The 144179-nt window shown below is 40.8% G+C and overlaps 1 protein-coding gene across 1 annotated transcript; it reads right to left on the bottom strand.

Moving 5' to 3' along the window:
• Positions 1-4178: 4178 nt before the first annotated feature.
• Positions 4179-114937, bottom strand: LOC142371776 (shisa family member 6). The gene is made up of 9 exons (XM_075454511.1): positions 114849-114937; positions 113446-114367; positions 101656-101813; positions 93514-93609; positions 90694-90762; positions 20191-20253; positions 19463-19483; positions 14354-14506; positions 4179-7475 (listed from the first exon to the last, which is right to left on the bottom strand). The coding sequence occupies exons 2-9, from the start codon at positions 114003-114005 to the stop codon at positions 6823-6825; spliced, it is 1773 nt and encodes a 590-aa protein (XP_075310626.1). The 5' UTR covers positions 114006-114367; positions 114849-114937; the 3' UTR covers positions 4179-6822.
• Between the last annotated feature and the right edge of the window lie 29242 nt (positions 114938-144179).

Consider the following 144179-nt stretch of genomic DNA (forward strand, 5'->3'; position numbering starts at 1 on the left):
CGTGGGAAAGACTTCAGTAGAAGACTACTTTTGACCTCGCTGTGTGGTTTCTACTGGGGAAGATTTCTGTGTGACAACTCCCCAAGAAAACTGGGTAAATTCCAGAAATCTGTCATAATCATTATGTGTGTATTTTAACCACATCATTGAGGATCTCAGGACAAGGCAATGCCAAGATGACAGATAAAGCAGATAATTGAGAATGATTCCTCTGGAGACTGAAAAGCCTTAATTGTCTCTTCACAGCATCAAACCCACAGTTCACCTCACACTATGAAAGAGCTGCTCTCTCAAAACTGCTCCTCTCCAGGTTGACAACGTCACAAATATCGACTGCATTGGTGGACATAATAATCCGATATGGAGCTGTAAGAAGGGATACAATAGCAGACCAAACAAAGAATAAGCACAGAAATGACCCTTTTTATAATCTAGAGGATAAAGTAGATCACAGTTAGTAGTTACATTCAGGTCATTTTCAAAATGACCAAAACACCCCTTTGTGTGTTGGTTGGTGGCTCTTTCAACTATTTCCCCAATTAAAAACTTTGCATATTAAGTCATTTGTCTGTAAGAAGGACAGATCCAATTTTAGGGTCGCAGTGGGGCTGGAGCCTATCCCAGCCGTCATTGGGCGAGAGGCAGGCTACACCCTGGACACACCAGTCCATCACAGGGCTGACAGCAAGTTCCCTAAAGCTAAAATACCAAAGCAGTGGTACACTCAGTGAGAGGAATTTCTGAAGTATGCAACATCGCCAACAGTGGTGCGTTCAGACCCATCGGGGAGGGAAGTGCGATTTTGCGCTGTGCAAAATGAGCGGATGCCTCTCAGCGTTGGGATTCTTCCAAAGGCACCAGGAACAAGTGTTATCATAAATAATAAACTCATGTTGAAGCACAGTGACTCCTGGTATGCACGTCGCAGGGCCTGAAACTGCTCCAGAGCTCCAGAGGGCTGAGATACTGTCGTTCATGACATTGATTTCCAGCCCTGCACCACACCGTTTTCACTGGACAGCTGCTTGACATTTTTTGCGAGCTTTTCCCTGCGGCCCCTTCAACACGACAACAAATTCATGTGCAGGGCTCACGCAGAGCTTCACTTTTCACTCTCAGAAATAGGTACATGTATGTACTCAAGTGGTAAAATGTGCATATATGTACCTTTTTTCTACATGCTGGGGTACAATAGACAGTCTGTGTTAGGCTACTTCAGTATTAGGGTACAAAATTGCTAGCCTGGGCGAAAGCCAACTGTTGACTCTGTCAAACAGTCTGGGAAAACCCAAGAGGAATCCGTTTCCATGGAGGGTGGGACCTTACTCAGCAACTTAAATTCATTGGAGTTCCCTTAACCAATCAGTAATGTTTAGAAAGGATGTAGGTTATGCGCAGAGGTTCATGCTTACTCTCGCGAGGCTCTAGCTCACGAATCACGCTTCCCACATCCCCTTTCATTATCAAACTTTTCCCAAAGCCAGTTGGAAGGAGAGCTACGACATCCTTGCCACTAACAAAGTTGACGAGGCATTCCTCTTGCTCTTGTTTTATTTGTCACCACTCTCAACTGTTTGCTGATTGGCAAAACACTGAGCAAACCGAGGTAGGGGGATTTGGCCAGACTATGTGCGAAGCCAAAATCTTTGGGCGGAAGTACGTAGGATGGCGTCGCCAGGCTACAAAATTGCCACCAGAGGTACAAGATTGGTCTCTATAAGGTACATACCACAAGGGTACAAAACTATACCTTCTGAGGGTACTGCCCCAGTGACAAGCCATCGTACCCTTAAAGGTACAATTCTGTACTTTATTTTCTGAGAGTGTTGTTACATCCCACAACTATGGGGGGATCCGTAGCTGCCTGTGGGATCCCTGAGGTCAGTGATCACAGCCATCATCAACCAAGACAGATTGATTGGTTGGGTTACACTCATGTTAAATCTGCAGATAGACGACTGTCCTCCGGTCGGTATGTCCACTTGTATGTATTGTCACCCAGTGATCTGGGGGCAGATACCTTGGTCTTTCTATGCTACGTCAGTGTTGATCACAGTGGGCACCCTTCCTCAGCCCCGGTGCATCCCTTTAGAACAACAGATATGTCTGTAAAATGTCTGTTATTCTATATTCTAAGACCTAACCATGATGTTTTCCTAACCTAAACCAAACACTTTTATTATACAGCTAAGATGTGTAGTAGTAAAAAAAAGAGAAGAAGAAGTAAAGACCAGAAACATCATAAAGGCAAAGAAAAAGGCAGCAAAAACCAGCTGTTTCATGGTTGAATTCAAACATGAGTCCCTTGCTCGAGTTCTGGGCATCCGCCCTCCTTTCTGACCTCCTTATGCAGTCTGTGTTGCTTGTTAGTGAGCCAGCATGATAGAATGAATGGGTTAATGATGGGGGAAAGGAACCGAAAGGGCAGAGCATCAGAACCTGATGAGATGGGAATGAGAATCATATCAATCACACTGTGTGGTATGCTGGGTAATGTCACTGTAAAACCTTGTTTCCTGGCATTTACGTGGATTTAGCTGCGACACCAACTATGTAAGCATTGTTTCAGCCCAGTTACGGCTTTAGGAGCATGAAAGACGTTGTTTAAATTCCTCAGATCTCAATCTAATCGACTGTCGGAGGAAACTCAGGAAAACAGATCGGATTAATGGAGGCTTTATGAAACACTCGAATATGTTGGTGCCTGATAACACAGTCTCACGGTGCCTCATTGGGTAAGAGCCGTTTCAGCATCGTGAACGGGGACAGGAACAGGCTGATGGTTTTACACACTGTTATTTTGACACATCATAATTTAAATAGAACAAAGATAATCAGAGCATGCCAGCTCAGAAAATGAGGTCTTATCACATGAAACTCAGCTCACTGCACAGCTTGTTTCTGCTCGATTCTTAACATGAATTTCAAAAATCTTGCAATGTGGTAAGATCCCGACACTTTGATGGAATTTAAATCACATTTGTTGTTTTTAGAAATGATAAATAGCACAAGCGAATGGAAAAATATATACAACACCCATTATGTGCTTTAATAATCTGTAAACAAACAAAAAATGCACAAGAACAGTCATATTTTATGTTTTTGAAGCCTTTAAATTCTCCAGTCATTTATGCAGTTACACCAACATCTTTTTCATTCATACACATTTATCAGTTTTATAAAAAACTCCTTGTCGACTATGAAAGACGGCACGGTCCTAAACCAAAAGGACGACAAAGCTTTCACGGCAGCAAATGAACCTCACGACCTTTTAAAAAGAGTAAGTGGCTATAGAGTTATACAGCATGAGTAGGAAGTATTGCACATAGAGAAAAAGGCTTTTGGGATGACATCATTATTAATTAAGTGAAAAGAAGTAGCAGAAGTTTGTGAGATTAGTTGCGCAAAGTAGATGGATACAGATAGTTATCCAAAGCACTCTGCTGCTGAACAGTTAACATCCCTCCCACACTTACAGCGATCAAATGTTCTTCCCTTTTCTGAAGAACCCAACCCTCTGAATAAAGAAAGTACAAAGACAATAATTAAAAAAACAAAAAAAAAAAAAACAAAGCAATCTCTAACTGACATCATTGAATGCAGACCTGGCTTTAAAAAAGTAAAGTGGCACATCAAGTTGAAGAATACTTTTCTTGAACTCAAGGTACATTTGGCCAATGTTCCATATCCCTACGACGTCAATTAAAACCATTAAAACCATTAAAATAAGTCAACTTAAGAAAAACATGCAACAACACATGAACAGCTTTTAATAAACCGATATAACTATCATGACACACTGCTGTCCTGCCATTGAAATTACAGTTCAAATCACAAATAACATTGTATTGTATGTACAGTAGTTGACAGTAAAAATGAAGACTTTCCTGATGTTTTTACTTTTAGAATGATGTCAATCGGTTGAGTGTTTTCACACAGAGACGCCCACATTTTCTTGGCATTTTGTTAATGGACAGTGCGAGCCTGCGGACTAAAAAAAGATTAGTTTCTGAACACCCTTTCTGACCTTTAAACACGCCTGTGGCAAAGGCATTTAGACTCTCCAGCAAAGGTCCTGATGGGTCTTAAATTCTGATTAAAAAATGCAAAAATTGTCTGCCTCCATTAGATTGCACATAAAAGATGGAAGCAGCTTCCCCGACTCTACCTGTTTTTTTTTGTGTTTTTAGGCCCAGAGTTCAGCATTTGGTCGTTCCCATCCTTTTAAGATGATTTACAAGGGATGGATCTGTTTCGCTGAACTCGAAGACACGATGCACATTTATTAGGAGAACTCACCAGCGAGAGAAATTTGAGGAAGGTAGCATAATTGTCTCATTAAATTTGCAGCCTTCACAAATGTCATTTTTTTGGGGGATCTGAATGTTCTCCAGCCTCTACGGAGACCTTGTAACTAAGTAAGCACACCAAATTTGCTTTCAGCATTGTGGTCAGTGTGGGAAGCATCATCACCGAATCACACCTCATCTAAAATTTCTAAAATTTTAAACCCTATGGATGAGAACTGGTTGACATTTCTGTTTGTAAAGTCGGGCGGTTTAATTTAGGTGCCTATTGGACATTTAGGGTACTGCAGTTTTTGCATTCCCTTTATGTTTTGCCATTTGGTCTCTCTTTGGCAAAGGCTACGGCCCACTGTGGGCGAGTCCTTTCGGGACAATTTGGGATAAACACACAGTGACACAGACTCGAATTTGAACCGTGGAAAACCTTTCGAGCTCAGTTTCTGGATTGGATTTTCATTACAAACCAAGAGAAGCCCTTAAACCTCCACTCTTCAATTCATCCGACTGTACAGCCACAAACAAAGTACTGTATTGTATATTTGTAAATGTAAATAGTTACGCGCCTGCAAACCTTTAACAAAGCTAATATGGTTGATACGTATATAGTTTATTCAGTTTCCAAAAATGACGCATTCACACTTGAGAGGTTTAGTTTGATTAAAATAATCTCCGGTGCGATTGCTCTGTTGCTCTGACGTCTGAATGTCGTCATGAAACAAACTCAATCAATCAATGCAACATGGACCACAGACAGATAAACCTACAGCATCCAGGAGCTGTATTCCTCATCACAGTTCAGCACAAGCATAGCATCTGCTATTTTCTTGCAACACTTTGTGCAGGAAAGGACCTAAAAGTTTACATCTCTGCTGGTAAATACACCGCTGTATACCGTCTACTTGTCACATTCAGCTCGACATGCAGGATTGTTTGGGAAATTTGTAATTTTGCCAACAGAATACATGTCAGAAAAGTCGTCCAACTGGGCTGGGACCGTATCCATTTATAAGTCTTTTATCAGGCATCTGTTGGTTTGATTCGAGAAAAATTGCCAAGATTAACACCAATGTGAACCAGGACTAATTTCCGCTTTGGTCCAGACCAAGGAACCGTACGTCAAGTGCAAACACACCCTGAAAGACAGAAGAGTGATGTGTCTAATGATTGTTTTGCTTTCAAAGTTTGAGACTTATACAATTTAATGTGGCTTTTTGAGGTATATGGACTGTAGCATCTATCAATCTCTGATTTTTACTGCTGGTTCTGCCCTAAATCCATTATATTGCACAAGAAGCCATGTGACAAAAGCATGATTGTTCAATTAAGAGCATATGGGATTCTATCGATAAGGCTTTGATCTAATGAAAACATCTGGACAAACATTTCACAGTTTAATTGATGCTTGATTGACAAAGTGATCGTGACGTCGCCTTTAATAACGGATTGTTCCAATCGGCATCAACACAAATCTATTACTCGGCCAATATGCTCCACGACACCGAGTACCTGATATGTAGAGATGGAAGGAGCTGGCCAACCACAAATCAGGAGGCCATCCTCATGGATGACGAAGCAGGGAAGATTACAAATGGAAATCAAGCAAATTCAAACGACCATCTGCCTCAATTTTTAACAGCAAATTCATAAATGCAGGCCGAAGCTGCCAGTCAACATTGGTATTACACAATCATTCTATGCCACAAGCACAGTTTGAAAAGAAAAAAAGAATAATCCCCACATACATATTAGATCCACATAATTTGCAGACATCGGTGGAAATAATACAAATTTGGGAACTGCCTTATCTAAAATCCAAAAAATTATTAAATGGGAATCTATGATAGATTCCACTTGGGATAAAAATGCCAGAGGGCCAGCTTTTCTTGTTTAAATGCTGCTAATATAGCTTATTTACAATCATCTATTGTATGCAACAGAAATAGCCTGTTTTCACTTAGATTATAAGCTGATATGTTCTGGCCGATCATCAAAGAAGAAGAAGAAGAGAAAACTTAATTAAAAAAGAATGGGAATTCATTAATTGTGCTTTTTAACCCACGAATCCACTCCATTGTTGAAATGGGACAATTTCAAGAGGCACCACTTGAAGTGCTAACATCAGATAATGAGAATCTCTAAAGCTATAACAAGAACTGAAAGTATAAATAGTAAATATAGGTTATTTATATATTTATAAAGTTGATACAATTCCCTTCGAGTCCCATGTCCTGTTTAAAAAATATTTTTTTCACTGTCTAACATCTGACATGAAGGACCTTTGTGTCAAAACGCAAAGCCCTTATGAAGCTCTAAGAGAGTAACGTCTGTTCCAGGGTTGATCCCGGTTACCCCAAAAAATCTGGATGAGACGGAAAGCTTGTGCTAAAAAGCAAAGAGAGTTAACGTAGGGTGGATGCTTTAAAAGAAGACCGAATTTGCTCTTCCGGATCCGGCCGACACCGTGGAAGTCCGATGATGTCTCGTGGTGTGTCTCAGAAACTCTTCCTCACCACAGTCAAACAGTTACCTCGTTCTTACTGGCAGTGCGATACGTGTGGTGGTGGCCCGGAATGTACTGTAGGTGGTCCACCGTGTGTGTTCGTCGGGAAGCAAACGCCTGCCTCTTAGACGTGGGCGCGTGATGGTTGACCATCAGCGTGTTGTACGAGTCGTTAGAGGCACTGGGTTGGGAGTGCATCTTGGTCATCTTATGGCGGTCCATGACTGGGGTGGTTGGAATCAGCATGTCGGCGTGGGACATCGCCCGTGCCATGGCCTTCTCTCGGAACTTATCGCGCCTCATGGCGGGGGACAGCAGCAAAGGATCCTGGGAATGTAGGCGGTCTGCTGAGAGTAGCTGCTCATTTGATAGGTTGCGACTGCTTCCGTATGCCGCAGCTGCCATCGCACCGTATGAGGATAGACCGTAGTCTCCACGTCGTGGCGTCCTGGGAGGAGACAGGACGTGGTCCTGGGACATTGCCCTCTGGACCCGACGGGGACGCTGCCGCTGTTGGTGCTGCTGGTGCTGTTGGTGCTGCTGGTGCTGCTGGTGCTGCTGGTGTTGCTGAGGTTCTGCGTTCAGCTTCACCATGTGGGTCGGTCCCCGGCCACCAAAGTCAGGATGATGATGCTTCCTTGGGTAGTAGTCATCTATGTCCTTATCGCCTGTGGAGTCAGGAAACAAATGTTAACAACAGCATTTTCCTGCCTCGGATCATGTCCTCCATATTCTAACCCTGTCGTTACCATGTTGTTACCACAAGAGAAGTCGTCTATGGACAAGCTAGCTGAGGAAAGACTGAACACATAACTTCATTCAGCTGAAAGGAGGCGTGGGTGTTGGGTTAAAACTGAGCATGAAGTATAAAATCGAGAACCTGAGAAAGCTAGTGGGAACCAAGCTCCCTGAGCACTTAGCTGACACAAATCTTTGCATACCATGACCTTGAGATTCCTGCTGCCTCACAGTGAAAGTGACTCCCAGCTGGCCCAATTTTAACCCTAATTTAGTCAGCCTGAATGGTCTGAAAAAAACTTCCCTCAGTCATAAAGAAATCATATTGACACTGTCATGAGAATCTGTCATCCTCAATCCAGCTGCCTCGCAAAGCAACCCAAAGGTCTTCAGACAGAAAGACAATAAAGGGATAGTTCGCCTCTTTTGACATGAAGCTGTATGACATCCTATTTAAGCAATATTATTTATGACCATTTTCTTACCCCCTGCTGCATCCTGTGAGCAGAGTTCCAGCAGCAGGGGGTAAGAAAATGGTCATAAATGATGTTGCTAATATGGGATGTCATACAGCTTCATGACAAAAGAGACGAACTATCTCTTTAAATCTAGTTGCACTGACTTTAGAGCTGTAAAGTCCTAAAGAGGCACCTGTGATTCTTTCATATGAGAGCCTCAACAGGTTGGTCTGGCAGGGCAGCCAGTGATGTGTTAGTATTTTTATTAAATCAAGAGGCAAGAAGCTCTGACCAAATATAGTCTGATCCAATTGTTTGCTCACCAAAGTGTGAAAAATGGACGCCGATAATCCCTGTGGTAACAAAGGTAGTTACATGTGCTGGGGAGTCCGATAAAAACTGTTCTGATAAACTGGTGCTGTGCCTTCATTAGCGTGCCACAGTCCTGCAAAGGCCCAGTACCAATTAATCCTCTTATTCCAGGAATAAGGTGCTCGTTTCCTCATGAGCATCCAGGAGCAGACGCCTCCAACACACCAGCTGAAGGGCTCGATGACCAATGCATCATCCTATCTATACCAGCCAGATAGAGGGGTCGGGCCACGGGGGTAATTGGGATCATTTCCCAAAGTTTTAACCACAGGCGGCCCAACAGCAGAATTATTTCTACTTGTTTTTTGTTGTGCTTTTCCCTGATAAATATTTCAGCAGAGGGGTTGCTATGAAGTATTATGGATCACAGAATCAAATTTCACCAAGTCCTGGTGAAAAGATTGGGATCGTTTGTTTATTCGGATGCTTCTCTCTGGGAGATCTCACACTTGGTTAATAGAAGGTCAGCTTATTGTCGCCCATAAGGAGGTTTTCACGTCAATCGCTCTGTGCATTCCTAATTAAGGTGGGCCAGCTCTGGCCTGTGGCGATGTGCTCCAGCACTTTTCCCTGCAGAGTTGGTTGAGATGTGACATTATGGAAGAAAATGTCAACCAAACTCAACTAAAGGCTACAGTTGTACAGACAACTGACAAAGCCCGCACTCTCAGAAAATAAAGTACAGAATTGTACCTTTAGGGGTACGATGGCTTGTCACTAGGGCAGTACCCTCAGAAGGTATAGTTTTGTACCCTTGTGGTTTGTACCTTACAGAGACCAATCTTGTATCTCTGGTGGCAATTTTGTTCCCTTATACTGAAGTAGCCTAACACAGACTGTCTATTGTACCCCAGCATGTAGAAAAAAGGTACATATATGTACATTTTACCACTTGAGTACATATATGTACCTTTTGGAGCCTCAAAAGGGTACATATATGTACCTTTAGGTCCAATAATTAACCCTAGGGGGTACATTAGTATAGATTGTACCTCAGGGGACAAAAAATAACTCGTACTGTACCCTTATTTCCGAGAGTGTGTAGCTTCATTAATAGGTCAGAGTAAAATATCCAGGATTGGAGCTTTACTATAAACTCTTATGCAGAGAGAGATCTTAATCCATGGCAGGATCAAACATAAAGGCAGTGTTGAGTTTTCAATGATAAAAACCAATCAGTAGATCAATGAAAGAGCAGATCAGCCAATGTTTCGCACTCTTTCGGGGTGAATTTTCTCAAAATGTGCTGCTTCAAATGCTCTTTTTTTTTTAGTGCATTAGTGCATCCCTTTAGCCTCTGCTGCAATCTGATTTAAATCCTACTTTTTTACGAGCAGACGCATGCCACACAGTTTACTACACACTTTACAACTTTATGAGACAGAAGTGATTTAAGAGCGCTAATGCCTGATCTCATCTCTGCAGCTCTGATGAAACACAGCATTTTACTGTTAACATGACTGCGTGGGGCAGACGGGTCCCAAACATACAGACGAGCTACAGACGCACGAAATCGCTAACAACGGCTAATTAAACTCCAGCTCCCACTCTGTTAGATTGCATTCAGCACAACCACCATATTTACGTGTCAGCTATTGATCAGAGAAGACTGTAATCACGTAATGCACTAACGCTCATGAAACTGCTGGGACATCAATTACAAAGTGATCCTTGGAGTTTTAGAGCAGGAGAGGTGAAATCTAAAAACGTGTGTGGGTTGGGAATGCGGTGTAATTTAGGTTTTTCTTTCTGGGAGGATTAAAGATGGCTTGCATAAGGGTGAAGGGTGTTTTAATCCCTTTTAGGGTGATTAAGGTGAACAACAACAGAGTCTCCTGTTTTCCTTGGAGGGGTTAAGCAGGTTATTTAAAGCAGCGTCCTCAATCTCCGTCTCATTGGTGAAGGACAAAAAGGGGGGGCTCAAAAGTTTCTCTCTCGCACAAACCAATTTAAATTAGCGAATTTTTAAATTGCAAATAAACCATTCTAAATTTGATTTAGTAATCATCAATTCTCAGGACGGTTTAATTAAATTAGCAACTACTTTAATTATATAAGATTTAGGCATGTTTCCAAAGACCTCACTGATGCTTGAGCCCATCATTTTAGTTAGTTTGTTTTAGGGCTGTCAAAATTAACGCGTTAACGCATTTCCGCCCCATTTTACCCACAATTCAATCCCTACCGCCTTCAGTCGTCGTCGCATAAACAGCACGGCTGACACAAGCGACATGAAGGAGTCCAAAGAACCCGTTGGCCCTCTGGATGGACAGTTTGAGTATAAAAAGAACAAAGATGTGGTTTGCTCACGCAGCAGGAAGGACTTTTCCTTTCACCGAAGCACCTCAAGCCTTAAAGGGGAACTCCGGGGCATTTGAAGCGCATTTCCATTGCTAGAGGTTGTCAAATACTGACGGTAGGACACAGACCGGTGCTGTTTGCGCAGCCTGTCATGCTAACCAAATACGTGGTGGCTAAGGGGCAAGAGCTAAACCTTCCACGTAAAACAACAACTTGCACACTGCAGAAACGTCACACCACTTTATAAACCATCTGAAAATAAAGTCACAAGCCTTACCATCAAAACCATATGCATGGTTCTCACATTACTGGCATGGGGACGTTACAAAACAACTTTATAAACAGCATGTCACTTACCTCTTGTCGGTAGGTGCGCGCATGTGAAAGCCCAAAACAGTCAATGGACTATACTCCCATATACAAAACAATTATCTTCTCTAGAAAAACTGCGTTCAAGTATTTAAAACATTACAACATTACAACAATACATGCCCAGTAATATTGCAATATCGAACGCAGGGCTTTAAAGGCGGGGTAGGGGATCTTTTTCTGGAAATTTTTTTTACATACTGCTTGAAATACTCTTCACACCTCCATTGCAACCAATTAATTAAAAGTTTTGACACAAATATGAAAAGTTTTAGTGGCCTCTAGAACGTACAATCTAGGAAAAACACTATCCAATCATACTGAACGGACCGTTCACAATGATTGGATACTGATGCCGTCTATCAAACTGCAATCTGCTCCTCCCTCCCCCTCCTTCCCCCTGTGTGCGTACCCTGCTCCGTGAACGAATTACGCGTCCAGAAGCTTGGCAGGAAGCTAAACTAGAGCCAGCTTGGCTATCACAGCATTATTAAACATATAGTTATCATATACTAAATACTAAATACTAAATATGGCAACGATCGATGCTTGCCGTCAGAACAGAACAGGCAATACCACATTTCAAAAGGGGATACCAGTGTTGGGGAAGATGATACTTAGATAAATTGATTGTGTCGTACAGAATTTCCTTTGTAGTTAATTTATATGTATTAAATAATAGAATAATCAATACAAATTGACACAGAGTAATTCCATAAATTAAAGAAAAAAGGAAAAACGAACATTTACATTTTCCCTTGGAGCCAAGATGTGGCAGCTACCATACCTTGCCATACCCAGTTGACGCCCATGCCTAGGACTGTAGACCGATTAATATTGTTGAGGACACAGATTGATATGAAGGTAGGGAAAATAGCACCAAGCAATTGTGAGGTCTGACTTTTTCCTGGAGAACAATTTTGTGATGCAAATGTATTACTCTTTTGAACACATATTGTTTTGAGAAGCAAAACGCTTTATTTTTTAAACCCCAGCCAACTAGCCGGACTACCTTCATCAACGCCAAAACGAGGCTGGAACTCTGCTCACAGGACGCAGCAGGGGGTAAGAAAATGGTCATAAATGATGTTGCTAATATGGGATGTCATACAGCTTCATGTCAAAAGAGGCGAACTATCCCTTTAACAGTTGCCAAGTCTAAGAGAATGTAGCTTCACGTTAATCTAATTGCTTTTTTTTAAAATCGCCTACTTTTACAATTTCAGGGAAACCTGATAAAATTCCAGGTTGACTAGCTCTCATACATGTTTAGCTGCCTGAGTGTTTATTTAAAATGTTATATAAGTTACAATTTCTTCAGTCATTTGAGACTCGACTTGGACTTGGAAAAAATGACTTGTGAACATGTTTGCGTTCTACAAAGGTCGGCCTTCCTGTCTCAAATTTGAAAAGCTTATTGGTCGTTTGGTGTGACTTGTCCCTGCGATTTACTCTGTGTGGATAAGGTTTAGGCAAGATAAGAGCAAAGCCTTGAGTTGATAAGACAGAAAAAGGCAAAGCACTGACAGAAGATTGTGCCGATGCATGTTTTCACTCACATAACCAGTCTTTCCAGCAGCTTTAAAATGTGTAATGGATTCATTCCTGCAAAACACAATTATCCTGATAGGAGGCAGTTTCCCTGACAAATTACGTTGAATGCTGAACAACTTGGAGTGTTTTTAGAAGGATTAACTGTCAACACATCTGGTACAAACCTGGAGTCAAATCAGCAGCGGGGCAAGCAGCAGATTACTGCTTCCGTTAAAGGAAATCCGTCTAAAAGCAAAAGGTTTCAAATGAAATCCATCTTGCACACCTAAAGTATCCTCCTCTGACAGGAGCAGCTCGACCATTAAAGCAAACACGTTACATGTGTCTTTTATATACTGTGGGTTGCTAAGACAAACTCTCTGCAGGACGCCCGATAACCCGTCTTTATGCTACATTATTCTGTGCCATGGGATTAAAAACAAATGTGGCTTCAGTTAGCGAAGACTGAAGCTTTTCCTCTGGAGCAGCTGGCTACAAGGTTTGCCTCATTAAGACTTGAATTTTCACTGATGGAGGACGTATTCAGAGGCTTTATTTGACGATAAAAAAAGGTATTTGTCAAATACTAGCTCTCTCAGGTTCTCAGCTTTATGCTTCATACTCAGTTTTAACCAACACCCATGCCTGCTCATCTAAGGACACACGAGAAAGTGGAGCATCTGAAGTGTAAGATGATTTTTAGTTGCTGATTGAATCCCCATTAACTTTGAAATTCCAGGGAACAAAACCCCTAGAAATGTGGTAAACATTAACATTAAGCACAATTCAAATTTTTATCAATTAAATCTAAATTTAAGAGAGCAAGAAAGCAAACGTCCCTCCTACGAGGTACAAGAGAAAGAAAGACTATAACTTTTCCAACTCAGCACTGCAGGATGCAAGAACAGCCTCCATAAAAAATATGGATTCATACAGCTGTCACACCAAACACTACATCTAGATACTCACCTATGACCCAGAGAGGCTTTAAAAATGGAGGAAGCTGCAGTTTCACTGCTCTTAGTTTGAAAAAAAAACAGTTAAACTTTAATTGGACTCACTGACTTCGCGCGATGCATTCAAACACTCTCAATCAATATTTGAAAAGTCTAGCTTTCGCTCATTCTTCATGTCCTGTTTGAGAAATAACTGAGTGTCTCTGCAACCGCTTCATTCACGTCTCTCCTGAAGAAGACAATGCATCTCGAGAGACCTCCCGCTTTAATAAAAAATTAAATCAATGAAAGAAAACTGGGATCATCACACAAAACATGCAATCAATCTAAAGAACACGAAGACCTCACACATCACAGTCAATGGGAAATGTCACAGCCAGGATAATGAACTCCACTGTCGCTATGACATTAAAGCACCATTCTGTTGGCATATAGAAGCTATTCTGCTGAAAAAAGGCTCTTAATATGTCATTAAGAGACATTAGCAACATGGCATGGGCCGCAGATGGAGCCAAATTACACACCAATTATATATCAGTTGATGAGCCGGTAGATGAGTCCGTGGAAATGAGTATGGAGGCTTCAAGAGTGTTCTCATGCATTTTAAGAAGTTTATTTCCCTAAAAAGGTGAAAAAGGGAAAGGGGCATCTGCATGATGAGCCACCAAACATCTGCAGATACTCATCATGATGCATGCCTCTGTAATGGACGTTTAGATGTAGCAAGCTTTTAATGCAAGGGGCACGAAAACTGACGTCATTCCCGGTCTTTTTTTCAGGCAAAACACGGCGATGGAGGGCGAATGAAAGACCACCTACTTAATCTGTGGAGTGAGTATTTACTTAAGTCAGGCTTGAGGGCCAGCTCGTAGGAAGGTGGCAGATGGCTCAGGTTCTGGAAGGATCTGGAGAGGGACAGGTCGTAGGGCTCCGTCGCCGAGGTCAGGATGTTGTTCATTCTCTGGGGCCTCTCTACAGGGGACAAGAGAGGAAGTGGTGCACTGCAGTCAGCCCGCATTCAGTCGCAGAGATGGGTTTATGCTAAGAGTCTTTACTTAGGAGAGGACGATTGATGCAGCAGAAATGTGCAAGACTAGAGAGTCTATGACTTCGGTAGTGTTTTACATCCTTTGCTGCTAATCAACTGAAGTGCTCCCACTTGGCATATTTGCTAAAAAAAAAATAGATATCAAGTTAGGGTAATCGATCATGATTGCAGGCAGGGACGCACGTGGGGTAATTTTATTTTTATTTGCCACAAACAGCAAAATGGGCTTGTAATAGCCGTCATACTGGGAATAACTTGTGTGGTTCTGGTTCAGTTTCCCTTAAATGTCCAACAAGTGCAGCAACCAAAGCCATGTTTTTACCTACTTTTATGTGTGATGCAACACTTGTGCGGCTTGTTCCCGGCTCACCGTTGTTTACTACTAAAGAATATCTTTGTATAAACCCAGTGAGATCTTTGCAAGTGTGTGTAATTGGGTTCGGACCCACCACCCAAGCCCTTTATATCCATGGCCAGAGGCATCACCACCAAGCTGGCCTCCAGTGAATATCACTGCTCTGTCTGTCTCCCTGCTTTCTTTCTGTGATTGGATCAGCCTGAATAACAGCCAGGAGGCACCTGTGCATAGCTCCAAAGTGATGTCACCAAGGAAATAAAGACCAGGGCTGTGTTCGACACCGCATACTTCTCCTACTAACTTTTTAGAGTTAGTATGCCCGGATGCATTCTAGATTCGCCGAAATGTTGGGTATGCATCATGAGGTTTCTCATGATGAGGTTACTCACGACGTCACCTTACGTTGCATCTTGGGTAGTTTGAGTATCAAACTATCAGGTAATCATACCGATCGTCATTTCCTGTCAAAACGGCAGTTTCAAGCTAGCTATAACTTCCTGTTTTCAAAACAAAAGCACCAATTGTATCGTAATGGCTTTCCCTATGATAAAAGGCAACGGGTATTTTATTTTGTGAAAATAACCGGAAGTGCGTTGCTCACTGCGGCTAGCTTTAGTAGCGCCGAATTCGTGGGAACAAAATTGTAAATAGCCGGTATTTTGTCAGATTTTCAACACATTGGGGATCTAAACGACTACTTTCTCGCCTGAAAATGTTCACAGAGTTTGGAGCTTAAGCGAAATCAGCTTCAGGCCGGCTGATTTCGGCTCGGGCAGGAGCGAAATGCATTGTGGGTAAACGCTCTGCATACAGTCTGATCGATGAGTATGCAGTATGGAAGTATGCAGTTTTACTACATACTGTATGCAGTATGTAGTATGTGGTTTCAAACACAGCCAAGGTAATACGCGGCGCAATCCTGACAAAATAGTTAGAAACTGTGAAATGTTTCCTCCCTGTAAGACTAAACTCCATGATTTGGGACACTTCTTGTAGCTAAAATCAACACTTCTGAACCAAACACAAGGATCCTAGTGAGGATAGGCTTTGTATTATTGGATTGATTAAGATAAATATAGAGCTAGATACTGTAGGTATGTGAGCACACCACATATTTTGGCATGTAAAACAATGAGAGCAAGTTTTGTTCATAATCTTCGATCGCTCAGCTGTAATACATGTGCTTAATTACCACAACAGCATCGTTTAATTTTCTGTGACATGCTCGTATATTTTCTGCAGGTTATTAATGAAAAAATACTGTACAAACACAATTAATATACTTCTCAACCCCCAACGGAGGTTGGAGCTGGTGGCTGTAATGAGATAAATGAATGTATTGATCGGCACCAAACAGAGATTACAAAGTGTCCAGCTGTAATCCATTATCTTTAAGTGGTTTTCCTTTGGAGAGTCATGAGTCTCTATGAGTCCTCCCATCTTATTGACCTGTTCCCATTCTATCTCACACCTGTGCCCTTCCTCATCCTTTTCCCATTTCCCTCCCAGTAATTTTACAGTAATGACCTAAAGTGTGAAGTCACAGATGCTAGCAGCATAGCTTCCCTTCATAAGGATGAAGTGAGGAGCTTTGAGTGGTGTTGCTGCTTATGTGTGTTGAACGGACTCAGCTGAGGTGGTTTTGGCTTTATTAGGATGCCCCCTGGGTACCTTCTGGGTATCAAGATAGAGCCAGAATTTGGTGGGAAGGGTTACAAATCCTCTGGCAAACTGGAAAGCAGTGGTGGGGAAAAGAGTGTCTAGAATTACCCTGTTGTCACCGTACTCCAACCTCAGATATGCAGAAGTTAACGGATGGATTGATAGATTTCTGCAAATTCTTGGCTTTAAAGAGATGACAAGAGATCTGCCTCCGACATTTTCATCCGTGTGAGTGTTAAAGACCATAATGTTCACTTTTTTGAAGACCACCCCAACAATCCAGGACTAACTATTGGCTTGTTTTGGTTTGTTGTAAATACCAACAGCCCAGCGCCACCAAACGTTTGGATGCACTTACCCATTTTTTTTTAGAATGAGAAGGTGTGTTCAAACATTTGACTTGAACTAAATACAGAAATGGGAAAGTATGTACGAATGGGGCAGCAAGATACATTGGGCCTCATGCAAAAACCGTTCGTACGCACAGATTTGTTCTTAAGTCGTGCGTACGAGTGATTTAAGAGAATTTGCGCATTCACCAATTTTTTCGTATTTTACGTTTTCTTTCAGGTACGAACAGAACAGAGTGATCCAGACCTGTCGTTGGAGTTTCATAAAATAGTCCGCTGTTACTCCAATCAAGTTTGTACATCAAATTCCCATACACCGCTGTCCAACAAGTACAAATTTAGAGGGACTTTCATGCCTTGGCTGGACTGCCAATCATAATCGGAGCAATAGACTGCACACATATAGGCATCAAAGCACCCGTGCCGCTGTCGTGGAGTGCACTGACCTGAAGGCCAGGTGGGTGCGTCTCGATAAAGCGGGGGGACAAACTGCTCTATAGCCCAGAGAAGGCATGCCAGATTTGCACAATACTGCCATGAATGAGGGTCTCCTACTACCTGAACCAGCCCAGGCAGACCAGAAGGTGTGGTGCCAGAAGACCCCCCTCATGGACCACCCCATCAAAGAGGCATCACACTGGAAAAAATCTAAATCTTACCAAGTATATTTTTCTCATTGAGTATCTCATTACACTTAATATAAGACACAATTGCCTAACAAGTACCATTTCAGACAGATATAGGGACTTATTTTAATACGATACATCTTGAATATCTTGAAATGAAAAAGTCTTGCAAACATCTTGCGTTAAGATATATTTCACACGAAACAAGCTTTTTTTTCATTTGAAAAAGCTAATTTCAAGATCACTTTTAACTCAAAAGTCCTAAATATCACATTTTATTTGAAGAAATCTTGACAAGCTGATTTTCACTAGTTCCATTGGCAGATTTTTTTTGCTTATTTCAAGAAAAAACATCTTGTATGTGTTGTTTTTTTACTTATTTTTGGAGGGGCATTTTTTTTTAAAGCCATTTTCATATCAAACCATTTGTTTTTTATTTCGGTGACATTACGAACTACAGGTGACACTGAATTAACAGCACTCGTAATAACTTCTCATTTCTTGGCTTTAGCAGGTCCCGTAATTCCACTGCTGACTCTGCTAAAAATGACAGATTTTCCTTTTTGGATCTCTGAAAGCAGAACTTCAGTCTCAGAGCCGCTAAAGTTGTTCTTTTTGCGCCTTGATGCCGTTTTCATGACTCAACACTTCCTGGCACAGGAGCGAGGAAGCACAGTCTTATATGGTATAATTTAGGGCGTGGAGTATGCAAATCTACTATCCTCGTGCACTTAAATACGTGAATGCGATGAATACGATGAATGCACGTGTGGCATTCATCATTTACGCAGGTCGTTTACAAACTTTTTCCGAAGTTACGAGCGTTTGTTGAATCTGACGTGGCGAATACGAAAAAAGTAAGAGAAATTTAGAATAAAAATAAGAAAATGTTGTTGCATGAGGCCCAATGAGAGTGATGAGAATGTCTACATCTAGACATTTTTAAATCCAAGTTAAAAACATTTCTTTTCTCATGTTTCCATGCATGAAATCTGCACGATATCTTTGAATTTATCTGGACTGTGGCTTGTTTTTAGGTTCATTTAAATTATTTTATTTGTTTCTCTTTATGTTCTTTTATGTATTTTTAATGCTTCTTCCACTCCCTGCTGCAATGCTTTTATTTTATGTGAAGCACTTTGAATTGTTTTGTACATGAAATGTGCTCTACAAATAAATTTGATTTGATTTGATCTATGTTGAAATGTTTGAGTGTTTTGGTTCAGAAATGATGACATAAAGCACCAACTTTTTATTCTACAAATCGGTTAACCAGTTGCAGCACCAAGAAAGCAGGCTAATCTGTCTCCACTGCAGCTACGAGTCATCTGTCAGCTACTCTGAAACAGCTCAAGCTCACTGCTGACTGCCTTGGACGCTTCAGTTCAGGATATCAGGGTATGACACCATTAAGGCTCCCCGCACTGTGAGGAGCTCCTGTGGCTTCGGTATTTGGGACGCCCCAGTCATGGGTCAGAGAGCGCCGCGGGTGGGAAGGGCTGGGATATGAACAGGGACTCTGGTGCTGCATTTAAAAATAGGCCTGAGCGACTGCTGCAGCAAGGAGGACAGAGAAAGACAAGGAACATATGGTGTAAAAAGGGAGACGCTTGGCGAGGCAGAGACTGCGTGCACGTGTGGTTTTGTGGTGAAAAAGAGCCGGTTTGGTGGAAAGAAGGAAGACAAATAATGTGTGAGAAAAGATTCTTGAGATTGGACTTAAAGGTCATGAATTGTAATGCAGCAGCGTGAAGTTTTGTGACTGCAAAGAATACAAAAGCGCTCAAAAAAAAAAAGAATAAAAATGACCTGCAGAGTGCAGGGAAATACATTCTGGTCTCTGCTGTACATGATGTATGTTGAAGGCGTACGTGTATCACTTACCGTGTCTCATTTGTCTGTGGGCTAACAAATCCAAGTGAGAAAGAAAGCATCAACACCAGCAAATGTGAAGAGAACGCTTCAACCGCAGCTTCCAAACTAGAGGTTGTGGGAATATGGCAAGACTGTTGCTAAGGGTTAACACAAGGTCCAAAAGAGCAACTCTTGAATTAGGCTGTGATATTCGTCTGAAGATAAATAGACTTCAAAGAGTTTTATTTAGTTCTGAAAGAACTTTTGAAACCCGTTTTCCATGTGAAGAGCCGCCCTTTTTAAGAGGCAGACATTCACAGCTTTGTGTCATGATTCAATGGCAATTTCTCATCTTTAATCAAAAACAGTTGCATTAAAAACAATTGGCAGGTTTTAAATATCACAGAGTGTTTTTCTTCCGGTTGTATTTAATTTCTATGGAGATGCAGTTTCACACTAAAAGATCCACTTTTGCAGAAAATTACATTTTTTTGTGAAATAGACGGGGAGCCAAGACGGTAATTGGGTTTTTAATAACTTGAGCAAACTGCATTTAATCTCCCTTTGAGAGACATGCTTTTGTCTTTTTAACCAGAAATGTCTTTGGCTTTTGTTTCACTGGGTGACAGATAATACCCGAATGTATTTTGGAACGTTAGTTCAGGTTGATCACGACCATGAAATCTAGCAACAACGGAGAACATTAGGTTTTTCTCCTGGAATTTATCATCCATCGTCACCAGTGCAGGATTACTTACCCAGTTTTGGTGTGAGCGCAGTCAGGTCCAGGTGGCTGTGCTGGTAGTCATGGTGATGGTTTCCTATCACGACAAAAACAAAGACACGTGAAAGAGTTAAAGGATGGTAACTGACATGTAAGGATCGGTGTTGCCCTTTTGCTTTGTGCTGCACGTCATTATTTAAATCAAGACAGACAATCCTTACGGTGTACACAAGTGCTTTACAGCAGGTAATAAATAAAGAGAAGAAGAAGTAAAAACAATAAAAGAACAGTGAAAGCAATAAAATACAATCGAATAAGATAAAAGTGTCATCATACTACTGGGTATTAAACCTTTAAAAGCAATCCTAAATAAGTAGGTTTTTAGCCTAGATCTGAAGAGGCCCAGGTCAGAAATGAGACGCAGCTGGACGGGGGGCTTATTCCAGAGCCTGGGGGCAGCTTTGGGAAAAGGCTCGCTCACCCCAGGGTTTGTATTCTGACCTGGGCACTTCCAGCAGAAACTGATCTGTTGACCTCAGAGCTCTACCAGGACTGTTAAAAGCTCAGATAAACACGACGGGGCGAGGCCGTTAAGAGCTTTAAAAACCAACATTAAAAGTTTAAAATCAGTTCTATAAAGGACAGGAAGCCAATGGAGGGAGTTCAGAACAGGAGTGATGTGCACACGTCTGTTGGTGTTGGTTAGAAGACGGGCAGCAGCGTTCTGCACCAGCTGAAGGCGGCTGAGAGAAGACTGGGAGACGCCCACATAAAGCGCATTAAAATAGTCTGACCTTGAACTTATTAGGGCATGGATGACTTTCTCAAGGTCGTGACGACTTAAAAACGTTTTAACTTTGGCCAGGAGACGCAGCTGGAAAAAACTAGTCCTGATGACGTTGTTCATTTGTTTGTCCGACCTCAGATCAAAGGTCAAAGGTCACCCCCAGATTTCTGACGGTTGAATGTTAAGTGTCAACTTTTGGTTGACGATGCCTTTCGGCTGGAGCTGGGATGCCCGGCGCAGATCAGAAGTGTTTGGGACATGGATAGTGAGTTGATTTATCACACTAAAGGAGCCCTGACCAAACAATTGAACAATCAGCGTGAAAACGAGCTCACAATTCACTTAAGGTTGTGAACACTGAATAAATATCAGCAAGTTATTTTCTGCTTTCAATGTTTGGGGGAAATGTCCTTATGAAATGTCTGGTTGCGTCTGAGGCGGCGGCCATCTTTAAAATACAGTCGGGTTCATATGGTTTGGGAACAAGTGATTTTATTGGTTTCTGACAGTCCTTACAGACCTGAAAACCTTGACATTTAACAACTAAAAGATATCCACTGTGTACAACACACTATAAATTAGATTTACATTTAAAGGGATAGTTCGCCTCTTTTAACATGAAGCTGTATGACATCCCATATTAGCAATATCATTTATGATATACGAAGGGAGAGAAAATAGGGCCAAGCGATTGTGAGGTCTGACTTTTTCCTGGAGAACGATTTTGTGATGCAAATGTATTACTCTGTTGAACGCATATTGTTTTGAGAAGCAAAACTCTTTATTTTTTTAAACCCCAGCCAACTAGCCGGACTACCTTCATCAACACCAAAATGAGGCTGGAACTCTGCTCACAGGACGCAGCAGGGGGTAAGAAGATGTTCATAAATGATGTTGCTGATATGGGATGTCATACAGCTTCATGTCAAAAGAGGCGAACTAGCCCTTTAAGATCCGCCACAACAAGCATGCAGCCAACCTCAGAGAGCCCCTTTCAAGGCTGCAAAAGCCCTCTTCTTTAATACTTATTGTATATAATCTATAGGTACTACACCAATCAGCCACAACATTAAAACCAGAAAAGCTGCACCTTTGAGGACCCCCACAACCCAGAGGGACCCCTCCCAGATGTTCTTTGTCCGTGTGCTGACTGGACAGAGCTCTTTGGCCACCACAGGGAAGTAGAGAAGAGCTGACCTTTAAAATAATGTCTCTTTATGAGCTCACAGAAAAGGCTCAGTTATTATACTGACCTCCAATATCCTCCATTTCAGAGCATCAGCTTTTCCTTCCACTGAAGTCGGGGTTTGCTGAAACTCCAGATATGAAAGCTTTGATTTGTTTAGTGTCTCGAGTGAGCTGTAAACTTCCGTAGCTCCGTTATGAGACCCTTTCTTTCATTAGACAGAATGCACACGCTTGAACTTTAGCAAAATGATTGATTATAGCCTCTTTAAATGGAGCAGGGAAGCAGCTAAAATTCAAGGTGATCCATCTTGGCTGTGAGGGTTTTAATGTTGCAGTAATGTAGTTAGGTGTTGTTCGGCTGCCTGAAGAACAAAGCAGCATCTTCTGAGACCTCCATCTGTGAGCTGTAGTGGGAATTCACATGATTCCAGAGTGAAAATATTGCCTTTATTCAATTATGTTTTGCCTTTTTTTTTGAACACCGTACAAAGACTGTGACACTCGTACCTGATTTCCATTTAAACGTTTTCCCTTTTCATCCAATAAAAACATTAAATGCAGTAAGACGACTGCACTAATTGCCAAAAACAACTTGTATGAGCTCTTTGCAAAGCTTTGAACGGACAAATGGTTTAGTTTAGGTTTGGTGTTTGTTCATCCATGACGCTGATGTCCCAGTGGGCACAGGTGACATTTCAGAGGAATGTTGAGATTTAGCTAATATCCAGACTTTAATATGATGTTAAATATGTCAAAATTTGAGGTGCTGTACGGCATAATTGCGAAAACAACTTTGGTCCGTTCTCCCCTGCAGCTGTACGCTGACGTCCAATCGCACAAGTTTGATCAAGGGACCAATTATAGCAGCAAAAGAAAACTCAGCTCGTTTACTCCACTCTGTAATTGCATAAACTGCCTTTTCCCTTGAGCACATAAACCAACAGGAATTCCACACTGTGAAACCAATCACAAGCATTCAACCAAAGTTCATAAGTTTATCACCGAGTGACGCTGCTTTTCCTTGAGGTTATGCATGTTTATCGGCTCCATGCATGTGGGATCCAGGTGTCCCTTTTATTTGACTTATCTGAATGCTATTGCTTCCATTGGGCAGCAAAGTCTGACACTCAAATGAGGACAAACAGGATTGAAATATAGATTTGTATTTTTTGTTGTTATAAGAAGAGAATCTGCAGGCAGGAATAATTTAACCACGGGACAGTGAGCAGTCACACCAAATAGTTATTTCTGGAGGCTGGAGACTTCATAGCTTCGGCTCCGTTTGGTCTGTGGAGAGCAACTTCATCTGAGCTCAAGTGGAATCACAGAGCTGCAGCAAAATGCCCTCAAGTGCGTAGAAAAAACCCCAAAAAGGACCCTTTCATATTATTGTTGTGAGCATGAAAAACAAGTATGCAATCTGAAGCTGGTTTTGAACCATTTCTGGATTCGTTACGATCAGGGTAAACCTCCTTTACACTGCGTCACATGCTGGTGGAAAAAACGAAGGGGCAAGTAGGGTAATAAAATGAGCTTATTCCAAAATGATAGAATCATGACTTTCATGTGCTTCTACTACGGAAGCCCGGAGCGGACCTGGTACGTATAAACCTTTTTCTGATTGTTTTCTCGAGATAACGAGTTAATTTACCGATGGTTTTCGAGGCCGCCCCTGTTTATATGTGTTTATATGTGTTTATATGTATTTTTGGCAAAGGTGTACCCATCTTTACCCCCCTTTCATTGAAAACTGAATAAAGTAGCCTATGAATCAAACATGGAATGTGGAGCAATTCTGCTCGTGAAAATGCACAAAGCAAATCCGGCTGGTGTGACAAACATCTGAAGAATGGAATCAGGTTTAACTCACACCAATCATGCATCGTTTTCTCAAGATAACGAGTTATTTATCTCCTTATCTCGAGAAAACGATAACGGCACCTCTCGTGCATCATTCGGTAACCATGGAGACGGCCTGGTCCCCTCAGCCGGTCACTGATGAAGTCGACTGTATCAGCAGGATCACTGAGGTGTAAACGCCTGCCTCCGTATTCTACACTGATAAAAAGCAATGCATGAATATCATGTTGCGTTTATATCAACAGATCGCTCCTGATGTTTAATTCAATTAAGTTTTATTTATATAGCACCAAAAACAACAAATGCCTTCTTCTCAAGGCACTTAAATAGTATAGTCCAATTCAAGCCAATTGGAGTTCAATTCATTGTAATCACAATCTGTTTGGTTCATTTAGTCGGTTTCAAAGTTACCAGGAAAACAAAATTTATGGTCGATTTATAGTACCGTGCAAAAGTCTTGAGCCATCCCTCATTTCTTTGTAATTTGATCCATGAAGCTCGACTTGAAAAAGTCTGAACTCAAGGGTTAAACCAGTGTTGTGTCTACACATAATAAGCAACAAAAATAATTTAAATTGTATTCTTACGCACTTTGTTACTTGCGGCCTGTCACAAAGACACAGCATTTATTCCAGTTTCTTTAGTTCAGTCCATGAAAAATAGCCACATAAAATTGTATTCTTGCACCAACAAGAGCTGTTAGGAATACATATAATACATAAACATCTGCATTTCCCTGAGGTTACACCAACAGTTAGAGACGAGCACATCATGTTCAACTGAGATCATAAACACCAGAACTAGATTTTTGACTAAAACCAGTATGATGCACGTCAGTCAAACTGGTTCAGGAGGCACCACAGTCAGATGAGTCAGTGACACACATATGAACTTGATGACTTTTAACTGCTCATAAGCTGAAAGTCCCCACCAACGAGTTTAAAGCCGAACCCATTTTTGTGGGTAAAATATCAGCCATATAGAAACGAAGGTGTTTTTTTTTACTGTAATGGTCGAACAAATCAGTTATTCTTCTCCTCGGTTTCATCATCCACACGAAGAAGTTGCTAACCTGAATCCATCTGAGAAACAGCACATATCTGCAGTAGGTGTTGAGGCATAATGTGGCAGCCCTCGCTGACAGTGCAGTGTGCCACATGGATAGACAGAAGCAATGCTGGCAGCTCTGTCACAAATGAATCGAACGCTTCCAGGTTCCAGCCGGTGGACAGAGGGGATCCCACTGTGACCCAGATCCATTTTAAACGCCTCGCTCTGGGGAAGCTGACGGACAGACGCTGGCTCTGGAGAAGGCTCGTGCTATGTCATTATGTTGGAAGAGTGCGAGGGACCATGTGGGCATGGTGGGACACATCACCTTATTTTGCCCTTGTGCATACATTATGTGTGTGTGATGGTGAGGCAGAAACACTTCTGAGCTCATTTAAACCTTCGATCTTCCTTAGATAGAGTCACAGTGCAGCAGAACATTTCACATTGTCACGTCAAAAAACGAGCAGATAAACCTATAAAAAATATATATTTATGTATATTTTATAACTATATAACTGTATATTTTGTGACACTTGCATTTTAAACCACTAACAAATCCAAAGAAAATGAGAGTGTTAGAGAACAGCTTCGAGTCTGCAGTGATGCTCTGAGCATCTGTTTCCCTGCACAGCTTTGCATGCAGTAAGAGCAGAAAAAAAGTATGTTAAAGTAAAAAACTGCATTTTAGTCATGATATCAACTACAGATGCACTGAATATGGAATTGTGGGTGCTACTAATGCCTATATTAAAGGTAATAATTTGGCGGATAGCAGATACCAACCGTTTTTTCCCTTTAATATCAGTGAAACAATAAAAAAAATCTGCATTATATATAAAACATTAGCTCAACTGTTAGTACTTCGGTCCCTCATCACACCCTATTTGAAAGAGAATTCCTTCATACAAACGTATTAACCAAAGAAAAATCCTTTGTGTGAAAAATAACAGTTTAAAAAGCCCTTTTAGCCTGTTAAACTATCACATAAATGCTAAATGAAAATATTTGCTGAATCTACAGCTACGGGCTAATCCTGCCAGTTTCAGGGCAAATTCAACATAACATTAGATTAACATTGGTTTAACGGTTCAATCGCAGCCAAGCGGTTGGAGCGGTCCTTAACTGGTTCAGGTCCTACTTAGAAGTTATTTTGTTACAATTGGCAGCTACGAATCTGACGGAGTGGCCATGACTTGTGGAGTCCCCCAGGGGTCTATTCTTGGACCTCTTCTGTTTAACTTGTATATGCTCCCTTTGGGTCAGATATTGCAGAACTTTAACATCAATTATCAAAGTTATGCAGACGATACACAACTTTATGTGTCAGCATTGGTAAATATCTTGAGACTCGGGCCCTTACAATCACTCAGCAAGTTCGTAACCTTGGAGTGTTGATAGACTCAGATCACATCAAAGCTGTCACCAAGGCAGCTTTTTACCATCTCAGAAACATCAACAGCATTAAAGGTTTCCTCTCCCAAAAAGACCAGGAGAAACTCATCCATGCATTCATCTCCAGTAGACTCCATCACTGTAATTCTCTTTTAACTGGACTTCCCAAAAAGAGCATTAAACATCTGCAGCTCATCCAGAACGCTGCTGCTGGAGTTTTAACCCGGACTAAGAGATCTGAACACATCACAGCAGCTTTAAAATCTTTTACTCTGGCTTCCAGTCAGTCACAGAATAGATTTTAAAAGCCTGCTGATGGTTTACAATCTGTGATCTGTTCAGAGAATATAAAGCCAGCAGAGCTCTGAGATCCAAGGACTCAGGTCAGCTGGTCCAGTCCAGAGTCCAGACTAAACATGGAGAAGCAGCATTTAGCTGTTATGCTGCAAACAAGTGGAACAAACTGCCAGTGGAGATTAAACTTTCACCAAATGGAGACATTTTTAAATCCAGGTTAAAAACATTTCTGTTCTCATGTGTCTGTGCATGAAATCTGCACGATACCTTTGAATTTATCTGGACTGTTGTTGTTATTTTATTTGTTTCTCTTTATATTATTTTATGTATTTTTAATGCTTCTTCCACTCTCTGCTGCAATGCTTTTCTTTTATGTGAAGCATAAAATGTGCTACAAATAAACTTGATTTGATTTGTGATCTTTTTGGCATCTTGAGGATGGCACCTTTAAATTTGCGTTCCATCTTTGCTTCAGTCAAACATCTCTGAATTCTGGGTATTTGAAAAAAAGAGGCCTTCTCAGTGTCCTCAGCTTAATTACGGCATATTAAAAAGTTTAATTTCGTCTCCAAGTAAACAGCTATAATTTTCTTTGCTGATGATGAATAAGTTAATTTTCCACCTCACAAACTGCATCTTTGAAGAGACAAGTTGCTCCCTCGTGCTTATTTTAACGTCGGAAAAGCAGCAGTCTAACAGCACATTCCCACACATTTAAAAACAGAAAGCAGTAATCCGTACAATCACCAAGTCTCCGAGCCTTACCGAAGCGCTGTCATGAACTTCACCGACGCCATCTCGGGGAGAACAGCTTCTTGGAGTCTGTGAATTACTAACAAGGATAAGCACAGATTTATCTGATGTCTTCTTCGATATGTCAGAAGTAACATCACACAAAGCTGCCGTTATCCTTGCTGCGGCATGATGGACTCAGTGAATCAGCGGGCCAAAAACTAGAAGGGTGAGGAGTCGGTAGCTGAAGGAGGAACCAAGTGAGGGTTCCAAGAGGAAAACCTTTGACCACAACAACAAAAGACGGAATATAAACCATATCTATACTCTTTCTACATAAAAACACTAGCTACTTGAACACTTTTACACCATATTTGCACTGGGAAAAGCTCATTTGGGCCCATTTTTCCTGGTTTAAGTCATATGTTGTTACAAAGGCTATGAAATCGTGCTGCTGCATTTTGCACCATTTGAGGGCGTGACAGGATGACCTGGCTAATTCCTGTTAAAAGAGAGTTACAATAATCCAACCTGGAGGTTATAAAAGCATGGATTACTGATTCCAAGTCACGTTTGGAAAGGAAAGGTTTGATTTTAGAGATGAAAAAGGGATGATTTATCTATTTATTTATTTTTTATGGTTTGTTTGCTTGTTCACCACGTTCTGTGTAATATAAGGCGTTCATGCTTCTTTACAAAGCTTTTCGTTTATAATTTAAATAAGCAATAAAGATATGTTTAAGAAAATAATAATAATAAATAAATAAATTATTTTAAAAAAGAAAGAAAGAAAATGAATAAATAAATAATAAATTAATTAAAGGATGATTTAACTACACCATTAACGTGGTTATCAAATCTAAGGGCAGCATTACCTTTTACAAGTTGGTGACAACAGACCTTAAATGTGGGGTCAGAGAAGACAGATCCCAACAAGGGGCACTGGTAGAAATATTTGGACCAAATAAAACAAAAAAATAAAAAAAAGACTTTTTTATCCCTAAGACAGTCAAGAAGGGGTCAAGAAGATTATTTGTACTTTTCGGAGTTTCGTCACTTAAATAGATGCAAAGATAATTTTTTCCTGCATTGCTCTTAATGGTCTTAATACAGGCCGAACATCCAGTGATTATTTGATGCTATTTTGGCTTAATGGGAGCAAATCACAGTCGCCACGTCACAACAGCTAATGGAGTATGAGCTGGTGGCAGCAGACTGACCGTGGCCTTGGAATAATATGATGTTTTTCTGCGCACACAGTGTGTCGGCCTTGAAATAAAACAACATTTCAGACTTATCGTAAAAATGCAGCTTGGGAAATGAAGAAGAATTAAACATGATTTTAATGCATCTTTGGCTCCTTCTCAATAAAGAACGTTCAAAGCTCGTATCAATCCGTTTGATACATTGGGACTATTCACAGAACGCAGCTCCGGCTGGAAACAGCTGATGAAAATATGTGGGTTCTCACCTCAATTTAATAAGGCTTCGTGGCACAAACAGAACACAATGTGCGTCTGGAGCAATTAAGTAAAGGCACATCAAGCATTTCAGGAGCATCTTCTCATGTTTGGTGTGAAGAAAAGGCAGCCGAGTATTCCAAAATGAATTATCCAGTAAGTTATTTACTGTAATTACGCTCCGTGTTTTTCCGTAATTACATTGGTTACTTGGCATAAAGCAACTGTTGATAAGCAGGCCGATGAAGCGATTAAATGAAGGAGAAAAGGCAGGCATTGTCAAGATACCACAAACTGAAAAATTACGACTGATATCTTTTAATGACTTTATAATTACGAGTCAAGCTCAGCTGCTCGTTGGCATTTAACAGAGGGCGTACGGAATCTTATTACTTAATATCGACATCGTTCGCTCTAGGTTGGGGATGAACTTCACTTTAAATGCAGCTATTTCGAGTATATAGAAGTTAAGACGGTCGGTCATCATGTAAAATTCATAGTGAACTAAAAATTCACCCTGAACAAATGACTGAGGAACATTCATTTAGCTTTCAATCTGCACTTCAACACCCGTAAAATGGAGAAAAGAGAAAGACATAGTTCCCATTCCAGTGGTCCAGCTATCCAGTAAGTTCTTTCAGTACCTGCAGATATTTGTGAGTTCAGACCACTCTCCTCCCTTTTCAAAACAGCACAAAGACAGGAGAACTGAGACGACCCATCTTGGCATTACATGCACTTCCCATTAGGGGCCCCTGAGGCCGAGGATCTTTGTTTCTTCGGTATTGATTAGGGATTTTGTGTCGCCGCTCAGAGTTGCGTCATGCGCGCCTGACGTGCTTTTTCCAGTCAAAAGAGGGCTCGGTCTGCCGTTTCCCCCTCTCAGGATGACCTTGTGACTACCTTACAGAAATAAGAATCACCCCTAAAGAGCAGCAATAAATGGCTGCAGAGACACCAGGAAACACTGTGAAATAAGCACGGTGGAATGTTTCATTGTTTTTCTTTAGAAATGGCTACAAACTGAGTCATGTGACTTACATGATTTTTTCAGGAAAAATCACAACGATTCCGCTTGAATCTGTGAGTTGCAGGCTATTCTCATTCAGATGATCTAATACAGCTGTAAAGCCCCAACTGCATCTCTTACCAATGCAGAAGGTAGCTTTTTTTTTTACCAGTTCTCAAGTTAGACAGTGTTTCTACATCATTAAATCTAAGTTCCTATACCTAAACAAGTTGTTTAATTGGTTAAACCTATCAAGGAAACTCTGCTGGCTGAGCCTCATGATGACTAAACCTAGCTCCATCAGATCTTAAAGATCTTCCGAGAGCAGAGCCTTCAGTTACCAGGCCCGTCTCTTGTGGAACCGGTTGCCATTTTGGGTTTAGGAAACAGACACCTCTCCACCTTTAGAAGTAGGCTTAAAACCTTTCCTTTCCATATAGTTTATAAACAAGTGGAACAAACTGCCAGTGGAGATTAAACTTTCACCAAATGGAGACATTTTTAAATCCAGGTTAAAAACATTTCTTTTCTCATGTGTCTATGCATGAAATCTGCATGCTATCTTTGAATTTATCTGGACTGTTGCTTGTTTTTTAATTCATTTAAATTATTTTATTTGTTTCTCTTTATATTCTTTGTATTTTTAATGCTTCTTCCACTCCCTGCTGCAATGCTTTTATTTTATGTAAAGCACTTTGAATTGTTTTGTACATGAAATGTGCTATACAAATAAATTGGATTGAATTTGATAGTTAGACATAGCCTGAAAGATTGAGATTGTATCTAATTAAATTAGACCAAACCAAAGTTATATTGATGTCTAAGCCTAATAACCAAGGAGTTGTTATGCATTACATTACATTACATTACGGTCATTTTGCAGACGCTTTTATCCAAAGCGACTTACAATAAGTGTGTTCCACATCGGTAGGCAAAAGAACTTCAGGTCACAAGAAATCAGAAGTGCGTTTCCTTCCAAAACCAAACAGCTAAGAGCATAACTAGTGCAAGAGTAAGTGCGGTAAATGCCCAAGCCTGAACCTAACCATTAATGCCTAATCCTAACCCAGTACTTTTTGCAGACCAGTGCAAAATAAGCTGTTTGAGGAGGGCTGTAAAATATATACAGGAGGTGCAAGATGACTGGCTTGTTTTACAATTTGAATAGTGGAGGCTGTGATGAATATGACTTCCTTATTCCAGAGGAGACCAACCTAACCTTCTGAAGGGATAAAAAGCAGAAGAGGCAACAGTCTCTTACCATATCCTGATGATTAGAGAATCTTTTATCAGGAAGCTTTGGGATAAGTGGATGTTATTTTACAGCTGTTTCCGTCTCTTGGCTCAGTGCTGCACGTCTTTGTCTCCTTCACACTGCTGCCACTTTCACAGAATGCAAGCAACCCGCGCGCCTTTCTTCTCATGAGTAATGCGTGATGATCACAACAGATAATTACACATATTTACATATAAATGTGATTGATACTTGTCCTACAGAGTTAAGCTTCCTTAAGCTGCCGGCGGAGCCGTTTGTCTCTGATCTCGTCGTGATTTTTCCATAATATTTGGATCCTCGTTCTGAAGCTAGCTAATTAAATGATCATTCGCGACACGTAAACAATTGTTGATTATTCTAATTAACGACGGCTGAACACTGTGAGGCATTACGTGTTGAGAGACACTACCACTGCATCTAATCGTCTTTATTAAAAGACTTATAATTAATTCAGCTCCATTGAAAGTGAGAGTTCAATCTGTTTTTTTTTCTTCCCCCCATTGGCAGACTCAGTTGTGACTGCAGCACAAAGAGGCCAAAAGCCTAACTGATTAGGTGTTGTCATGCACAATATTGACCGCCCTCATAAGAATCGACTGATAATGCCAGCGCTTGTCACATTTTGAGCGCTGTGGGACTTTCGGAAATGTCAAGACCAACCCAAATGATTTCTAAACACAGGGACCTTTTTTAAATACACGGAACAAACCCTATTTTCATAACTAGCAGCAACATTTTGATTGTGTATTTGTAATTCAAAGATCTAATCAGATATTCTGTTCCTTTTCCCCGCTGTGCTTTTTAATTTCTGGAGGCCCTGCCTGAAACCGCAGGGCGGAAGCATTGAGAACATTTGCTCGCCCTGCGTGGTCTTGTGTCAAACATGCCCTGTAGTCAGGTCGCACCTCAACAGGTACGCAGCGCAGTCAGACTGCTTATTAAAACTTTGGCTCGAGCCCACAGAGCTCCAGGATTCAACACTGCCTACAGCTTGTCAGTGAGCTGCAGGTGCAAACTGTTTGCCAAACATGTCTGGTTGGGTGGCGTGACCTCCAGTCAGAGTGAGCATTCATTTCTTTTGACATACTCTAATAATCCTGAGACACATGGGAAGTTTCACTCGAATATTGTGCTGCACCGTGACCTTTGAAGAAATGCCAAATGTCTGTGAGACGATTTCTTGCACTGTATATATGCTGGTTATGGTTCAAAATCTGTGCACAATACAGTTTTTTATACCACGAGTAGCATGTTTAAAGAGTTTTTTAAAAAGGTGCGTACAACTGGTAAAACAAAATCCTTTTCCAGGGCCAAAGTTGATGTGTTTTTACCCTCAACTCTGGGGGCTACAACGTGCACATCAGCGGAGTTACAGCCTATAACTACATGCTTACTCTGTGGGTGAAAGCAAACTATGACTGAGCCATGGAAGTCAGCCCACAGCAAAGTGAGTGAATGCACATCCAGCTCTCTTGTGGACGGATAAATACTATAATTATAATGAGAAAAAAGACGGATACATGAAAAACAATCCATCTTGTATCTTTTATCCCTTTTGTCCATGTTGTTGCCATCTGTTTTGATGCTATGTTCAATAAACATGTGTTTCTGTTGATTTTAAAGGGAGCTGTGCCCACTCTTGCAGCCCCGAGTGCAGCGCATTGATTGCAAATGAAGGTGCGTACCAGCTGTTGTGTTTTCATACATGCTGAGAGCCAGAGATGATAAATACCAGTGACTACTGTACTATAAACTCAAAAACCAGATATTATTACATGTGAGTAATTTTGTTTGATGCAAAATTGTGAACAAAAGACATGAAGAATTGTACTGTTTACAATCTTACTATAGATTATAACACTGAAATGCTGAAATCATAACAAAAATCTTGGAATGTCATTCAGTTGGGTCCAATAAATTGCACCTTAAATGTTAAGATTGAGATACTTTCAGCTCTTTGTTCAAGCCTTTTTCAGTGTACCAGCTCATATAAGATATTACTGGTGTGAGAGGGCTTGCTGAACACCGTCAGCCATCCTTCTTCTCAGTTGGTTCAGATTTGATAGAGTTGTGGTTCTGTTATACATTTATAGATCCTGCACCAGTGTCACATCTTCCAACACAATGCGTCTGCTAAATAAAATGAAAAGAGGTTTGTATCTTCTATAGTTGCAGCTGGTAACTCTGAGACTGGCCAACCAAAAACAAGCCCATGGCTCGTTTGTTCTTGTGGGCAACGATGGTCTATAATTATGCTCATAGACTTCATTTGATTTGACAATATTGAAATACATTAGTTCTAGTTGTAGCGCGCACATTTAGTTAGCTTTTGTATATCTCATTTTGTCAAATACTTAATTTGTTGTGCTTTCTTTTGCTGGTGCTGTGGGGGAAGTACTGGGCTGAAGCAATGGACTCTGGCTGGCACACTCCAATCCCAGATTGACTGACTGAATGGCTGATTGGGTGATACCATCTGGAGTTCCATGGGGTAAGACTATGGAGTCTTCATTTTAATTTTTGCATCAGTTCTCTTTGCTTTTGTGATTTGCTTTTTTTGTTAACTTTGTTAAGTTATGAGTCATTTAAGTTAATTCTTAAGCTAACTGTGTTTAGTTACTTTTGTTAAGTTAAATTTGTGTAGATGTTTCCCTTCCCTCTTCCTCAGTGTGTCAATATGGTCTGATCAGCCAGTTTGTTGAGTGTCAGGTCAGTTTTGTTTGTTTTGAGCAGTTAGTTTGAGGTTGTGTTATGTTAAAACCTTGATTTTTGGCCTTGAGTTTAGTTTCTTTATTTGACCCTGCAATGATTGTTTGAATTGTGTTATTTTTTGGGGAATAAACCCATTTTTCTTGAAAATGAAATGCTTGACCGGCTCGGTCCCTCACATAGACTATAGGATTATTCTGTGAGCAACTGTATGTAAATTGTAAAGATAGTGTTGAATAAAGTAATGGTGGCGTGGTAAAGCTTTAACCATTATCATCTTCATACCCTAAGTTTTGATTTCAACCCCCAACCAAGAAATGTTAAAATGTGCCGAAACCCAAGCAAGAAGTGAAAAAAAAATGTTTAAGTTTTCATATCTGGGTGTGCGAACTTGTCCAGTGAGCTCGACTTCTGGTTTGATTTCATCAACTTTTTATTCATATGTAAAACTAAACAAATGAATGAATTTGTCATTTGTTGCAGCACTCATTGAAGACAGCGCATCAGCTGTCCCAGTTTCCTTCAGCGAGACCTTCAGCCACGCCGTTACCCTACATGCAACCTACTGTGAAGTGGCATTTCACACAGCAGTCCAATTATCCTTCTTCTAAAGGTAAACAGTGTATTAGCAAACGCACACCTACAGTGATAAGGAACTGCACCACAGTGCTTTTATTAAGCAGGTTAATTGACTCATTTCTCAGGGAGGTCTCTTGATGCTCTCTGTGTGTCCTCAGCGGTCGGCTGCCTGCCCCATGTTCAAAGCCACCCCATAGGGGTCCTGACTGCAGCAGTGACCGCTAATTATGCAACAGCAGGGATGTACACTGTGAAGAGGTGAATTACTTAATATATCAGTGAGGAAAATTAAATCCTCGTCTGCTTTGTTGTAATATGATACGTACCCGAGGCAGGAGGGTGTTGAACATGACGGGGAATGAAAGCTGATTCTGAACGTCACAGTTAAGCAACATGGAAAACAATGTAAAGACTTCTCTATCAACATCTGAAAGGCTGAGATAAGGTAAGCCATAAAGAAAACGATAAGAAGGTGGCGAGGGGGCAGATATGTAAGGGGGGGACTGACAGAGAACAAATGTGTATGAGACGCTGGCGCGATTGTCAGACGTTCTGTCAGAGCTTTATGGTTTGTACAAAAGAAGGGGGTCAGCGCAGAGATAAGGGTATAATGGGTGATCTGTCAGAAACACACACATGAAGAAATCTCACAATACCAAATGAAAAATAAAGGAGAGACTGCAGGATAGATCCAACACCCCCCCCCCCGATCCTGAAAGACATTTTCCACCTCAAAGAGGTGAAGATGATGAGCAGATAAAGAGTGAGACACATCTTGTGTGATTTGGACTTACAGATGGCAATAACTGGAGGATATGGACACTAAAACAACTGAAACCCTGGAAAATTTGTGATGTGATGTGTAGGATTTATGGGTATCAATTAGCAGTTAATCGCTATACAGCCACGTGAGTACAGAATGACATATATTTGTTGCCTTACAATGAACAATTTATACCTATAAGTGGAGAGGGTTGTCAAAGTTTCTACTCTTTTCCAGAACAATGCGATTGGACATTTGGGGTGGTGGGATGGAACCGTAGACTTATTTGTAAGCCGCAAGCACAAAGTATTGATGTGAAAAAGACAATTTCATTTGTAGAATTTTTTTCTTGTTTTTACAATTACATCCCTTATTTATTAAGGACATCACGTCGTTTCCCACTGGTTCCAATTTATTTCCATTTCCACTTGACAATTTTTGTCGTTAATCAATTGATATGTCGGTTATTGTTTTTAAAATGTCTCAAACCTCGGGAAAAGGAGACTCATATTCTTCCCAAAGCTCAGGGATCGGTCCCCAGATATCGTGGCTTTGTGGTTCTGTTCAACCAAAAGCCCTGAAACCTTAACATTCACAGTGAAATGATCGAAAAAAAAAGCAAATTTGTGGTTCTATTCAACCAAAAGCCCTGAAACCTTAACATTCACAGTGAAATGATCGAAAAAAAGCAGCAAATTCGTAGTTCTATTCAACCAAAAGCCCTGAAACCTTAACATTCACAGTGAAATGATCGAAAAAAGCAGCAAATTCCACATGTTCTAGAACATTTGATGTTTTTGCACATTTAGGGGCTCAGACAGCCAATCAGACATCAAACCTCTCTGAGCACCAGAGAATGAAAAGCATCTACGACTCCCTCTGTCGTGACATTTGTTAAAACCAAGCCCTGCTACAAACAGCCGCTCTCTTTTCTCAATTCAAACCTGTGCCAGTGGTAAGTTTAAAAGCTTTAAAAAGCAGTACAAGATGTTTGCTTTTGTGAGAAGCAGCCGTGCTGATTGCATCACGCTACCCAGCAGGGTGTACACTAGAAGTCCTTTGGGTGTTCGTTTACAGTCATAGACGAAGACGAGGAAGCAAACTGATCTGCATCACGCCTTGGAGTTGAGTAAATCAAGTTCCTGCCGCCTCTCGTCCTCTTTCTGAAGACTCCTGCTGTCAGTGAGCCTCCAGTCGCATTTTCATCTTTCCCTCCCTCTCTCCCATCAAAACAGACGTATCTTCCTTTTTTTAATTAGAGCCAGGAAGAAGCCGCTTGACTTTTGATGTGCATATTTATCTCACCGAAGCTAAAATACATTATTCAGTCCGAAAGTTGCATCAGCAGAGGCGAGAATTCTCGGTGTGTTTTCTGTAAACACAGGGCCCCGCGGTTAATACACTGTGACGATCACACAGATAGCAACATATATATATATATGTATATATATATATATATATATTTATATATATATATTAAAAAAAAGAGAAACAGGAAATTGTACTTCGAGGACCTGATAGATGAAAAACTAAATAAAAACTGAACTAGAACCACAAGTGAGAGATGAAAAAGCTTGAGGATATGTGTTTTTTTATAAAGGAAAAACACACCTGAGCGACCACGGCAACCGACACATCCTTCGTGCTCTCCTCAGCAGACAGAGTGATGGACTAACAAGCCCTCAGAGTGCCTCCATTTTCCACCTCTCACAGTTTCTGTTCATTTTGAGTGCCAGACACATCTGTCTGTGGGTTCGCAGACGTTATGACTGGTTGGAGATGAAATCCTAGTGGGCATTGTATGACTGGAATTCATGTGATTCGGGTGTCTGTCTGTGTTGCTCCTGACAAGGAAGCATTAATGTCATAGCAAAGGAGAAGCTGGAGACAGGGAGTGGGTATGGACTTATTGACTATAAATCAGAGTGTCTGCAGGGTACTGATTATCTGATACTAATGAACTCCTGCGATGCATTTTCAGCCACTCTGTAAGATGACGGTTGGTGCAGAGAGTGAGCAGTGAAGCGCGATATCTTAGCAAAGAAATGTTCCAAGTAAGTAGCATTTCTTTTTGTGCTTTAGCTGGGTTTTTTCTCTCGTTCTTTTGTTGGAGAGGCGTGTGGCGTAATAAAGAGAAATCTTATTAAACCAGCACACTCAGTGCAGTCACATGGCACTGAAAGGATCGGATTATTGGCTAAATTACAATAAGACTGAGTTATAAGGGTAATTCTCCTTGGATATATGGCGGTGAATGAATGGGATCAGAGGCACAAAGCGTGTCATACCCCGGTATGATAGGTGGCGCTGTACCCATTCCAGCTGTTGCTAATAGAGCCACTTCCTGTTGACCTCTTCACCACCAACAACAACAACAAACTCAGGCGTTGGAGAAAGATGGAGAACGCAGAGCCAGATGAAGCTACGTCCCTCTACATTTGGTCTGTGATGAGCTGCTTGTTGCACAAACTCGATGCCCAACGGAGCATTCTCCATCGCGTTGTTTGTTTCTTTCTGACGGCGACAACAACAGGAATATCGTCTCCTTTGACTTCCGGGTCACGACCCCGGGAAAACATCTGGAGCATGCGCAGAACGCGAAGTCTGATTCACCACGAGCTTCAGCGTCTACAAGCAGGTTTAGTGTGACTTTCAACCGAGTTATCTCGGGGTCTTAATCCGATCCGATCCAGTTCTTAGTCAGATTAAGGTGTCTACATGAATTTAATAACTCAGTCTTATTGTAATTTAGCCAATAATCTGATCCTTTCAGTGCCATGTGACCCCACTGAGTGATATCTTAGACCAGTGGTTCTTTAACTTTCTTCTGGAACAAAATAGTGTCAACATGAGCACAAACAGAAAAACAGTGAATCTAGAACTAGAAGAAAACAGATCAAAATCAGTGTATTCCCATTAAACATGACGTGATTATGCCAGTTTATGCCAGGGAGGTTGCATCTCCTTTTTAAAACTACCTCAGCAGTTGTTAATCCACTAAAACCTCATCTAGCCACATTTTTAAGTTTTAGCCATGAAGAAAAAAAATTAGGGCTGGGCGAGTTAACTCGTTAATTATTTAACGCCGATAAATATTTTATCGCGCATTAATGCATGCTTTATTTATTTATTTAAAAAAATTAAAGAAAACAAATTTGGGCGGGCTTTTGTGCCTTTAATGGATAGGAAAGTTCAGAGAGACAGGAAGCAAGGGGCAGAGAGAGGGGGAACAACACACAGCACAGGAGCTGCAGCGAGGACTATAGCCTCTGTACATGGGGCGTCTGCTCAGCCCACTACGCCACAGACCACCCCTATTTTATTATTTATTTTATTATTGTAAAAGTCTGTTGCTCACAGGCTTTTATTTTGTAAAAGTCTGTTGCTGTCTGCTGCGGAACAGGAAAAGAAAGTAATCGGCGGATCCACCAAACCTTGAGAAATGTACGGAACTTTTACTCGGCCATTTTCATTTTAAAATTCTTCCAGACGGCGGAGTCGACAGAACCAAAGTCATCTGTAAACACAGCCAAGTTGAATTGTCTTCTCAGCGTAGTAGTTCCAGTCTAAAATATCACTTAAAGGCAAAACACACAACTGATAGCAGCAAGTCATTCAAGGAAACAGACAGTGGAGCGAGGCTTCTACATAAAAACTACAGAAAGATGCTGATGTTAAAAGTGTGTTTGCACAACAAATGTTATGGCACTTTCATTCATATGGCAGCACATTTAAAATAAAACTAAATGCTAAAAGCTATACACTACTTTTGAATTCATTTTTGGATTTTGCGTACAAATGCGATTAATGGCGATTAATCAGGGAAATCATGTGATTAATTAGATTAAAGATTTTAATCGTTGCCCAGCCCTAAAAAAACATGAAAGATAACTTCTCATGGCCTTAAACTGTATGACTCCACTGCATTTTCCTCATTCAGTAAGAGGGGATCCATAAACATACTAATCTGGCCCAGCCTATATATCTCAATCACTAAATTGAACAAGGTCACTTGCAAGTGGGAGCAGGGGAATGACTTCCTATAACTGTCAATAATAAGAAGTGCATTACGTTCCAGTCCGCTCGGGCTACAGCTCAGAGGTGGCTGCTTGCAACTGCCAGGGCTGTATGTCGATGGCCACTAACAGATGTTAGCAATCCCTAGCTTGGCAGCTGCATCTATCAGGCGGAGTCCTGGCTTCTAAGATGGCGTTGCTAAAAGCCACAGCTCTGGTCTCACTGTTGAAAGTGTCAGAAAGCAACTACATTTCCATTCTACCACTTCCCCTCGCATGCACTCTCTGCTGCTGATTGTGCTCACGATGAAACAAACGATGGACCATGTTAACAAGGTTAAAACCTTTATTTCCGTTGGAGGTAAACAGTTGTCACAACTGCTAAGGGCTACGGCTACAATGGGAAAGTTAACTTTCATCAACACATAATAAAGCCGACAACAGATTATAATCTGCACGCCAACTGTTTTCTCTGATGGCTCAGGGGGGTTTTAACAAAGCTGAGTACATACATACCCCCATGCAGACAGCATCATAACAGCATAAAATTCAAGCCTGCAGCAAAAAATAAATAAATATAATAACACTGCATCTGACAAATCGCCCTTTATGTGTAAAGTCCTTTGATAAACAACAGCTCCAATCCATTGCTCCTTTGTTGCATTAGCAAGCCAGTAAACTGTAAATACAAATGTGTTTTCCCCTCCCGACTAGTTTCTCATGCATGATGCATCTTTCACTGATTTGTTGTCTGGGACACAATCCCACAGAAGTAGCGCATGTTTGTGTCAGTGTTTTGCTTTAATTGGTAAAAATGTGCAAATGGCAAAGAAAGAAAACCTTTTTTTTTTCTTGATTCTTCGATCATGGGTCAGAATTCGATTCTCACTTCAGATGTTTGTCTTACAAGTAGACAGATATCACAGATAACCTATGAAACTGGTGATGGGATACTCGATTCCTTTTACTGACTCGAGTTTGTATGAGTCACTCACTAAAGTGAATCGGGTTTTCGAGTCACTTGAATCAATCACCCAGAGTGTCCGCAACGGAATGTACAAACCACGTCCCAAATCATTGCGAAAAAGGCTAAAAATCAAGAAGTCTCCAAGGCGAAACATTTATTTTTCTTTCTTTCTCTCTAAATAAATTCAAATAACCCAAATAGCCAATAAATTAACATTCAGTGCTAAACAGTGCAAAAATATAATAAAATGTATGAAACTGTGCACAAATAGAACATTTAAATAACCGAAACAATAGTGCAAAAATAATAATATTCTAACATTCAATAATGCACCATTAGAATAAAATAAGTATGTACAGAATGACTGAACTCCGGCTTCCTTCAAAATGAAGCCAGGAGGGAGAGTGAGCTGTGAGCTGCCTGTGAACTGTGAGTCAGGTAGGAATCATGAGTCCCGAATCATAAGTCCTGAATCATGAGTCCTGAATCATGAGTCCTGAATCATGAGTCCTGAAACATGAGTCCCGAAACATGAGTCCCGAATCATAAGTCCTGAATCATGAGTCCTGAATCATGAGTCCTGAATCATGAGTCCTGAATCATGAGTCCCGAATCATGAGTCCTGAATCATGAGTCCTGAATCATAAGTCCCGAATCATGAGTCCCGAATCATGAGTCCTGAATCATGAGTCCTGAATCATGAGTCCCGAATCATGAGTCCCGAATCATGAGTCCTGAATCATGAGTCCTGAATCATGAGTCCTGAATCATGAGTCCCGAATCATGAGTCCCGAATCATGAGTCCTGAATCATGAGTCCTGAATCATGAGTCCCGAATCATGAGTCCCGAATCATGAGTCCTGAATCATGAGTCCTGAATCATGAGTCCTGAATCATGAGTCCCGAATCATGAGTCCTGAATCATGAGTCCTGAATCATGAGTCCCGAATCATGAGTCCCGAATCATGAGTCCTGAATCATGAGTCCTGAATCATGAGTCCTGAATCATAAGTCCCAAATCATGAGTCCTGAAACATGAGTCCTTAATCATGAGTCCTGAATCATGAGTCCTGAATCATAAGTCCTGAATCATGAGTCCTGAATCATAAGTCCCAAATCATGAGTCCTGAATCATGAGTCCTGAATCATGAGTCCTGAATCATAAGTCCTGAATCATGAGTCCTGAATCATGAGTCCTGAATCATGAGTCCCAAATCATGAGTCCTGAATCATGAGTCTTGAATCATGAGTCCTGAATCATAAGTCCTGAATCATGAGTCCTGAATCATGAGTCCTGAATCATGAGTCCTGAATCATGAGTCCTGAAACATGAGTCCTGAATCATAAGTCATAATCATGAGTCCTGAATCATAAGTCCTGAATCATAAGTCCTGAATCATGAGTCCCGAATCATGAGTCCCGAATACTGAATCCTGAATCATGAGTCCCGAATCGTGAGTCCTGAATCATGAGTCCTGAATCATGAGTCCCGAATAATGAATCCTGAATCATGAGTCCTGAATCATGAGTCCTGAATCGTGAGTCCTGAATCATGAGTCCTGAATCATGAGTCCTGAACTGTGCGGAGCAGAGAGCTGGCGAGTTTCTCGGGTATGGGAGGAGCTCTCCGAGCTGTGAGCTGTATTAACTCCACTTCAGCCACGGCGCTAATACAGCAATTAGCTTTATACATTTACGCATTGGCACCCATAATAACAGTTGTGTGGCATGTTTCCTCTTTACAGTTAGCTGACAGTAGCAGCGGTGAGTCAGTGAACGAGTTAATGGAGACAATGGCTGTGTTCGAAACCGCCTACTTCTCCTACTAATCCCACTACTCCTACTAACTTAAACTTTGTTTAAGTTCCCGGATGCATACTAGATTCTCCGAAATGTTGGGTATGCATCATGAGGTTACTACTCATACTCAAACTACCCAAGATGCAACGTAACGTGACGTCGCTGATCGTCATTTCCTGTCAAAACGGCAGTTTCAAGCTAGCTACAACGAGGGTAGGTTCACTTCCTGTTTTCAAAACAAAAGCACCAATTGTATCGTAATGGCTTTCCCTATAATAAAAAGCAACAGGTATTTTATTTTGTAAAAAATAACCGGAAGTGCGTTGCTCACTGTGGCTAGCTTTAGTAGCGCCGAATTCGTGGGAACAAAATTGTAAATAGCCGGTATTTTGTCAGGTTTTCAACACGTTGGGGATCTAAACGACTACTTTCTCACCTGAAAATGTTTCAAATGTTGCTAAAGTTTACAGAGTTTAGAGCTTAAGCGAAATCAGCTTCAGGCCGGCTGATTTCGGCTCGGGCAGGAGCGAAATGCATTCTGGGTAAACGCTATGCATACTGTCTGATCGATGAGTATGCAGTATGCAAGTATGCAGTTTTACTACATACTGTATGTAGTATGTAGTAGGCGGTTTCGAACACAGCCAATGACTCGTAACTCCCGAGTCAGTAAAAAGAATCTCGAGTTTTGAACGATTGACTCAGGAATCGCACATGACTATATGAAACGATCAAGCCCATATAGATGTATTCTATTCCAACAGCTGAGGGTAGAGGTCCGAATTTAATTATAATCAGAAAAGTTGATTAGGAGTTTGTGAAATAATGAGCCTCGATTATGAACTTGCCGGCACCTCCTTTACTCCTGACAGGTTTCAAAACCTATTATCACCCCAGCAGATTTCAACAATGCAGCAAATTTCACATTCATATTTAATTTCCAGTGTGCAGAGTCTGATGAATGAGAGCCGGTTGGAGATCAACGCCTGACAGAAGATGGTCGGACGAGGTGACGGAGGTTCCATCGGGGAGAGGCACAAATGAAACGTAACAACGCAGAGAGGGAAAGACGGCTTCAAACGATATCCTGCTAATTAAATTTCTCCAAATGCCATTAAAAATATTCCAGTTCTGTTTGAGCAACGTGTTAATGTAATGGAAGCACATCTGAAGCACATCAAATGATAAAAAATGCTGCAGAGTGGAAAAAAAGATGGAGCCACCGCTGGGTCACATCATTATATCAGCGTTTCACTGACTCCATCCACTTCTACACCGCGCACAGTTAAATAACTTAGACTTTTTTCTTCATCCTTTATTCATATAGGGTTCATGATAACATCAAACCCCTTATGTTTGATGTAGGAGGGGACAGATGTATAATGCATAAAGCTGTCCCTACTACATCCCTACTACACATTTCACAGTGTAAAAAGTGATGTATTTATTAGTTATTAAAGCAGAATGTTGGGTACCCCGCTGATCTGAGAATCCAGGGCTTGTTTCATGATATCCTCTTAAGAACGGTCCTTTCTACGTTATCTTTGATTCAGTTAGAGCGAGAAATAAAACAAGATTTCTCCTAAACATTTGACATGTGAAATTATCCAAATACAGAGTGGAGAAAACCTCCCACTTCAATCAAGACTAAAGATAAGTAGAAAGGTTGGGGTGCCTCCATGCGAAAAAGGATTCACAGCAATATATGTGGGATAGCATGTAAATATGCCACATAAATTATGAGCAAAACATAATGAAAGTGCTTCCATTTGGTTGCTAAAGCTGCTAACAGACGCCACAATCAGACTGAGATCCAGTAAAACTGGTTCAGTAAACAGAGGTGTGAGTAGGAAAACTGCTCATTAGATGTTTGTTTTCATCCTCCTATGGCTAACGAGTAACCAGGTAGCTTAGAGTGCAGATCCGTAACCGGGTCGAATGATTTAAACAGATAGGAAAACGGATCCTAAAAAAATCTAATGAGTTCTCCCTTTGCACGTTCACAAAAAAAAAAGGAGAGTCACGGATGAACATCTCCAGTCTTTGCTTGGTGGAGGAATTATAACTCTGAACGGATGGTTTTATCAATTTGATTCAAATCTAAAAGAGCAAATATTCCTTCTGAGGTATTTGCCTTCTATCTAAAATGTGCCGACACTGCCAATCTGTGGCATCACAACACACATTTAGAACTGAAATCTTTATTTAGAACATGCTTTACTCATGTAACACGTTCAAAATAAAGATTTCATTTAGACTCATTTCAATTTTAGAGCCGTTCCAGAACTACATGGAGTAAATTATTGATTTTCGTCTCTTATGAAAAGCTAAAACTATTTTTTCCCAGTAAAAAGCACTCCGAGAGTAAAAAACTCTCTTTGTTATTTCCTTCCTCTCAAGACAACTGTCTGTCTTTACTCTGCCGTACTTTAACCTCGGGAACTACGCACTTCATCATCCTCCTTCATGAGCAGGGATGGGAATTGTTAAGAATTTAACAATTCCGGTTCCATTATTGATATCCCTTTTCGATTCTCGGTTATAAATAGTACAAACATGGTACAAATACCTTTGGTTGCAGTTTAATTTCAAGTATGCACCAACATTTTATCTATTTTCGCCTCATTTTACGTTTCCCTGCCTCGATGAAAGGGGTAGCTACAGGTATACGGGAGCCTTCAACTCGTCAACTAAATGTTAATATCAGATGGAAATGTTTCATACAGCATGTCTCTTAACATTATTACAATCAAAAGGACCTGGAAGTTTTACGTTATCTGGGACTTTTGAGACGCAAGACGCTGTGCCACAAGCTCCCCTACAAGAGTCGCCGCCATCGCTTAGCAGCGTGTCAAAGACTTTACATTCGTGTAGAGTAACTGCATGCTGTGTGGTCAAACATTTCAGCCTGTTGGAGGCATTTCCCCCCTTTGATCACATCAAAGGGGGCCCTAGTTTTGTCCTTTTTGGTGAAATATAACCAAACTTTGGGGCGCTTCTGTCTGGACGCCATGTTGGAAATATTGAGACAAACATGACGTCATCGCGCAAATGCGTCAGACGTTAGCAGAACCTATAAACGGGATCGTTAGGCAGGCGGATTAACGATTCCACGGAGTCGAACTTCTCGTATTCATGAGTTCATACAAGGACTTTGCTTCACCTCCAATAACATGGGCTATTTAATGCATTTGATGCATCAACAGTCAACAAGCTCATTTACAGCTGGCTCGGATGTATACACAACAGGAGGGAAACGGAGACTCTCATTGGCTGTTGTTGTCTGTGAACGCAACATGAAAACTCTAAAGTGAGGCGTCAGTCAAAACCCAAGAAGGTCGACTTTATATTAAAATCACAGAGTTAAAATTGTTTCCATGCAGACCAAACGAAAATGAAATAATATGTGACAGCTGACAGATGGTTTGAAATGATGGGAATATACTGAAGATGTCAGGTCCCTTGATGATGGAAAAAAAAAAAAAAAGACTAAAATGAGTTTTTTCAATGTAATTTCTGTTTTTATTGTTTGTGTTGATTGAACCCAGCCACACCAAAAGACCTTTGTTGTACTTATCCAATATTTACAGTAGACCTATTTGTCACTTGTGACTTATTTGACTCTTATATGACTGCAACATGTAAGGCTTTATTCACTGTAACAACGGTGCAACTGGTTTTGGCTCCTTTCTGTGTTCTAACACTCAAGAATGCTTTAAGAGGAAAACAGTTGAACTTGAGAAGGGGATAAGGGCAAATGAACCCGTGTGGGAAGTCTTAAAATACCCCTTTAACTAGGGCAGCGCACAAGGCTCGGGGTGCAGCACGCTGCATAGAGAACCTGTCCACGCAGATGGGGACACGAGTTATGTAGACCAACACGAGGCACTGCAGGATCCCGCTAACTGGAGCTTCTGATAATGAAAAGCCCTGTTGAGGTGCCTGAGAGTGATCGGGATTGGAATGTCATCATCTCACCTGCTGCAAAGCGACCTAGATGCCTGAGCAGGTACAGCACGGAGCCAGAGACAAACTCCAGAGCCTCAACTTCTACAACTAAAGTGTTTTAAAACAACCGAAAGGAGAAAGGGTGGTTAAAGATTCATGGGCTGTGTTTTCACCGCCATCCATTTCACTGATGAGGTCTACAGTGAGGGATTAAGGGGGCCTTGCATATTGTTAAAAGTAAATTGGTGCCTTTCAAATCTTGCGGCAGTCTGTCCTGCACATATAATGAATTCCAGTAATGAACTCGCCCCTATACAGGGGGAGCACACTATAAGCTGTAAAGTGTGGTACTATGCAGACCACATTTGTCACCATTACAGTCAATATTTGGTGACTGTCACAAGATGAATGCGGCCCTGGGGAGCAATGAAAGAAGCTTGGTCTAATCTAATGTGAGTCATGATAGTCTCTGTGGCTCCTGTTGGCCCAGGTAATGGTCTGTGTTACACAATGCCAAACACCAGCTATTCTGTCACCTCCCCTTGGTACACATCTGAAAGTATTACACCGTAAAAACATTAATCCAGAAGAAGAAGAAAAGTACAACAATTTCAGCAGTTATACAACAAAAAATGTGTGGAGTTATAGTTAAAACTAATTGTGGCAGAGCTGACCCAAATACCTCCTTTCCCATTTGTACTGGTCGTCTCTGATGACCAAGCTTAACATGGAATCAATTCAACTAATTGGACACTTTAAATGGAATTGTTCTTGTCCTGTAAATGAATCTTTTGCCAAACCGACTCGTTCGGCCGGCGGAAAACAAATGATTGTGCTATTAGCACCGTCTTCAATTAACTTCTTAAACGCTTGATCATCTCATTTCTTAAAAACACTCTTTGGACAGTAAACATGGCTGAGATTTCTACCTTCGGACTGCAGCCCACCAAAGAGTCTCACTCTCACAGATTCAAACATCCAGATTTTTTATGACCCGTTAAAGGAGAAGTTTGAACCTTATTTCTGGCATAAAATACGTTCAACTCCTCACCGATAACAGTTTGGTGAAAGTCGGCGTCCTTCGGTAGATATTTAGATCACTGGAGATCGGCGTATATCCATATAACGGGAGAGAACAGGGCAGAGACAATACAGCCTCTAAATAAGGCATTATCTGTCTTTATTTCACCAATACTTTCAGACCAATGAATGAATGAACGCGTACTATTGCACTGTTAGCTCAGAGCTGCCGTGTTGTTGTTATTGGGGGCTATCGGGGGGCTTTCTACACCCGGGTCACTTGGGATGACGTCATCGAAACGCTTATTTACTCCGTGCTTTGTGACGGTCGCCTAACTTCACACGGAGTTTGCTTGAGTTCACGGATGAGGAGCTCCTGGAAAGGAAGATGCAGAAGCAGAGAGAGGAATAGCTTAAACCGTGCGTCGATGAATTTATCCCAAGTGACCCGGGTGTAGAAAGCCCCTATAAGCCGCCCGATAAGCCCCCAATAACAACAACAAGGCAGCTCTGAGCTAACATTCATTCATTGGTCTTAAAGTATTGGTGAAATAAAGACAGATAATGCCTTATTTAGAGGCTGTATTGTCTCTGCCCTGTTCTCTCCCGTTATATGGATATACGCCGATCTCCAGTGATCTAAATATCTTCCGAAGGACGCCGACTTTCACCAAACTGTTATCGATGAGTAGATGAAGGTATTTTATGCCAGAAATAAGGTCCAGGTTTAAAAACAACAAACTTCCCCTTTAACCTGCCTGGTGGGCCTCACAGTGAATGAGCTTAAGTTAGTGTTAGCATTTAGCAACGCAGAAGATGCATGCTAACACAGTTAAGCGGAAGGCTCTGTGTTTACTTGCGTCACTTCAGCTCAGTGCGAGTTGAATTTTTCTGGCCTTGTTTCTTGTATGTGTGCATCTATGCTTTTAAACTACAGGCTCAGCTCTGTGCTGTGTGTGACCTCCGTCACCCCTCTCCACCATACAACCCCAACAAGCTGCAACTGGAGAGCAGCGCAGGCTATTTTCTCCATAAAACATACAACTCTTTAAGGAGGGGGGTGAAAATACACACTGCTCTGCTGTGAGGCGTGGAAAAAGAAACACAAAGCAGAACTGACAAAAGCAGATACACATAGCAAGAAGAGGATACAACCTGTCATGTTAGATGTACTGTAGCTGGTTAGTTTGTTGTCCGTTTCAGCCCAAACAAAATGGGCTAAAACAGAGCTCCTTGTGTTCTGGAATCTCTTTATTCAACCCCTGTTTGGAAAAAAATCACAACCTTTGTCAAAGGCACTTCGGGCAAAAAAGATCAAGTTGTTTAGTGCGGGTATTTTGATGAAGTGGGGTGAGGCGATCCAACAAAATATACAATTTAGTCCCCTGAAACTGACAACTGTGTCTATACATACGTGTAACCATTTCTTATAGAGTATCACAAAACTATACAACAATTTTTAGTGTAATCAAAGCATGTGATTCCTCTCCCTCTCTGACAAACACCCTCTACAACTTGCTCACAAATCTAGGCGATTTTAAGCTTTTCTCGTCAAATCAATCCAGCTGTGAGCATCTTTATATCCGGGGACGCACTGCTAGCAGCAACCGCTAATATCTATTTCTACTTAGCCGTTTTTAATCAGTGTACGTTTGACAAAATGCTAACAAACAGTGTTTAAGCTTGGTCTTTCATAAAGATAAGGGCTACATCATTCAATTAACTGCAGGATTTCTCTGTAATGCCATCAGACTTGAGCCACAGTCGTAGCTGCAGACAGTTAAGCAGGCGTCCAATCAGATTTGGGACCGATTCATTTGGATCACCGCACAATACAAGTCTGGAAATCAAGAACTGGATTCAAGCTTGTTTTGGATTAACTGTCACAACCAAGAGGTGGTTTTCAGAACATATTTCACAAGCTAAAGCCTTTCAGCCGGGCAGAATCTTCTCAGAGGACCTAAGCTTGCTCAGTTGTTCAGGCTGCCCCCCCACTCCCTGAGACCAGATAAATCCAGTCACAAACAACCTAAAACCATCTGACCATAAAGCATTTATTTTATCCAGTGGTATCAAGGGAGCTGTGCTCACCTCCCCCACTTTTGTTTTCAACAACGAATCGAGCTGCCACCGCTGACGGGGAGCTTGTCAGAGAAGACGCCTCGGTGCCGCTGAGCGTCTCCAGCCGGGGTCGGACATCAGCGTGCACACAGAGTGCGAGGCTTACGTCCACATCACACCCCGCGTGTGCATCATATCTAACCTCCAGTTCTGCACACTCCGTTTACAATGGAGGGATGTTGCCATGGTTACGAAATCAGGACCAGCATGCCGACATTTTTCATGAAATTGTGAAGAAAACATTTTTCTTTTTTTACATTTTGTGGTGTGAAGTCATTATTCTTAATGCATGAATGCATCTTCAACGTAATTGTGCGAAGATGCAAACAGATTTTATGGTTATTTCAAGCAACCAAATGATTAAGTGTTTTGTTTTCTGGGCACAAACTTATAGATATATAAACCATTACAAATGGTTTACAGACAAAAATGGAATGATAGCCAGGAATATGTCACAGGGCCTGCTTAATGTTTCTTTTCTTTTCCTGGATTTTCCTTCTGCCAGCAGGAGGAGGGGATGCCATGCTGCCCTGACACACCAGTTTTCTGTTGTTTCCTAACTATCTTCCATCTATAAATACTTGGTTTGCTTCCCCATTTCTTTGCCAGATAGTTAACATTAACAGTGGTTAAACTATTGTCTTACGCTTTACATTTTGGTTACATTTTGGGTATAAGTGTTTATTTGGATTACCTGTGTCCTGTGCCTGAGCTCACCTATGAGTTTGTTGCCTACCTACTTCAGTCCACTCCACAGGTGATGTTTGTGAGTGCAAGTCCTCAATAAAGATAACTTTTGGATAGGGCTGGGCGCAGGTTTTATTATTGTAAAAGTCTGTTGCTGTCTGCTGTAGAACAGGAAAAGAAAGTAATCGGCGGATCCACGAAACATGGAGAAGGGTACGGAACTTTTACTCGGCCATTTCATTTTAAAGTTGGACATCACCGTTACAGGTGCTCCTCGGTCTCTGTGTGAAGCTCACGGAGCTAACCGGCGCTACTTCCTGTTTCACTTATTTCAACATAAAAGCACGTATTTCAAAATATTTTTTTTTAAAACTCCTGCATTTACCAAGTTGAATTGTCTTCTCAGCGTAGTAGTTCCAGTCTAAAATATCACTTAAAGGCAAAACACACAACTGATAGCAGCAAGTCATTCAAGGAAACAGACAGTGGAGCGAGGCTTCTACATAAAAACTACAGAAAGATGCTGATGTTAAAAGTGTGTTTGCACAACAAATGTTATGGCACTTTCATTCATATGGCAGCACATTTAAAATAAAACTAAATGCTAAAAGCTATACACTACTTTGGGATTCATTTTTGGATTTTGCGTACAAATGCGATTAATCAGGGAAATTATGTGATTATTTAGATTAACACTTTTGGAATACTATCAACTATTTACCTGTTTCTGTGTCTCCGCTCTGGGGTCCACGCTTTCATCAAATTGTGACAGAATAAACAGGAAATCACGGCATCAATGCAACATACTGTATCAATATGTTAGAATAGTATGGGCTTGATGAACATTGTGATGTGAATGAGATTAAAACAAGCTCCTTTGTTATTTGCTGGTGCTTAAAATGCCACAAAGCTGCAAATGCTTTAAAAAAAAGTTTTGGTTCCTCAAACAGATGCTTAAACACCTCGGATTTATGCACCATTAGCTCCCTGATGCAGGAGTGATAGAACATAACACAATGCCTGGAGGGAGACTGTGAATGAGAGCTGAGGTCCACCAGGAGTCCAACATCAATCATATATTGAAAAAAAAAAACTAGGCTTGTTTCTACAAGCTCATAATTTATCTCAGGATTTGTTTCGACTTATGCCAAACATTTTTTAAATACATTTCCTGAAACCCCTCCGGTGCATTGGGGGAGGAATTGATCAAGAGCAATGTGGTGCAGATGGAGTGGAAGGCAGCGAACGATTGAAAAGAAGGCGGGTAATAAGTAAGTAGGCGAATTAAGCAGAGGCACCCCACCCTGCCCATTCTCCACAATGGGGTCAGGTGGTAAATATGCCACCCCTCTGATCACTCTCTTATCCGCCTGTCTGTAAACTCTGGCTGTGTTCGAAACCGCATACTTCTCCTACTACTCCTACTAACTTTTTGAGTTAGTGTGCGAGTTTGAGTAAGCGAGAAGTTCCCGGATGCATACTAGATTAGCCGAAATGTTGGGTATGCATCATGAGGTTACTACTCATACTCAAACTACCCAAGATGCAACGTAACGTGACATCACCGATCGTCACTTCCTGTCAAAACGGCAGTTTCAAGCTAGCTACAACGAGGGTAGGTTCACTTCCTGTTTTTAAAACAAAAGCACCAATTGTATGGTAATGGCTTTCCCAATGATAAAAGGCAACGGGTATTTTATTTTGTGAAAATAACCGGAAGTGCGTTGCTCACTGCGGCTAGCTTTAGTACCGCCGAATTCGTTGGAATAAAATTGTAAATAGCCGGTATTTTGTCAGATTTTCAACACGTTGGGGATCTAAACGACTACTTTCTCGCCTGAAAATGTTTCAAATGTTGCTGAAGTTTACAGAGTTTAGAGCTTAAGCTAAATCAGCTTCAGGCCGGCTGATTTCGGCTCGGGCAGGAGCGAAATGCATTGTGGGTAAACGCTCTGCATACTGTCTGATCGATGAGTATGCAGTATGCAGTATGGAAGTATGCAGTATGCAGTATGCAGTATGCGGTTTCGAACACAACCTTTGTCATGTTTTAATTTCCACAGGAGCTCCTGATATACAACCAGAGCAACAATAATCATCACAATTAATTCAAATCATGACACGGGAACATGTTCTCCATCAGCAAACAAAACAAATGAAAGAAAAGGCTTGATCTTCCAATTAAAGACAAAACACCAAGAGAGTCTCTGATGCAAAATGAAGTGTTTGATTAAGCCTGAAAAAAACAAACAATAAAACATTACTTAACCTTCTCAAAACCCTCCTCAAATATCCTATAATCACTCTCTGCCATTTTGTTTAGTTAAGCTGCTTGTGCACAAGTTCTTTGCAGATGTCTTCCTCTGTGAGTGCAGCACGTTCCCTTGAAATCTAACGAATTCATCTCAAATGTGATGTTTTTATTAATAATCCCCGCTGACTGCTCAGCTAATTGCATTTCTTCGTGAAAAAAAAACGCCTGATATTGGGCTCAAGTGAGTCCCTGAGTAAAGTCAGAAATGCTAAATAATTACCTGATTTTCATTAAGGGCAGTGGAGACATGTTCGAGGTGCTCTTTTAGAGGCCGGAGATTGTGTGTGAGTCTTTAAAGATGTTGATAAATGGCGGAGACATTTAGTAGAGATGTAAGGCCACGGAGCTCAGTGCAAGTGACGTGTGTCGCATTCAATTTAGTTGGATATTCTCGAGCACTTTACCAGGATAAACCATTAAAGTTCCAATAAATGAATGGAGCTCCTGTACGTGTGCTCAGTGAGTCTGTGTTGCCTCAAAGTGGAAGATCCCGGTGAAATTGATAAACATTGTGTATTTCTTATCATTCAAAACATCTGTAGACAACTAAAACACTCAAATACAGCAAGAAATGTCAGAAAACTATGATTCTCAGTAAGTTACGTCCTATTCAATGGAGCTTTGACATGATTTTGGCTTTTTTAAGAGCACATTCTCACAACTTTTTGTGAAACTATCAGCACTTGTGTTCCTTTTCTTTATATCAAGGCTGGGCAATGATTAAAATTTTTAATCTAATTAATCACATGATTACCCTGATTAATTGCCATTAATCGCATTTGTACGCAAAATCCAAAAATGAATCCAAAAGTAGTGTATAGCTTTTCGCATTTAGTTTTATTTTAAATGTGCTGCCATATGAATGAAAGTGCCATAACATTTGTTGTGCAAACACACTTTTAACATCAGCATCTTTCTGTAGTTTTTATGTAGAAGCCTCGCTCCACTGTCTGTTTCCTTGAATGACTTGCTGCTATCAGTTGTGTGTTTTGCCTTTAAGTGATATTTTAGACTGGAACTACTACGCTGAGAAGACAATTCAACTTGGCAGAGTTTACAGATGACTTTGGTTCTGTCGACTCCGCCGTCTGGAAGAACTTTAAAATGAAAATGGCCGAGTAAAAGTTCCGTACCCTTCTCCATGTTTGGTGGATCCGCAGATTACTTTCTTTTCCGGTCCCGCAGCAGACAGCAGCAGACTTTTAGAGTTAACTCGCCCAGCCCTACTTTATATATATATGTGTGAATGGACACAGTACCTAAAATAAAATCCATTCATTTTATCAATGTCAAGCTGATTTGATTAAAACTGCTGTGATATAATCGTTTTATTATTAAACCAGTGTTAAATCCTATTTGTCATTTCAGGACAATGACCTAAAGGATGGATATAATTATAACAGAAATAATCAAATGTATGTGAAATGAAGGGCCGTAACTTGCACTGGATTTGATAAAGGGACTATTTCTGGTGCAACTAAAGAATTATTAGATAATGAAGGAATGGAGGTGCTGCAGGATTCTGTTCCAGCCTCCATCATCTGACACCAAGAGTATGGAGGTGGTATAAATAACTTGGTCTTTGTCATTTCTTTAGCTCTCCACTTACTGCCGAACCTCAGTGGCGTCAGGCGCTTCCTTATAAAGGTCCTTGTCTGAATAAACGAACAAAAGTGTTGGAGTTTTCAGTCTTAATTAGTCATCTTTACTGTAGAGGTATTACATTTCAGTGACAATCATCCAAACCACACTCAAGATATCCTTCTTCTTTCAATTCGCATACTTTTTTTTTTCCACTTCCATTATTTGTTTCTAAGAATTGTATTACTTTAATTGTGTTTCTGTGGCCTCCACCCTTGAGGGCACTTTCCTGAAATGATAAATTGCAGATCTCGTGTTGCAAAAGGTGAATAATGAGTTTATCACAGGGTGAACCGTGACTCTGTAGTCGTGAAATCACACCAACAAACCCCCCGTTTTTCAGCTTATGTCCATTTTCAAACTGTCAACATCATCTTTAGCTATTTAATGTTGCTTCCATCCTTCATTATTCATATTCATATCATGCACTTGAACGGGCTGCACGGCGCTGTGGTGGTTAGCACCGTCGCCTCACAGCAAGAAGGTTCCAAGAGGACCAAGGCTGTGTTCGAAACTACATACTTCCATACTGCATACTCATCGATCAGACAGTATACAGAGCGTTTACCCACAATGCATTTCGCTCCTGCCCGAGCCGAAATCAGCCAGCCTGAAGCTGATTTCTCTTAAGCTCTAAACTCTGTAAACTTTAGCAACATTTGAAACATTTTCAGGTGAGAAAGTAGTCGTTTAGATCCCCAACGTGTTGAAAACCTGACAAAATACCGGCTGTTTACAATTTTGTTCCCACGAATTCGGCGCTACTAAAGCTAGCCGCAGTGAGCAACGCACTTCCGGTTATTTTCACAAAATAAAATACCCGTTGCCTTTTATCATAGGGAAAGCCATTACGATACAATTGGTGCTTTTGTTTTGAAAACAGGAAGTGAACCTACCCTCGTTGTAGCTAGCTTGAAACTGCCGTTTTGACAGGAAATGACGATTGGCGACGTCACGTTACGTTGCATCTTGGGTAGTTTCAGTATGAGTAGTAACCTCATGATGCATACCCAACATTTTGGAGAATCTAGTATGCATCCGGGAACTTCTCGCTTATGGCCCTGTCACACTGTTGCGTATGGCACCAGCGTATGCCAGCGTATGAAAATTATCACTCATACGCTGGTATACGCTGACATACGCTAGGGGAACGTTAGGCATAGGTTGTATACGTTTCAAGCACGCTGGCGTACGTTGGCATTCGCTGAGGCAGAAATACATTTTTGAACATGCTCAAAACTTTTGTGCGTATGGTTAATACGCTAAGCATACGCTTGGCATATGCTGAATACTCTAGAGGTACGATATAGGTACGTTACTGATAGGTCGAGAACGCTGGACATAAATTGCCATACATTGGCATGAAGGTGTACCGTACAGCTAGCGTATTTATAGCCTCCGCCCGTCTGGCGCCTCCATCTCCGCCCGTCACTGACATATCTGAGGCAACCGACGATTCACGGGAGCGGTCAGGAGGAGGAGTTGGGGATCTTGATCGCTCAGAAGCATGTAACTCATCAGCCGCAGGTGCATCAGGCATCTCAGCAGGTTTGGGTGAGAATGATTCTTGTGTTTTTTTGCCTTTTCCTCGACCTCGGCCCAGGGCCCGGGCAAATGACGATTGCTTCTTGGGAGGCATGATCGAGATGAATGTCTCGAGAGATGTTGATAGCGCGTCGTCTACTGCAATAATGGAGCAATGTGGAAAGGCTGCTGATATAGTCGCGTTGAAACGTACGCTGGGCATGCGCAGTTCATATGCTACTCATACGCTAGTCATACGCAGAGTACGCTGGTTATACGTTGTTCATACGCTGACATACGCTGTCAATACGCTGACCATAAGCTACTCATACGCTACTCATAGGTTCAATACGGTAAGTATACGCACAATTCTTTATTTTCAAGGACTTTTTGTGTGTATGAAAATTATATTATTAATTTTCATACGCAACTCATACGCTTCTCTCATACGCAACAGTGTGACAGGGCCATTACTCAAACTCGCAAACTAACTCAAAAAGTTAGTAGGAGTAGTAGGAGAAGTATGCGGTTTGGAACACAGTCCAAGAAAGTTCAATTCCCTGTGTGGACTTTGCATGTTCTCCCCGACTTCCTCCCACCATCCAGAAGCATGCATGTTAGGATCCCCGGGGAAGGAAAACCTCTGAGAAACAAACCAAGGTAGGGGATGCCCTTCAAGTCGCTTACGAGAGGGAAAACTCGGGAAAGAAAACCAACGCCGACAACGCAACTACGTGATGGAGACGAAGGAGAACACAACCAACAGAGTTGGTTAACAACTTTCTAACTTTCTAAAACCCTCTCACTCCTTGTCTTAAAGGAGGTCAGGCACATGTTCCACCCCGTCTTAAAGTTCTGATGCTGGTCCATAAAGCTCTGAATGGTCCAAAGGACCAGAACACATCAGTGACCTCCTGACCCAGTATGAACCTTCCAGACCCCTCAGGTCATCTGGATCCGGTCTTCTATCAGTTCCCAGAGTCAGAACCAGACATGGAGGAGCTGCATTCAGCTTCTATGCTCCACATGTCTGGAACAAACTCCCAGAAAGCCTCAGATCAGCTGAAACACTCAGTGTGTTTAAGTCCAGGCTGAAGACACACCTATTTTCAGCTGCGTTTGAATAAAGCTCCAAATCTGAAGCTTGAGTTTCAAAACTTAATCACATTTTAACTACTGATTTTATCTGATTGTTCTTATTTCTTTCTTTTTTGTTTGAAATTTAAATCATGCTTTTTATTTCTACTGTTTTAATGTATCTGTAAAGCACTTTGAATCACCTTGTAGTTGAATTGTGCTGCACAGATAAACTTGCCTTAAAGGGTAAAAGGGTATCACCTGACAAGATAACAAAGAATTGATTTACTTCACCCAATTAAAAAAGAAAATGTATATTTTGGGAGTATAGTGGGTCAAGTTAAGGGGTCAATCTGAAGTAAAATCAGCACACTAAACACTTTACATGAATCTTCTGAAAAGAAAAGAAAACCCACTGCAACAATCACACGACATTTCCAATAATCTACTGCAGCCGCCGGTTAAACACAACCTTCATCGCTTTCTGCAAAGACCCTTTGTAACAAAGCCTGGAGAAAATGATCACACACAGGCTGTGGAAATAAAACTAGATACATGGCCGTGCTTCTTCGACACGTCGTTTACTGAAGGAATCATCTGCCGAACAGAGAAAAACCTCCAAGCACGATGACAGATACGATCAGCTTTATATGCAACAGACTCCTGTGGGTTTCCTCCCAGGAACCCTTTCAGCACAATGAAAGTAACAAGCGTTATAAACTTACAAATTACTCATTTCTGCAGTGCATGTTTTGGGCTTTCTGTGGTTTCCAGTGTTGGGTTTTGTCCTTACTGATCAGAGAAGCGTGTAAAAGTCAGGCATCTCGTTATGCTCCTTTAGAAAACACTCATTAAGCGCCGTGTCTTCTCCACACGACTGAAGAGAATTTAAAAGCCGAGGTTAATGCGGAGCCACAGAGTTCATCTGCATTCAGCCGCACAAAGAGCAGGTAGAATTTGGATTACCTGGCACGGCACAAACAAAGCCTTTTTCTAAAGCCAGAAGGATCCCCGGAGGTGACAGAGAGGAAACGCCATCTGTGCGCGGCAGTTGAGGCTGACAGGACGACTGCATTGTTCAGAAAGACCAGGATTACTTTGAAGTTGTGTAACCACAGCAACAACAGACACACATCTCATTGAATATGGGACGCGGGTCAGTGTTTAGTTTCTTTTTTTTTTTTCTTCTTCGGGATTTCGCAGCTGTTTTACTGAAAGATAAATGATTATCTGAAGTCTGTGAGTCCTTAAGTGATGAGGAATTATGTTTCTGTGACTATCAGACTGAAGATGAGGTTACAACAGAACAACTTGCTCGTGTTTTTCTGGGCTTAAAACGGCTTCAGACTTTAGTTTTCTGCTGAGACTTTTCAGTCAGAATTAGTTGAGGCTGTTAAAACACGTTCATGACGTTTCTGTGTTTATCTGTTCAAATCTCAAAAGAATAAAGATAAAGTTGCATTCTGGAGGTAAACAGCTGGTTTGTTAGCGAGATAACAAGACAAATCTACCAAACCGAATTCCCTGAAACGGACACAATTTATTTCAACCCGAACTCATGAGAGAACATGTGACATCTACATAGATCCACAGCACAAAATGGTCCACGTTCACAATAAAGGTTAAAACAAAATGGCACAATGACCATGTTTTCTAACTCTGTTCCTTACAGACATGAAGGCTGTCTCATACCAGATTATGAGATAGTTATGTTTAGGAATTCTTGTCCTTGGATCTCAGGAAGACCCTGTTTAGCTCTGTAGTCTTTAAGTGGCATTACCTCTTATACTACTATGAGGAACCTTGGAGTTATTTCTGCCAAGAATCTGCGTCTTTAAAGGGATAGTTCGCCTCTTTTGACATGAAGCTGTATGACATCCCATATTAGCAACATCATTTATGAACATTTTCTTACCCCCTGCTGCGTCCTGTGAGCCGAGACTGTGTAGACCGAGCAGCAAACACCGTAACAGGCGCGGCTGTCGGCAGCAGGCAGTGATACGAAGGGAGAGAAAATAGTGCCAAGCGATTGTGAGGTCTGACTTTTTCTGTTGAACGATTTTGTGATGCAAATGTATTACTCTTTTGAACGCATATTGTTTTGAGAAGCAAAACGCTTTATTTTTTAAACCCCAGCCAACTAGCCGGACTACCTTCATCAACACCAAAACGAGGCTGGAACTCGGCTCACATACAGCTTCATGTCAAAAGTGGAAAACTGTCCTTTTAACTCCCAAATAAAACAGGTTTCTTTGGACCGCCGTCTTTCACCAACGTAGCATCCTGATAGATTCTGAAAAACTCGACACTTTCTGTCGTTGCATGCCTACTTTTTGCCAAGTTGCCGAATTGTAACCAATCAGCTATTTTAATGATGTCAAACTGTGACAGAAGGTGATTCGATGTTGCACAAGTATTAGATGCTTAAATGGAGATGCGAGGGGGTGATGGTGCAATACCAGAAGAATGAAGCTTGGGTCCCATGTTTTCTAATAACTTTAGTCACAATTGGTCAGAGTTAGGGATAAAACACATGGTCAGGAATAAATATCGCTTCCCTCGGCATTAGGCAACTAAACAATGAGCCAATGACGTGTTTTCCTGTGAGACTTCCTCCTCACTGCACGATGACGTGGATGTGTGGCTTCCCACGGCCTCCATCACAACATTCACTTTAAGCGTCTCTCTGCACGATGAGGCTCACTGTTGCACGCTGCTGATTCGGCCACAGACACTTACAGTATAAAGAGGCAGAAGAAGCGTTTCACTTCTGCTGATGAGTCCACTTTGCTTCGCGTTTACACGTCATAAACATCAGAATCGATATACGTGGGTCTACACAAAACAACTGCTTTGGGATGCGTTGCCACCTTCCAATTTCTAACCATTGACTGTGACGCTTCTGCCCTTTTTGACATGCGAACAAACGTATTGACGACACGTTTTCCGATGAGACTGGGGTCTGAATTCGGCTGCAGATCGGGATCGACATAGACAAACACGCTGAAAATGTGTCCTTGCTCTGGCCAAAGCTCTATGTTGCAGTTTTAACCGAAGTGATCCCACTCCGAGACGGCTTCAAAGAGGATCTGATGTTTGTTTTTCTTCAAATGCAGCAGAGATTTTTACTGAAAACACCACAGAACTAAATGAGGAGTCTGTTTTCTTCACCCCTGTTTGACATTCATTCGGTGTGAATGAGCCAGTTATCTACAAAATGCCTTCAAATGCAGGACGGTCTCAGCATATTCAAGAAGCAATAATTACTGCATAAACAGTGGGCTCATTATTCAAAACACGAGAAACGGTTAACATTCATTTCCTGTCTTTTTGTGCTGAAATCTGGACAGACATCTCTGCCAAAACAAAACAAACAAAAAAAACGCCGAGCTCTCTGAGTAGTGCCATGTTCAAGGCTCTGCTGGGGCCAGACGGCCATCCAATTATCAGCAAACACGGGGAGATTGTCCTTTAACGGATCGCGCTCACCGAAACCTCGACAGCAGAGGAAGATCTTGAGCTGAAGGACGCAGAGCAGATTGAAAAAGAACAATCTGTCTGGAAAAAAAGGTCACTTTCTGGAGCATTACGGTCTAAAAGGTTGTGGTCGGCGCGTGCAGGATGATGGGATGTCTTTGAAAAAGTGGCTTTTATTTGTGGTGGAGATGCCACATATGGTTGCATGTGTGCTCATGCTTGGTGTGACTCAGACCGGTTTCCATTTCACACAGTGTCTGGTTTCTCCGTTGCAGCCTGACAGTCTCCTCTCACCATGTTTCTTTTTTTTTGTTGCTTTTTTTCAGCTCCGTCTGAAGGATAAATTACAAATGATAAGTGTGTTTTTGCATTCAATCCCCCCAACACAAAGCACACGCCTCCAGTAATGAAGTAATTATTATGCATATCACACATATCAAGAGGAATGGGCTTAAAAGCTTACACATTTAATTGATTAAGGCAAGCAGAGAGACACGCCGCTTTGTAACAAAGATGGCCCTTTCCTTTTGAAGGTTGTGGTATTTGTATCCAACGTGTTCTAATTGAACAGAACGATATGTTGACTCCTGTAGATGAATGAGGTTCTTCATTATAAAGCAGAGTTTAGACAACTCCGTGCAGATTCAGCGATGTTTCATGATACAACGAGGAAAATAAACACTCAAAGATTCTAAACCTTTAATCTATTTTGGTCTCTTTTAGGTTTTTTTTAGGGCTGGGCAACGATTAAAATCTTTAATCTAATTAATCACATGATTTCCCTGATTAATCACGATTAATCACTTTTGTACGCAAAATCCAAAAATTTATTCAAAAGTAGCGTATAGCTTTTAGCATTTAGCTTTATTATAAATGTGCTGCCATATGAATGAAAGTGCCATAACATTTGTCGTGCAAACACACTTTTAACATCAGCATCTTTCTGTAGTTTTTATGTAGAAGCCTCGCTCCACTGTCTGTTTCCTTGAATGACTTACTGCTATCAGTTGTGTGTTTTGCCTTTAAGTGATATTTTAGACTGGAACTACTACGCTGAGAAGACAATTCAACTTGGCAGTGTTTACAGATGACTTTGGTTCTGTTCTGGAAGAACTTTAAAATGAAAATGGCCGAGTAAAAGTTCCGTACCCTTCTCCATGTTTGGTGGATCCGCCGATTACTTTCTTTCCCGGTTCCGCAGCAGACAGCAGCAGACTTTTACAAAATAAAAGCCTGTGAACAACAGACTTTTACAAAATAAAAGCCTGTGAGCAACAGACTTTTACAATAATAAAATAAATAATAAAACAAGTCTGACGGCCCTGTGCTGCTTGTCGTTCCCCCTCTCTCTGCCCCCTGCTTCCTGTCTCTGAACTCTCCTATCCATTAAAGGCACAAAATCCCCCCCAAAATTGTTTTTTTTTTTAAATAAAAACAATAAAAAAATTTTAAAAAAAACTGCCTTAATGCGTGACAAAATATTTATCGACGTTAAATAATTGACGAGTTAACGCGATAATAACGAGTTAACTCACCCAGCCCTACTTTTTTTAAATAATCCAGACGTTCAAATATCAGCATCTTTATAACGATGATTATTTTTTGTCTCAATCAGATTGCTGCTCATGAGCTGCGGCGTGTTTGAGAAACTCAACAGATGTTTCCTGGCTGTAAACTCTGGCAGAATTTGAATAATTCTTTCATCACATGTAGTTTAAGGTCAAGCTGTGTCTTTCTGCTCCTCCTTGTTCGCCGCAGTGACAGCACGCTCCCAACTGTATTCTTCACTTTGTTTGCCAATGAATTAAACATGCCTCCTGGCTTCAGTCTCGTCTCCCGAGTTGCTTCTTTCCTTTAACTTGTGACTATTCCTGAATGAACCGCTTTTTCCTCACAACGCAAAGACAGGTGCCGTCAGTTTAAGTAGAGTTTAGTTATAAAGTTGCTTCAGAACAGTTTTTTTGTGTATTTTCATGTTTTTGTTCCCACGTCCAAAATGAAGCAATGTCACAATCCCTGGAAGAAGATTGTGAGATGGAAACATTTGATTGGATTGTTTATTATTAGGCCGGCGTCACATGATACGACCCGTGAGCGATGGGCACTTTCAAACTCTAACCCTCTACTTTTAATATCTAAACTTAACCTCAGAAAGAATTAATGAACAACTGCTTCACATGTTAATGTGAAAGGGATGGGCTGCATTCCCTTCTCTGTATTTACTTGTGAAGTACTGTTCAATGGGGAGGATTTCAGTTATAAGTAGTATTATTAGGGTAAGTAGACCTTTCTGTCGAAGCTGCCAATACATTACACCTTGTTTGCAACATTTCTGTTTGCTATTCATATATTGATTGATTTTTTATTTTTATTTATTTATTTTGACTTATTTATTTATTAATTGTTGTATTTTATTTTATTTATTTATTATTATATTTTATTTAGTCATTTTATTATTATTATTATTATTATTAGTTAGTAGTAGTATTTTTATTACAATTGGTATTATTATTGTTGTTGTTAATATACAATCATTGTTAATATTAATAATGTTTTGAGCTACTTGACTAATTTGAATTTCCCCCATTGGGGGATTAATAAAGTATTTTTCTATTCTATTTCTATTTTACTTAAGTTAGATTCACTGACTTGCAGTTTACTCACCTTAGTTGTAATGATTGTGTCCAGAAGTGTAAGATCCTTAAAAGTCTCTTCACTAACAGCTTTGTCCACTCAAAAGATTTTCCATATTAAAAATGTTTCCTATATTTACATCCAGAATTAGCTTTTTGAAGTTTGAATATGAAACCAAATGCAATAAACTATATATATAAAAAAAACACAAATTAATCATAAAATTAAAGAAGAAAACTGTAAATTCCAAATATGGACATTGACCTTTATGATAACAAATTGCACATTTAAACACAGATTATTAATGTAATTTTACGTAAAAAATATGTAAATGAATAAAACTGAAAAATACAATTAAAATTATATAGTACTTTTTCATTAAAAAAAATTATGAATACGTTTAATGAATCATTATATGCATTAACTGTAAAATAATGTTTGAACTGTGATTCCACAGATGTTTTCTATCATTTCACAGCTGTATGTCCGTTATTTTAAAAATAACGGACATACAGATTATCATCTGTAAAATTAGGATTTTTATTTACAATGTATTGTTCACAACACCTGAAATAACTTCCATACTTCCTAACAGCAGGATATCTATGCATTTTCAGGATGTAGTATGTATGCATAACTTCTGAGTCTTTGCTGCATTAGCTCCACCTGCAACCACGCAGGTGAATGACTCCACGCGGTCACACATGGCTGCAGAGCTTCATCATTTAACGAGAACGTGGGTGGACACTACACCCATCCAACATCACCAAGCTGAGTCTTCATGTAGGCAAAGAAAATATGGAAAAATGTAGCCGTGGCACAATTTAAATGACTAAATTAGAGCTACAATCTTGGAGCCATTTGTTGCAAAACTGACAATTATATGTCCTGCCGTGAGTTTGGAGTTGATATTTTATTTAAATGGGGATCCTGCTTTCCAAACTAAAAGCAGAACATTATTATCTTTCTTACATAACAATGACTGTGAAATCTCACCGAGCTTCAGTTTTTTATGATTCTCAGGATGGAGAGCGTTAAATAATTCATGCAAAACGTTGCTCTAAGGTACGGAAGCCCAGAGCGGACGTGGTACGTATAAACTTTTTCTCGAGATAACGAGATAACGAGTTAATTTACAGTACTTCATTCAGTTTTCAATGAAACACATATAAACAGGGGCGGACTGGGGAGAAAAAGTGGCTTCAAAAACCATCAGTAAATTAACTCGTTATCTATTATCGTTTTCTTGAGATTAATTATAATTAATTATCTAATTAATTATGTCGTTATCACGAGAAAACGGAGGATAATTATCTCGTTATCAGAAGAAAACGGAGGATAATTATCTCGATATCACAAGAAAACGGAGGATAATTATCTCGATATCACAGGAAAACGTAGGCAAATTATCTCGTTATCAGGAGAAAACGGAGGATAATTATCTCGTTATCAGAAGAAAACGGAGGATAATTATCTCGATATCACAGGAAAACGGAGGATAATTATCTCGATATCACAGGAAAACGTAGGCAAATTATCTCGTTATCAGGAGAAAACGGAGGAAAATTATGTCGTTATCAGAACAAAACGGAGGATAATTATGTCGTTATCACGGGAAATGGAATAAAATGTATGTATCTATGGCCCTTTAGGGCTTCCGTAGTAAGGTTTGGTTTTAAAGATGATAAAACTTTAACTGCACGTTAAACAAATCTCAGTCAATCACCCTGGAAATTGTGTCTGGGATGTCAGAAATTGCTTCTTCAAAGATAAATCAGTGAGATCAGATCGGTGTGATTGAGCCGACCTGGAACACGATGTGTTCCTCCACCTGAGTCTGGGAAGTCGTGCTGCACTCTGTGGTGCAATGTGACCTGGATGGAAGTTGGAGGATACTTATCGAATGTGGGCCAGCGCAGATTGCATGGTATCCATGGGGCCGGGTAGCTCAGTGTCACTGCAGGGAGACAAAGTGCTGGCAGAGATGGCCTCCTCCATCACAGCCTGGGAGCCTGCGGGCTGTGCGCCGCTGCCTCTGGCCACAGGCCAAAGGAAAGTTAGAGAAATTTAATTGATCTGTTTACTCCAGAGTTATTATGTTTCAACAGATGCAGGCTCATAGATTACAGCAGTGTGGAGCACACAGGCAGATGCTCCTACACCTGCGCATTTGTACGTTTTCAATGATTAATATTACGGCTTTGGCAGCGATCACGCCGGGAGACAAATGTTGTCTGACTTCGATGTTTGATGTTTAAAGCTTTCAGAAAAAAAAAACAACACAAATGTGTGTTGTTCTACTTCTTGATTTAAGTCGTAACCACTTCAGATTAGATGAATTTCCTGCACCTGCGACAGTTCTCGTTGGTGCGCGCACTGGCCTCAGGCAGCTTAAAAGGGCTGAAAACGCAGGAGAAGGAGTAATAAAAATAAAACATGAACAAATAAATACCAGAAACGGTGGTAATCAGAACATGGGAGAGCAGGAAACAAGGCTGCAACATTATCTCCACTGCATCTAGATAAACTTTGTTCCTTTTGGAAACATCCGTTCATCTAAGCTGAAGGTAAATCTCATGGCTTTAGATGAAAGAAATCATGGATTCCTTTCTAAACAGGAACCACAAACAGTCTGCTCTCTGGGACATACTTGGAGAGGGGGCGTTGTCATGCCAACAAGTGCAAAAGTATAGAAAATAGGATTCTAAGCTCTTTCCTTCCATCCTCTTACTGGGCTCCTTCCTTCCTTTCCTTCCTTCCTTCCTTCCTTCCTTCCTTCCTTCCTTCCTATCCTTCTTAGTTCTTTCCTTCCATCCTCTTACTGGGCTCCTTCTTTCCTTTCCTTCCCTTCCCTTTTCTTAGCTCTTTCCTTCCATCCTCTTACTAGGCCCCTTCCTTCCTTTCCTTTGTTTGGTTCTACCCTTCTTTTGTTTTTATTTCCCTTCTTTTTTTCCTTCTGCAATTCTTCTCATCCCTCCCTTTTCTGCTAATCTTTCCTCCTGCCTACTCCTGTTTCCTTCCTTCTTTCTTATTCCATCTCTCTTTGTGAAAAAAACCACAAAGCAGTCACCATTCATTTAGTTAAGTATGTAGTGCTGATGATGAACAGGAAACTGTATCATAAAACCATCTGGATTTAACACATGCAACCAAATGCTAATGTTTGTATTTAATGAAATGTGAATAAAAGTATCTGCTTTCTAAACGGCCACAGCTGTGTTCAGTAGCTTTATGTTTAACCTGACTGTAAAAGCTGTTAAAAAAGGTTCCAGTTACACAACAAAGGCTGAAACATTTCCCCATTCTAAATAACAGGACGCAGCTTGTTTTTCACAAACGTGCACGTGATGTTTCACTGTGGAGTGATGCAGCTGTTTGATACTGTTGTACAGCCACAGGAAGTGTCCTTTAACTTTTGTAATTCATTCTAAATTATGGATGGTGAGGCTTAGAAATGTTTACCTGGTCAGTGGTTACACATTAGTCATGTTATGTGAATGCTGTGAATCTCTAACCAAGGATTGTATGAGTTACTAATTTATAGAGGATGTCGTCCACCAAGCTCAACACTATATTTAGCAGTTTCAGTGAAAGTGATTTCCTAATCTTCCCCTAAATTTCATGGATTCTTCCTCTCCCCATGCTCCAACTCTACAAAAAGAGCTTTTTCTATGTGTTTTGGCCAAGTTTTGGTCAACGAAAACAAATCTTTTGCAAATATTTGCCCAAGGTAAAGAAACATAAAGCAGACAGGATGCTAAGGAAGCTGATGCTAACCTTGTTAACAAGCCTTTTTTGCACAGTTTAACACTATATTGAGCTGCAGACATTGCCTGTTTCGGACGAGACCTGATTGTAGTTCTTGTTTCTTTTCTCTGAGGGACCGGCTTCAGCTGCACACTGATGGGAAGGACTGCTGCAAAAGGATCACCTTTCATGCTATCAGAAAGATTTGAAATAGAAGTATTGAGGAGGTGAGGGGATAACACACATGGAAGCAAACGCTGTTGGATGATTAAAGGAGATTAAAGATGAGCCATTTGTACCAGTTATCTTGCCCTATGCAGCTATGCATGCATGGAGATTTCTTCTGCTGTGTGGACAGAATATATGAGAACAAAGGTCAGAAAGCGCTGTTATTAAAAAATACTAGGGCTGGGCGAGTTAACTCATTATTATTTAAGAGCGATAAATATTTTATCGCGCATTAACGCAGGTTTTATTTATTTATTTATTCAGTGAAATTTTTTAAAAAATATATATTTTTTGTGTCTTTAATGGATAGGAAAGTTCAGAGAGACAGGAAGCAGGGGGCAGAGAGAGGGGGAACAACACGCAGCACAGGGCCGTCCGATGCGGGACTCGATCCGGGTTTTTATTTTGGCTTTTATTTTGTAAAAGTCTGTTGCTGTCTGCTGAGGAACCGGAAAAGAAAGTAATCGGCGGATCCACCAAACATGGAGAAGGGTACGGAACTTTTACTCGGCCATTTTCATTTTAAAGTTCTTCCAGACGGCGGAGTCGACAGAACCAAAGTCATCTGTAAACACTGCCAAGTTGAATTGTCTTCTCAGCGTAGTAGTTCCAGTCTAAAATATCACTTAAAGGCAAAACACACAACTGATAGCAGCAAGTCATTCAAGGAAACAGACAGTGGAGCGAGGCTTCTACATAAAAACTACAGAAAGATGCTGATGTTAAAAGTGTGTTTGCACAACAAATGTTATGGCACTTTCATTCATATGGCAGCACATTTAAAATAAAACTAAATGCTAAATGCTATACACTACTTTTGAATTCATTTTTGGATTCTGCGTACAAATGTGATTAATCAGGGAAATCATGTGATTAATTAGATTAAACATTTTAATCGTTGCCCAGCCATAAAAAATACCTGTGTGCACGTGTATGTGTGGTTATCCATAATGAGCACAAAAGTTGTGTTGGTTTTCTCCGAATACTTGGGAGTAAATGAGAGAAATGCAGGAAGTGTTGAAATGGTCTCGAGTCTCCCCAAAGGAGAACGATGCCTTCACACTTCAGCACGCTTGGCCAATCACAGAAGTCAGAAGACAGGGTCTGCTACTTGGAATTACAACTTTCAGAGATGGGGCTTTAGACCGGATGAGTGCTTTGTGTTGAAGTGCACTGCGCTTTCAGGACGACAGCAAACCACTGAAGAATAAAGTCGGCATCAAAGTATCTGCAACTTGGATTGATTACAATTTGGGCCTCGTTCTTTCTTTGTAGTTCAAGGAGGCTGGAAGAGTGAACACTCAAACTGTTGGTTTTAAGCAAAGAAAAACAAAAACTGACCCTTCAGACAGGAGGGAGATGAGTTGGAGAGCAAACTCGACTGCTTTAAAACAAACTTTTTGGGGATAATATTAGTTTTGTTTAACCTTGCACTGGAAAAGCTTGTTTCATGTGAAATATGACTCAAAACTATTTGTTTTCAAGACTTTTTCATTTAACAAGATATTCCAGATGTATTGTCTTCAAACAAGTCCCTATATCTGGCTGAAATAGTACTTGTTAGGCAGTTGTGTTTTATATTAGGTGTAATGAGATATTTTGACTAGAAATGAGACAAATATATTTGGTAAGACTTTGATTTTTTCCAGTGTGTGCTTGTTTATAACCTGAATGACAACTTCCATAGTGACTTTTATGGCAACGCCACCGTGTTCCCTGAACTTCAACAATTCCATTACAGAGAGAAACGAAAAATGATAAAATTAGAGGATTAAATTGTGATAAACTGTTATGTATCTAAGCCAGCTCTGGTTCTCGAGGAACTGGGAACTCAATCTTCAGCCTGAAAATCTGTCCTGGACAACAGGATCATTATCTCCGGCCCGCCATGGCGGATCTGTGAACAAATCCAATTGCTCTCCAAAATAATGCCTCTAACACGAGCCGGCAGCGTGACAGCACGTCTCACACAATCAACTGCAAAGTCACTCAAGTCAAGAGAAGCTCAGCCGCGTCCGGAGACATCTTCTCCAGCAAACTGACCACATATCCAGTCGGCGCCTCCGGGCTCGGCTGTTCCTTTTTGTCGTGGGCAAATGTAAGCACGGATGCACGCTTGCCTCCTCGGGCCGGATGCTGGTCTCTACCCTTCGGATCACAAGTTCAATTAATTTCACAGTTGGCAGCACCCGCAGTCATTTCACTGGGGCCTGTTGTCTGAGAGTGCAGAGAAATGGGAAGAATGCGATGCAACCAGCCCCTCCCTCCTCTTCACGGAGGCTCCAATCGCCCGGAGCCACATTTGATCTGATAGGGACATGGCTCTGCGGCATATTAAAGCTCATATCATGGCGATAAGGGGAGATGAGACAGATGCATGCATCATTACAGCTCTGTAAAGACATCCCTCTTCCATTTCATTCAGCAGAAACGCTTGGATTGAGCAGACACTGCAGATCATTAAAGAGCTAATTCACAGTCTGCGGATATGCTGCGGAGTTTGGATGTAATCTTGGATAAATAACACAGTGAGTGCTTCAGAGACGAGCTAGGTCAACATTTTGATATGAATGTTTTCAAGCACATAAACTAGACTAGCAGCACTGCAACTGCCCCAAAACAGCTCAACATTCAGCCCCACTTGACACATATACAAATACATGTCGAGGACATATATATATAAATATTAGGGCTGGGCGAGTTAACTCATTATTATCGCGTTAACTTGTTAATTATTTAACGCCGATAAATATTTTATCTCGCATTAACGCAGGTTTTATTATTGTAAAAGTCTGTTGCTATCTGCTGCGGAACCGGAAAAGAAAGTAATTGGCGGATCCACCAAACATCGGCTGTATTCGAAACCGCATACTTCTCCTACTTCTCCTACTACTCCTACTAACTTTTTGAGTTAGTATGCGAGTTTGAGTAAGCGAGAAGTTCCTGGATGCATACTAGATTCGCCGAAATGTTGGGTATGCATCATGAGGTCACTACTCATACTAAAACGGCAGTTTCAAGCTAGCTATAACGAGGGTAGGTTCACTTCCTGTTTTCAAAACAAAAGCACCAATTGTATCGTAATGGCTTTCCCTATGATAAAAGGCAACGGGTATTTTATTATGTGAAAATAACTGGAAGTGCGTTGCTCACTGCGGCTAGCTTTAGTAGCGCCGAATTCGTGGGAACAAAATTGTAAATAGCCGGTATTTTGTCAGGTTTTCAACACGTTGGGGATCTAAAGTTTACAGAGTTTAGAGCTTAAGCGAAATCAGCTTCAGGCCGGCTGATTTCGGCTCGGGCAGGAGCTAAATGCCATCCATCCATGAGTATGGAAGTATGCAGTTTGCAAGTATGTAGTATGTAGTATGTAGTATGTAGTTTCGAACACAGCCATGGAGAAGGGTACGGAACTTTTACTCGGCCATTTTCATTTTAAAGTTCTTCCAGACGGCGGAGTCGACAGAACCAAAGTCATCTGTAAACTCTGCCAATATGCCGCCCATTGATTGGATGCGAGACTCCGGTTCTTTTCTCAGATGTTTATTAACGCCACATCAACACCGTAGAACTAAATGTTCAAGTAAACAAAGTAAAAGACAACATTAGTTTTTGTAATCATTAAATATATATATATATATATATATATATATATATATATATATATATATATATATATATATATATATATATATATTTATACATTTATATATATATATATGCATCCATGTTTATTACAATATCTAAAATTAGGCATCTAATAAACAGTGTCAGGCTCTGATCAGACAATCATCTGCAGGTGTTTTGGTGGTGCTGACCCATATGAGGTGCTGTACGCCATCATGAAAAGACACAATGCATCATTACAGCTTTTCTGAAAATTCTCAAAAATATACACTAAAACAGAGCAGAATACATCACTTGTATAGCTGAAAACTAAGAGAACTAATCAACTATTTTGACAGTATGTTACAATAAGTCAAAAAACACTAAATATTGGCTTGTTCAAGCTTCTAAAATAGATGGTAATTCAAATATATTTGGGTTTTCTGATAGTTAGATGGTCAAATCTTTAAGCAGTATAGAAAAAACCAGCCCTTTTCAAACATGCTACGTATCACTAATGGGTTTGTGAATCTGTTAAATCAATGGCATTCAACTATTGTTCACTTTTCCATAAACCTTCATCAGATTTCACTTAGTAACGCCCACAACAGTGATAGAAAAAGCTACAGTGCAGGCATGATATTTGCTATTTATGCCAGATTTTACTGATATCTGATTTCTTATCACTAAAGTCCTCATCCAGTCACAGCTTTCTCAGAACAAAGTATCATATAACGCATATCAGTGTCTCATGTGGGCAGTGTTTGTGACCAACGTAGCAGCAGTGAGTAAAACTCCCTTTTCCCACATCTTTAAGCTTATCTAACAGTCAGTGTTATAATTATGAGGGTTTAATGGCAGCATATTCACACAGTAGCTGTTATCAACCGGAGAAAAACACGACCTTTTAACTTCCCCCCGAGGACACCGTGACAAAAGAAGACTTAAACCACTTCACAAACCTCTGGAAGTCCTCATCGAGTTAAAGGTTTCTCAAAACATCGTGTTCTTTTCCCATAAAAATTCATTCAACACGCCACCCAGTTCCTGGTGCAGGCCGTGCTCATCTTCACCACTGTGACGCCTCCTGACTGGTCTCCCAGCCTGTGCTGTGAATGCCGTGATGTCAAAATGACGTTTCAGGCCTGGCGCTTGCCTTGAAAAGACGGCGTAGCTCGTTGTCGTGCACCAGTCGATTTTTGTAACTTGGCTGCGCCGAGAACGACAGACCGGATGGACCGATGTGAGACCAGGCTCAGTGAGAAGGTGCGTTTGTAGAGGCAGCTGTACGAAACTGCAGTGAAACAGCACAGGGAGCACGTAAAAACTCCCAAAACTGGTGGACAGAGATTGGCAGAACTTTGGGGAAAGAGGGAGAGTTCTGTAAGAATGTGTGGAAGAAGCTACGGGACAGATACGTGAAGGCAAAGAAGAGGGCAGAGACTCAAAGTGGTGATGCCGGGGGCTTCAAACCTTCACCTCTAATGACTGAATCATCTTGGCTCACGAACTTCGTGAAACACAGAAACACACGAAGCCTTTCATCTCCCAGATACTGCAGCAACATCATCGGTGACAGTGTTCCTGCTATTGACAGCGGCATTGTTTTCTTCTCCACTTTCGTGGTTGTAGAGTAGCGGTAACCTTCATGTAGCAGCGACACCTCAGTGACGGAGAAGATTGCAACTACTGGCGCATCGACTTGCGCCACCGTATATAGCCGCCACGAAATCGTGACGTCATCAACACCGCTCGCGCTAGCAGACGCGGCAACCATGCTAGAAGCTTAAAAGAGCACACGTCACCCCTCTGTTCATTGAGCTCCACTGGCCACCCTTAGCCAAATTAGCATCAAACTCAACTCACTGACGTTAGCCTACAGAGTCCTTAATGGAACGGCTCCCATCTACTTGAATGCTCTCACAAAGGCTTACGTCACAACTCTTTCACTCCGGTCGTCACAGGATTGTCGTCTAGCAGTGCCTACACCACGCTGAAGACCATCCACTCTGTTCATGTGTCGTTCCACGATGGTGGAATGACCTACCGAGCGCTACCAGAACAGGGGCGTCCCAGAATATCTTCAAAAAACTGTTGAAGACCCAGCTCTTCAGAGAGCATCTCCTATCCTGTACTTCCCTCTATGTCTGCACTCCATCTCTACACTGTCACCCTGACAGAGTCTGACTTGTGGTTTCCTTCTACGTAGCTTATTGTTAGCTTTGATATTAGCTGTAATGTTGTATATTTTTTCAATTGAAAGTCGCTTTGGATAAAAGCGTCTGCTAAATGCATAAACATAAACGTGCGCTATCGTTTAAATATATTTTGTTGAGAGAATAAGCAGATTCATCATTAATAAAAGGAAAAGTCAAACTAATTGTCACGAATTCAAATAAATCAAACACTTTTGACCACTTTTTGCTTTTTGGGAGACGAGTTAGTGAAGAAAGCTGGATTACGATCGTCTTTAATTCTTCTGAAAGGTATGAGGATTTGCACTTTTAATCACCGTCTGCTGTGCGTCACACTCTTGCTTCCAGTGTGCAGACAGGAAAGGAGACCGGATGTAAAACAGACACATTTTTGTGTCTGGTTATCTTCCAGAAAAGTCACAGAAAAACTCTTGCGTCTATATAAAGTGCACGGGTCACATATCCTCAAACTGCTGCCCTTCTACTTGAGACCGACTTTGTTTCAAAGGTGACCCGGTTTCACTTCTGCGTAGCATATCCTGTCTGCCGGCTACAGAAAAAAAACCTCAGAACGTCTGCTGTCCAGCCATCCATTGTTTTCTACACCGCTCATCCCATTTGGTGTTATTAAGGGCCCACTGTGGACAGAGCAGGGGTGAAAAAACACTTTCCAAATTACCCGAACTGGCATCTCTGCTTAAGTATGTCAAGGAAAAGCAGCCGCTGTGAGCCGTGATCAGCTGTTACATACTTAAAACTAAACATAGCACCTACAGTAATGCTGATGGAAACCACATTATACACCAAGATGAATGAGAGCGATGTCCGTGAATCTTTTAATGAACCATCGTGCATTTTATGCTGGCACCCGGCCAGCGTTGCTTCTAATGAGCAGTAAGAAATGCGGTCACGTGGGTTGTTGAAACATCCTTGATAGATGTGTCACATTACAGGCAAAAAGGGTACTTGTAGAATATCAGAGGCTGAGTTCACTGGTCCCCTGTGGTCCCCTTTGGTTTTCCATCTTTAATGTTCCTTCTGTCACATGCAGGGCAGTGTGTGCCGGCTGCTTTTCCAGGGCAACACACAGGGGAGGATGCTAATCACAGAGTCACTCTCAGCTCTCACACCTCTTGTCTTACTCAGATTTGCTCTGCAATAACCTGCAACCACTGATCTCACTGTCACAGAGTACACTCTCAGAAAATAAAGTACAGAATTGTACCTTTAGGGGTACGATGGCTTGTCACTGGGGCAGTACCCTCAGAAGGTATAGTTTTGTACCCTTGTGGTTTGTACCTTACAGAGACCAATCTTGTACCTCTGGTGGCAATTTTGTAGCCTATACTGAAGTAGCCTAACACAAGACTGTCTATTGTACCCCAGCATGTAGAAAAAAAGGTACATATATGTACATTTTACCACTTGAGTACATACATGTACCTTTTGGACCATCAAAAAGGTACATATATGTACCTTTTACCACTTGAGTACATACATTTACCTTTTGGACCATCAAAAAGGTACATATGGGTACCTTTTACCACTTGAGTACATATATGTACCTTTTACCACTTGAGTACATACATTTACCTTTTGGACCATCAAAAAGGTAAATGTATGTACCTTTAGGTCCAATAATTAACCCTCGGGGGTACATTAGTATAGATTGTACCTCAGGGGACCAAAAAGGACTCGTACTGTACCCCTGTTTCTGAGAGTGTACTGCAGTTTGGATGCTGGATTTTTCCCTCACATCTGTGCTTTTTTTTTTTTAAAAAGAGTCCAATTTATGAATGACGCCTGGTGTGTGTAGGATGCAAGTGATGACAGGCCTTCCTGAAGGGTCACAGGAAATCTGTGGGCGGCTCAGCTTCTCCCATTCACAGAAGACACTCAGAGGCACTGACTAATGAGGCATTTAGAGGAGACTCCACTGCTGCCGTCCACCTACAGATGAGCTGCAGTTGTAATTTCGGAGGGCATTTTACTTTACAATTACCGTCCATTTAGGCCTGCTCGCCGCCGCTCGCAGTTTGGCACTCGAGGAGCGCCGTCGCTGCGTGGAGAGAAGCAGGTTGGAGTGGGAGGTATGATGTGGAACAGCAGAAAATAAATGAATAAAATTAAACCCCCATCCACACCCAACTGTGAGCTGATTTGTTTGAATACGTCTCACTGATGAGCTCATTGTTTTTCACAAAGTCCTTTGTGAGTGAATTCTGACTGTGGATCCACTTCAGATCAGATTGTTGTGCCTGCGCAAAGATGCTGGAAGTCACTGAGAGTTACAATTGGAAAGAGAACGAAAGGATTATGGCTGCCTCTGACAATCCTGTATTCTATGGAGAGGTGTATTCAGTCTGGGGAAGTGACAGCCCCTCTCAACCCACAAAGGTTATTCAATATTCTTCTTAAAAATCCAATTTGCCAAACCTGAAAACACCTCTTTCCTCCCCCAAATACTATGGATGATCTGAGAGGATACCTTTGAGATGTGTCGGTGGTGAACAGGTACAGAAAACTAGCCGAATGTGAGCAAACTAAAGCAGATAACTCCAGATAACTGGGAGTTTACCAGCACAACAGACTGAACTGGGAATGCAACAGTGAGGCATGACAGCCTGCATATCCTCCACAAGTCTGTTGTGTAGACGACAATCTGCTTTGCAGCCATCTTTTGGAGGAACGGCATCGGCGCCACTTAATTAAATTAATTAAGTCTGTATTTACCACTTTTGGGTCAAACAAAAGCACTTTTTTCTAATTGCTGAAGCAGGATGGTGCCGATCTGGCACGACCAATTACAGCAGATTGTGAGTTTGGGGAGCGCGGCGGCCTCCCCGAGCTTCTGCTTTACAGGGAACATTCAAAGGTGCAGAAGCCAGTGGCAGTAAAGGCAGTAGGGGCAGTAAGGGCAGTAAGCTTTAATGTCGGTCCTCACTTATACTAATTAAGAAATACCAACATTTCTACAAATGGGTGGAGCTGGAAATTTTGGAGCTCAGTGTTAAAGTATATCTCTCAGATATACCTTCAGGCCCTAAGGTATGCATTTTAGGCATTTATCCAGATGACTATGTTTATTGCAGGCCAAACGCTGCATTGCATTATGCTGGAAGAATGTCGGTTGGCCCTCTTTTACCCACTGGTTTAATAACTTAACCTATATTGTTAGAAAGAGGGCTTCTGAATTTTATGATATTTGGAGGATATTTCTGGAACTGTTGAGGGAGGGAGAATGAGATAATGAACATTACTTAATTTATTGTGGGGAGTGTCAAGCTGTAACCTACATTTTGAATACGTTTTTCAAATTTATTATTTTAATCTTTATTTATATATGTGTTTATTTACTCATTTATTTGTATTATTTTCATTATTTTATATTCATTGCACAGTAATTTGCTGACTAATTACTGAGGTTTATTGTATCTTTTTTAATCATTTAATTATTATTTTCTTTACTGCCATATGTTTTGGACATTTAAATTGTTGGATGTTGTTATATCAACATGAAAAACCAATGAATAAATGTTTTAAAAAAAAAAGGGGTGGAGCTGGGGAGTGATGTCTGAAACTTTATCACACACAAGATGGTGAAGAAAGAAAAGAATTATGGTAAATGGGGCCACATTACATTATAGAAACGGGCATTATTATTGTTTTATATCACCATGAGTATATGACTTACAGTATAAACAAACACTTCAATGCTTGGTGCTAATCTCAGGTGTATTAGCAAAGGCTGCTCTACTTCTGCACCTGTGTGTGCTGCTTAGAACATGAACATGTTGAACTTATCCCTCATTATTAAGCCTTCCATTCAAGTCAAAGTGTCTTTGCAGCGTTGATACCGAGCCCCTCTGGCTCCTTACATCCATCAACCTTTGTGTGGACGGCATGCAGAAGTGAGTGTTATCGGTTCTCCGGATGTCTCTGGAGTTTGTGTACAGATGCAGATTTGAGCTGCTCAGACACCAAACCACAGAGACTGATACCTGCTTAAAAACACTTTGAATAGAGTTGAAGGGCAGTGATAGTATGTCTCATGTCGGGTGTAAAGCAGCAAGTAAAACATGGATCCTTACATGTGGTGTGCAGACAGGTTAATTGATTAAAAGAGCAGCATGTCTGTTGCATCAGACACATGTGAGATGGCTGTAAAACATGGCTGAGAGGCTTTCAGCACCTCCAATAGACTCAATCTGATGAATCTTAGCTTTGAAGTTAGCTAGTACAATATAATGTAAATTATCCATATACCCTATATTTCTTATTGGTTCAAATTTATTTTTACCTTTATTGTTAAATGTACAAATCTGTTTTTATTTAGTTTACTGATGTTCATTATTATTATTATTATTATTATTATTATTATTATTATTATTATTATTATTATTATTATTATTATTTACCCTACTCTTCATACTGTAGATTTGTATATAGCTAATGTTTATTCTCTATTTTTATTCTATTTCTATTCTAATTCTATTCTATTTATTATATTTGCTTGTTTTTCCTTTAATTGTTTACATATCTTTTATACTGTACGCTGCTGCAACACAATAATTTCCCAAATTGGCATGAATAAAGTACTTATCAATCTATCTATCTATCTATCTATCTATCTATCTATCTATATCGAATACCTGAAAAAAGCTTAAATATACATTTTTTTAGGTAAGGAGACAGGATGGGAAATCAGTTTTTTGCTCAGTTGGGACTCTCAGACAAAAGTCTATTAGACTTCTGAAGCAGAGACGCATTTGTTTTCCATAATGAGCAAACTGCCCTTCGCAACACACCCGTTGACGCTCAGCCTCTCCTCTCCACACCCAAACTCTTTCCTTTGTCCTTGGTTGTCAGCGCTTCTCTCTTCAGTTATTCTATCGTTCTGGTTTGCATGAAATGCCTCCTCGTTGTAAAGACAGAGTGCACGCCGCCTCAGGGTGCCAATTCTTTCAATACCGATGCAAACTGCCCTCTTTCCGTCTGATTCTGGCCCCTGTGCTGACAGAAGCCTTTCCCACGTCCGGCTCCGCCTCGTCCTCGCCCTCCCACTAATAATATCTATTGACAGGTGTGGCACAGATAATGCTAATCTGCATCCATGCAGGGCTTTACATGTCACATATCGCTTTCTTGAGGCTGCGGCATTCAATCCGCCACTTTGTTCTGCCACTAATAGCATTTCATGGTGGCGCAGCCGGCGGCCTTCAGAGGGGAAGTGGAAGCGGAGCCCGACTCTCTGAACTGTGGCAGAGCAGGTTAACTAATGCTCATTAACTCACGATATGGTTCACGAACACAGAGAATAGGAATATATATCATGAAAATCTACCTTTGTTAATTGAACAAGGAAGTTGAATATGCTGTTAATGTTGATGATATATCTATGGCCGCATACTACATACTTGCATACTGCATACTCATCGATCAGACAGTATGCAGAGCCTTTACCCACAATGCATTTCGCTCCTGCCCGAGCCGAAATCAGCCGGCCTGAAGCTGATTTCTCTTAAGCTCTAAACTCTGTAAACTTTAGCAACATTTGAAACATTTTCAGGTGAGAAAGTAGTCGTTTAGATCCCCAACGTGTTGAAAACCTGACAAAATACCGGCTGTTTACAATTTTGTTCCCACGAATTCAGCGCTACTAAAGCTAGCCGCAGTGAGTAACGCACTTCCGGTTATTTTCACAAAATAAAATACCCGTTGCCTTTTATCATAGGGAAAGCCATTACCATACAATTGGTGCTTTTGTTTTGAAAACAGGAAGTGAACCTACCCTCGTTGTAGCTAGCTTGAAACTGCCGTTTTGACAGGAAATGACGATCAGCGACGTCACGTTACGTTGCATCTTGGGTAGTTTGAGTATGAGTAGTAACCTCATGATGCATACCCAACATTTCAGAGAATCTAGTATGCATCCGGGAACTTCTCGCATACTCAAACTTGCACACTAACTCAAAAAGTTAGTAGGAGAAGTATGCGGTTTCGAACACAGCCTAAATCTATATCTCAGATTTATGAATTTCTTCGTCTTTTCTTGACTCGTCTTATGAGAGCATCTCTTTTAAATAAAAGCCTACCATTTCCTTCCCGTTGTCCCCAGTGGGTTCCCATCTCTCCACAACACCCGACCTCCCCTGTGTTTGCAGGTAATCCGTCTCTCACTGTCAGATCACCTGCAGTGCTCCTGTATCCTTCTCCTCGCTACAAAGTGACCAATGACTCGGCCGTCTTTACTTACTGTCATCAAACTCTGCTGTGAGCAACAAAACAATCCACTCAGCTGTGCGTGCACGAGTTAAATTCGTGTTTTCTGAACCACTTTTCATGATTAAAGCGAGGCACACCACTGTGATGGCGCCCATTATCATTTCTGGGTTAGAGAGAAGAATATCAAACAGCCTGGCTTGTTTGCGATTGGTTTAAAGAATAATAAGAAGAAGAATATAGGCGCCATTAAGCTCAGGATGCAGCACCGGTGTCCCCATAAAAGAGGGATGGAGGGACACTTTTTGATGGCGCAAACATCTAAAGACACATCACCTCATTGAAAAGTTGTTTGATAGCCTGCTTCTCCACAAGTTGGGCTACAGACTGAATCCCACATCACCCCCGATGTGCCTGAGCTCTGCACAAACCTCCATGTTAATGGCTAAATGTTGCTTATACAAGTCATGTAAGTCGTCGTGACCTTGAGAAAGCCATCCATGCCCTAATAAGTTCAAGGTCACACTATTGCAATTTAGGATTTTAATACCCAGAAGTATGATGACACTTTTATCTTATTTTATCTTAATTGATTTTGTTGTATTTTCTTGCTTTCACTGTTTCTTTTATTGTTTTTATTTGTTTTTACTTCTTCTTCTCTTTATTTATTACCTGCTGTAAAGCACTTTGGTACACCGTAAGGATCGTCTGTAAAGGGCTGTATAAATAAAGTACATTTACATTTACAATGAAACGCCCAGAAAAAACTCATACGTGCAGCTAATTTGTGTGGAGGTCGCACTTAGGATGCTACTGCAGGGGGATTTTGAAGAAGCAGCAGATCCAGAGTAGAACAACAGCCAGACAGACGGTGGGTTTATACCAGCCTGAAACCATCCTTGATCTCAAGGATGTTTGTTAAACTGTCGCAAAAGGTATTAATTTACATACTGGAGCACTATTTAAAAGTACACAATCTTCGCAGTGTTTTGCTAGCAGAACTGATGGAAGGCTTTTCTGAATCAAGTCGAGAGCTAAGTGTTGTTAAATGATATAAAACCGAGCTGCAGCTCTTTGAAAGGGAATTTTATCACTTGCACATCTGAGGACTGCAGTTGGATCTGCATAATTGTTTATATTCATATTTATCCTTCTGTTCAGCCCTTTGAAACTGCTTCAGTATGTACATAAATGAGCTTTGCTCTCCTCTTTTTTTACGTTTTGTCTTTCACTTCGTGCCACACACATTTATTCGGCTCAGGCTTTCAATGGACTGAATTACAATAAGAAGCAATCTAATGCCACAAAATTGCAGCATCAAAAACCCGAAACCTTCTGCAGCCAGCGGATCCTGCAGATTTACATGTTTATTGAGCAAACTTTGCTTACATCATGTTGTAATTTATTATTTTTTTTAACCATAATTCACTCCTCAGTTCAGGCCAAGTTCAGGCAGATATCTAGACGCTTTGATACGGGACATTTTCAGTTTTAAAAGTGTTTAAAGTGGCCTGATAGCACAGGTTGAGCTTCCTTCCAGCTAGCTCTTTAGCTCATTGAACAGACCACGACATAATGCAAGAGGAGAGGTTGGACCAGACAAGGTGTTTGTCAGGATGCAATGAATGGATTTCAATATTTCGTCTTGGCGATGTGATTCGAAGGGTCTCACTGTGTGAATTCCATGTAACCAGTCCAATCGGGTTCATTAGCTGACTATTTAACAGACAGAGGAGATGAGGAGATGAATCAGTTTATATTGTGTATTTGGCACCGTGAGGAGACTTCTCCCCGCTGGTCTGAATCAAGCTCATTGAGTAAGCAGCCCAAATTGCCACTTTAGATGTAAAATCACCTGATAAAGACCATTCAAAGTCTTAATGGTGCCTGAAAACTGCTGCAACGGTTCACATGGATTCTAAACAGATCAAAAACGTTACGTGCAAGGTGGTTTACTCCTCTGACCTGTTTGAGTCCAAAACCTCTGTGAAACGCCTGGTTTGTACCATCCAAATGAAACTAAACAGCAGTACAAAATGCTCGAGGATTAGAATATCAGTAAAATAACGCACGAGAGAGAGAGCAATCTGGTCTAATTTCCAGATGTTCCACCTTTCTGACCCACGATGCACGACTCAGCAAACTGTGCTGCGCCATCAGGTCAGAGACCCAATCAAAACATGGATACATGACCCCCAGCTGGGGATTTGGCTTGTTTTTAGTATCCAATGTGCTGGATTTATGCTTTAAACCTGACCGGAACCTTTTTTCTAAACCTAACCAGGGAATACCGATGCCTAAACCTAACCAAACAGCATGTGTCTTTTCTCATGTGTCTATGCATGAATTCTGCACGATATCTTTTGCTTGTTTTTAAATGAATTTAAATCATTTTATTTGTTTCTCTTTATATTCTTTTATGTATTTTTAATGCTTCTTCAACTCCCTGCTGCAATGCTTTTATTTTATGTGAAGCACTTTGAATTGTTTTGTACATGAAATGTGCTATACAAATAAATTTGATTTGATTTGATGTGAGCGTTTCACTTGATCCGCACTGGAAAAAATGCCCCTCCAAAAATAAGTAAAAAAAAAAAAAATCAACAAATAAAAGACGTTTTTGCTTGAAATAAGCAAAATAAATCTGCCAATGGATCTAGTGAAAATCGGCTTGTCAAGATTTCTTGAAATAAGATGTGATAATTAGGACTTTTGAGATAAAGTGATCTTGAAATTAGCTTAAAAACCTCTTCAAATGTAAAAAAAAAAGCTTGTTTCACATGATGTGTGACTCAAAACAATTTTTTTTCAAGACTTTTGCTTTTCATTTAACAAGATATTCCAGATGTATTGTCTTCCAACAAGTCCCTATATCTGGCTGAAATAGTACTTGTTAGGCAGTTGTGTCATATATTAAGTATAATGAGATATTTTCACTATAAATGAGACATATATACTTGGTAATACTTTGATTTTTTCCAGTGTGAGAAAGGACTTCAGAATAAAATTGGCTATGCTAGCTGTTAGCACCTATAATGGTCCGTGTGATTTGGTGGAACAGGAGAATATGACACTCATGAAACGAACGAGAGCTGGTAAAATAAAACGAACGTTCCATATTCACATTTCGACATGTGAACTGCTTCGCACAACACTTCTGGACGTCAGTATCTGCCCCAACAATGGGGGGGAAATAGTTTTTATGCATTCTTAAGATAACAATTTGCTAAACGAATGAATAAAAATGCTGACTCGCCCTGAATGTGGGGGCTTACACTAATTTTAGCTCCAATGAAATCCTGCCTTGAACTGACCAATCAGAGCAGACTGTGCTTTTTCTGGTCTACCCTCCCGAATTTCTGTTTTTTAGGTGGGATTATCTCAATATGCAGAGGCAGATAGCACTCTGCAAAGCCCTTTCGGGGGGATTTGAATATCACTCTGCACATCAGATCATTTTATTCACACGATAACCACTCCAGGGACCATGTATGGAGGACAGTGTTGTAGAAAAGAATATGAATATCTCCCATCTTTTTTTTCCTCTCATCCGTCAGGCCTGAACACCTTGAATATTTATCATGCTTATTTGTAGCTTTTGGTGAGCTCACCAAAATCCAGCACAACTCTGCTGTGACTTGAGTCTGAGCAAAGGTTCCATGAGCCAAATAACTTACATAAAAGAGGAGAACAAGTGATTTATGTCACCAGTTAAATTTCTTTTACTGGACTCCAATTCTGCATGCAGACACAGTTTATCACCTCGTTCTACGTAATGTGACCCAATAATTTCAAATGATTAATCTTGGTTGAATGTTGGAGATACCACTACGTCAGGAACATGCGATTCCCCCAGAGAAAAAATGTTTTAACATCTTCTTTTGAAGCTGGAGTTTCCATGCCGACATAATTTCATGGTGGCTCAACAGCATTGTGCATCATCCAAGTTCACCAACTGTTATACAACCTTGTTTGGACTAGTTAGACCCGAGTCAATAACAAGTCTTAAATTGTGTATAACGGGGGCATTGTTAATTAATTAACAAAAATTAATTAAAAAATAATTCAAAAGATGTGTTATAGCTTTTAGCATTTAGCATCTTTCTGTAGTTTTTATGTAGAAGCCTCGCTCCACTGTCTGTTTCCTTGAATGACTTGCTGCTATCAGTTGTGTGTTTTGCCTTTAAGTGATATTTTAGACTGGAACTACTACGCTGAGAAGACAATTCAACTTGGCAGTGTTTACAGATGACTTTGGTTCTGTCGACTCCGCCGTCTGGAAGAACTTTAAAATGAAAATGGCCGAGTAAAAGTTCCGTACCCTTCTCCATGTTTGGTGGATCCGCCGATTACTTTCTTTTCCGGTTCCTCAGCAGACAGCAACAGACTTTTACAAAATAAAAGCCTGTGAGCAACAAACTTTTACAATAATAAAATAAATAATAAAACAGGGGTGGTCTGTGGCATAGTGGGCACAAAAGCCCCTCCCCAATTTTTTTTTTTTAATTTTTAAAAATTGTTTAAAAAATAAAAAAATAAATTGCATTCATGAGCGATAAAATATTTATCAACGTTAAATGATTTAACGCGATAGTTAACGCGATAATAACTAGTTAACTCGCCCAGCCCTACTAAAGACATACTACTACACGCTCAGTAACTTTGGGACTTATCTAAAATATTCTTACAGACTCTTGAACATTTCAGAACTGGTCTCTTTTTAGAATCGACTACATCCATCCATCTATATATCCACTTGTCTTATCCATTGAGGAACAGCCCATTTGTGCATAATATATAAAAGCATCATGAAGGTTATATCAAATCTGGTTTCAACCTAAATTGAAGTTTATTAGCGTCAATCACAAACTGCAAAAAAAGCTACAAAAAGATCCAGAAGGTGACATTCTGTATCAAATAGATTCCTGGGAGCTGATACAAATGACTTTTCCCCCTCCTGACAAAGTCACAAACTTCAGAGTGGATTTCAAGGAGCAGCACGGCGAAGTCACTTGATCCAGAAAGCGTCGACTCACCATCATCTAATTAAATCAATTAGAAGCATCTCGGTCAGGTTGGTGAACATGCATGTGCAGCGAGCTGATCATGTCACGTTACATGATTTTAAATCGATCGACGATTCCCAAAGTTTAAAGTTACCGTCTGCTCAGGTTCGCATCTTAAAGAGAAGCCGTAAAGATGGAGAACCACAAAGACTCGGTAATGGATGCAAATAGGGCAGGCGATACCTTCCCGGCACACTTTGACACCCCGCCATTCGCACTCGCACGCCGCCACACACGTAACCACACTGCGGCCGGGAGGGATTACAGCACAGGGAGGTGAGAAAGCTGCAGCAGTGCATCGCAATAAGACAAGGTCACCTTAAGTGGATTGGGATGGGGGGGGTGTTGGTGGGGTTGGGGGTGAGAAGCAATTCCCTCGGGACGAAAACAGGGAGCATCTCATGAAAAAGTAATTAAGCAGGATGCACATCAGTGGATGCCACAGAACGGGAAAACAAGGAGAGAGATGAATAAGCCCCAAGGAGGAGGAGAATGTTTGTACACACCATGTCTTTAACCTCACATTTTGGGGGATAGTTTTAGGATTTGTTTTTCACCGTCAAATAAAGAAGCCGCTATGTTTTTCAACCATAATGTGCAGCAGACACTTTGAATATTCTTGCTAAATTGTGTCTTTAATTGGACACTTGTTTGATTTGGATGAACTTGGGCCATAAAAATGTGATATTTTCCACAGTTTAAACGTTAAATCGTTTGCAACTTTGCCAAAATATAAGAGTTTGCTGATCATATCGTTTCTCACCCAGGTTTAAGAGTCACATCCCAACTACTACGAGCTCTGAGGCAGCAGCTGACATCCAAAGTCATTGCATTGCTATGACATCCATCCATTTTCTTAACCGCTTAATTAGTGATGGGACTTTCGGCTCTTTTTCGAGATGCGGCTCTAATGGCTCTTCTTACTGTGGAGAGCCGACTCTTTCGGCTCCCCATATATCCCCGTCTAGCACTGGCAGAAGCAGAGCAAAACGCGCAAGGAGAGGGAGAGTGAGGGGGAGGGAGAGGGGAGAGACAGCGAGGCACCGGTCCGAAGGACAAAAAAAAACGACGTGGGAAAAAAACTGTCGGCTCTGTGGCACTTGCAGAGCACAAGCGCAACGACAGGGAGGCGGAGAGACAGCGAGATACTGAAAGAAAAAAAAACGGCTCCCAAATAGGATCCCAAAACGGCTCCCATTGTGGAGCCGGTTCCTGTCGTTCACTTCAAAGAGCCGGCTCTTAGAGCCGGATCGTTCACGACCGACACATCACTACGCTTAATCCACATGGGGTCGTGGTGGCAATATGGAGAGCAGAGAGGCCCAGACATCGCTGTTCCCCGCTACTTCCTCCAGCTCCGTCCAGCCGTTCCCAGGCCAACCGAGAGACGTAATCTCTCCAGCGAGTCCTGGGCCTATGCCACTTGCACAGTTTAAACATTACATTACGGTCATTCTGCAGACGCTTTTATCCAAAGCGACTCACAATAAGTGTGTTCCACATCGGTTGGCAAAAGAACTTCAGGTCACAAGAAATCATAAGTGCATTTCCTTCCAAAACCAAACAGCTCAGAGCATAACTAGTGCCAGAGTAAGTGCGGTAAGTTAGGTACCGAGACAGATGGGAAGACAATTTAGTATGGAAGCCCTAAATGGCCATAGGTACATACATTTTATTCCATCCGTTTTCCCGTGATAACGAGATAATTAATTTGAGATCTTGAGAAAACAATGATCGTTTTCTCGAGATAATGACTTAATTTACCGATGGTTTTCGAGGCTACTTTTTCTCCCCAGTCCGCCCCTGTTTTTATGTGTTTATATGTATTTCTGGCAAAGGTTTTTACCCATTTTGACCCCCCTTTCATTGAAAAGACATCTCTCGAGAAAACGATCATTGTTTTCTCGAGATAACGACATAATTATCTCGTTATCTCGAGATAACCATCAGAAAAAAAGTTTATATGTACCACGTCCGCTCAGGACTTCCGTAATTTACAAAACAAAACATGAAAACTTATGCTGCTATTACCTGACTGTCTTTGCACTAGCATGCAACTTGCACACTTTGCCATTACCAAACAGAACTGTTTTGCACCATTCCATTGCCTTCTTAATCCTCCATCCTACAATGCACTTCACTTACTTTAAATGCCTATTTTATGTTTAGATACTTCTATTTAATGTTTAGCTATGTGTACTTTTTTTAGCATATGTTTTTGTCTTCACCGTGGGATGGTGGGAAACGTAATTTTCGATCGCTTTGTATGTCTGGTACATGTGAAGAATTGACAATAAAGCTGAATTTAGTCGTGCCCGGTTCACCTCCAAAGGAAGGTGACCAGGAGGTGTCCTGATCCGATGCCCAAACCACCTCAACTGGCTCCTCTCGGAGCAGCGGCTCTACTTTGAGTCTCTAAAACGTTGCTGAAACGATTCATCATGAAGAGGACCGGCAGTCTAGACCAATGAGCGTACCCTTCAATTCTCCCTGATATACAGCTTTCTTTACAGCCTTGGCAGTGACCTCAGACAGTCACTGAGCTCAGTGTTGGGTTATATCATAGATACATGAATATTAATGACATTACTTGGAACTTGGTTTATCAGCTTGTTAGGACCGAAGTGTGCTGTTCTTTTCACTTTACTCCCCCACGAACACGAGTGTTACAAACTCACAGCTTCTGAGGTCCCAGTCATTTGTGCTCAGATTTAAAAAGGGATGATTGTGACTTTGCTGTCGTCTAAAGAGATCCGTTTAAAACAGAACAAGGCGGAATTACCAGAACAGAAAAACACACTTAATTGATTTTATTCATGAATAACACTTTCCTTTGTAAAAACTTTTAAATGTGAGGATTTTAATTTCACTGATTTATCGAAGGAGGACGAAAGGAAAGAGATTAAGGACAGAAGCAGTGGGAATAAGGGATGATGATAGGAAAGATGAAAAAACTGAGGATGAAAGAATGTTGGGGGAAAAGGAACAGAGGACAAATGTAGAAGGAAGAAAAGAAGGAAGGACAGAAACAAAGACGACAAGGGACAACAATGAGGTGGAAAAGGATGGAATTAAGGGACTGAAGGAAGTAAAGGAGGAAAGACAGATGGGAAGGCAGGAAAGAAGGAAGGAACTGTCAAAAAAGAGATGGAATAAGAAAGAAGGAAGGAAACAGGGAGTCCAGTAGGCAGGAGGAAAGATTAGCAGAAAAGGGAGGGATGAGAAGAATTGCAGGAGGAAAACAAAGAAGGGAAATAAAAACAAAAGAAGGGTAGAACCAAACAAAGGAAAGGAAGGAAGGAGCCCAGTAAGAGGATGGAAGGAAAGAGCTAAGAAGGATATGAAGGAAGGAAGGAAGGAGCCCAGTAAGAGGATGGAAGGAAAGAGCTAAGAAAAGGGAAGGAAAGGAAGGAAGGAGCCCAGTAAGAGGATGGAAGGAAAGAGCTAAGAAAAGGGAAGGAAAGGAAGGAAGGAGCCCCGTAAGAGGATGGAAGGAAAGAGCTAAGAAAAGGGAAGGAAAGGAAGGAAGGAGCCCAGTAAGAGGATGGAAGGAAAGAGCTAAGAAAAGGGAAGGAAAGGAAGGAAGGAGCCCCGTAAGAGGATGGAAGGAAAGAGCTAAGAAAAGGGAAGGAAAGGAAAGAAGGAGCCCAGTAAGAGGATGGAAGGAAAGAGCTAAGAAAAGGGAAGGAAAGGAAGCAAGGAGCCCAGTAAGAGGATGGAAGGAAAGAGCTAAGAAAAGGGAAGGAAAGGAAGGAAGGAGCCCAGTAAGAGGATGGAAGGAAAGAGCTAAGAAAAGGGAAGGAAAGGAAGGAAGGAGCCCAGTAAGAGGATGGAAGGAAAGAGCTAAGAAAAGGGAAGGAAAGGAAGGAAGGAGCCCAGTAAAGTGGAGGAAGGAAAGAGCTAAGAAAAGGGAAGGAAAGGAAGGAAGGAGCCCAGTAAGAGGATGGAAGGAAAGAGCTAAGAAAAGGGAAGGGAAGGAAGGAAGGAGCCCAGTAAAGTGGAGGAAGGAAAGAGCTAAGAAAAGGGAAGGAAAGGAAGGAAGGAGCCCAGTAAGAGGATGGAAGGAAAGAGCTAAGAAAAGGGAAGGAAAGGAAGGAAGGAGCCCAGTAAGAGGATGGAAGGAAAGAGCTAAGAAAAGGGAAGGAAAGGAAGGAAGGAGCCCAGTAAGAGGATGGAAGGAAAGAGCTAAGAAAAGGGAAGGAAAGGAAGGAAGGAGCCCAGTAAGAGGATGGAAGGAAAGGAAGGAAGGAACCCAGTAAAGTTGAGGAAGGATGAAGGAAGGAAGGATTCCCCCCCCCCGTCTCCATATAAAAACTAGAATTCAACGTGTGAAATGTTTGGTTGAAACAGTGACCTGTGCAGTCACTTTTTGTTTCCGTGCAGATTCTGGAGCAGATGTGCTGCAGGGATCAGCAACACTACACACATCTGTCAGTCTGCCTCCTGCTGCTGTCAGCTGCCCGTTAAACTCCGACACCAACAGCACAGGAGGCTGACAGGACCTCCGCTTTGAAGAGACAGCACAGCAATCAGGGCACTCAGACGTGTCACCTGAGCGGCACGGCTCCAGGGCGACGGGTACAGTCGCTGGGGGGTCTCAGACGACATAAAATAAATACGTTAGTCTTTGGTCGAAGGAATTCATTCACTTCCTCCACTTTATGGAAGCAGACGTGCTGCTTTTTTAACCTGCTGTTCACGATCTGCACCCAGACGTCTGGACGGGAGCCTCTAAATTCATAAATGTGCGTCCGTAGCGGCTTCCATTGAAAGTCATGGCAGCCACCCGTCAAATTCAAGTAGATGTGATGATGCTGTGGATGCTTTACAGACTTTACAGAAGGAACCCTGTTATATGCAACTTTGTTCTTGGGTGATAGTTGAGTGTATTTCTTCCAGAGGTGGGTAGTAACGAGTTACATTTACTTGAGTAATTTTTTGAAAAATTATACTTCTAGGAGTAGTTTTAAATCACTATACTTTTTACTTTTACTTGAGTAGATGTGTGCAGCAGAAACTGTCCTCTTACTCCGCTACATTAGGCTACAATGAGCTGGTTACTTTTCTTCTTACCTCTTTGGTATTCTACGCCTCATTATTTTTATCCCCCCGCGTACGCCTCATTTTAATGTTTTATTCTGACAGAGAGAGAGACTTCCGCCAAAGGCTCTACCACCTGACTGTGTTCCACCAATCAGACGCAGCCGTGCAGTCTGGTCACGTGACCGTACTCAATCTCAGCGGCGGGACGGGTTAGCTTTAGCATTAGCAGTTGTAGCAAACAAACAAAGAAACAGGTGAAAAATGTCAGAACCAACGGTGGGAAATGAAGACGCAGACGAGGCCTCATACTGAAAGCATGTGTACCTTACAAAGAGTGAGAAACAGCAGCTGCATTATGTGTCTTCTGTGTCAACCAAAACAAGATTGGTTTCATAAATTCGTTTTTTTCCCCCATGGATAGGTGAATGTTTGTTTTTTAGGTTACATATGTTTTAAACATTTCCTAAGTCTCTCTTATTTTTTATTGAAGTACTTGAATTTACCTGGATTATTTTAATTTAAGCCATTTTGTAATTAATGAATTCATTTTAATTTATTTTATCAATTGGATGAACTCTAATTTGCCTAAAGATGATTATTTAGTATTTTTGTCTGTCTGATTGAATGCTTGTGTTAACAAATAAATCAGACGTTACTCAACAGTTACTCAGTACTTGAGTAGATTTTTCACCAAGCACTTTTTTACTCGTACTCAAGTAATTATTTGGATGACTACTTTTTACTTTTACTTGAGTACAAATTTTTGGCTACTCTACCCACCTCTGATTTCTTCTTCTGGGGTATTAATTCTTTCTGCCCCCCTCACATCCTCCTGTTTTTGGAGTTTTCCTGAAGAGGTGGTGGATTTGATGGTTTCCATAATCAACTTAATATCTCTTCTTAAAGTGTTCCCATATGTTACATCTGTTTTATTTGTGGTGGATTGAGCATTCGGTCACGCAAGCTGTGTACATAACATCCATGGATCCACCCAAAGCTGATGAGCTTCATTAAAATTTAAAACTGGTCCAAGGGAAGGCGGAGAAACACTGTGGCTTTCTCTTTAATTACAAGTTAATGGTGTGTTTTTGTAGTCAAGGGTCTCATTATAACAGATAACCATGCTGATCATTTAAGTCGATCTATATAATAGTTCTAAATAATGAAAAGGATGATTCTTAAAAGACATGAAGCTGTTATTCGAGCTTGTGAGCCACATATTGGAGTCATAAATCTCCTTAGTTTTAGGTTGCGTCGAAAAAACATTAACATTTCATAAGAAAACTGAAAGGCGATTTGAAAAAGAATCCAACAGAACAGTTCAAATTTATATACTTTGATCATAAAACCCCCAAAAGGAACGAATAAATAAGGAAAAAATGCCCCTCCAAAAATAAGTAAGAAAAACAACAAATACAAGACGTTTCTGCTTGAAATAAGCAAAAAAATCTGCCAATGGAACTAGTGAAAATCGGCTTGTCAAGATTTCTTGAAATAAGATGTGATATTTAGAACTTTTGAGATAAAAGTGATCTTGAAATTAGCTTAAAAACCTCTTCTAATGTACAAGAAAAGCTTGTTTCATATGATATGTGACTCAAAACAAGATGTTTTCAAGACTTTTTCATTTAACAAGATATTCCAGATGTATTGTCTTCAAACAGGTCCCTATATCTGGCTGAAATAGTACTTGTTAGGCAGTTGTGTCTGATATTAAGTGTAATGAGATATTTTGACTAGAAATGAGACAAATATACTTGGTAAGACTTTGATTTTTTCCAGTTCAGAGAGATTATATCTCTCAATACGAGCAGGCCGAGTCTTTCACTTACCTTAAAAAGCATTTTTCTGCTCGTGTTAATGTCCTCACCTGATCACAGAAGCCATCAGAACAAAGCAGACTGATGCATTTAACCAAGCCCGCAGCAGTGGAAATATTTTGGCCCACAGAACTTACACCCAGAGACGGTGCTGTGATTATCAGCCAAGGGCACTCGACTGATCCGTTTGTGTGTCCGTGTGTGCAGTGAGAATGACTTCCCTTATCAGGTGCAAGCAGAAAGCAGGTCGTGTGGCCGGAACATTTGGAAAAAACGTACCGTAGGACATGGGGATGTCCAGATCTCCCTGCCAGGACATCTGGCCCGACTCGTCTATGGATTGCTGCGCTGTTAAAACACAACAACAGACCTGTTGTTTTGGGCCTATTCTGCAACACAGCGTCGGATTCACTCAGATTCAGGAAGGCAATAGACTGCTGCCTTCACACTGGCTGCCTACAGAGTATGGAAGTGTTACTTTGTGCTGAGAAGTGTGTATTTAATCACAGATAAGAAATGTGTGTGTGAGAGGACTTTGCAAGATGTCACTTCAAGCCATTACGAGCTGTAAAGTCCAAACTTCCACTAAGCTGAAACAAAAGTCACATTCTGTGACTTCTTTTCTTCCTTTAAAGGGATAGTTCGCCTCTTTTGACATGAAGCTGTATGACATCCCATATTAGCAATATCATTTATGAACATTTTCTTACCCCCTGCTGCGTCCTGTGAGCAGAGTTCCAGCCTCGTTTTGGTGTTGATGAAAGTAGTCTGCTAGTTGGCTGGGGTTTAAAGCTGCAGTCTGCAGGATTTGTTGTTGTCATACGTAAAGTCCTAATGTTTGGCATTTTAAGAGTTTACATGATCTATCAGAACGCTTGAAGTTGAAAACGGTGACCTCCGTAGTCGCAAAATGCAAGAAATGCTTATTTTTTAACCGAAAAATAAAAAGTTATTCAACTTCCTGTCCCGCCCCATCAAAACACATGAGAACTCGTGCACGTCTACGTGCACGCCAGATGCGCTTACACGACTCCTCATTCATCAACTCACCTGTCATTTGCGATCATGGAAGACACAGTAAGTAGACTAGCCCGTAATGAAGTTCAATAGTCCAGATAAATAAGCGTGGGGACGAGCCTACCTTGTATCGCGCGTGCACAATCGGTGATTGACAGGCAGCAGAGCCCAGCTCGTAACCTGATTGGTTACCTTTTACCGGTCCGGTCTGCAATTTTGTAAACAAACCTGCTGGCTTTGGAGGGACCTAGCGGGACATATAGGGGACCTAGAGAACTCTTTTTGTTTTTGTATTGGGGTATTTAATGTACTACTTTCAGAATCCCCGGACAGTTCCAGGCATTATGCTTGAAAAAGAGTTGCAGACTGCAGCTTTAAAAAATAAAGCGTTTTGCCTCTCAAAACAACATGCGTTCAAAAGAGTAATACATTTGCATCACAAAATGGTTCTCCAGGAAAAAGTCAGACCTCACAATCTCTTGGCCCTATTTTCTCTCCCTTCGTATCTCTGCGTGCTGCCGCCTCCCGACAACCGCGCCTGTTACGGTGTTTGCTGCTTGGTCTGCACTTCGGTCTACACCAGGGATGTCCAAAGTCGGTCCTCGAGGGCCGCTGTCCTGCAGGTTTTAGATGTTGCCCTGCTTCAACACACCTGATTCATATCAAGACAACATTAACAGGTCTGTGCAGAATTTAACAATCTGTTGAAGAGATCCATTTAATCTGAATCAGGTGTGTTGAAGCAGGGCAACATCTCAAACCTGCAGGATAGCGGCCCTCGAGGACCGACTTTGGACATCCCTGGTCTACACGGTCTACACAGCAGGCAGTGATACGAAGTGAGAGAAAATAGGGCCAAGCGATTGTGAGGTCTGACTTTTTCTGGATGAACGATTTTGTGATGCAAATGTATTACTCTGTTGAACGCATATTGTTTTGAGAAGCAAAACGCTTTATTTTTTAAGCCCCAGCCAACTAGCCGGACTACCTTCATCAACACCAAAACGAGGCTGGAACTCTGCTCACAGGACGCAGCAGGGGGTAAGAAGATGTTCAGAAATGATGTTGCTGATATGGGATGTCATACAGCTTCATGTCAAAAGAGGCGAACTATCCCTTTAACAGCACTGTCATGTACGCAACATTTTTGGCAGAAACAGGATGACAGCATGACACCAAAGCTGTCCGAATGAAATCATCTTTACACTGGAAAAAATGCCCCTCCAAAAATAAGTGAGAAAAACAACAAATACAAGACGTTTTTGCTTGAAATAAGCAAAAAAATCTGCCAATGGAACTAGTGAATTTCAAGATTTCTTGAAATAAGATGTGATATTTAGGACTTTTGAGATAAAAGTGATCTTGAAATTAGCTTAAAAACCTCTTCTAATGTCAAAAAAAGTTTGTTTCATATGATATGTGACTCAAAACAATTTGTTTTCAAGACTTTCACTGGAAAAAATCTAAATCTTACCAAGTATATTTGTCTCATTGAGTATCTCATTACACTTGATATAAGACACAACTGCCTAACAATTACCATTTCAGCCAGATATAGGGACTTGTTTGAAGACGATACATCTTGAATATCTTGTTAAATGAAAAAGTCTTGAAAACAAATTGTTTTGAGTCATATTTCACATGAAACAAGATTTTTTTTTTCATGTGAAGAGGTTTTTAAGCTAATTTCAAGATCACTTTTAACTCAAAAGTCCTAAATATCACATCTTATTTCAAGAAATCTTGACAAGCCGATTTTCACTAGTTCCATTGGCAGATTTATTTTTGCTTATTTCAAGCAAAAACATCTTGTATTTGTTGTTTTTCTTACTTATTTTTGGAGGGGCATTTTTTCCAGTGTTTTCATTTAACAAGATATTCAAGGTGTATTGTCTTCCAACAAGTCCCTATATCTGGCTGAAATAGTACTTGTTAGGCAGTTGTGTCTTATATTAAGTGTAATGAGATATTTTGACTAGAAATGACACAAATATACTTGGTAAGACTTTGATTTTTTTCCAGTGTATTCTGATCTTACTGTGAAGTGAAAAAAAAAAAAAACTCAGAATGAGGACAGACTACCTTTCAAGTGGCCTCGTCCGAGTGTAACGAACCCAGAGGAGATGTAGTTGTGCATGTCTTGGCCTCCGCCGCGCAGGTTCTCCTTCCCATAATGACCTGGGGAAAGAAAAAATGGGGGGAAATTAATTTGAGCATTTTAAAAAAGCTTTGAGTTATCTTTTTCTGAGGTTAAGTTTCAGGCTGGAAAAAATGCCCCTCCTAAAATAAGTAAAAAAACAACAAATACAAGACGTTTTTGCTTGAAATAAGCAAAACAATTTGCCAATGGAACCAGTGAAAATTCAAGATGTATTTTCTCGATACATGTCCCTATATCTGGCTGGAATAGTACTTGTAAGGCAATTGTGTCTTATATTAAGTGTAATGAGATATTTGACTAGAAATTAGACAAATATACCTGGTAATTTGGATTTTTTTTCCAGTGATAATAATCACGTACGTTACAGAGTTATAAAAAGGTACAGTCGAGCTGATATTAAAGGTTGATTTACGCCATTTAATTGGACCGCTGCCCCAGTACACAAGGGAGGGGAGTCCATTTGACCAAATTGAGTCCGATAGGTGGTGACATGTCCACTTTCAGCTCGTTAGGGTCGGACTTTTTGATCTATTCAGCTTACTTTCCACAGTCAACCAGACTTCTGGGAGCTCCAGTCACAGATTTTAAATCTCAGACAATCTATCTTTCGCTGACCAAACAGATACAGAGTGGCATCCTCGTTTCTTTGTCTTTATTAAACAGCCGAGGCATCAGAGAGCAGAAGGATTGTACCTGGGTTGTTCTGCAAACAACAAAGCTGTTTAAACAGACTGACAAATAGGTTTCTGTGCTGAATTCACTGAGAACAAAGCACACGATGAGGACAGCTATTAGGAAATAAAATAACTAATTATAGGCTTTTATTCTCTTTAGAATCGTGATATTTTTTAGGGCAAATCAAGTGAACAATTACAGTGATCTTTCTGGCTTAGTGCTTCTATGAGATACTGCTCCATTGTCCCTGGATTCAGAAACTCGTCTTACTTTCCATCCACCATTTTACAACAGTAATGAGGTTCCGTTGGCGTTATTCATGTTTTTGCTGCCACCATTACTTATCCTGTAGGCTTAAAAGAGGAAGAGGGAAGCAGGGATGAATGCATTTGGTTGCCCTCTGTAGGATTACCACTGGAGTCCGAGCCCTGTTGAGCCTTGTATTCCTTTAACATTCAGCAGTGATGACTTCATGAGCTTTTTCACAAATAAAACTGTTTCTATCAGAGAGAAGATTCATTGAATCCTTCCCACTGATATCACTGATGAGTAGGGCTGAGCAATTTTATCGATACTGCGATATATATCGATATTTTGTTTCCCGATAAAGTATCGATTTTTTTTTTTTTTTTAAAGCAAACTTTATTCAAAAGTCAGACGTTACAATTAGTGAAAACGTAGAACATTAATATAATACAATATAATACCAGGGGGTCACATTATACAAAACAGTGATAAATTAGTTGATAAAAATGTTGTATAAAGTGCACAGCTCTCACGTTTGTGACATGTTTGTTTGTTTCTGTTTGTCTGGCTGTGTTGTTCTTCTGGTTCAAAGGTCGGACCACCAGTCTAATCAGCGACAATTCATGTCAAATCACACTGTCCCTTTCTGTCCCACCAGAAAAAGTGTATCGAATCGTATCGAAACGTATCGAAACGTATTGAATCGTATCGAATCACATCGAATCGTATCATATCGAATTGTATCGAATCGTATTGAATCAAATCGTATAGAATTGCATCGTATCGAATCGCATCGAATCGCATCGAATCGTATCATATCGAATTGTATCGAATCGTATTGAATCGCATTGAATCGTGTCGTATCGAATCGTATCGAATCGTATCGTTGGCTGAATATCGTGTATCATATCGTATCGTGAGATCAATGTATCGCTACAGCCCTACTGATGAGTACAACAGCTTTAGAAGTATCTTTAGAACCTGATATGTCTTTAGACTGTTTTGGTCCAGTCAAACTCTGAGTTTTCACTTAATACATGCTTCCAATGGGTAATATTATTGGACAACATGAATGTCCATTGCTCTGCTGATCATACTCAGCATAATTATCAGTTGGGTGTGACTAAAAGCATGTCTTAAAGACATAAAGAGCTGGATGAATTTTCTCCAGAGACCAGGATTTGTCCTTTGACTCGCATAATAAACAGGTTTCCAGGACTGCCTTCCTTCACCTTCGTAATATCGTTAATATCAGGAACATCCTGTCTCACAGTGAAGCAGAAAAACTGCTCCAGCTGATTCAAAATGCTGCAGCCAGAGTTCTGATGAGAACTAGCAGCAGAGATCATATTTCTCCAGTTTTAGCTTCTCTTTATAGGCTCCCTGTTAACTTGTGGTTCTTAGAGCTCCTAAAGGCAGAATGAGAGGCAGAGTTATCAATCAATCTATTGGAGATGATTGATTCCACAGAAGATTTTAAAGGCGTGTGTAGCTGGGTCTTTAAACAAAGAAGAATATCTTTCTGAATCCCCACTCCTGCCATTTCAGAAACAAGTAGCTGTAGATGACGAGAATACTAAACAGAGCTAAAATGGCACAACAGACCAAACCGACTCTCAGGTGGGATCACCAGCTCGTCAATATGTATTGGTTGAGGATGCGGTCAGCAGATTTCAGGGCTTTCATATTCTTTATTTATCATCTTTTTCCGTCTGCAGGGACAGAAATATCTTATGCAACTGGATAGTGATATAGCAGCGCTTTTGGCTCATGAGTGGGAAGAAAAAATTCAGGTTTGATTTTGGGCAGAAAGGCAATAAACATCAGGTATTCGGCCATATTTTCAGAATTTCTCTGCGTTTAAGATCCGCCGTGCACCTCATCCTTCTAGTTCTGCAGAGCTGCTGTAATTGAGAATGCGGCATGAACACAAAGGCAAGACGAGGTACCTGCAGTTGTGTTGTCAATCACAAGTGAGTTGGCCCCTTCAAAATCACCTCTCGTCCTTCCATTCTGCCATGTTAATCCCTCTCTATATTAACTAGCAAACAGTTAGATGCCTTCCTCTCTGAGGCACCACTTCAAAGTCAATAATATCATTCAGACCTTTGAGCCTGAGGAGGCTGGGATCGAACAGCATTTCAAATTATCATAATGAGAAGAAACACCTGGGACCATTAGGGCAGGCTTTCATCACACCAAAGTTTTCCACTTAAGCCTCAGCAATGCAAATCACTTCCTTTTTTTTTTAATCCAACAAAGAGTACAACTTAAAGCTGATTACTGACGCTGACATCACTTTTGATTGAGAACCAAAGACGTGACGTAGAATATTTCCCTTAAATCTGGTGATTTTCACAGTGAGGTGCAGATTATAGCTATAGTTTGTCTCCCAGGTTGAAATGCCCATGATTCACAACCTCTGCATCCTCCAAGGACGAGAACATGGAACTGAAATCTTCTAGGAGATGCTGACGGTGATATGAATTGTTCCCATGAGGCAAGATGAACCTATAGCCCCTTATTAGCTCTGAAAAGTGTTCCAGAAATAATAATAAAATCCTCCATTGGCTCAGTTTTACTGTACCTTTGTTTGTTCCAATAATCAGAAGTCCTGTTTACTGAAGCTAACCTGCTGATAGAGGAGTAATGCCCCTTTATAACCTTTAGGGCACAGATAAAACTACAGATAGCAGCCGATAGCTTAGCTTAGCTTTGGTTAGCATAGCGGCACAACTAACCTGGCTAACTACTGGCTACAATTAACCACAGTAAAACAATTAAATGTTAGGTAAAAGCTAGCCAGCACTGACTATATTCAGAGGACTATACTACAGAGTCAGATTAATGGCTCAATAAGGTATACTGGACTTAATTTTAGTGCGTCATGAAGGCGGTCACCATAGTAACGGATGCTGAACTCAAATCATCTGTAAGATCCATTCAAATGTTGTTGTGTTAAATGTGCTGTGGTGGTCAGCACTGTCGCCTCACAGCAAGAGGGCTCCTGGTTTGAGTTCAGCCATCGTACCAAAGCATGCATGTCAGGTTCATTTGTGATCCGTGCGTGGTTGTTCGTCTTATTTTTTCTCTGTGTGGCCCTGCGATGGACTGGTGACCTGTCCAGGGTGTACGCCTCTTAAATTAATCATGGTACAATGACATCTTTTCAGCATTTAATCCATCAAAATTTCACTAAAGTATTTTTTTAAAGTCTGCTGAGCCTGTATTTAACACAGAATACATAAGTCAGCCTATGTATCAATCACATTTAAGGTGATTTCCATGTTATTATGGGACAGCGTCAGAGCTGAAAGCTTTGTTTTGATTGGTCAGCGGCTCGGCCAAAAATAGAGTGTGAGGCAGTTGCTAATTTTTTGAGAGCGTGCACTAACCAGGGCCGACATTATGCTAATGTGTTTCACAATTATATCATGAAATCAAGGGGAAAAAAGGCCTGGAAAACAATCAAGGTGTTTGACAGTTCAGTGTCTTCTGCTGGATCCACAAAAATCTGTACTAAGGAAAATATCTCTAAGCTTAATATGTTCTCTTTAATGCTACAGCTCAAAAATGTTTTAAAAACCATAGCAACCTTATAACTTTAGGGGAACAGTTTGGTTCTTTTAGCTAACACAAAGAAAATGGATCTCGACCTCGACTCTATCCAGAACTTTTGGAGAGCTCACTGCGAGTCGGGCCTCATTACAAGCCTGGTCTCACTACCTGTTGGCATCTGGCATCAACTTTTCCTAAACATAACCAAATGGTTTTGTAAAGCTAATTTAATATATCTGTTGCCTAAACATGACCAGAGAATGAAGACCAGAGGTTTCACAAATGTAGCCTCAAACACAGCCTTGCATTTCACACCCTCTAAACTACATATGGACAGAATCACTTCAGTACTTATTCGGGCATTATGTGAAAGTAATGGCAAACAGTTTCTAAAAGCTCATATTCTCTAAGTGTGAGAGACTCTTATCATACAAAAACTTTTTCTCCAAAATTGTCCTCATCTGAGCTAAAATGACTCCAGTTGCTATCAGTGGAATGATTTTGTTCTGTGTCTGCAAAGTGTGGAGGATATTTCTCTCAGAACGGAGCAGGAATGGAAGTTATCGCCATAATGCTCACTCTGGGGAAGATAAAGGAGGAGAGCCATCCCCAGCCGGAGATGTACTCCATCAACGCCAGCCAGAATAAAAAAGGAGTGACTGAAGCTACAGAATTTAATGCCAGTGTTTGGAGCTGCGTGGCACCTGATTCTGTATATATTTCCCAATTTGGAAGTAGTTAAAAGAAATGGAAAAAACTGATCTTCTGGATCTAAATCCAGTTAATTGAAGGCTCATTTTTAGTCACAATATGAGAAGACGAGTGATAAAAATGAGAAAAGGTTGTGAGCTACTTACTAATACATCCCATTTATCCTGCTTTATGCCTCCTTATTTCATAAAAATATTCAAGTCCGTCCACGTGACCCTGTGACAGTTTCAGACCCAATAACCACTGCTGTGCAAGTAGCCTCACATGTATTACAAACTGAAAATTTAACAAAGTAAACCCTTCTTTTTGTTGTTTATAAACCAAAATGCACATCTGAATACAGGTGCAAGCAGTCGCGCATCCACACAGTGGACTGTGTTGCAAAGCACAAAAATCCTCACTCAGTTACTTTGGCAGAAGGAATTTCTGCCAATTTTGCACAGAAAAACAAAGAAAAGTATTTAAATCCAATCCATTGCTATGAATTCCGATATTGACGTTGAGTTTTAGCATCTATACCCTCCATCCTCTTTTGAAGCCCACATGCATCACAAGCAGGTGATGTTTGGCATTAATAGGACAAGTATTAACACAAGTTGGTCCCCTTTTTCTAAGTGTTTGTTATACAGTTTAAGATCTTCTGGAGTGTCACCACTTTCCACCATATTGTCTCTCAGGGATCCTACCTTCAGGGATTTACCATCGTCAAGATGAATTTTTAACCCGGGAGCGGTTCTAGGGGCGGGGCCACAGGGACTTTGGCCCCAGCTGAAATCTGATTGGCCCCCTGAAGTGTCCCTGTCCTGTCACTATGTCCTTTGTCTGAGAGCGATGATCAGATTATAGGTGGATCTAATTCCATGCCAATTTAAATGCATAATAATTCCATGCCAAATAGGAATGTGAAGCGTTAATAAAGCTTACAGAAGAAGAAGATTTGAACGATCTTGGACGATGTTGGACAGAGGCTGTGTTCAAAACCGCATACTACATACTTCCATACTGCATACTCATCGATCAGACAGTATGCAGAGCGTTTACCCACAATGCATTTCGCTCCTGCCCGAGCCAAAATCAGCCGGCCTGAAGCTGATTTCCCTTAAGCTCTAAACTCTGTAAACTTTAGCAACATTTTAAACATTTTCAGGTGAGAAAGTAGTCGTTTAGATCCCCAACGTGTTGAAAACCTGACAAAATACCGGCTGTTTACAATTTTGTTCCCACGAATTTGGCGCTACTAAAGCTAGCCGCAGTGAGCAACGCACTTCCGGTTAGTTTCACAAAATAAAATACCCGTTGCCTTTTATCAAAGGGAAAGCCATTACGATACAATTGGTGCTTTTGTTTTGAAAACAGGAAGTGAACCTACCCTCGTTGCAGCTAGCTTGAAACTGCCGTTTTGACAGGAAATGACGATGGGCAACGTCACGTTACGTTGCATCTTGGGTAGTTTGAGTATGAGTAGTAACCTCATGATGCATACCCAACATTTCAGAGAATCTAGTATGCATCCGGGAACTTCTCGCTTACTCAAACTGGCATACTAACTCAAAAAGTTAGTATGAGTAGTAGGAGAAGTATGCGGTTTCGAACACATTATACTTGGACCTTCTATGAATATTGGGGCCCCTGACTCAGAAAACCCCCAGATTTGCCACTGTTTTAACTTGTGGGAAGAAAAAAAACCTCATTCTGGAGTCACCCCCCTCTCATTGATACCCAGATGCCTTTTGCCTTTATGATGGAGCTATAATAATGCAGGTGTTGCAGATTAATTCAGCTCATAATCAGCTCTAGAGGTGCATTCATAGGTATCAAACCAATTTACAGTTAACTGTATTTATTGCCAAAGTAAGACACAAAGTCTTATGAATGTTTGGGGCCTGGAACAGTTACTCATTTTTGCTGCCTGGCTGTCCACTCGAGTCGTTTTTATGATGCTCATTGCAGTACAGTCAGGCACCAGTGCTGAATTCAAACATCACCAACATCAAAAGTTCATCACTTCTAAGTTGACCAGTGCCCCGTTTCTGCTAATGTTCGCATGCAAATCCCTCTATAACTTTGAGTGATTCCAGGACCTTTTCAAGGTTCATGATGCCTTTAATTGCTTCTCATTTTCAGCAGAATTATTTCTTTATCATTGAGAGGTTGTACTTGTACATTTTTACCTCACCTGTGATTAAAACAATGTAAAAGAGAAGCAGCATATTGGAGAAATTCTGATAAATAATCAAAGAATAGACTATTCAAGGTCACCTGGTCTAGTGTGTCAATTTAATGCGCCTCAGTGCAAACTTAAAAAAGGCACAAGTAGTTTGTACGAATGACTGGGCACATCCATTATATCCAGTAAAATACAGCAAAGCAATTCATTACAGCCTGCATCCGCCGTCTGACACGTGCACTCTGTGTTGGACTGATAGAGAGAGTGGCGACACAAGAGTAAAACATAACACTGTTGAATCTGGGACACCATACTGGGGCACTTAGCAAGCGAGCTGATCCCTGGAGCAGGGATATGGAGACCTACCGGATAAAAGTAGGAGGAACAGAGTTGCACGCCTGAATTATCTTTGGATAAAAGCTTCAAGATAATGATTTGCATCTCAAATGGGAACCAGCGCTGAGTAGGCTTACGGGCAGGGCCTTGCATTTAAATTGCCATAAATTTTCTTATATATGTGTCCGCTTAATGAAGCGTGATTGAGGGAAAAGCATCTATTTCAGTGGATGTCAATCAAAGGAAACTGAATGTGTGGGTTTCAACTCAAGACTTGCACCGTCATAAAAACCTAAAGCTGGATTATTATGCTGTGAAAGCTGCAAATAGAGCCTTCAAATATATTTTGAGTGAGACACTGATCACCCACCATGGTTTGACGCCTTGGTGTGAACAGGTGTGTAATGATTCTTCAAGGTTCTGACCGGCGTCTCGTCTTTGGCGGAGCCGTCGAGCGATGCAATGTTTTCATGGTCGTAATGCGAGATCGGAACTGGACCTTGTTGCTTCAGAATGTCCGCGAGAGCTCTGAAAGGAGAAAAAACACCAACGTAAATAAGAATTATGCTTCCATTTTAAATGATAAAAAGAATTCTCATCTTCCCAATTCTCCTCCTCATCCATTGGCTCCAAAGGGAGAGAGGAAATGGAGTTAGATTTCCAATAAAGTTACACAGATACTCATGCACAAAGTGAAATAAGTGATATCTCACCAGCACAATGTCTACCATTTTTTGGAGGATGGGTAAATTAAATAAAAGGGCAATTTAAGTGTGTCAATGTCAACCTAAAGCAACCGCGGAGTCCACGTTTCCATAACTCTGTGACTTTGGGAGATATACAGAGTATTAATAGCATTTCCCTTCCAGGGCGAGCATAATTCTGCTGTTTCCTCTTCACAGACAGAGGCGACCTGATTTTACATTGTCCCAATTGCCTCCTGTGCAGCAGGAGTAGAACCGGCTTTCAACATACATCTCAATAAGAAATGACAACGAATTATTAAGGAAGAGGAGCCACAAAAGGTGCTTTAGATTGATGCAAAGTCAGTGTTTATGTCCTCACTCTGGGCCTTATATGCAGTGCACTTTTCTCAATAATGTACTTTAAAAAGAGAAAGGATGGTAGAATGAAATTGAGTTTACATCCTGAGGTCAAATATTTCCTGAATGCAATAAAAAAGAAATTACAAGGTCACGACTGGAAGGAAACCTTAGAAAAGGCAGAAAGGAGCTAAAATAACATGAATACACTAAGCTTTTACATATATAGGTCTGCATTGAGCAATCACAGCTGCTTTATTGAGACTGCAAAAGCAGCTCTTAGAATTTCATTATTGAACAAAACTTGATTTCCACGGTTAGCGATTACTAAAAGGTGGGGAAAAGTCACAAATGTGGATTTCATTGGTTTTTATAGTGGGAACTGTTACTCTCCTTCCTCTCCTCATCTGCATTAATCCCAATTGGCATGACGGTTTTAAAAATAACTGTGTTGCTGCTGCAAGAAACTTAAAGACAGAATAATCTGCTTTACATGAAGGACGTGCCACTGTGCCCTTTGCTGAAGGAGATAAGGAAGCACTAAAGCGTTTAACTCCACCGGCTCTTATCTTGGTCGCCACTTATGTTCATACTTTCATTTCCTTCAACTCAGACATCTATCTAAAAGAAAGAGACTATTAAAAGACAGTCCAACAGGTTGCCAGCACAGGAAGTCCAACCAGTCACAACCCCCAGGTCAGCAGGGAGGGCAATAAGTGGTCTTTTGGGTAAAAGATAATTTATTATCACTTTGACAGCCATCAGATGAGGAAAAGGAATAGATACAAGGTGAGTGATGACTAATGGCAAATGGTGTGTGTGGTAGGAACAGAGCAATGGGGCTGTCAACCTATCACAACACAGGTGGGGAGGAAACACAGGAAATGAAATGAGCAGAAAGCAAGAAAAGCATCAAAATCTAAAAAGGAAGTAAACAAAAAAAAAAAAAAAAAGAAGATGAGAGATAGACCACTTCACAGGAAAAAATTAAACTGTTTCACAGTAGTTTCTTTAAAAGACCAGAATATTCATCAAACACCCCTTTCAAAGCACTCAGACGTCAGGGAACTGATCTTATTACCAAATTGCTGATATATTTGAAAGTTAACGCCTCAAAGGGCATCAATAAGTCACAAATTATGCTTGTTTTTGTTTGTTTATCAACTTTTTTAGCCTGAAAAAGGCGCCTTTGACCTGATGCAGCAATGACTTTATGTGATGCGTGATGGTGCATGATGGTGCATGATGGTGCATGATGGTGCATGATGGTGCGTGATGGTGCATGATGGTGCATGATGGTGCATGATGGTGCATGATGGTGCATGATGGTGCATGATGGTGCGTGATGGTGCATGATGGTGCGTGATGGTGCGTGATGGTGCGTGATGGTGCATGATGGTGCATGATGGTGCATGATGGTGCGTGATGGTGCATGATGGTGCATGGTGGTGCGTGATGGTGCGTGATGGTGCGTGATGGTGCATGATGGTGCGTGATGGTGCATGATGGTGCATGATGGTGCATGATGGTGCGTGATGGTGCATGATGGTGCATGATGGTGCGTGATGGTGCATGATGGTGCATGGTGGTGCGTGATGGTGCGTGATGGTGCATGATGGTGCATGGTGGTGCATGATGGTGCGTGATGGTGCATGATGGTGCGTGATGGTGCGTGATGGTGCATGATGGTGCATGATGGTGCATGATGGTGCATGATGGTGCGTGATGGTGCATGATGGTGCATGGTGGTGCATGATGGTGCGTGATGGTGCATGATGGTGCGTGATGGTGCATGATGGTGCGTGATGGTGCATGGTGGTGCGTGATGGTGCATGATGGTGCGTGATGGTGCATGGTGGTGCGTGATGGTGCATGATGGTGCGTGATGGTGCGTGATGGTGCGTGATGGTGCATGATGGTGCATGATGGTGCATGATGGTGCGTGATGGTGCATGATGGTGCATGGTGGTGCATGATGGTGCGTGATGGTGCATGATGGTGCGTGATGGTGCATGATGGTGCGTGATGGTGCATGGTGGTGCGTGATGGTGCATGATGGTGCGTGATGGTGCATGGTGGTGCGTGATGGTGCATGATGGTGCATGATGGTGCATGATGGTGCATGGTGGTGCATGATGGTGCGTGATGGTGCATGATGGTGCGTGATGGTGCGTGATGGTGCGTGATGGTGCGTGATGGTGCATGATGGTGCGTGATGGTGCGTGATGGTGCGTGATGGTGCATGATGGTGCATGATGGTGCATGGTGGTGTCTGAAGCAGCGTTTGTGGTCATTTCCGTTGTATTTCAGACATGAGATGAACGACCCACATGGTCAGTTAGATTGGAGGACCTAAAGAAGGAAAGGTTGGTTTCAGTCTGCTCAGACTGGGAATCACTTCAAACAAACAAACTCTGCCCTGATTGGCTGAAGGCTTCACTAACGTGCATGTTACGGCTTTATTCTGCAATCTTCAACAGTTATCTCTCCAAAGGGGGGATGTCATTTTTTTTGCTATTCCATTCTGGCAGCTCGTTCCCCACACATATCCAGTAAAAACAGCACCCCCCCCCCAACAAATTTTGAGGTGGATCTTTTATTTTTGTAAATTAGGGCTGAGGGAGTTAACTCGTTATTATCGCGTTAAGTTGTTAATTATTCAACGTCGATAAATATTTTAATATTTTTTAACGATATATTATTAACGCAGATTTTAGTATTTATTTTCTTATTGTAAAAGTCTGTTGCTCACAGGCTTTTATTTTGTAAAAGTCTGTTGCTGTCTGCTGTAGAACCGGAAAAGAAAGTTTTCGTCAGATCCACCAAACATGGAGAAGGGTACGGAACTTTTACTCGGCTACAAAGCAAGGAGTAATAAAATAAAAATAAACTAGCAGGTAACATCACCGTTACAGGTGCTCCTCGGTCTCTGTGTGAAGCTAACGGAGCTAACCGGCGCTACTTCCTGTTTTACTTGTTTCAACATAAAAGCACGTATTTCAAAATAAATTAAAAAAAAAACTCCTGCATTTACAGCCAAGTTGAATTGTCTTCCCAGCGTAGTAGTTCCAGTCTAAAATATCACTTAAAGGCAAAACACACAACTGATAGCAGCAAGTCATTCAAGGAAACAGACAGTGGAGCGAGGCTTCTACATAAAAACTACAGAAAGATGCTGATGTTAAAAGTGTGTTTGCACAACAAATGTTATGGCACTTTCATTCATATGGCAGCACATTCAAAATAAAACTAAATGCTAAAAGCTATACACTACTTTTGGATTCATTTTTGGATTTTGCGTACAAAATGGCGATTAATCGTGATTAATCAGGGAAATCATGTGGTTAATTAGATTAAACATTTTAATCGTTGCCCAGCCCTACTGTAAATGCATAAGTTGATGTTGTAAATCAAATCAAATCAACATGAGAACTTTGACTGTTGTGTTTGCTTCTTGTTGGATCTCTTGCAGCACATACTTTTTTAGCGAGGACTCAATCGTTTAGTGAAGATTTGTTCATGAATTTCAGACGAATTATGAGGGTGAACCGGCAAAGAGACCTTACAGCACGACACCTATGGTGATGTTATTTAACCAGGCATCAAATTAGTGTGAATCCATCACTGAAAACAGCCCTCTTTAACAGTTAAGGAGCCCAGTGGTTTCAGATTTATGGCTAATCTTTACACATTTATATCTTTAACATGAAAATCTTTTGCACAACACGGAGCAAGTGTTGGATCCTCTGCAGGGGAGTGGCTCATCTTAACTTCCTCCCCTAAACACATGGAAGGAGAGGCTTGTCATACCAGACCCATATTTATTGATTTCTCTTCAGCATTTAATATAATTCAACCGCATGTTTTAATCCATTGTTTTAATTTGAGTTGATCTTGCCGGCTCGATTGTGGACTTTTCTAACTTGCAGGAAACGGAGAATGAAAGTAAACAAGGTTTTATCTGATCAAGCTATGTCCTCCATTGGTTCATAACAAGGATGTGGCCTGTTACTTTTTATTTATTCTATATATAAATGCAATTTAAAGTATGCAGACGACACAGTAATTGTTAGTCTTTTGCGTGGAGTCTCGTCTCCAGCTGAACATATCAAAAACCAAAAGCATTTTTGTGGATTTCAGGAAATATTCCAGCACATTAAGGGTCCAACTATGGAATGTGTGCAAAGCATCTTGGGACTATTATCGATCCAAGGTTGAACTTTGACACGCACTGAGCTGAAAGTGTCACCAACCTTTCTGTTGTTCGCAAAAACTGTCCGTCTTTCACACTGAAAAGACCATCACGACACCATTTTATAGATCTTTTATTGAGTCCGTTTCATCATTCTCCTTTGGTGTCGTGGTAAAGTCACCTATCTTTGGAGGACAGGAACAGACTGACGGTAAATCACAGCTTAACCTAGAGTCTCCAGACAGGTGCAGAGGATGGCCAGCTCCATCTTAACCCATAAAAACCCAGACCAGGACCACATGGATCCCATTGATTCCAACAACAAAATACTGATACTTAAAAAGAAAGAATTATTTCTGTTGAATCGATGCAGAGCTAAAACTAAAAATCCCCTCTTGTCATGCACCGTTTCTGTGCTGCAATCAGGGAACAAAGGCGTACATCTGACCACCAACCAGGCATAAATTGCATCTCAGTTTGCTCTGCAGAAGGTGATCAATACAACCTGTTCAAATCAGAGGCTTCAGCTCTCACTCAAATTTCTTGGGTTTCGGTGAAGGTCACATTCCAAACAGAAAAGGTCTGCCAGCCGGCTCAGTATTCTGCTCACATTCCTGCCTCGGTCTCAGAGGTGTGAGGGGGGGGGGGTTTAAATAGCTTCAGAAAAAGCACCGGAAATGAACAGAGACGCTCCCACTTTTCAGGAGCAGACCCTTGCCAAATATAAAGATAATCCTGTGTTCCACCACTTCTTCGTGGTCATGGCTGTCAGCGTGAGTCTGCTGCCAGCTTCTGAGGCCCGTTCCAGCCAGCGTCATCACAACAGCTCTGTTTGCCAAATGGTTAGCGACTAACAAACAAATCATAAAAAGAGGAGAAAGCTGTGCCTTTTTGTTTAATTGTCCCCTCTCTAAAGCCTCACACTGGAAAAAATGCCCTTCCAAAAATGAGTAAGAAAAACAACAAATACAAGACGTTTTTGCTTGAAATAAGCAAAAAAATCTGCCAATAGAACTAGTGAAAATCGGCTTGTCAAGATTTCTTGAAATAAGATGTGATATTTATGACGTTTGAGATAAAAGTGATCTTGAAATTAGCTTAAAAAACTCTTCAAATGTAAAAAAAAGCTTGTTTCATATGATATGTGACTCAAAACAATTTGTTTTCAAGACTTTTTAATTTAACAAGATATTCCAGATGTATTGTATTAAAACAAGTCCCTATATCTGGCTGAAATAGTACTTGTTAGACAGTTATTTCGTATATTAAGTGTAATGAGACACTCAATGAGACAAATATACTTGGTAAGATTTAGATTTTTTCCAGTGCAGTGGCAGTGCAGGTTTAATAGGATGGCATGAGTGAGTCATCTGGTGTGCCTACTACAGTAATCCTCTGTTAACATCCGTAGAACGCAGGCGAATATGTGAACAATTATGCCCACGACGCATAAAAAGCAAGAATATACTTGGCCTCACATGGTTTTAGTGACTACACCTAACGAACAGGTGACCAACAACTGATAATGACTGAGGTATAAACCTAAAATCCAGAGTTTTGGTCCAGACAGCAGACAAAGTAAAGTCTGCTGGATGCTGGACTTTGGTTTTGGCTCCAAAAAAAAAGATATTCTTCACCATTCAAAGTCCCAAACACGGTCCTAAAGATTTTTTTGCTTATTTCAAGCAAAAACGTCTTGTATTTGTTGTTTTTTTTAACTTATTTTTGGAGGGGCATTTTTTCCAGTGTTTTCATTTAACAAGATATTCCAGATGTATTGTCTTCAAACAGGTCCCTATATCTGGCTGAAATGGTACTCGTTAGGCAGTTGTGTCTTATATTAAGTGTAATGAGATATTTTGACTAGAAATGAGACAAATATACTTGGTAAGACTTTGATTTTTTTCCAGTGCATGACCACTCCTTGCACTGAAGTGGTGGCATTAAGCAGATTCCCTGCGTCTGAGAAGCATGAAAGCACAACCATCACCATCTCCTCATTTGTCAGAGTGTAGAGACCAAAAAAAAAAGGCTCTTTCATGATATTAATTCTTTACAAAGTATATACTGGATCACAAAGTCTCACGAGTCCATATGGATATTAAAAGCTGACTGCTCCACCTTTCAAACAGACGTAAACAGACATCACTTTCCAGCTTGCACTGGATCTAAAACCGGTCCGCAGGATGAGTTCCTTTGTGTTGTCGTCAGTCCTTAAAATTTGGACATTTTCCTGGCTGCGTTTCTCTAAGAGAGAGAAAGCTGAGTAATCCCTTTGACATTTTCAGAGCAGCAGGACGCCAGGTCTCATGACCACAGCATAACAATGCTCAATTATTTTCATATCATGAAGTCAACTTCTGTGCCCTGGCTGAGAAGCAAGACATCCTCCTCTTATTTGACCAGAATGGGATAATAGAAGGTGACTGAAATGACTCATGCGTAAGAGCACCGACAATATGACTAACATTTTGTCATCAGCAGGGGGAAAACATGCAATTTCAGTCAGACAAAGGCTGATTAAACATCTATTTATCACTGTAGGCTACATTTTAATAGCTGCTTCAAGTAAGTAAGTAAGTAAGTAAAAACTTTAGTCAAATAATAGTGAAGTGTGTGATTTAAGATGGAAACAAACACAGCAGACTTTGGGTTTCCTGCTCATCTGCTGTCTACATTAAAAAAAAGAACCTTGTAAAAAATACAATAAAGTTCAGCCGGCACCTCACAAAACAGTCAGAAACATAAAATGCAGAATAAACTCGCACCTGCGGTTTTTATTAAGCACCCTGCTTCGAGACAGTAGGACAAGCTGTGAAAACAAACACTGTCAACACTTAATGCTAATTTGGAGCCATGTGTCACGCCACCAAGTTCACCAGGTCGGGTAAGAAACTGGGAATTAATGAGGGCCTTGCTAATTGGAGAAAAATGTGAGGTTGGACGGGTTTCTGTGGAATGATTTGCAGGGTCTCCATCTGATGTGAAACCTTTAATTTCTCACACTCAGTGGGGTCACATGGCACTGAAAGAATCGGATTATTGGCTAAATTACAATAAGAATTAAATTTCTAGGAGGCACCACTGAGCCATTTTGCTCCGCCCACACACAATACCCTTTGCATACGTACGAGGTCGACAGGGTGGACGTGTGTACCAAGTTTCATGACTTTGCGATGATGATAAGGCTTTCAAACCACAAACGCCATTACAAGATTTTCACCGCCTGGCCACGCCCACACCGTTCAGAGTTTGGAAAGGTGTGTCCATGATTTTTTCCCTCCATGTCTTAAGAGTAACCTGGTCAAGTTGGGAGCTATTACCATTAAATCTGTAGGAGGAGTTCGATCAAATGTGAGGTGTGGAATCGGTCAAAATTGGCACGAAAACGCACTTTCCATCCAAAATGGACGTGGGACCATGGCAGCATGAGACTTTTTTGTGCGTCTTGGCATGATGAATGAGTGTACCAAATTTTGTCGTCCCTTGCGAAACCCAATGCGGGGATGCTACAGAGTCAATGAGCGACTCCCAAAAATATAAAGTTTAGATTCTTTTATGTCGTCGACTGGCAGGTGGTGCTCGCAAAATTTCATGAGTTTTCGGGCACCTTTTGCAAAGAAAGAAAGAAAGAAAGAAAGAAAGAAAGAAAGAAAGAAAGAAAGAAAGAAAGAAAGAAAGAAAGAAAGAATAATATAGAAGAACTCATACAGATACAATAGGGTCCTTGTAGTTTCACTGCTCGGTCCCTAATGAGCTGAGCAAGGATAATTCTCCTTGGATATCTGGCGGTGAATGAATGGGATCAGAGGCACAAAGCGTGTCATACCCCGGTATGATAGGTGGCGCTGTACCCATTCCAGCTGTTTCTAATAGAGCCACTTCCTGTTGACCTCTTCACCACCAACAACAACAACAAACTCAGGCATTGGAGAAAGATGGAGAACGCAGAGCCAGATGAAGCTACGTCCCTCTACATTTGGTCTGTGATGAGCTGCTTGTTGCACAAACTCGATGCCCAACGGAGCATTCTCCATCGCGTTGTTTGTTTGTTTCTGACGGCGACAACAACAGGAATATCGTCTCCTTTGACTTCCGGGTCACGACCCCGGGAAAACATCTGGAGCATGCGCACAACGCAAAGTCTGATTCACCACGAGCTTCAGCGTCTACAAGCAGGTTTAGAGTGACTTTCAACCCAGTTATCTCGGGGTCTGAATCCGATCCGATTTCTTGTCAGAATAAGGTGTCTACATGCACTTAATAACTCAGTCTGATTGTAATTTAGCCAATAATCCGATCCTTTCAGGGCCATGTGACCCCACTGAGTGAATTCTGCGATTCAAGTCTTTTGAGAATACGTTTTGTTTTTTTAAGTTTAGAGTGAGGGATGTAGTAACATCCAGCGTCACAAATCTCAAATTGCAACCAAACGAATAAAGCAGAAAAAAAAGCAGCTTGAGGCTCAGTTGATTGGTTGGTCCCGTCATGGTTTCTAAGTTTTGATGTTATATTTTGTTAAGATCCTCTTCTGTGTTCAGTTCATTAATCCTATCAACTATATCTATGTTGCATTTGGATCACCTGTTATTCACCTGCAGCTTGTTTAGCTTTACTTCTTTTATTCACACCTTGTATCTCATGGGATTTCTGTTTAGTTTTACCTGCTTTCAGTTTCTCATTGCTCTCAAACTGCTGCTAACTACCCTTTTCTATATAAGTATTTATGTTTTTCTTTGTTCTTTGGCAGATAATTGTCTCACCATCTGCTTTATTCCTGCCCTGTTTTGTCAGTTTGGTTATTGTTTGCTTTCCTGCTATCCCTGGATTAGCTTCCCTGTAAGCATCCAGAGTTTCTTCTAGGCTAAGTTCAATAAGGTTTTTTTTTTTCTTTACAACATTGAAATTGTTAGGATGCAACCAACCGAACAGGAGAGTTGTTGTCCTGAAGGTAAAAATGATGAGCAAGAAGATGCTGTAAATCAAAGAAATGGATATTTTCTGTGTGGGGGTCATCACAGAAAGCCACTCCATTTGTAAAAAGCCGCCCCAGAGCGATATATATATATATATATATATGTATATAATCGCAGTTCTTGTAAAATTGCATGCTATCTATGGTAGTGCAACGTTAAAATCCTCACACCCCACACTGGACACATTCTCCAGCCATATTTTTTAAAGCTATTCTATGTCTGCTCCCATCGTATCTTCAGACGAACAACCTTCATGAAAGAACAGAAATGCATGTGCTTTCACCTGAGGCCTATTTCCTCCATCCATCACAAAAAATGGCACTGAACTGGGAAAAGTAGACTCTGCTCCGTCTGCTTGGAGTCAGATCCATAATAACCAACAGATTCTTTGGGATCTTGTTTCTCTAAATCAATTCAAAGAACGTTTAAATTACCTGGGGGCAAGAACATCTCACTGCGAATGTTATGGGTGACTATCGATGCCCCTATTCTGGCCTATGATGATGAATTATTTATCTGTTGTTGCTTTGTGTTTACTTAATTTATATATTTACTACGTGTCCAATATGTGTTTAGTGTTGTGCGACCGCTGATGATTGAGCTGCTGCTCTCCGTGGCAGCTTCATTTCCCTGGTTGGATTGAAGTAAAGTGAATTTCTAGAATCCAAAATGATGCAGTTCAAATGGTGAAAAACAAAAAAAAATGACAACTGAAGAAAAACGTGAATACTTTTTCTATTTTAAACTATTTCTGGGAGCAAATAGGTTTTTTTCCCCACATGAAAGGTTTCTTCAGCATCCACTGCTTCTCTTTGCTCTCTTCTCAATGGTTTGAGGTGGGCGGGGCACATTTGGTGAATGGTGATGCAATGGATTTCTGTGCACCAATCGTTACCTGACAACATTTTGATTGTAAGTCCTCTGATCTCTACAAGGCAGCTTACAAGTTAGAGCGAGTCAATTAAATGCAACCGACCCGCGTGGTCATAAAAAAAAAAAAAGCAGTTAGTCTTTATTTTGTAAGAATTTAAAAGTGAAATACGTCCCTTAAATTAAAAATATTAACTTTCCAACAATTTGTTATGTTCACATACACATGCCATCATATCCCAATCCTGTTCTTCTAAGGCTCCAAATTCATATTTCAGTTGAATCAAGAACATCAAATGCAGTCATCTAAAACATTGAAAGCTGGGATTGTTGGTGGTACTTATAAGGGAAATGTTTGCCTTCTGTCTGTGTATGACATCACTACACTGCATTTTGTTGAGCTGCTGACTGAAATGGCCACAGGATGGGCTTTTTTTATGCCGCTTTAGTGTCCGTAGAGCAGTTCAGTGACCACTGCTGGTGCCTTGGAGAGTTAAAGATATTGTCACTAAAGAAAAATACACTCCCATCAGGATCTCAGTGGCATTTGCTTTATTCCCCCGAGGTTCAACAGACATAAAATACCTCCGTCACGACTCCTCTAAGGATTGACAAAAAGAAAGATATATGTGTGCCATGAAAAGGTGGTTGTCTTGATATTTCCTTTAAAGGGGAGCTTTGGGAGGAAGTGTAATGGCATGTAAAAGGTCATGAGCTGGAGTGAACTCAGGCTAGATTTATGTAAAGCGTGGATAGAATTCACCATCAAAGCAGCGAAATGTAGGAAGATCTTTCTCTCTAAAGCTGGTGCATTGAAAAAGCCTCGTTGTGGGTTCAAGAATGTGCCGATCTGAAATTATTTCCCTTAGTTGATCATAGAACAACAGAACATCCCACCAATTTTATTTTGTATAGATAAGCCACTATTCTAACGAACATAACTGAAATAGCGTTGGAGGAATTAAAGGAGTAAAACACCTCAAACCCAGAGTTAAGAGTTTTCCAAAAACATTTTTTTCACAAAGTTCCCATTTATCTTTATTCAGAATAAGTTGTGATAACGTGAAAGGCGTTTTTACCTGTGCACATTCATCTCCTGGGGGGGCTTCGTGGCTTTGTCATAGGCAACTTTGACAGAAATCCCAATGGTGATGATGAGCGCGATGACCCCGCAGGTGATGTACACCGTGGTGTTGGTCTGGTCCAGCTCGGGGTCGTACGTATCGCCGGTGGGCGCCGGTGAGGGGGGCTGGGTTTTGATCCAGTCCGGCGTGTTGTAGTTGGTGCAGCTCTTCTGCTCGAGCCGCTTCCCCCGGTCCGCGCAGCAGAAGCGCAGGAAGCAGCTGCCGCAGCAGAAGCGGTGGTCCGTGTTGTTGCAGGCGAACTCTTTGTCGTACTGCCCGCTCACGTCGTAGTAGCCCATGCAGGTGTCGTGCTGGACGACCGTGGGAGCCTGAACCTGGGTGATCTTCCCCGGGATGTCCGCGGGGACAGAAGTGGTGCTGTCGCTGACCTCCTTCACCCTTGAGTTTCTCCTCGGCGAGATTTTGGTTTTTTTGTTGTTGTTGGCGGCGGTGCAGAGGACATTCAGCGGGTCTAAGTAAATCAAAAGAAGCAGAAGGTGCTTTATCCCCATCATTTGAGGAAGCGCTGGTGTTTGCTTGCTGGCCTCCACTCTCGTCAGGGTTATTCTTCTCTGAATGTCACTCTTCCACTTCTTATCGAGTGGAGCTTCTTGCGGGTTTCTTCATCGCTGTTACTCCCGTTTGTGTCAAGCTTTCTTTGACAGACTTGAACTGGATTGTTTTGCGCTCACCAGAAACAGACTGCATCTTCAGACTTTTGCAGCTCGCAGCCAGTTGCCTTGCAAAAGTTCAACCTAAGTTAATTTCGGGCGCAGAAACGCGATGGGGAGAAAAAAAAAACGATGTCTTCCAGGAAATCTGTCTTATCTGTATCATGAGTTGTAGATACCGAGTGAGATTGAGGCTCAGGGGTTAGCTGTGGAGAAAAAAGATACATTTGGTCGGTAAAATAGGCTAAATGTTTAACAAAGTAGCAAGAAAAAACTAAAATGTTAGAATGCAGACATTATGGAAACGAGAACTTGCAAAAACTGAGTACTTTCAGAACCATGGACAGCGCCAAAGCTTTCGCCAGGCTTGTTGGAGCGTGACAGAAAACTGAAAAAATATCCATTTTATCTTCATTAATATATCAGAAAACATCACATTTGGTGAGCCAACATGGAATCTGACTCTAATATTCCTCATTAATTGCGCAAGTTTTAGAAAAATGATGCCGTGGAGCGTCAGATCGTTTCATTTTCCCTTCTTTTTACGCACAAAGTTCCCTCCCGACCTTTTTTTTTTTTGGTCGGTAAAAGCAGCGCATTAACTTATTCACCTTTCTATTGACAGACAGTTACTGAACAATCTGATTACAAACAGGGGGGAAAAGGAATAAGAAGATGAGGACTTACCGGGTTAAGAGTGGCCGAAAACAGCAGCGATGTCTCAGCCACTGCCACTGAATCAAAGAGCCTCTGTAAGACAAGAGGCGAGACCTCTCTCTCTCCTCTCCGGCCCGCCTCCCTCCACCTCTCTTACACTCCCATCCACCCTTCAACCACGTCACCATTCAGGTACCCCCGTTAATTATCGTCCGGCTTTTTCTCTCCCAGGTTCTTTGGTCACATACCTCACATTCTTCACCCGGTGACTCGCGGAGGTGGAGAAAACGGGAAGATAACGATGTGTTATAAGTTGTTTGTTAAAAGAAGAGGCGTTTTCGTTGGTGTCTATTCACGTATCAATGCACGCGGAGTGTGCGTGTGAGTCTGTGAGTAAGTTTTTGCTTGAGGTAAAAAGGGATTTGGGTGCAGCAGAAACGTTCAGAATCAAACCGAGTGGTTTAAGGCTGCAGAGACCTTCAAATGTTTCTCAGATCAAGCTCTCTGGGGTTTGCATTCTGCAATTCTGATGTCAGGTTCTGACTAATTAAAGGTTTTGGACTTTTTGTAAAGTAACTGACATAAAAGCTGTTACAGTGAAACCTTTTCTTTGTCAGATTTCATTTTACTCTCACAGTTAGATTCAAAGTCAGACTTAATGGAGTTAGATTTAATTATATCAGACATTTTCATTAAAGTACGTTTTTCTCTCACAATCCACTTACAGTCTACTTACGAATATCAACTCAAATATATCGACCAAATCCAACTTCATATTAATAAGATAAAATATTGGTACGACCAGTGGCGCAAAAAGTTGGTATGAAGCACTATATGCGAGCGCTGCACTATAGGGGGAGCCAAAGCGATGGGGGGGCGGGGGGGAGAGTAATTTCGAGTAGGCATTGTCTTTATTTAACAGCTTTTGTGCATGTGTAAATAAAATTATCAATAACAGAGGCACTAACTTATATCTACAACCCAATTATAATATTTGAAAAACGACATTTCCGCTAATTCCGCTAACGGGTTAAATAAAATTTTGGGTAATGCAGCTACCGGGTTCATTTTTGGGGGCTCTAAATTAAACAAAATAATTTAAATTCACCCTTTTTACGCAAAATGAGTTTTCCAAGTGCAGGCGCAGAAAATTGTAAGCGCGTAGCGCTAATTGTTGAGGATGTGCACAAGGGATGCTCCAAACAAAGAGGCAGCCGGCATAAACACGTGCACCATTATCAAAAGCAGGTATATTTCTGGCCTAAGAATGGATTAATAGAATCCTTGGACAACAAGCAACACTTTGCAGCCTTTTTTCTAGGTTTACATGAAGCTTGTGACACAGTGAATCGTACAATGTTAAAAGTTATTTAGACCTTAGTGTAGGACTGTCTCAGGGCTCAATGCTGGGACCACTGCACTTATGAAATATATATATTATACACTCCCCGGCCACTTTATTGGGTACACCTGTTCAGTTGCTCGTTAACACAACGAGCCTTTTTCAAGCTGTATGACGGTCATTGAAGTATTCCTGCATAAAGAATGGAGGATGGATTTTGTGTATAAATAAATCATCAGGAACGATGTACTTTATTTACATATAAATATAAAATTATAAATATAAGTGATGAGTCGCTCTTAATATGCAAAATGCCTCTCATAATTCATTATTAGTGGACTAATTGATGAACATCCTGCCGCTGAATATGTGTTAAAAAACATAAATCAGAAAGAAACCTGCAGAAGAAAGTCTTCTAACGGCTGTGTCTCTTTGAACCTGCATATCCTGTGTCTGGTTATCGTGTTGCTTGTCAGAAAAAACATGAAGATGCAGTATGCAGAAGACTTGTAACAGGTGCCAAGCTCTTGATGTGCCAACTACAATACTTTAGTTGTCACATGAACCAAACACTAACTTTCTATTTTGTTTCCATCCTTTAAAAAACCTTTTGTGTGTCAGCACTGGAGGAAATGCTCTGATAATAGTTTTATCGGCTCCTTTTTAGCTCCAATCTTTCGAGTTAAAGTTTTCCCAAGATGAGGGGAATAATCTGGTGATTGGCCCAATCACTGACAGTGATTGTTGATTGGTTCAAATCCACACTGCAACTGACTATTATTAAAAGAAAATGTGAAAACAAAAGTGAAGCACTTTTCATGAAAACAATATCTCTTAATGTTAGCCTCTAAAAACCAAAACTACAAAGCAGAGAGGATCAGAGGAGTGGAAAACTAGGAAAACCCAGGGTTTATTGAGCCTATTTGTGATGTAAAAATGAGGAAGTGGGTTTGATTTGTCTGTCAACCACAGGCTTGATGTTGCATCACTTCAGCTCACCCAGGTGTGGTGTGAATGTCCGCTGAGAAAAACACACCTGTGGGTTTTATTTCCTTTGGGGAGCCTGTAGACGATTGGTCCGAATATTCCTAATCATACGGACACAGTTGCCTTTGTGGACGAGAGGTTAAAATGCATTTCTGGCCTTGAATGACATGTGAAGTGGTCAATCCAAAAGCATTAAACGCATTAAATGATACACAAAAAACACAAAGAATTGCTCTTGATAAGACACGACTTGACTTAGCTGGTAAAGTTTCACATAAAATCGTGAAAAAAAGCCTTCAATAAGTCTTTTTTTCCCTTTTTTTCAAAAAGTTGTTTTTTGTTACACTCAGCAGAATGTTCAAATGATTGTCTGTTAGTGGGAGGTTTCTTTACTGCCTACACAATATTTCGTGTCCATTTAAGTTACATAAGTTGCACCCCAATTATCTTGAAAGTGGAGATTTCTAACTTGTTGTAAACCAACAGTGTGTGAAGGTGTATTTAAAATCAACTGTGAGGTGTCTTGTGTGTAAACTTAGGCCAGAAATAAACTGGCTTTTGATTATGGACACTCGTGGTTATCAAGGTTGCCTCATATATTTTTTATATATTAGTTTTAAGAGTAATTTGTGCACCTCCACAGAAAATAATGCAACACATTCGCAGGCTACAGTATGCAGTGGCATGAGTGAGTCATCTGGTGTGCCTACTACAGTAATCCTCTGTTAACATCCGTAGAACGCAGGCGAATATGTGAACAATTATGCCCACGACGCAGCAAGTTGCTTAAAAAGCAAGAATATACCTGGCCTCACATGGTTTTAGTGACTACACCTAACGAACAGGTGACCAACAACTGATAATGACTGAGGTATAAACCTAACATCCAGAGTTTTGGTCCAGACAGCAGACAAAGTAAAGTCTGCTGGATGCTGGGCTTTGGTTTTGGCTCCAAAAAAAAAAGATAGTCTTCACCATTCAAAGTCCCAAAACACGGTAGATGGATTCCACTTTTTCAGAGTTTAAACTTTCCATCAGAAAGAATTAAACTTGTCGTGGTATTCCAACATTGTTTAACGTTTAGCACTGCCAAGAATACATGTCACACCCCCTTTTGGCACCTTTTTAAGCCTATATATGTAATTACAGAGTACTTCATACATTTTAGATAATGCAACCATCCCCAAAAGGCAAGTCAGCGACAATATTGGATGTCGTCAGGGGTGGAAGTAACGAATTACAAATACTCACCTCACTGTAATTAAGTAGATTTTTGGGTACTTGTACTTTTATGAGTATAAGTGTGTAATTGTACTCATACTTGAGTACAATTACACACCATGTAATCTACTTCGCTGCTTTTAAAATCAAAAGTTGCTACTGAGTTCGCCCACAATTTGAATTAATATTCAAACTGTCAGATTTATTTTTTCCAATGCAAATCCTTGTTGGCCGATTAAGCAGCTTTACATCTATACTTGTATAATATTGCTTTCTTCTTTTTTCACGTGTTAAGGTTATTAATTTGACTGAGATAAGTCTGCAAAGCTGCCATTGGTTAGCCTGATAATAAGACGGCGCAAGCTAACGGGTGGAGTCACTGAACCGAATGTGTTCCTGTGTGTGCTATCTGTTTACACTCTGGCCTCATAATAGTCACGTCATTGCAGTAATTTCACTGTATTTGAGCTGTTTTTGGTTAAAAAAACCTGGCGCACAGTGCTGAGCTGCATCTCAAATTCATATTCAGGTTCCCAGCTCTCTGTTGACATATAGCACGAGACCAGGGGTCGGCAGGGGTGGATATATCATTCAGGTGAATCCAATCAAATGTCTGCTATTGACGATGCAATAAAACATCCATTGGTTAAAAAGTAATTAATACTCGGAGTAGTTTTTGAGAAGAGTACTTTGTACGAATTTGTTTACAAATTTTCAGTCCTCTTTCCACCTCTGCTTCCTAACATCTGGAACCAGTCTGCCCACTTCTCACATCAACAAGGCATTTTCACTGTATTAATTGATTATTTAGAATATTTATACAGCGTATAGAGTGTACGCACATTAATCTTGCCTAAAAAGCTAATGTTGCGTTAAAACATTACATTTCAGTAATTTTGCTTTAATTTTGAGAATCCCTAGGGGTTCCTAGGGGTCCTAGGAGTCCTAGGGGGGTCTCAAAATTAAAGCAAAATAACCCGGTATTAGCGTCTGGCACTAGCGGACATTTAATTTCCGGTCCGTTGACGCGTTTGCGGAAAGTGGAAATTTTCCGTTCCGCCACTAATTTCACTGCGACTGAAATCGAGACTCGTCAGACCAGGCAACGTTTTTCCAATCTTCTATTGTCCAGTTCTGGTGAGCCTGTGTGTACTGTAGTCTAGTACTAGAGTACTCAAGTATTTTCTTTTAACACTGTTAACACTTACAAGTACTTTTACTTGTAATTGAGTACAAATTTAAAAAATGTAACAGCACTTGCACTTGAGTACACATTTTCAGCACTCTTTCCACCATGTCGCAGAAGGTGAAGAGAATAATAAAAAGTGTTCTTTTCCATTTTGTTGGGGATTTGATTGCAATCACAAATGTGTGTTAATCTGGGGAAATCTGGCGCGCCAGATGGCGAAAATGACCACATTAAAACATCCAGACAGGTAATTTGACAGTGAAAGGTTGAAATTGACTTTCAAATGCTTTGTTGTCATTGCCCAAAGTCGGCGTCCTCACTCACTCAGTTATTATCCGGCATGTCAAAGCTCATCCATCTGGTGCGATGACTGAAACCACTGCCAAGGTGTATTTGTTTTAGGCTGCTTTGGTGTTTGAAGGTGAATGGTGTTGGAACGAGGTCTGCTTCTCTGACATCATGGCACACAGGTTTAAAGACCCTACTGGTGCAACATGGACACATTTACTGAGATCCTCAGAAACATTGGATATGCAGAGTTCTAAGTCACATAAAGACTTTGTGGTTCCTAAGGATCAAATTATCTTTATTACTACACATTGGTAGTAATAGAGACTTATTAGGCTCTATTATAAGTAGAACACTTCACTGGTTTTCACACTTGCTGTATGTAGTCATGTGATCTAAAGATGTTCATTAAAGGGCAATGTATCACAAAAATATCACTTTCTTCTTTGATTGAAAGCTTAAACTTGGGTGTCTGGAGTCATTATCAGCTAAAAAAAAAAAATCACCAACCTGACATTCAGTGTATTCAGTGAGCAGTTCAGATTTTCAGGGTAAAGTCATATCACTCCGGTTATCCTTCTGCATCTCCACCGGACTTCAGATGAGCTTCAGATGATGCTGTACCTTGGAAATAGAATGTTAAAACTATGGCTGGGCAACGATTAAAATGTTTAATCTAATTAATCACATGATTTCCCTGATTAATCACGATTAATCACATTTGTACGCAAAATCCAAAAATGAATCCAAAAGTAGTGTATAGCTTTTAGCATTTAGTTTTATTTTAAATGTGCCGCCATATGAATGAAAGTGCCATAACATTTGTTGTGCAAACACACTTTTAACATCAGCATCTTTCTGTAGTTTTTATGTAGAAGCCTCGCTCCACTGTCTGTTTCCTTGAATGACTTGCTGCTATCAGTTGTGTGTTTTGCCTGAACTTTAAAATGAAAATGGCCGAGTAAAAGTTCCGTACCCTTCTCCATGTTTGGTGGATCGGCCGATTACTTTCTTTTCCTGTTCCACAGCAGACAGCATCAGACTTTTACAAAATAAAAGCCTGTGAGCAACAGACTTTTACAATAATAAAATAAATAGTCCTCGCTGCAGCTGGCCCCGGTTCGAGTCCCGCATCGGACGGCCCTGTGCTGCATGTCGTTCCCCCTCTCTCTGCCCCCTGCTTTCTCTCTCTCTGAACTTTCCTATCCATTAAAGGCACAAAATCCTCCCCAAAATAGTTGTGTTTTTTTTTATCAAAAAACAAATAAAAAAAAATAAATAGATAAATAAAACCTGCGTTAATGGGCGATAAAATATTTATCGGCGTTAAATAATTGACGATTTAATGCAATAATAACGAGTTAACTTGCCCAGCCCTAGTTAAAACTGTTCTGCTCTTGCTTCTTGATACATATGAACATCAAATATCGTCATAAGTTATATAGTCCCGACAAGGACATCTTTTTGTTTTTACAAGTTAGATGTTAGAAATTCTGAATTCAGCATTATTGTAGCAATTTAACAGCAAAAACAAAACTGTCCATCATTGTTCATATGTGCAACAGTAATGTAAACAAAGGCTGGAGCAACAGTGAAGTCCAGAGTTCATGTAGTTGACGTGTGACAGAGGAATTATTCTCTATAGTGTGATTAATTGGACGGCAGCTGTTACCGTCTGCATATGTGTTTTAATAATTTGGGCCAGTTTGACATGACTCATGATCAGACTGTGCCTAAAAGAGGGATCATTAGCCCACCAGCTGTCCACGGTCCAAACGCAGACGAACTCAATGTAAATATCTGAGAACGACTTATCCAGAGGAAGGCTCTTAAGAAGAGAGGGGGGCCATTCTGCTCAAATGTAAATCAATCAAAGATATAAAGGCGCTGCTGTATTGTCTTGCTGTCATTTTGACCAAATCATGACTCAGACTTTCTATTGTGACCCTGTGACAGCATGAAAAGCCTCAGAAATCATCAGTCCTTAATACCTTCAGTATCTGATTGGCTGTTTTTCTCCTTTCAATCCTTGTTGGAGCTCCATAATGTTTACTTTAAAACAAAAAAATAAAAGAACAAGGACTACATCATAGTTCTGGTTACCATGAACATTTGTGTGGCAGTAAAGGTCTAATGGAGTGAAAGAGGCCTTGTTTAGTTTAGATTACCAAAGCTAAGGCTCTCTTCCTTAAAAACCCGGTGCTACAGTAGCAGCGACCTATTCCTGGGTCCCACCAAGGAAAATGTTGTGATGTCATGCTGGAAATCCACAGCCAGCGTAGCATCTGTCTGCTTAATCCAAGAGAGAATACCATAAAATATGGATGAATATGCATGAAGCTGAAGCAGCGGTGGAAGAACATGAGCACGGCGCTCATATTCCAGCTGTTTGTGCTTAAATATAACACGTAAAGCTGCATTCACAGTCACTGCTTTCAGCCACGTTTATAAACCGCGTTTTGAAGTGTTTTCGCTGATGTTTATAGATGATGGTTGAAACAGGGGGTATAAATCCAGTTTGCAGCACTGTTCATAGCATCCACAAACACATACAACAGCTTTTCATTCACTAATTCATTCATTCTTTTTTTTTTTTTTACCTCTTGATTTTATTGTAATTTAAATTCTTGTCATGAACAATCTTAAGTTTTCTTAAATTTTCTTCTTATTATGGCTGTTTTGTCCTGGGTTACGCAAAAAAAAGTTTAAGTTGAGGTTATAAAGTAGACAGATACAGACCGGTGAAGATAAACTCTTTCCCTGCACTGTGGTCCTCTGCAGTAACTTAATTAAAGTAAAGTAATATATAAACAGTACAGGGATGTTCAGACATGTTTTTGAAGAGACTTTTAAACCAACTTAGAACTGGCTCCAGCATCATCAACCCTGAACTCGCACTTTGGTTGAAAAGGGGTATTTCATGTCAGATGCGACTTTCAATATTTGATTTTCTACATTTTATAATGGTCTAACCTTACCATACTGAATCAGTATTTAACTGATATATGAAGACACAAAGATGATGTCTAGCTTGATGTCTCTTTAATGAAGGGCAGCCTTAAAGGGGAAACCCCCGATAACAACAACACGGCAGCTCTGAGCTAACAGTGCAATAGTACGCGTTCATTCATTCATTGGTCTTAAAGTATTGGTGAAATAAAGACAGATAATGCCTTATTTAGAGGCTGTATTGTCTCTGCTCTGTTCTCTCCCGTTATATGGATATAGGCTGATCTGAGTGATCAAATTGTCTTCAGAAGGACGCCGACTTTCACCAAACTGTTATCGGTGAGTAGATGAAGGTATTTAGGTTTAAAAAAAAGAAACGAACTTCCCCTTTAATGCAGCCACCTGCTTCTAAAGTAAACACAATTTACAACAAACAGGTTTAAACACCTATATAAACTTATATTTGCTGAACATACGCTGACATGTACAGTAAAAATAAATAGCTAATCATCACTTAGCATCACGTCTTATTTCTGACCTGGGCCTCTTCAAATCTAGGCTAAAAACCTACTTATTTAGGATTGCTTTTGATACCCAGTAGTATGATGACACTTTTATCTTATTTTATCTTGTTTGATTTTGTTGTATTTTATTGCTTTCACTGTTGTTTTATTGTTTTTATTTTTTTTTACTTTACTTTATTTATTACTGGCTGTAAAGCACTCTGGTACACCGTAAGGATAGTCTATAAAGGGCTGTATAAGTAAAATACATTTACATTTACATCACTGATGGGTGAGGAGCTTTTTTTATTTTATTTATCCTATTTTGATTAAATTAAATTGTCTAAAAGATATTCGAATGGGCCGTTGAATTCAAAAGCATGAATTATGCTCTTGGCAGTAGGATTTAAAACCCATAAGAATCATAGTCATTAATTTGACTTCATTTGTCCAAAGCATTTTTATCTCACACCACTAGTTTCAAATTACGGACAGAGGAAGTGGACGTTAATTGCACACTCATACTTCATTTGAGCAATCCACCCCTGTAGGCCTTTGAAAAGTGTGTCCAACTCTGCAGCGCCCCTGACAGCGCTGCACGGATAATATGACAAGAAGACAAGAAAAAGGGCAAAGGGTTTTTGATGAATGTCTTTCCACAGTGGATGCTCTGGAGTACAGCATTTGCAAATTGGCCCTCTATTCCTCTGTCAGTCAAAATGGCACATGAGATGGCATGTTGAGCACAAAAAGAAGAGGGATTGTCCATTAGTGTTAAACAGCTTAGAGTGCGTAGAGCTGGTCTCAGCAAAAAGCACTGACAGGTGACACCCGGGTCGACACTGGCTGAAGAATAATGAGGCCGTATTTCTACAGAAGAACGGCATTATAAATGAAGAGATCTCAGCCTTTGAGTTGGTTTTCCATTGTCAGAAATCACAAAACAAGTGCGCTGAGAAAGTAATAAAGTCATTTACACCACAGGAGGAAGGCCCCCGAAAGCACTCGTCTTGTGATTGTCATGTTGATTAGCACCAAGGATATTTGCCCCACATTATCTCACGAGTATCTCGCTGATCTATATTTTACCTTTTCAATCAGGGATTTTATGTGGATCTTGATTTGGCTTTTGGCTCAGAGCACCAACCAAAATGTCTGCCCCAGTTCTCGGTGCAGTGGGGGAATTGCACTCCTTTGACACCGGCTCTGTTCAACGGTCTGTTCTGCTGCCTTTGTTATTGGGCCAGGCAGCCTCGCCGTGACTCAAAAGCTCAACGCTGCATGCAGATTCGATTACAGCACGGTTTTGTTGTGACTGAGAGCGAGCTCATATCTTTTTATAGTGCTGCTGTCCGATGCCATATTGTTCTGAAGCAGCCACTATTGTGTGTTATTGGTATAGAGGTCATCCCAAAATTAACCGCATAAAAAAAAATCTAATTTGTTTTTATAATAATAATAACTGTTAAACATTTTCTTACATTCACAGAGATCAGCATCACAGGGACATGAACATTGTTCCAGGGGGGATTATAAATGACTGCAAGATCTTTATAACAGTTCATCATTTTAATTCAGTGTGTATCATTCAAAGCAGGGAAGGTCATACTGACTTTGTTCGCTCTGCCTCTACCTCTGAATCACTTTTACTCCCCTCAGAATGAAACTCTGTATCTTTCTTTATTCTGCTTTCAGGCCCCAGCCTCCATCCTCAAAAACCAAGGTAACCATGGCGTGAACTTAGATGGTATAAATGGTGGTATAAATAAGTCTTGATGGTATAAATGGTGCTATAAATAAGTCTTGATGGTATAAAAGGTGCTATGAATAAGTCTTGATGGTATAAATAAGCCTTGATAGTATAAATGGTGCTATGAATAAGTCTTGATGGTATAAATAAGCCTTGATGGTATAAATGGTGTTATAAATAAGCCTTGATGGTATAAATGGTGCTATGAATAAGTCTTGATGGTATAAATAAGTCTTAATGGTATAAATGGTGCTATGAATAAGTCTTGATGGTATAAATGGTCCTATAAATGGTGCTATGAATAAGTCTTGATGGTATAAATAAGTCTTAATGGTATAAATGGTGCTATGAATAAGTCTTGATGGTATAAATGGTGCTATGAATAAGTCTTGATGGTATAAATAAGCCTTGATGGTATAAATGGTGCTATGAATAAGTCTTGATGGTATAAATAAGTCTTGATGGTATAAATGGTGCTATGAATAAGTCTTGATGGTATAAATGATGGTATAAATGATGCTATGAATAAGTCTTGATGGTATAAATGATGGTATAAATGGTGCTATGAATAAGTCTTGATGGTATAAATGGTGCTATAAATAAGTCTTGATGGTATAAAAGGTGCTATGAATAAGTCTTGATGGTATAAATAAGCCTTGATAGTATAAATGGTGCTATGAATAAGTCTTGATGGTATAAATAAGCCTTGATGGTATAAATGGTGTTATAAATAAGCCTTGATGGTATAAATGGTGCTATGAATAAGTCTTGATGGTATAAATAAGTCTTAATGGTATAAATGGTGCTATGAATAAGTCTTGATGGTATAAATGGTCCTATTAATGGTGCTATGAATAAGTCTTGATGGTATAAATAAGTCTTAATGGTATAAATGGTGCTATGAATAAGTCTTGATGGTATAAATAAGCCTTGATGGTATAAAAGGTGCTATGAATAAGTCTTGATGGTATAAATAAGTCTTGATGGTATAAAAGGTGCTATAAATAAGTTTTGATGGTATAAATGGTGCTATGAATAAGTATTGATGGTATAAATGGTGCTATGAATAAGCCTTGATGGTATAAATGGTGCTTTGAATAAGTCTTGATGGTATAAATAAGCCTTGATGGTATAAAAGGTGCTATAAATAAGTCTTGATGGTATAAATGGTGCTATGAATAAGTCTTGATGGTATAAATAAGCCTTGATGGTATAAATGGTGCTATGAATAAGTCTTGATGGTATAAATAAGTCTTGATGGTATAAAAGGTGCTATGAATAAGTCTTGATGGTATAAATAAGTCTTGATGGTATAAAAGGTGCTATAAATGGTGCTATGAATAAGTCTTGATGGTATAAATAAGCCTTGATGGTATAAAAGGTGCTATGAATAAGTCTTGATGGTATAAATAAGTCTTGATGGTATAAAAGGTGCTATAAATAAGTTTTGATGGTATAAATGGTGCTATGAATAAGTATTGATGGTATAAATGGTGCTATGAATAAGCCTTGATGGTATAAATGGTGCTTTGAATAAGTCTTGATGGTATAAATGATGGTATAAATGGTGCTATGAATAAGTCTTGATGGTATAAATAAGTCTTGATGGTATAAAAGGTGCTATAAATGGTGCTATGAATAAGTCTTGATGGTATAAATAAGCCTTGATGGTATAAAAGGTGCTATGAATAAGTCTTGATGGTATAAATAAGTCTTGATGGTATAAAAGGTGCTATAAATAAGTTTTGATGGTATAAATGGTGCTATGAATAAGTATTGATGGTATAAATGGTGCTATGAATAAGCCTTGATGGTATAAATGGTGCTTTGAATAAGTCTTGATGGTATAAATAAGCCTTGATGGTATAAAAGGTGCTATAAATAAGTCTTGATGGTATAAATGGTGCTATGAATAAGTCTTGATGGTATAAATAAGTCTTGATGGTATAAAAGGTGCTATAAATAAGTTTTGATGGTATAAATGGTGCTATGAATAAGTCTTGATGGTATAAATGGTGCTATGAATAAGTCTTGATGGTATAAATAAGTCTTGATAGTATAAAAGGTGCTATAAATAAGTCTTGATGGTATAAATAAGCCTTGATGGTATAAATGATGGGATAAATGGTGCTTTGAATAAGTCTTGATGGTGTAAATAAGCCTTGATGGTATAAATGATGCTTTGAATAAGTCTTGATGGTATAAATAAGCCTTGATGGTATAAATAAGTCTTGATAGTATAAATGGTGCTATAAATAAGTCTTGATAGTATAAAAGGTGCTATAAATAAGTCTTGATGGTATAAATAAGCCTTGATGGTATAAATTATAATATAATTATAATATTATATAATATTTATTTGTCTTTTATGTCTTTTTTTCTTTTGTCCCAACAAAATTCTGATGGTGCCGCTCAAAAAGATAATTGTCTGTAAATGCTAAAACATCTATGCGCGGTCTGATAACCATCTCCCGACGAATATTTAATTCTCCGCGCAGTAATGCTGCACCTTCATCCACGGGATTGTTGTCAAAAGGACATGTTGATGGAAAAAGTCTCCTCCTACTGTGCCTAATGGACTTCTAGAAGTAGAAGAACTCGCTCTGCTGACTGAATGAATGAGGAAATCAAATATGACTGAAAGAGGGCGGAGACAGAGAGAAAATCGAGGTTTCTTGAGTTTTCTTGAGGTTCATAGTCTGTTACCACGGTTACTGACCGAGAGCTTAAGTTACCTCTCTTTGTGGAACAGGCTAGAGTTACCCCTCTTTCTCTGGTTTGAGTTACCTCCCTTTGTCAAACGGAAAACTCAGGGTTTCCCTCATTTCAGGGTTAATAAACTCAGAGTTTTCCCTAAACCTACCCAGGCTCCGCCCTCGCAGTGACGCAACACCTTCGGCTCTGCTACACTTACACAGGCAAACTGCTCATTCAGGTGGATTCGAGTTCCCGAAAAAAGGGGAACTCCACCCACTTTGTCGGGAAGCAATCAACTTTGAGCAGCCCCAACGGCCCAGGGTAGAGGCGTGTTCAAGGTAGTGACATGGTTGAACTGCCACTCAACCCATGGATTGTACACGGAAGCGCTTCATTCAATATCAACATGGAGCAGCGTCAAGCTTTTGACACTGCTGTAGATGCTGTAATGAAAGTGTTCGACGGGAGATTCTCGTTAAAAATCGAGCAAAGAACAGCCCTTGAATCATTTCTTGACAGGAAAGACGTTTCGCCTTGATACTGGCTTTGGTAAGAGTTTAATCTACCAGTTAGCCCCGCTGGTAGCTAAATCATACGTCAGAGGAAAGAGTGGTGTGATTGGCTTAAGCTTAGGCACAGCCTTTTCTGGCCACAACCAGAAGCAACCCGAGGGAGGCGGGTTGACCAGGCCATTTCGAATCGTATTCGTTATGGTCTTGGTCAGACCAGAATCTCGAAGAGATTTGAAAGTCTATGTTAATCAGGCTACCCTAAACCTGCTTTGTGAAACGGACCTCTGAGCCACCAGGAACCTGGCATCCTGGGAATGAGAATGGGTTGGCTTCACACCATTAAACCAGATGTGCAACAGCTGTCGATATTTAGGGAGTTGTTACTTTTTCAAAGTGTACATCTCATTTCAACATGCTGAGATTCAACCTTTTATTTTGACTTATAATACCTTGTGGTTTTAATGATTTAAAAACATCTATCTGCCATGTGATTGGCACAGAAAGAAACGGTACGAAACAAAGACTTTTAGAAAGTTAAATCAGAATCTATAATGATGATATGATTGATAAAAAAACATTTCTTCAGATTGAGTCAATATTACATATGCAAAGTTCATGGGACTGCTTGTCATAATTACTTTCTGTTTATTTAACATCGAACTCTCTGTGGTTTCATGAAAAAATACTTTTATTCAACTGATGACGTTTTTCATTAAATATGCAGAAATGCTGGCAGCTACACAGATTTAATGTAATTTATAATGTAAGGTGTAAAAATTCAGCCCGCCGGTGACAAATTTCAAGGCTCTACTGATGCAAGACAAGACATAGCAGTATATCCATATTCTAAGTGTTGAGTGTGTCTTTGCACTCTGAGTTTGTTCAAGCCACCTGTCACCGAGACGTATTCCCGAGTGCAGGAGAGCTTGATGATCTGATGAATTATTTACCAAATTTTATGGAAATGAGGAAAATATCTGATTTTGTTGCCCTTTTTTTCATGGAAAGTGCTTCTTCTGCACAGCGGGGGAATGCAAAGATGGGGGGGAAATACTCATCTCCACCTTATCTGTACTAATAAACTAGTTCTCTTCAACTTCTCTAATTCAGTCCAACGCTTTCTGAAGGAATGATCCAGTCTGTGAGTTTAAGTTCAGAGACAAATCAGATCCTAAGAGAATTCTCTTGTGTTGTTCAAGTCAGTTTGACCAATAAATACAAAGATGAAAGGATAGAGAGGCAGAACAAAGTAAAGGGGGGAAATATGTGTGTAACACTGCAGAGTTTAACAACTCAGCAAGCCCCAGGCATGGAGGAGATGAAGCCCTGAGTTCCTGAGTCCTGGATGCCTTGGTTTGCATGTCTGTGCAACATGGAGGTCTGGGGGCCGTGCCTCAGGACTGGCAGGCCAGGGAGTGTGTTCCACCTACTGGGGGATCACATTTCTCAGCGTCCCTGGGAAAGGAGAAAGGTGCAGGAGATTGACAGGCGGATTGGGGCAGTTTCCTCAGTGATGTGGACGTTGTGCTGGTCTGTGGTGGTGAAAAGGTGAGCAAAGCTGTGGATTTACATGTATTCTAAACCCTCGCCTTTGGTGTTGAGCTGTTGGATGTAGTGATGGGTCACAAGCATCGGCTCTGAGAGCCGGCTCCCAGTTTTTTTCCATTCGCTGCTTAAGGCCTCAGTATGCTTCTCCGTCAATCCGTCTCTGTAGTCCGTCATTTCGAAGTTCTACATCGGGATGTCGGATACGCAAGGCAGTTCACCTCCCGATCAGTAGGCATCGCTACGTTAGACGACCCAATCTCGCGACGTCTATCGTGAAAGTCGTTGATTGATTGTTCACCTTCCGGCTCCGTTCCACTCCTCACAGTGAACGATGGCGACCGAGAGAGAAAGACTGTTGTTGGAGTTGGAGCTTGTTGATATTGAAATGCAAATAATTTTGACCAAATGTTGACCGGCACACAGTAAACTCTTTCAAAAATGGCGGTGTTGCTGGTCTGAGAGGAAGGAGCTAAACCGGAAAAGTGATTCCGGAAATGGTGTTGTTAGCCGACCAATCACAAGCCTTGCAGTCTCTGCGATAGATAGGAATTTTGGCTGACGCACGCAAGTGACAGAGAGCGTCTCCGGGAGGGCTCTCCGTAGGCGACCATAAACAGTCTTAGGCTGTGTTCGAAACTGCATACTACATACTTGCATACTGATCCATCAGACAGTATGCAGAGCGTTTACCCACAATGCATTTCGCTCCTACGCACTTCCGGTTATTTTCACAAAATAAAATACCCGTTGCCTTTTATCATAAGGAAAGCCATTACGATACAATTGGTGCTTTTGTTTTTAAAACAGGAAGTGAACCTACCCTCGTTGTAGCTAGCTTGAAACTGCCGTTTTGACAGGAAATGACGATCGGCGACGTGACGTTACATCGCATCTTGGGTAGTTTGAGTATGAGTAGTAACCTCATGATGCATACCCAACATTTCAGAGAATCTAGGATGCATCCGGGAAAAAAGTCAGTATGAGTAGTAGGAGAAGTATGCGGTTTCGAACACAGCCCGAGTCTCCCTTTCAGTGCCCAGTCCCAGCTCTGGTTATGACAGAGCTTTGTTATGATTGGCCAGCATGGTGACCAGCATGCGGCATTCACGTGAGAATTAAGGAGTTTGGTTCTGGTTTTGTTTCTGTTCTGTGGATTTGTTTGAAGTTTTTTTGTTCATTTGTCCAATAAAAAAGTTTAATTGAGGACATTATTAATGTTAGCTTGAGTTTGGTTCTGTTCTGTGGATTTGTTTGAAGTTTATTGTTAATCTGTGCAATAAAAAAAGTTTAATTAAAATAAACAAACGTAAGAGTGTTTTTTTCACAGAATAAATTAACAGAATTAGGCAATTATAAGGTCTCTCATAAAAACACTGAAAGCAAAAGGGTTTTCAACACATAAACCATGATTTTTTTTTGCAAAGTTAAGTTAGAATATAGGCTAAAAAAGATCCTAAATAAAGAGCCGTTCGGGAGTCGAAAGAGCAGAACTTCCCATCACTAGAGGCATGTGACCAAAGACAAAAAGACTCTGATTATGTTTCATCAAATCAAAATCAAAATCAAATCAAATCAAATCAAATGTATTTTTATAGCACATTTCATGTACAAAACAATTCCAAGTGCTTTACATAAAATAAAAGCATTGCAGCAGGGAGTGGAAGAAGCATTAAAAATACATAAAAGATTTCATGACAGTTTCATCAGACTGTTTTGGCTTTCGTCACCATGCCAGCTATAAGCTTTATTCATGCAGTCAGCTGTGCTGTGGTCTGTCTGGAGATCTGGAATTCAACCACCAATCACTTTATAAACCACTGAGAGGCCACTTAACCGGACCCTCAGGCTGAAAAGCACAAACAGAGTGATGAGTGGTATTCAGTGCACTGGATCCTTGCCCATCAAGCCAGTTGGACTGATGCTCGACGGCTTCAGATTTTACAGTAAATGGACAGCTGATTGTTCCATTTTGACCTTTTCTAAAACTGCAGTGTCGTTTCTAAAAAGAGGGCACAAGAAAATGCGAAGTTTCAGTGCATTTTAACACATGTGCTTTTTTTGGAACTGGTCCACAGGAATGAAAATGTATAGAAATGTTCGGATGATTAGAGCCTTACAATGACTGAAGGCACACGGATTTGAAGGATTTCATTACATTGCTGAAGTGCGAGATTGCTTTGAAGACAAGAGTCAACATTCTGTGTCTTGTCTCTGAAATGAGATTATAAAAAAATGTGTTATAAAGTGAAAAAACTAATAATAAAAGGAGGAAAGAAGCTGTACAGTGGGATAAATCTCACTGCAGATGTTGAAGCATACGTTAGAGCAGATGAGAAGGAAAGTTTCAGAAGCCCATCTTTGTCTTCTGGTAAAACTTACAGCTGCACAGCTACAGAGACCTGTTGGCATGTTGATTCCAGCAATTAATTTCAATTTGACACATCACACTACCCTAAGATGCACAGAAGAAAATTAAAAGCTACACAGAAACCTCTCATTTGGACCTCTGCGACTGGATGAGTTGCACCTTAAAGAACACTTAATGAATTCCCTGAGAATGCAAAGAGGGATCTTGGGAAATTAAAACTGTCGGCCGCTTCAGTTTTTCTTTTTGTGCTTTTTGAGATGTTCCAAAGGCACGGATGGACTTTGGTGCCGAACCAAACTGTGCATAATGGATGTTTTTCAGCAGAGTAGACTGTGAGCGCTTGAATGCATTGCTCCATTGCAGATGTTGTGTGACAAACAACATCTGGCTGGCAGTTTTAAGAGCAAAGAGGAACATTGTGGCCAGGGCCAGATTAACACTTCGCTGGGCAACAATATTCAAGGGCCCCATGATCACGACCCCAGGATCACCATAATCTGACAAAATACACAACTATGTCCTCTTATCAAGGCCACTCCCTCGCCTATGATGTTATGAAAACAAAACACATCAGCATCAGTATAATCTGGCAAAATCGACCCACTACATAGAGAGGGAAGGAAGTGTCCTCCATTTTCACAAAAAAAATAAGCAACCACTTTCAAAGCATCCGATATTTATTCAACAACACATATTCCCAACACAGATGTGTTGAACTGATGGAGCCATCACAGAGGAAGTCCACAGACAAGACAAGAACAATCAAGTTATAGTGCAATATAAACATTTTGAAATCTGCCTGTTTTCTCTCAACAACAATAAACTATTCACAGTAATTATTTATATTAACTATTTACTATTATTTTTGCCCATATGGTTAATCCGGCCTTGATTGTGGCACGTTACTAGAAAGTTTCTGAAGAAATTTTGATGGGTGCCAATCTACTGCCCGTCCTATAAAAAAAAAGTTCAGTTTAGTTGAAGTTGAGAGTCTCCTGTCACGTATAAACTTTGAATGAGGTCTCTGTGATGTCGTATGGCTGAGTTATGACAATTCCAAAACAGGGCAGTTTTTGGCATTTGAGGAAAAAGTGTCTTCTTTTTCTCTGCTTATGACCATGAGTTTTAATCCTGATGCATATGCCTGGAACAAACCCTATAAAGTGGAGAGTCTCCTGTCCCATATAAACTATGAATGAGATCTCTGTGATTTCATATGGCTGACTTATGAGGCCTCCAAAACAGGGCAGTTTTTGGCAATTTTGGGTCGTTAAGTGCTTTTCAATCGATTTTCCCATTGAATTTTGGGCCTCTGCGTGGCAGGTCTGCTGAAGACAGCCATATCATTTTTATCAAGGTCCTGTTTAAAATAAAGCTTTTATGGCATTTTCACAATGCATTTTGGGGCTCATTAAGTGCTTTTCAATCGATTTTCCCATTGAATTTTGCACCTCTGCGAGTCCCAAAATGGAGAAGACAGGTGTGCTGTAGACAGCTATGTCATTTTTATTAGTGTTGCACCGATATCGATACCAGTATCGGGCGGGGCCCTGATCGGCACTAAAATGGCGGTATCGGTATCGGCGAGTAACAACAAATAGGGCGCCGATACCATTTCCGATACTTGTATGACACTTGAACGTCTCATGACACTCGCTACACTGTGTTGTGATCACTGTGCAGCTATCGCTATTGGCCTGCTCCAAACCAATGAGAGCGGGCCAATAGCCGCTCTTAACCAATGCCGGGGCAGCTTTTTCTATGTGTGAGGAGCAAGACGTCTGGCGACACGCACTCTGTCAGCTGGGGAGGGTGCCGTTCGCAGTCATCTAGACGAAGACAGCTAGCCAGGGGGAGTTTGCAGCGCGAGTGTGAGGAGGGGAGGCTGGGTGCCTCCTGTAGTCAAAACAGGGTCCACGATAGAGAGTGCTGGACCGCCATCACTCCCTGTGCGGTCGTGACAGCGCACTACCAGCCGACAGCCAGTTACCGTCTTCGCCGTCCAGCAAAGCCCCGGGGAGTTGGACGGCAGCACAAGCTCAGACCCCGGGGGAGGGTCTCGCCAAGTGGGCGAGTTAAGTATTCCTCTCCTTTTAACTTTGTGTTTTAGTGTTTATGTATAGGTCGGCCTATTGTTATGTGGTATTGATTGGTGGGGTTGCGTGGGGAGCAGTGACGGGTCTGTGGTTAAACGGGCGCCATACGCTGCAGGTTGGCCGCGTGTTTTGTGGTGTGTTGACTCTGTGTGCTGTGTTTGAAGCGTGCCTTAAAGCTAGTGAAGCTAGCCTGACTTGTAGTGGGGTTTTCATTCCTCGTGCTGTGTTAAGGGTTAGTCTGTCGTGTGTGTCGCAACCAAGGAAGCCTGCGTTCCCAATCCTTCTCTCTCTCCATTAGATCGGAGCCCCACCACCCCGTGTGTTTTATGAACTCGTAAACTAATAAAGATTTAACATTTTACATCCAAGTAGTATGCAGCTCTTCATATATATATATATATATATACCGATACCACTCTGTTTGAAAAAAAAAAAAAAATTGTATATGTATATATATATATATATTATTTATATTTATTAATATTTTTTTTTTTTCAAACAGAGTGGTATCGGTATGGTATCGGTATCGGCCGATACTGCACAGCCAGGTATCGGTTTCGGGGCCAAAAAATGGTATCGGTGCAACACTAATTTTTATCAAGGTCCTGTTTAAAATACAGCTTTTATGGCATTTTCAAAATGCATTTTGGGGCTCGTTAAGTGCTTTTCAATCTATTTTCCCATTGAACTTTGTGCCTCGGCTCTGGTATTTCTCATTGAAAATGAAGCGTGATGAAAGAAGCCGCAGAAAAAACGACTTTACAACTTTACAGAGCTGATGATTATTTTTTTTCGTACAACAACAATAGTGTCTGGAGGGGTGGGGTAAATTAGAGGCTGTAAACCGGAGAGCACGACGCATTTGTCTTGTTTAGCAAAGACTCTTGTTGTGCTAAACTAATTTCACCTCCACTCCAACCCTCCTCCAGATTGCTCGTTTTTAGGAGAAGGCCCCGGATCGCTGTAATGAGCGGAAACCATCCTGGGGGCGCCTCGGCGTATCTTTTTACTCTCCGAGTTTTCGGTGTGTGTCGTTTATGATGAGCGATTAGCTTCTCCCGTGTTAGCAGCTGCTGAAAGCAAATGTACAGCAAGGACACACGATGAGTCCTGCTGGCGGTTGCTAGAGGTCACATTATATGGCCAATCATTGCTTCATTTGTTCTCGTTAAGTGTGTCATAATTGTAACCGTCCGTGGCCGGCGTTCACAAGAGCTAATCATGAGTGACAAGTCTGGCAATTTTGTTGGGCTTGCATGCAGTCGGCACTGGATGCGGCACCATTATTTCTGTTCAGCAGGCTTTACAGTATCTGGGGAGGATTATTGCTGTTTGCTTGTCCTATTGTGTTGCTGCTGTCGTCTTCCGTGTTAATGTTTGTGCCCTGACTTTCGAATGTATAAGACGCACCAGTAAACACAGCCTGCAGCCTGAGAGGAGAGTACTGCCTGTGACAAACTCCATTCTGCCAGTGGCATCCAATCAATAAACAACCTCAGGAGCATCCCTTCACTTCACACAAGCTGTGTGTGTGTGTGTGTGTGTGTGTGTGTGTGTGTGTGTGTGTGTGTGTCGAGTTGGGAAGCCAAACACAGAAAACAAGACACCTCTTTTTCTTTTTCTCTCCCGTCTCGTTGAGGAAGGGGAGGTGAAGGAGGGCAGCTATACCTAAAAAAACAGAAAACCACCACCACCAACAGCAGTACACTGGAAAAAAAGCCCCTCCAAAAATAAGTAAGAAAAACAACAAATTCAAGACGTTTTTGCTTGAAATAAGCAAAAAACAATCTGCCAATGGAACTAGTGAAAATCAACTTGTCAAGATTTCTTAAAATAAGATGTGATATTTGGGACTTTTGAGGTAAAAGTGATCTTGAAATTAGCTTAAAAACCTCTTCAAATGTCAAAAAAAGCGAGATATTTTGTCTAGAAATGAGACAAATATACTTGGTAAGACTTTGATTTTTTCCAGTCTTTTTTCTGGACCTTGCACTGGAAAAAATCAAAGTCTTACCAAGTATATTTGTCTCATTTCTAGTCAAAATATCTAATTACACTTAATATAAGACACAACTGCCTAACAAGTACTATTTCAGCCAGATATAGGGACTTGTTTGAAGACAATACATCTGGAATATCTTCTTTAATGAAAAAGTCTTGAAAACAAATTGTTTTGAGTCACATATCATATGAAACAAGCTTTTTTTGACATTTGAAGAGGTTTTTAAGCTAATTTCAAGATAACTTTTAACTCAAAAGTCCTAAATATCACATTTTATTCAAGAAATCTTGACAAGCCGATTTTCACTAGTTCCATTGGCAGATTTTTACGCTTATTTCAAGCAAAAACTTCTTGTATTTGTTGTTTTTTTAACTTATATTTGGAGGGGCATTTTTTCCAGTGTGTTCCTTCCTCCTCCCCCCCCACCAGGAGAGCTGTTAAATTGCAGCTGCATACTAACAGCTTCCTCTGAATCAATTACCATTTGGATATAAATGTCACAGCTTTGGAAATTGTCACTGGGCAGAGATTGAGAGGAACCGCTGGTTTATTAAGGACGACGTTCATAAACACACACATTCTAGTTTGTGCAAGAACAACAATAACTAAAAAAAAAATCCCAATTAAAGTCTCATCTTATAATTGGACAACAGGGAATGTCTACCATAAAAAAACCTTGCTTTGATCTCACCAAAGTTTTCACGAGTGCAGCCGTCCGTGATCTTAGTGCGTTAATCTGCATCCATTCGTTTTACTTTTGAATATTCAGAACCGGGTCAAGGGGACCCCCAAACCCCCCTCCCATAGTCAGCTTCACCTCTTCCTGGAAGACACCGAGTTGTTCCCAATCTCTTGAGCCAGCCATCTGCTTAACCCCAGGCCTCCTCGCTCTGGAACTTTTCCGAAAGACCTCCCTCGAGAGGAGTCCAGGAAGCAGCCCAGATGCCCAAATCTCCTCAACTAATTCTTTTCAATCTGGACGGCGAGCGACTCTCTCCTCTGATGACCGAGTTCCCCACCTTGTGTCTTAGGTTGAGCCATTCTATCTAAACTCCTGAAAAAGATACTTAAACTCTTTAATTCGTGGCTGCAATTCACTCCTAACAACCACCCTCTTCCTAATGAGGACCTCAGAACTGGAGGTGCTTTTTCACACTCGACTGCAAGCTGCTCCACCTCGGGTGGGCACCCCACCCTCTTCCTAATGAGGGTGTCTCAGGAAAATCTCGACGAGGTTGTTTCTCAACGGTCCGAAACAGACATAGAGCATATTTCCACACAAGACATTCGGAGTTTGAGGGCTGAGGTTTAAAGGAGATAAAGTACGATATGTGAGCATTGAACATTGACCAGAATTTATCAGTTATCAGGCCTCTCTCTGTGGAACCAGCTGCCAGTTTGGGAGGCAGAGCCTTCAGTTATCAGGCCCCTCTCTGTGGAACCAGCTGCCAGTTTGGGAGGCAGAGCCTTCAGTTATCAGGCCCCTCTCTGTGGAACCAGCTGCCAGTTTGGGAGGCAGAGCCTTCAGTTATCAGGCCCCTCTCTGTGGAACCAGCTGCCAGTTTGGGACGCAGAGCCTTCAGTTATCAGGCCTCTCTCTGTGGAACCAGCTGCCAGTTTGAGAGGCAGAGCCTTCAGTTATCAGGCTCCTCTCTGTGGAACCAGCTGCCAGTTTGGTAGGCAGAGCCTTCAGTTATCAGGCCCCTCTCTGTGGAACCAGCTGCCAGTTTGGGACGCAGAGCCTTCAGTTATCAGGCCTCTCTCTGTGGAACCAGCTGCCAGTTTGAGAGGCAGAGCCTTCAGTTATCAGGCCCCTCTCTGTGGAACCAGCTGCCAGTTTGGCTTCAGGAAGCAGACACCATTTCCACTTTTAAGACCAGGCTTAAAACTTTCCTTTCTGATAAAGCTTATAGTTAGGGATGGCTCAGGTGATCCTGAAACATCCCATAGTTAAGCTGCTATAGGCCCAGCCTGCTGGGGGGCCTCATCTGTCACACCTTTCCTCCCTTTACTCTCTTTTTCCCCTGTTTAATTTCTCAAATGATATTATGTACATGTGACATTATTGTGGTCTTTAACTCGTGTTTCCCTGTTCCAGCAGGTATCCTTTGAATGGTGTTACAGTGGGTTTTTTCCCCTCTTTTCTGTCTTCTCAAACCCCAGCTGGTGGAGGCGGATGGCCACCCTTCCTGGTTCTGGTTCTGCCAGAGGTTTCTTCCTGTTAAAAGGGAGTCGTTCCTCTCCACAGTCGCCTCAGGCACGCTCAGGACGGGAGATTGGACTGAAGACAAGTTTCGGTGCAATCTGTTGGTTTCCTTAGCTGGGAAACTGTTTTTGAATTGGCTCTATATGAATGAATTGGATTATTTTGAAATTAATTATGATTACAATGAATTGGCTTGAATTGGACTTTATTATTTAACTGCCTTGAGATGACATTTGTTGTAATTTGGCGCTATATAAATAAAACCGAATTGAATTGAACATAGATTCTCGAAACAAAACAACTGGATTAACAATAAGTTTGTAGCCCCATCTGCATGTTACTAAAGGAAAAGTCCAAAGATCTCGTTAGATACAAGCACACACTCTCATTGTCTTGGAGAAAGTAATAAGGCTGAGTGACTTAAATGTCGATATAACATTTACTTTTAATAACCTCGAGGCAATAAGGGCTTGTATGAGAAGAAAAATGTCTTCCACCTTCTTCCCGACATGGACAGTATTTGTTAAAAACAGCAGAACTGAAGTTCAGACTGAGAAAGATTGGATTCTTTCAGGTCACACAGGAATATCATACCCTGCCTTGGGCTGAGAAACAGTGGAAACTTGGTTTATGTGATATTGTCTCACCATTACGCACTTCTAGATTCAGGTTTATAAAGATAAATCTCAGTTGAATTTTGAAGTTTTTTTTCTCTGAACATGTCCTCAAACTCCAATAAAAAAGGTGTTATTTTCTTTTAAAGAACACACACAGGTCTGCAATTAGAAAAATAAGCCAGATGACAACACAGCCATGTGTCCTACTGGCTGGCTCTTCCACAGCAGCCTCTGCAGCAGAAAGGCTGATTTATGGTACGCTCATGCAGCACTGCTCTTTTGTAAACAACTCTACAAACACTGCTGCTTAAAACACGAGCTCATTAGTTTGACGATGGACCCGGGATAGCTGACACTTTCTATGTCAGATTAAGCTCCCGCCTTGAATTTTTTATGTTTTTTTTGCTGGAAGATGAGTCTACACTTTGTAATTCTTAAAGAAATTGCAGTGAGATTGTAGAAACTGCACGCTCCTTGAGTCCTATAAACTACAACAAAGTTAAAGATGAATGTATTAAAGTGTGCGGAAACAGAGCAGAGACGAGAGGAGCCGTCGATTATCAGTCAGGACTCACAGCCGTGAGTTCGGTTTGGTAGTTTAGGTGCAACATGCTATGTGATTCTCTTAATTCTGGGAGGAAAAACTGCAATTCCTAAAGATAAGAGCACTACAGCGGGTTTGTGCACACGTCAGACCAGTAAGGAGGGACACCACCTTGCCATAGGGTTAGGGTATGATATACCTTGAAAGTAAAGCAACTATACTCACAGAAGAAAGTTTTGAGAAGGTAGTAAGCAAGGTTTCCCACCATAAATTTGTGTGAGGAGGCAGTAGGTTTATTGACAAATAAAAAACAAAAATCTACAAATGAGAAATGTCGATCAATAGACTCAATATCACACTTTGCTGCTCTGAGTTTGCAGAACATGATGAGATCAGAGATTAGATCCTCAATCCATCCATTTTTTATACCCGCTTAATCCAATTTAGGGTTGGAGGGGGGGGGGGTTTGGGGAGCTGTTATTATCCGAAAGGCAAGAGGTGAGAGTACAAAGACAAGCAAGCGGCTGAACCGGATGATGAAACCAAACTGTGGAAACAAAACATGAATATGACTGTGACAAGAAAACAAAAGACTTGACATGACAAGGAAAGCACTTAGCTCAGTTAGACGTGGCGTGAAAGGTGAAAACAGCGCAAGGAATTCACCACTGAATGGGGTAAATGAGTGCTACATACTACATACTTCCATACTGCATTCTCATCGATCAGACAGTATGCAGAGTGTTTGCCCACAATGCATTTCGCTCCTGCCTGAGCCGAAATCAGCCGGCCTGAAGCTGATTTCGCTTAAGCTCTAAACTCTGTAAACTTTAGCAACATTTGAAACATTTTCAGGAGAGAAAGTAATCGTTTAGATCCCCAACGTGTTGAAAACCTGACAAAATACCGGCTATTTACAATTTTGTTCCGACGAATTTGGCGCTACTAAAGCTAGCCGCAGTGAGCAACGCACTCCCGGTTATTTTCACAAAATAAAATACCCGTTGCCTTTTATCATAGGGAAAGCCATTATGATACAATTGGTGCTTTTGTTTTAAAAACAGGAAGTGAACCTACCCTCGTTGTAGCTAGAAAAAAAACTGTCGTTTAGACAGGAAATGACGATCGGCAATGTCACGTTACATTGCATCTTGGGTAGTTTGAGTATGAGTAGTAACCTCATGATGCATACCCAACATTTCAGAGAATCTAGTATGCATCCGGGAACTTCTCGCTTACTCAAACTCTCATACTAACTCAAAAAGGTAAGGTAGTATGAGTAGTAGGAGAAGTATGCTGTTTCGAACACAGCCAATGGCAAAACATGGCAAAACTTAACTAAACATGAACTTTAAACTAAGACGTGACATAAACTAACACATGATAAAACACAAAAGAACTAAAGACATGGGGGAAAACCCCATGGACATGACAACGCTTACACGGGGAGAACATGCAAACTCCACACAGAAAGACCCCAGCAGGGAATCAAACCTGGTGCAGACCCCCGAGCCTCTATGTCAGCTAGAAATCTATGTTACACATGTGCTTAGCAAACTCTGGATCTCTGATTTTCATGCTTTGTAGCAACACTATCGCAAAGGTAAACCTGCACATCAACCCCTTCTCTGCAGAGTAAGACAGTAAGACACAAAATAAATCAGCTACTAATTTCTGGATTTTTCATCATTTTTCTAACACTCTCACGCGGGTTGATTTCGTACTTTTTCTCAGTACAGTCAGGCGTTTTTATCCAAAGCAGCTTAGAAGTGAGGAACACATCAGATGCTGGATCTTCCTTATGTAGACCGGGAAGTTTGGGACTGAGCCAGTAACGTTCTGGCTGAAAGATATCCGCCTCACCTCCTGAGCGACAGCAACATTTGGAGAAGGTCAGAGGAGAAGTAATATATCTTTCATGCAATATCTCATCACTCACTGTGTGTGTTTTACCGTGTTGACTGAACTGCTGTTTGTGCATTCAACGCACCAAATGGAACATAGTGAAACACGTCGACTGAAAAAAAAAAGTTTTATTTTTGGTCTTTGACTTTGTAAACTGAGTTAAGTTGCAGATCCTAAAGAGCTGCGAGTGTTCTCGCTTTGTTCTTTCTCCACTTAATGTGTCTGAAGCTCAGACCGAGCATCAGGATGGGGAAGAAAGGGGGATTTATTGGTGCCAGACGGGCCGGTCTGAGTGTTGCAGAAACTGCCGATCCACTGGGATTCAGGGTTTACAGAGAATGGTCCGTAAAAGAGAAATTATAACCATTGAGCGGCAGTTGTGTGGATGCACCTTTGGGATGTGGTGGAATTGGCATCGTAGATGTGCAAATCTACAAATCTGCAGCAGCTGGGTGATGCCATCATGTCAATATGGAGCAAAACCTCTGAGAACTGTTTCCAACACTTTGTTGAAAGGAAGCCACGAAGAACTGAGGCCGCTCTGAAAAGACTTACCCCCCCACCAACACAACAACATATTATATTATTTGTATTATTTTATTATATATAATCTTAAATACAAAAGGTACAACCACATGTAGCCTACAAAATGCCATGTTAATGTATATTAGAAGTTATTTAAGTCATTTAATTTTGCATATAGCTCATAACAATAATTTAATTACATGTATGTGTGTATATATATATATATAAATATACATAGGGGTCTATGTTAATTTTAGGAATGAAATACAGTTTATTTGGATTGGAAGCAGCTTGTGTTGTGTGGCCTGGGATCAGTGCGCCCTGAGTGGTCGCCCACATTGCCCATAGCAAAAACCGGCCCTGGCTCTGAAGGTCCAACCTTTTACTAATAAGGTGTCCCTGATAAAGTGGCCGGTGAGTGTATATGTCCACACAGTATGTACAAATATTGAATTGCACATATCGCAGAAAGTGGAAGAAAATAGTTTGGCTCGAGCAGCATAAACACAAAAAGGAATGACAGTGAATGAGATGATTAAACTTTGACTGAGGAAGGAAATATGAAACTCTTGAAGCAGAAATGCTCTGCCTGCGTCCTTGCTTTAGTTCACATTCTAAGCATATGTCAGTGAATGAATGGCTGCAGCAGGAAGATGCATGGAGCTGGCACAGGAATAAGATGATGACTGATACAGTCACACCTCACTGCTCACAAAGGATAAAAACTAAGACCCAACCTGACAAACTTTGCTTCATTTTGCCCACTTAACGGTCCAGCACCAGTAGGCCTTTATCACCTCTATCACTCCGCTTAATCAGAATTGCTAGCTTAGGAGCGCCTCTAATAAGACCAATTAGACTTTAAGGCCTTGTCTTTCTGGCACACTGTCCGTTCAGGACAAGAATCTCTTTGGCTTCGTCCTGCCTGGCAGCCAGTGGTGCTCCCAGAGAGAATTTCCTTTACATTTTACATTCTACATAACCTTTCATTAACAAGCAAGGTCAATTAGGAACAGATTGTTTCTCAGGGTAACAAAAGATAAATGCTTCATAGGGGGGACTCGGATGGGAAAAAAAACAACCGAGGCAAATGCCAACAAGATAATGAAATCACCAACAGAAAGGGCATTTGGTGATACTTTCTCCTTCTTCTGCCTTCAGCTTCTTTTCCAGAGAGATCGCCGGCTTAGTGAAGCATCCGTCGCTGCTGTGGCAGGCTTCAGTCAGCCGGACAGGTTAGTGAAACCCGACTGTCTGAACTTCAGATGAGTGAATTTTCACACCTTTTTGTAACTCAGTCATGCACTGGAAAAAATGCCCCTCCAAAAATAAGTAAAAAAACAACAAATACAAGATGTTTTGGCTTGAAATAAGCAAACAAATCTGCCAATGGAACTAGTGAAAATCGGCTTGTCAAGATTTCTTGAAATAAGATGTGATATTTAGGACTTTTGAGATAAAAGTGATCTTGAAATTACCTGGAAAACCTCTTTAAATGTCAAAAAAAGCTTGTTTCATATGATATGTGACTCAAAACAATTTGTTTTCAAGACTTTTTCATTTAACAAGATATTCAAGATGTATTGTCTTCAAACAAGTCCCTATATCTGGCTGAAGTGGTACTCGTCTGATATTAAGTGTAATAAGATATTTTGACTAGAAATGAGACAAATATACTTGGTAAGACTTTGATTTTTTCCAGTGTGCAACGAGGCTCACGTGCGGGTGGCTTCTCCGGAACATGACACAACCAAAGCTCAAAGCCGCAGTTGGAGGATTTCTGATCTTTTTTGGCAACCGGAAATCTTTTAGCTCCGCAGGCGTTTCGACTAAATTATTATCTGCAGCACTGGAAAGTCAACTCTTCTGGCGACCTTGTAATGGTTTTTGACATTTGGAATCTCTGAAACATGTTTAATCTCAGGATAATTATGGTAAATCTGACAGCACTATCCATCATAGCCACTTGTAATTACCTGCATATAGATCACTGTCACATGAATAGGGCCATTAAGAGGAGGCTCTGTGTGCGAATAGAAAACATTCAATCAAAATGCCACTGGCAACACAACCGGCAGCTAAGAGTGGTGATTGAACAAGGATCCTTACCAG

This window comes from Odontesthes bonariensis, chromosome 21 (genome assembly GCF_027942865.1).
Source record: "Odontesthes bonariensis isolate fOdoBon6 chromosome 21, fOdoBon6.hap1, whole genome shotgun sequence".
NCBI lineage: Eukaryota > Metazoa > Chordata > Actinopteri > Atheriniformes > Atherinopsidae > Odontesthes > Odontesthes bonariensis.

Excerpts from the sequence above, each read along its gene's own strand:
- LOC142371776 (XM_075454511.1), bottom strand. The coding sequence starts at position 114,005 with ATGATGGGGATAAAGCACCTTCTGCTTCTTTTGATTTACTTAGACCCG. Across the intron at positions 90,763-93,513 it reads CGGACGAGGCCACTTGAAAG|CGCAGCAATCCATAGACGAG; the intron begins GTAGTCTGTCCT and ends GTGTTTTAACAG. Across the intron at positions 20,254-90,693 it reads GGACATCCCCATGTCCTACG|GAAACCATCACCATGACTAC; the intron begins GTACGTTTTTTC and ends TTGTCGTGATAG.